General features: G+C 45.3%; 6 protein-coding genes across 14 annotated transcripts in view; 2 read left to right on the forward strand and 4 right to left on the reverse strand.

The window, feature by feature from the left end:
• Positions 1–5295: 5295 nt before the first annotated feature.
• Positions 5296–6381, reverse strand: tcima (transcriptional and immune response regulator a). Its single transcript, XM_064347326.1, has one exon. It carries the CDS (start codon positions 6330–6332, stop codon positions 5925–5927), a length of 408 nt encoding a protein of 135 aa, XP_064203396.1. The 5' UTR covers positions 6333–6381; the 3' UTR covers positions 5296–5924.
• Positions 6382–24016: 17635 nt separating this feature from the next.
• On the forward strand, positions 24017–41157 carry LOC135261240 (zinc metalloproteinase-disintegrin-like brevilysin H2a). Its single transcript, XM_064347327.1, has 21 exons — positions 24017–24450; positions 28113–28201; positions 28489–28565; positions 28977–29055; positions 29148–29224; positions 29589–29772; positions 30334–30396; positions 30814–30885; positions 31103–31269; positions 33088–33169; positions 33633–33763; positions 34164–34341; positions 35796–35885; positions 36517–36712; positions 37231–37336; positions 37454–37610; positions 37895–37975; positions 38504–38597; positions 39412–39608; positions 39877–39963; positions 40227–41157. Exons 1-21 carry the CDS (start codon positions 24384–24386, stop codon positions 40257–40259), a joined length of 2307 nt encoding a protein of 768 aa, XP_064203397.1. The 5' UTR covers positions 24017–24383; the 3' UTR covers positions 40260–41157.
• A 1548-nt stretch (positions 41158–42705) lies between these two features.
• LOC135261242 (serine/threonine-protein phosphatase 2B catalytic subunit gamma isoform-like) lies at positions 42706–90415 on the reverse strand. 3 transcript variants are annotated; one of them, XM_064347335.1, is made up of 14 exons: positions 89738–90415; positions 73085–73282; positions 70318–70442; positions 62246–62357; positions 58838–58983; positions 57736–57875; positions 56746–56823; positions 56054–56148; positions 55110–55235; positions 54751–54828; positions 53158–53242; positions 52539–52636; positions 49899–49925; positions 42706–45955 (listed from the first exon to the last, which is right to left on the reverse strand). In XM_064347335.1, exons 1-14 carry the CDS (start codon positions 89787–89789, stop codon positions 45783–45785), a joined length of 1533 nt encoding a protein of 510 aa, XP_064203405.1. In that variant the 5' UTR covers positions 89790–90415; the 3' UTR covers positions 42706–45782. The 3 variants fall into 3 exon arrangements, with proteins under 3 accessions (XP_064203405.1, XP_064203404.1, XP_064203406.1); XM_064347334.1 differs by having other exon boundaries at positions 42706–45964; XM_064347336.1 differs by lacking the exon at positions 49899–49925 and having other exon boundaries at positions 42706–45964; positions 89738–90414.
• A 1444-nt stretch (positions 90416–91859) lies between these two features.
• slc39a14 (solute carrier family 39 member 14) lies at positions 91860–116822 on the reverse strand. 5 transcript variants are annotated; one of them, XM_064347331.1, is made up of 10 exons: positions 114953–116822; positions 106677–106786; positions 106114–106495; positions 104979–105165; positions 100975–101144; positions 99033–99155; positions 97686–97877; positions 96922–97132; positions 96603–96787; positions 91860–96244 (listed from the first exon to the last, which is right to left on the reverse strand). In XM_064347331.1, the coding sequence occupies exons 1-10, from the start codon at positions 114953–114955 to the stop codon at positions 96092–96094; spliced, it is 1716 nt and encodes a 571-aa protein (XP_064203401.1). In that variant the 5' UTR covers positions 114956–116822; the 3' UTR covers positions 91860–96091. The 5 variants fall into 5 exon arrangements, with proteins under 5 accessions (XP_064203401.1, XP_064203399.1, XP_064203400.1 ...); XM_064347329.1 differs by having other exon boundaries at positions 106114–106498; XM_064347330.1 differs by lacking the exon at positions 100975–101144 and adding an exon at positions 102641–102810 and having other exon boundaries at positions 106114–106498.
• Positions 116823–116939: 117 nt separating this feature from the next.
• Positions 116940–118689, reverse strand: LOC135261243 (beta-microseminoprotein E1-like). The gene is made up of 4 exons (XM_064347337.1): positions 118531–118689; positions 118091–118178; positions 117778–117880; positions 116940–117121 (listed from the first exon to the last, which is right to left on the reverse strand). The coding sequence occupies exons 1-4, from the start codon at positions 118531–118533 to the stop codon at positions 116992–116994; spliced, it is 324 nt and encodes a 107-aa protein (XP_064203407.1). The 5' UTR covers positions 118534–118689; the 3' UTR covers positions 116940–116991.
• A 12241-nt stretch (positions 118690–130930) lies between these two features.
• kansl3 (KAT8 regulatory NSL complex subunit 3) overlaps positions 130931–144179 on the forward strand; it is an 18411-nt gene continuing 5162 nt past the window's right edge. Inside the window, exons 1-19 of one of the 3 annotated variants that reach the window (XM_064347339.1) lie at positions 130931–131163; positions 131963–132243; positions 132721–132891; positions 133144–133234; positions 133513–133698; positions 135686–135817; positions 136358–136474; positions 136768–136869; positions 137393–137464; positions 137782–137856; positions 138182–138339; positions 138497–138560; positions 138789–138977; positions 139168–139324; positions 140246–140323; positions 142064–142243; positions 142649–142736; positions 143612–143727; positions 143817–143920. In XM_064347339.1, the coding sequence (XP_064203409.1) occupies positions 132032–132243; positions 132721–132891; positions 133144–133234; positions 133513–133698; positions 135686–135817; positions 136358–136474; positions 136768–136869; positions 137393–137464; positions 137782–137856; positions 138182–138339; positions 138497–138560; positions 138789–138977; positions 139168–139324; positions 140246–140323; positions 142064–142243; positions 142649–142736; positions 143612–143727; positions 143817–143920 (2292 nt within the window). In that variant the 5' untranslated portion in view covers positions 130931–131163; positions 131963–132031. Of the gene's footprint in view, positions 131164–131627; positions 131776–131962; positions 132244–132720; positions 132892–133143; positions 133235–133512; positions 133699–135685; positions 135818–136357; positions 136475–136767; positions 136870–137392; positions 137465–137781; positions 137857–138181; positions 138340–138496; positions 138561–138788; positions 138978–139167; positions 139325–140245; positions 140324–142063; positions 142244–142648; positions 142737–143611; positions 143728–143816; positions 143921–144179 lie in introns of those variants that run through there. The other 2 variants (XM_064347340.1, XM_064347341.1) reach the window with 2 other exon arrangements.

Below are 144179 nucleotides of genomic sequence, written 5' to 3' on the forward strand. Positions count from 1 at the left end.
GCCCATCACTGTCCAGTATACAAAACACCATTACCGCCAATAACATCTGCAGGGAGCAAATCATGACAGAAACCAGAGCTGTGGAAGCAGATTCTGTTGTCGAGCGGTATCCCTGACGTTTGTGGAAAAGACTGTCTGGGCCTCACATAGTTGTGAGATGCGACCACTTCCTTTTTCATGGGCCGCGGGTGACGCAGAAGAGAGGGAAACAGCTGTATAGTGGCGGCAGGCGCCGCATATCTGTGTTATTGCAGCAGCAGCGTTTGCTGCACGGCCCCCTGGGATTGCAGTGGCACACATCATCCACCGCTAGCACTGGATGCCACATTCCTCTCAGAATTCCAGCTGAGAACAATAACACAGATCTGCACTGATGTGTAGCCCGGTGTGTGGGGCACTTGATTATCCCCCTGATTATCCATTCAATTTCAATTCTATTTTATTTGCATAGCGCTTTTTATGGAGAACTGTCACAAAAACACTTTGTAGACACAGAGTAGCAAGGCAAGAGACAGAGCAAAACCCCCAAATTCGTTTTAACACCCCATACAATCGATTCCTTAAAAGCAATCGCCCAGCTTGAGGTCTATTTGTTACACAACAAAATAAACCAATAAGACCAGAAGGGGACTCTACTGACAATGGCTATTTATAGGCGCACCGCCTGCCATTGTCCCTGGTCGGCTGCACCTGTGGTCTGAGGAGGGAGGAAGAGAGCAGGACGATGGAGCACCGGAGAGAACAATGGCAGGGCCCGCGCCGCGGGGCCAGAGCGAGACAGTCAGTCTGCGCGGCGCAAACGGACGCCCAGCCCGGGGGAACCCCAGCGCCACACAGGAAGAGGATTCTCTGGGCCGCGCCGCACAGGACAGACGGCCAGAACAATGGAGGGCCCCTCCGCTCTGGCAGTCCTGAACTTGACACCGCCGCTGGGGACCAAACACACGCAGCCGAGAAAGAACAACCGAAAGAACAGCCAGTCCAGGGGGCCGTTGGGGGGGGGTGGGGTGATGGGGGGATGGGGGGCTGGGGCGGCAGTGGGGGGTCAGGCCGCGAGGACAGGTCACCGTGGCATCGCTCCAGAAGCGCTGACAGGCTATCGCCATTCAGTCCGGAGAAACAGGAAGTGGACGATACTTTAGCTGTCAGAGTCCGGGCGGCAATGCGGGCCGCTGCGTCTGCGTCTGTCCGCAGACACAGCCGACTGTCGCCGCTAGCTCTTCAACGCCCTGTCTGCTAGCTCGCATTTCGAGGGAAAGCCTGTTCCTTTGCGTCATCCCCGCACGCTTTTTTCCCACATCGCTGTCATTAAGGCCATTCCGATCGGATTTTATTACAGCTGTAACATCCCGGGATGTTTGCCTTTTGGAAGGGAGGCGAGCGCTGACGTGTCACTGCCCTTTCCCTGTCCGGGTCGCCCGAGGTGCGGGCGTCAGATCAAAACAAGAGGGCCCTGACGCAACGCGCGAACGCGTTAGCGAAAGGCTAGCGCGAATGATTTACGCCAACAGCGCCATCCGCACAATACGCACATTCATCCAAGAACAACAGACAGAGGCCCTCTGAAGAGGCCTGAATATATTTCCGCTGGAAGTGGCATATGCCAGTGATTAACAGCAAAACAATGTACTTTATGTCAGGAATTTATCTCTGGGGGGGTTCAATAACCTCCATTTTTGCTTTCCTTTTTTTAATTTTTGTTTTGCTTCAAATGAAAGAAGTATGGCTCGCAATGGCGGTGTCCCTGACTTACTGTCCCTGTGTCCCTGACTGCCCGACCAGCCAGCTGAGAGAAAGCTGGCTGCAGTGACATTACTTCACAACAGGAGGACATATTGGAGGGACAGGAAGCAGAGCGGTCGCCGCCACGTTGAACAGAATGTTCAGTTCTCGATTTTATTTCCCTTATAAGAATCTCTGTTGAGAGTTTAGAGGGGTTGCCAGACTTTCTGGAATGCCGTGTGTTCGGCCCGCAAGAAAAGCGTGACTGAAGTCGCCTTCTCATCTTGTCCTAGTCCTTCCTGTTGGAGGCCCTCGTTCCTGCTTGCCCTGACCTCTCTGTGAGGAGGCCAGGCGCTGGCGGCCGGCTGCTCTTGACACCGCCATAAAGGAGCGCTGCCGCGGAAACGGGGGAGTCAGCAATCGAGCGCCGCCTCAAAACCGAGCCCTTCAAACGCAGCGCGCTCGCGGAAGGCCGAAAGCCTGAATCAGCACAGCAGGAGAGAGCCGTCGAGCTTTCGTGCGCTAACATGTTGGACAAGACACGAAGGCAGCATATGCGACAACACACTGGGGAGTCATTTGCATGCTGGGTCTGATCATTGCATTGATTAACCAAGTTAAATAATTTCTTATTTATTTGTGCTAATAATTCTTCTGTATTTTGCACATAAGACATTAATAAATCAATAATTTATTTGATGCACACATTATTTTTTGCATATTAACAATGTGTTTTTTATACATATTCTATTGCATAACCGAGTGGTAAATCTGTTTCCAACTTGTAAGTAATGTCCTAGAGTTCTATCAGAGAAGATTATGTGACTTTTTTAATTTTTTCTTGAATAGATGACAAATACATCAGTCAACATGAAAGATTATAAAGGACAGTGAGTTTCACTCCGTTCCCAAAAGAACAATCATTTACTTCTGTGAAGTAAATATGACATCCAACAAGCAGACAGATAATGGTTTCTGGGAACTGTTCGTGCAGCAGTGTGGACACATTTTTAGAATATTGTTATTCCACAGTGCATCTGTTGGGTTTACAGTAAGCTACTTTGAGAAGAATAAAACAGCTCCATGATTTGTAACTATTATGGTTCATGCATTTTCAGGAAAGAAACACTCTACTCCCTGGAGTGTTTGCTTAAATTAGAGAAGGCCTTTATTCAGTTGACTGTAAATCCATTGCTGGTGTTTTGGAAAAAATAAGATATTTGCCAGTGGGGGGGGGGAGGTGGGACCCATCATGAGGCCCCACCAGTGGTTTAGCAGGTTAGATAATCAAAAAAGCTGACATTGTATTCAACATTCATTTTCAATTCCTCTTTTGGCCTCTTCTGAAAACCAGTTCGTACTGGAACAAGTATCTCTTCCTGTCGCTATGGCGATATCCCTAACACAGAGAATGGCGACTCTGCTGCCACACTGTCTGCTGACTTCAAAGCAGCCAACACTATCCACTGTGAAGGACAGGAAGAGGGTGGGAGAGGACAGGCCCGGGCTGAGCATATCAGACAACGGAGAAGACAGCCAACACAATTGAATCCAAAAATATTTTTGCTCGCTGTTCCTAAACAATGAGATGGTTATATAGGCACAGAAGTTAATAAATGTTCTGCCCAGTGAATAGAACAGAAAGGAATAAAGCACAAAGGACCAATAAAGTTATTTTCTATGTCCTATGAAGTGAAATTTTCCTCTTTAATATTGTTTAAAAGCAGATTTTATATAACGCTTTTTGAGACTGTAATTTCATTCCAAATCACCAATCTCTTTTTTGTGGTTATAAAACTACAGTGGGAAGAGAGGGTGTTTGAGCTCACAAGCCTGATTAGCAGTCTGTGTGGCTGTTTGTGATGTGGCCTGTGGGGTTGCGTGTATGTGTGTGTGTGTGTGTGTGTGTGTGTAGTGTGTGCGTTTATGTTTTCATTTGGGTATTATGTGAGGTGTAATGGTTTTCTTGAGCGCAATGGCCTTTGTTCTCACCAGGGAGATACACACCTGAGAATTCCCCTGCTGCAGGATTGGGGCGGGGTTTCCTTTGTCTGGAGCACACACTGGGGGCAGGTACACAGTAGGAATCAGGTGGCATGTCTCAGGCTAACATCACCTAGAACTGGTTTGAGCTGGTAGCAGCCTATCAAAGCAACGTGATAAGACACTGACTGGTCTTTCACCTTGTGCGCTAATCGTACACATGGCAGCAGGCGGATGGAATGCCGATGGAACTCTTTCAACGTCCTAACAGCTGAGTCCAATAAAATGTTATTGTGAGTGGTTATAAATGGAGTGAAGTCTTGTTTTTATATAGAGTACTAAGTCATTACAGGCAATGGAGACAAAGGGCATCCTTAACAGTATTCTGGACGAATGCAGATAGTACATTGCTTCTTTAGACCTTCATTATTTTTAAACAAAGCTAGGATTTATCCCTTTAAAAAGCTTTAAAATATATATATTTTAACATTACTCAATTGTATACACTCTAAGTCTCCTTGGTAGAATTATCTGCGTGTGGGGGTGGGGTGTCGTACACCTTCCTCAAACAAAGCTGAGCTGCCAGTTTCATCCTCCAAACCGGTTTGCACCGGCTGGATAAGCGGCAGAGCAGGGAAACACGATGAAGGTGAATGACCGCGAGCTGTCTGAAAGACAATATCCCCCTCGCATGCCCTTATTTCTAATTGGAATAAAGAAAAAAAAGCTCCCTTGACCATAAATCTATTATTCCATGTGTGATGGACCTAATCCTAAAACATATTAAATAATCCTATTAGATGTGCTCCCTCATCATTAATTTATGTGAATGTCATTGGGAATTTTACACAGCTGAGACTGTGAAGGTGTCTGGTCTAATATTTTGTTGTGAACTATTATCTACTGAAGCAATATGCAAACGCTGGCAAATGAAGAGGTTGTGGTGGGCACATGCATTTCTATTAGTGAGTCTCATATATTTCACCTGAACACATAAATGCATGTTTTTTTAAGCATAATACTAATTCTATTAATTTACTACACATGTTGTAGGCCTATTTTTTTTAAACTGGCTTTCCTTTGTCTTTTGTACGTGGCTTGTGTATGGCACCAATTAAGTAATGAATGGCCTAAATTATCTTTTTTGCATTATGAAACTGATTTAAACACATATAGTGTTATGAGCAAGGAAACACTTTTTACACCTGCAATAAAAAAACATCTTATTTTGGGAGACATTTAAGTGAATGGAATTTCTGGTAATTGTAGAGGAATCATAGGCCTATAGATTATATATTCACATGAAAGGTGAATCACCTTTTAATTTCAGATTTTCATTCTCGTTAATGGATGTACGTTGTTACACAGCGTAGCCTATATCAAATGGAAACAGAAACAGCTCTTGCTGTATGTGTTTTAGGAAAGTAACGGATTTATTTTTAAAACTGTCGTCTTCTGATGTGAAAAAACAATACTCTAATTTGCATATAGTTTACTTGACTTTTGTATCCTTGGAGCTTGTCCATGTTGATTTTATCACACCCATTTCAATTTCAGAGCAGAAACACCAAAATTAAAAGACAAAAAGCATTTTTCAGTAAAATAATTTATTAATGAAATTGCAAACACATTAAATGCATGATATTTTTCTACCATAACATTTGCTGAAAAATAAATTAGTGGCCACTAATTAGTGTTAAAGCAGGTATCACAATTTTAAACTGGTACAGAGACAAGGCATCAAACGTTTTCAAAGTATGACATTAGGCATTTTTCAGGCAATTTCTTCGGCACCAGTCTCAGTATATTTTGTGCACCGGCAAAGCTTGATGCACCTATGAGGTGCAAATTGAAGTCAACGCATTCAAACAAATGCATACAGTCAATGAGAAGCCGCGAGGCTGGCTAGTTCGTGCATGTCTCCTGGGGCAGTGTTTTCGGGAACATAACCCGTATTGAAAGCTCAGCGTTCATTCCATCTGTTCTCTCCCTCCGAGCAGGCTATCCGGGATCCGCACCGGACCGGCTTGTCCTCTTGCCCAGTAGCACCGTAAGCAAACAGCTCTGTAACAGTTCGTAGCGATCATTCGCCACTGTTCAAACAATCTCCAGGCATTGTCTTGATCCTTCGTGGAAGCCGCATCCTCAGCGGCCGATGTCGACTCACTCGCTTTTGGTCGCAAAACGTAACCTCAGCTCAGGCAGAGCCATGTAGGTTATCAGAGTCGATGCAGTTTCAGAAGCTGTCTCACCATGCCCGCAATCTGCAAGAACTTGTCCTTCTTCCTCTGCTTTAGAGCCATCAGAGCCTTGGACGTTTCCTCGGGATCATGAGCAAAAGAGTAGATGCTCCTCACTCTCTCCTCCGCCTTCATGTCACCGGTTTTCTGAAAAAGCTTCATCAGTGCGTCCTGGTTGATGTTCTCGAAGATGTTAGCCACGGCTTTTTTGCGGTGTGCCGTGTCAAACTTGTTCCCGTGGACGGAGGGGCTGACGCGGTGGGAGTCTGAAGATACGTAAGAAGACATCTTATTCGCTTTTCCTTTCTTTTCTTTGCCGACAAAGGCTAAAGGCAGTGAAACCCACTGACTGCTTAGGCAAGGCTGAGTCAGGTCTCTGTTTGTCATAGACAGAAAGTGAAGTGTAGTGGCTCTGCCTGCGCTATATAAAGGGTTGCCAGCAACGCTCTGACTGTCGAGACCGGTTTACAGAAATGACATCACTAGCAACACTCCCACAGGGAACGCCTATCTCTGAGCATAGCAAACTGTCGATGGGAAGTTTTAAACGCCGATAATAATGCACGAGAATCCCGGCGTTTGATGAAAGCAAATTTACTTGAGGTATTTACTAGGCATTTTAAACGGCTTTGAACGTATTGGCAAAAAGAATTGCCCTGTCAAGAGTGTGCGTGTGTGTGTTGAAGGGAGGGGGTTCTTCTAACGATACTTCGGTTTGCCATATAACATCAAAATAATAACCGTAAACCGTAAAATAAAACTTTATAATAATACCAATAAACAAAAGACATGTGTGTTTTTTTATAGGCCAGCCAATATCTGTAAAATTATTAAACTGCCCAAAGTGCAAAAGAGAAATAATAGCCTATTATGTTAGTCCTCTCAAAACCTCCCACATAACATATTCAAAATATAATGGGGGAAACAAAGTCAATTGCACCTAAGGCTATTCATGCCCATATGTTTAAGTTTTAGCCTAATCATGCACATGCTGCGAAAAACATAATCAGGCCAAACAGACCAGTACAATGACTGGTCAGGGAGAATTAATTGCATTACACAATAAAGATCTCTAACATACTGTTATGGAAACATACTTTAGCCTGTAAATAGTCTCAATTTTAACTTTAATGGGTGATGTTTCCTCTGCTTTGTAATTAAGGTATACATGATAGTGGAGTTACATTCTGTTGGTATTATGTCTAATTGGTACTTTACATTTCAGAATTTTTAAAAGAATGTTCATTAAATAAAGACCTATAAATTAAACTTAGAAGCACTTTACTGGATAACATTGGCACAACTCCTGAGTAATATTTATGATAATGCCACAATTTGCTTTTGTTGGTGATTCTAGTGGTATCTTACACTACCATATCAATGTAACACAATCAGGCTTTTAATTTATTGTATAACAAAATAGTTCCAACTGTCAAACACACAAAAAAGTTCAGTTCAAAAAGAAGTTTTTTGTTTGTTTTTTATTCATCTTTGGTCATAGTGACCGTTTGCGCATTTGAGACAGAGCAGACTGTCGGTTCGCTATGACGGTTGATTTGTGTTTTAGGGAGGCTGCAGAGAGTGGCCTTGGAGCTCCTCCTGTGTAGACCTGGAGGAGAGTTTGTCTCCTGGCTTACAGGGGGAGAGCTATGACCTGTATCCCCTCTCTGATGCTGTGCGTTGATAAGGGAGAAAGGCGTTCCCGCTGGCTCCAGTTTTGAAATGCAATACAAGAAAACACCCAGCGACCGCAGCACGCATATCCTGTGAACGCACGCCAGACGCAGCTGTTTTCTCGATCTTGACACATTTATATTCTTCACAACCTAGATTTATGTGTTAGACTTTAGACAAAGATTGATATGTTATATCGTGGCTCTGTATACATATGACAATATGTACCCATGTTAAAGTCACCTCATCTGTAAGTCACCTCAGCTAAATTCCTAGTTAGTAAATGTGTTCCATTATCCCATTGTGTCACTGATTTGCACAACTAGTAGAATGGAAGTATATTTCCGAACAATGTGAATGCAGTTAGTACTCATTGGAATGAGCTTATTTGAACAAATTAGTCAGAAATGTATCAATGTTCAAGGTGGTATGTGCCATCAAAGTAGCATTGACTCCAGTGTTGTGGAGGGGCTGAAGAATGTCTTCTAAGCTTTTACGTAAAAAAATGCAATGGCAAGCACCAGTTCCCAGTGCAAGAAATATGGTTTAATTGAAAAAGATGAAGTGATTCAAGAATGAATTTGCTGTTCTGCTGTTGTATGCATAACTTAGCAATTACATAATTCTTTCATTCTTGAAGAATAATCAATGGCCACGTTTGCCCCTGTAACAATGGCACAGAATGCCAGGCATTCTAACATCCTCTATTGGGCAGAATAGAACAATGCAGCTGGAGCAAACAAGTCAGCCCTATCCTTGACAGTCTATGCCCGGTCGCTTGTACAGGATACCTGGCTCTCTCTGCGTGGCATGACAATGGCATGACACGTTAGCGCGGCTCTGGTGAGTGGCATATTTATGACACGGGAGGACTTCAGAGGGTGGGCACGCGGGCGGTTCGCACACGAGATGCTATCTCTCTCTCTCTGTGGGGAAAGGGAAGCATGGGCTCCAGCTGAGGGCCCTGCCCTGCAGTGCGAGCCCGCGCACATTAATAACCATAACAAAAGGACAGCCGCATTTAGAGGAGGTTCAAAGGTCCTGTCATCGTTTCCTCCGCAGTCGACCCACAGGAGACAGAAGACTCTCTCCCCCTCAGACTCGTGGAGCCATATTCCTCCCCTTAACAGCATACATTCTCAGCATTTCAGCACAGAAATATGTCAGATGCTAATCTTTCACTCAAATCCCACCAGGTCATAAACTATGCCTGAGTGTACCTTCGTACCAATAAAGATTAAGAATTGAATGTACTGGCTTCGCTAGTTAATCAGGAAACAGGTTGGAAACGAATGACGGGATATGAGCTGACTGTAACTCCTTTGTGGAATGTAGTCTGTTTTCTGTGTGCTGACTTACTCTACATTCCACATTATAATTGTTATGTGCCCTATGGGGATGAAATGTACCGGTAATGACATGTGATATGGCCACAGTTCTTACAGTAATTCTTCTCAAACCAGCTTTCCAGCCCAGTGATAATGATTTTGTGGAGTTTCAAATTGCGCCACCAAAAATAAAAGGTCACAAAGCATAAAGTTGCCAAGAAGGAAATGCTGCTTTTGTCTTTTAAAATTACCTTGCACTGGGTTACCATTTTCTAACCCATACACCACACAGAACCACAGCTTATAATGGGTTACATTGACTAAACCACCTGTGCCCTGGACCCCATTCCCTCACCTCTTCACGGCACCATCTTTCCCATTCATCTCTTCCATGATCAGGGCCTCATGGTCCAGTGGCAGTATGCCCACGTCCTTCAAGGGGGTCCCGTTTACACTCGTGGTTGAAGAAACAAATTCTGGACTCCTCGTCTGTACACAACTGTAGGCCAGTCTCCTCCCTTGTCAGTCAGGTCTGCCTCTATTGCTCAAATCAATCAGATGAATGCACTGTTGTTGCTCCAGTAGTGTAAGTCACTTTGGATAATTGTCTGCTAAATAAGTGCAATGTAATATGCAATGAATAGTTTCATATTACCTAAGTGAACGCTACATATTCTTTTCTTGCTGTATGGATCAGTATTTATAGAACATAACATGTTTTTGGCCCAAAAGTTGAATTAATTTGCAGTCAAAGGGGAAATCAGCTTATGTTCAGAAAGTGCCCTCGATGGTGTTCTGGGTTCTCTCTGCAAAATATTCGAATGGTATATGACCTGCCTATTTCTCCTCTCAATTCATGATGAAGTTGTTTTGGATGGTGGGTAGAGCATTACGTAAAAGCTAGGCTGCATTTTAGATGTTTACAGCCAATCCTAGTAGATAGTGAGAGGAACACTGATTAAGTCCTTCTAATCAGTTCATCTGAGCCCTATTTAGTAGATAGCAAAGGCAATGAAGTTAATGTGCTGAGCTTCACTGATGACTCTGCCAACTAGAATGCGTTCTTCTTGGAAAGTGGCTCTTTTAAAAATTTTTTAAAAACCTTCCTGAAATTTCCTAAAAATGAAGAAGCCTATGGTTTGAATCTACTACATAGTTATGGTTTCCCGTTGTAGTTACAGCTTCTATTGTCCAGCTTCTTGTAAAACTGACTGATAATAAAACTGATTTCCTTCCCAATATCATACAGTATGACAAAATGTTGCCAAAGGATGCAGCCTGTATTAGTCTAAAGGTATAAATGTATTGCCTACTTAGCGATACAGTATTGCATTGCTAATGTATCAATGTGCTTCTTTCCCTATAAACTCCAAAAGAAAGCAGCAATAACTTTGATAAACAGTGCCAGTATTTAGTGCTAAATACAAATACCGCTTCATGCCTGGCACTATTAAGTTGGGAAAATGTGTTTTTCCAATCTTTCCAGTTCCACTTCAAAGTCAATGTTACAGCTAAAGCGTAATTCCCAAAGACATACTTTATTAGTTCTTAAAAGAGCCCATTATACATCTTGTAAATAACTTTGCAACTGAGTGCAGTTGTCTAACTCTAAAACATGTCTTGCACACTGGTAATGGCAGAGACATATCCAGGAACCAACAACAGTGTTTTTGCTTTACTTCAGTTTAGTAAGTATGTAGGACAGCAGAGTGGCAATGTTGTAATACTCTCAAAATCACATCTGCAGAACAGGTTTTTGTTATACAAAGCAGAGGGGTTATCAGTATATGTCATATGGTTATCTATTCCCTATGATTATGACAGCAATATTGCATAATGTGTTAACGAGTGATAGTGTGAGATTAAACTACTATAGTACCTTTGCCTTTAGAGTTTTATTGGGCCTGGATTCAAGGAGTCACCACAGTGCCCAACTGTAGCCTTTCATAATATTGTATTAGGAGTTTTCTGGTTGGCATTTGTTTGTTAACACAGCTATAGTGTATCTGTTTTTTATACAAAACTGTTGTAAAGCTTGAAAAAATGTTTTTTCTAGTAGGGATGAAAAATTACCACTAAAAGAAACTCCATACGTGGAAGGGAAGCAACCGACACTGATGTCACAAATACACCGAGAAACAACTGTTTAAAACAGTTTGTCATGTGTAGCAACGCATTTAGCTTTGTGGTAAACAGAGCAAATGGCACTTCCCCGAAGCTTCTTGTGGAGCCGAAGCCCTGCGACTGCTTCCTATTAGGGGCTGTTTACTGTAAGCATTGCGCTAAAAGCCAGACTTTGTTTACTTGCATAATCCGAATGACGAAAAAGGCTAGAGGAACAGTCACGGCAGACAACAATGATGCCGGCGGCGATGAGTTTTTCGGTGATGCGGGGCTTGGTAACAGAATTTATTACGAATCCAGTCAAAAGAATCTTACCGGAATCTGTAAGGAGGGCAGGAGACTTCGTGAGAACAGAGGTGTGGAAGCGAAGAAAGGACTCTGGGGTTTTTGTCCACGCCCATGGGCATATTCCCAGCAGCGCGTTGGGTGTGGGGAGGCACTACCTGAGGAAAGCACCTTTTGTAATCTGCTGCATGGTGAGCCTGATCTCACAGGAGACTCTACAGGCTAAAAACAGCAACCACTCGGGGTCTGCGTTGGAAAAGCAGAAGTACTGTTTAAATACATGAAAAAAAATTATGGCCCCTTTTGGCCCCTTGACATCTTCAGAGAAGATGTATCCACAAGACTTCCTCCATCCGTTTCTGGGAAATGACTGAACCCTTTGAAAAAAACCATGGTTCTTTCAGGAAGACTGTGGAGACCAGTACAGTCACAGTTACATTACATTACATTTATTCGGCTGACGCTTTTATCCAAAGCGGCGTGCAATAAGTGCACACCGAAGGTCAGTTCTTTAATTCGAGAGATTTTTTTTTTTTACTATTATATTGTGTAGTCTATACTTGCAAGCTTATCTGTTGATTTAACAGTATTCCTTCCAATTTTTTGTAAAATGTGGAATTTAGGAAGAGAGATTCTTTGGCAGGTTGTGTCTTCAGGACAGGTCAGTGTGTTTTAGAAAACAACAGCTCGGAGGGCTCGCAGAACAACAGCAAAACAAAATGGCGGTGTGAACAGCAGCCTGTGTCCGGAGGCGGCAGTGGCACACACAGACCTTCTGCTTTTCCTCATTTGCACTGTGGGTGGGTGGGTTGGGTGGGTGGGGGTGGGGGGGGAGGGGAGTCCCGGCTGCGGGGATTAAGTGACTCATCACTGCACCCATACAGGCGCTGAGGCAGGCAGCATTACACAGAACCGGCCTAAACTGGATGCCGCGCGCTGATCAGACCACGGCGGCGCTAAGACGGCTGAAGGCTGCGTCGCATCTGTCTCTCTTAACCCTCGTCTCAGCCCTAAGCCCTGGCAGGGGATCAAGGCATACACTGTCAGGTGGAACACGTTAGCCACTCAGTTGGGAGATAGGGGGGTGGGGAAAAGGTTGGGGGGGGGGGGCTCAGTGTGTATTTTTCTACAGTTACCAAAGCCAATTAGCCTCCCAGTGAGCCTTCCTCATCTTCCCAGCTTCACACTGGCTCTAGTGCTTTCTTTCTCCCACTCTGGCACCCATAGCTGTTTAATATTAAAGACATGAAATCCAGTAAAAGGCTGGAACAGATCTTACCAACTGCTGCATTCTCTGTGTTGGTTGTTATTAGAGGTTTTCGTCCCATATCAAACTGCATAGAGAGCATTTACATAACATCTACATTGAACTTACACTGGGAATGTCTGAACTACGTTATTTCTGTGCTGTCATAAGACAAATATAGTTTACAATTAGACTATATAGTGTAGCTTTTGTGAAAGCATTAAACTGTAAAATCTCACTGCCACTCCTGTATATTTCTATCCCGTTGATTTTGTTCTTTCTTGAAATGCGTTTGTTGTGAACGCTGGTCTCCTCTGTATTCGCTTGTCAGCGTAGTGCCTGAGTGTCAGGTCTCCAGCGCTGCGTTTTTCGCACCGCTTGCAAAACAGCGAGAGATGAAGGGGGGGGGCGGCTTAAATCTCGGCGGTGACGGCGTAGCGCCCTGGGCCGGGGTGTGTTCAGCACGGCGGCAGTGTTCCGCAGAGCGCCGCGTCACCGCGCATACGCAATCAGAGCAGGAATGAATCAGCGGCGTGAGCAAACGGGGATTCACTGGCGGCCCGCGTTGGACGGGGGCCCGCGGGCCCGTCTGAAATTCTGTCACTGAGGTGCGAGCGATGGCGTGGTGGACCACGTCAGAGGGGAGCGGCTTTGCCCCTTGTGGATAAGAGTGCTGATTATGTCATTAGGCACGAGCTCAAGCTACCGGCTTTAGCCTTCGTGAAATCTTTTCAAAACTGCAGCGGTGGTGCCCCCGAGGCTGTTCAGTGAAAAACAGTCACAAAAACAACAGCCTGACTCGCTTTACATGTCCACTACTATAAGCCAAATAAATGTTATCAAAAAAAAACCCAGTGTAAATGCTTTCTATGTACTGTACCATTATATAAAAAAAGGGCAGGATCCAATTAAAATACAATCATAAGAGGCTGAGAGAGGGTCGCTCACAGGACAGTCTAATCACGCTCCTGTCCCTGGCCGGGACCCCAGATTGCGTCTGGACGGCCGCCAGTTCTAGAAAGTTCCAGATGCAGGACTCCCATTGTTCGTCCTGCCTGGCAGGAGAACAAGGTCAGAGCAGGAAGGAGCTCCTCGCCCCGGGCCTCGCGACAGGCACACCCAGCTCGGTTCCCTGAGGCAGCCACCCCCCCCCCCCCCCCATCACCGCCCCCCAGCCAGCACCCACGGTCCCAGAGGGGCACATGTAACCGTGATTAACTCGTAGCTTGTATTGAGAGCTGGTGTGTAATACAACGCAGGCGTGATGAATGCTAACAGGAGAGGATTTCGCCTGGTCATACCCCGCAGTTTGCTGTGTAGTGAGGTCGCGGGGTCGCGTTTGAGGCAAGGCTTCTGAGAATTCCACCTTAAGAGACCACACTGAAGGAAAATGACTGTGTGGATTTGGCCAGGTTGTGTGTCTGCACAATTTCTACATACAGATGGTATTTATCAGAAAATACAGCAGATCCATCAAAAATATTTATAAATTGTAATAATTTAAGACGTTGGGCAATAGTAGAGACTGAGCCGAAACAGAGCCCACATTTATTTAAATGTTTTACTGAAAGAGAATTCAAACAGTGATTTTGGATGGTAACTGGACTCTAAAAGATGTCTGGTTGGAATAAATCCATTTGGATGTTAACACAGTAAATTACGAACTGAGAAGTGAACTAAATATTAAAAAAACCACTTGCTGTGAATCAGTGTATTATCTGGCCTGTGTTCCTTCCCACACAGGAAGTTAGTCATGTGGATTTCCAAACAAATGGAGGCTGTGGATGTACGCCATAGCAACATATCGCAAACTCAAAACTCAGAGAGAAAAACATTGAAATACTGTTCCTGGGAAATCAAACAACGGGGAAACAAGGTAAGAAAAGCCGACCATGCCAGTTCTACTTTTTTAGGTACCGGCTCAAAAAAAACTCCTCTGGCTCTGTGTGTCTTCAACACGGTAAGTGTAATTGCATTTAATGCACCTGCTTAGCGCGCACTGTGCACTCACTGGAAACCTAGGCCTGCACGTCTCAGCTGGTTCTAACCGGTTCTCGGGAAGAAAGAAAGTCAATCCTGCGGATGATTTAACACTCTGCGATTACAGGGGGCCCAGGATTTCACCGAGCAGACCACACAATGGGAAAAGCAGGCCATGCAAATTTAATACCAGCAACATGGCGGGCAGGATAGCAATCATTGTCAGCAAAGTGCTATTTATCTGTGCGGATAATGATCGCTTCAACAGACGAGCTTAATTAAAGCGTCATTATTAAAATTCCAAATTCCTTATCCCGATCTGAACCTAAATTTTTACTTGAGATGGGCCCACAGCCAAAAGAACATACTAAAAGCAGAGGATGCAGGTTGCTCCAGTATTTACAATTCCCTTTCCCAGACTTGAAAAGAGGGGAGTACATTGGGAGCAACTACAGGAGCCAGCTCTCGGCTTTCATTTCATTTTTAATACAGGAGAAAGGGATTTGTCTGATACGAAGTTTGTATGAGGAACTCTCAGGTTCATAAGGCAATATCTATTTAAATGGATCACTGGCCATTATACTGTAAATACAGTGAGCTCCATAATATTTGGAACAAAGACTTTTTTTTTTTCTTGAATTGGCTCTCTACTCCAGAATTTTGGATTTGTACCCAAACAATTCACACGTGGAAAAAAAACCTGATTCTCAGCTTAAAGGGTATTTTTGGTTGTGACTGAGTGAGTGATGAACTTACCCCATTGGTCGGCCGGATCACGCGTGTTAGGTCCAGCCATATACTAGGTTTTGACCTGGTCTTCTTTTAATACATTTTGGATTCACCATGTAGAAATTACAGCACTTTTTTATCCATAAGGGCACTATTTTAGGGCACCATAATGTTTGGGACAAATGGCTTCACAGGTGTTTATGATTAGTAACGTGTTCAATTGCTTCCTTGGTGCAAGTATAACATAGCTTTCAGTATCGAGCTTGATTCTAGGCTTTTGATTGTCATTGGAGTCCGTTATTGGCATTTGTCAACATGAGGACCGGAGTTGTGCTGATGTAACTGCTGATAGCAGCAGCACAATGAATTTTAAGAGTACAGAAGCATCTTATCTGCTAAAGTTAAACCAAATGTCTCCAAACTCAGTGGATGGCGTTTCATCCTACCGCAAGACAACAAAGGAGTCTGTCAAAGCTAAAAACTTGAAAAGTGGCCAGGCCATAAACCCGATCTGACTCCATTTGAACATGTGTTTCATATGCGTTAAGGCAACTTGCCCACGAAAAAAGCACCAGCTGAAGATGACTGCAGTACAGGCCTGGCAGAGCATCACTAGAGAAGGTACTCAGCACCTGGTGATGTCTATGGTTCACAGACTTCAAGCAGTCATTGCATGCAAAGGACATGTGAAAAGTACTAAACATGACTACTTTCATATGTTTAAAAAGTGGTGTCATTTCTACATGGTGACACCAAAGCTCTTAAATAAAAGCTGAGAATGTGCAATTTAACCACATGTGAATTGTTTGATTACACATCTAAAATTGTGAAGTACAGAGCCAAATCAAGAAAAATGTGTCCCAAACATTATGGAGCTTGCTGTATATATAGTACTTACAGTCCTTATTGACCGACAAAGGAGTTTGGAAATAAATATATCTTAGGATGTTAGAAGTTTGATTCAATTTTGTGTACATTAAAATCACTTGGTTATAATTTCTCACACCCTTGTACATGTGGCAAACTTAGAGCCCACAGTCAACTAGCCTTGGTTGTTTATTCTATCCGTCCATATATTTCATGCTCTGATTGCTCAGTTGTCAGATGTCCCAATAATTAAGGTCACATGACAAACTTGTGAAACTGGAATGCCCCAGTTAAAGAAGCTGGGTAAAAAATTTTTTTAATTATTTTTTGTTTGTTTGTTTGTTTTTGTTGTAAAGCACTGAGTAACTCCTTAGGTAAAGTATATCTACAGGTTCACTGAATGCCTTCAGATTCATTAATATTTATTTCATGACAACAATTTTTTACTTTTTAGGACATGTACCTTGTTAAAGAGGAGCAAAAAGATTACAAACCTATTAAATCAAACAATCAGCTCACATACACCGATCAGCCACAGCATTAAAACCACCTAATATTGTGTAGGTGCCCCTTGTGCCGCCAAAACAGCTCTGTCCCGTCGAGAGTTTTTTAAATCATGTGGAAATAATGCACCCTCTAACAATATCTTAGCTTTTTATAGCCCTGTAGCAATCCAAATATACCAGAGGTGAAGTCTATGCCTGGACGGGTCAGAGCTGTTTTGGAGGCATGAGGGGAACCTACACAATATTAGGAAGGTGGTTTTAATGTTGTGGCTGATTGGTGTATAGGACAGGAAAAGGGTAGTTATTAGCTTTTCAATAGTAGCTAAACCCCAGCTTCATCTTAAAACAAAATCTATTATTCCATCCCCTAAAAATAATAGCTTTACATTTGCATAAAGTACCCACCTACAAATTTAGTGACCTTAAAATCTATAGCATGCTCAGCATGCTTGAAAAAGCAATCTTATGAAAATTTGAAAAACCTTATGAAAAAATATGTTTTTTTATCACCACTGTTAGTGACAAAAACATGCAGTGGAAGTGAAGGGCAAACCAAACCAGCTCAGACTGGTTCCTGCTCTCTCAGATGAAGGATAATCAGGTCAGAGAAACAGATTTTCATTTGCATTGAGTTCTATCCGAAACAACAGACGGCCAATGCTGCAATACAGTTGAAATCAGTTCAGTCATATTGTCATACAGAGCTGGGCACGCAATCCTTTCAAAACAGCCCCTGGCAGGTGGATGGGTCACACGTGAGCTGGGACTGCAACAGTGACTCAGAGAAAACAATGGCACATGTGAAAAGACTACCCCCCTGTGGTGAGAGTGAAGCATTACAATTTATATAGCAGACAGAATGTAGGTAAATGAAGGTATATGATAATAGGTTTGCTTGCTATAGCAAAGCAAACTATTGTTATTATCCATTTTTCTTCTTCTTCTTCATCTTCGGCTTTTTTCTCTTTTTCTTCTTCTTCTTCTTCTTCTTATTATTATTCTGGGCAGTTTTCGTAGACCAATCTGCTCTTATCCTACAGTTCTTCTTAGGTCTTTTGTGACTTTCTGGATGACTTGTTGCGGCACCCTTGGAGAAGTTATGGCAGGCTGGCCACTCCTAGGAAAATTCACCACTGTCCCAACTGTTCTCCATTTAGAGATAATGGACTCTGTGGTTTGGTGGAGTCTCAGAGCCTTAGAAATGGCCAGACAGATATATTTCAACAGACATATTTCTCATCTCTCCAGGATTTTCCTTTGATTGTGGCTTAGTGTGCTTGTAGAAACTTGGTGACTACTTCACACTGATGGTCAGGTTAAATATTAGATTCAACAGGGCTGGCTGTGTTCAGTCAGGTGCATCTAATTATCAATTACCGATTAAGCCCTGGCAATCAACTAGTGACACCCTAGCAACCATCTAGTGGGACCCTAACCTATTCTAGTTATAGTTGTTAGGTATCATACATTTAAAACATGTGTGAAAACAAATATAATACTCATTTTAAAATGTCATCAGTTTATGGTCCATTGAAATTACTGTTTGTTGTTGGGCATTCAGATAAATTCTGATATACAAACACATTCAAAATTGGTTTAATTAGATGAGCAATGTATGTTTATTCACAATGACACTAGAGAATGACAAAGTCAATCAATGAATTATCGGATGGATAATAATGTGGTGTCCAAATGAATACGTTATACTGTATTATTTGGTATACTGGGATTAACTTAATCTAAATTGTTTAAAATAAACGAGAAATGTATTTATTTTGGATTTCATCTTGTTTTTCTAAATGTACTGGCATTGTTATAAATGTTGCTTTCACAATTATACATGAAACACATTATTTTCTTGCAGCACAGTTTCTAATCCTAAAATTGGCTGTTTAGAATTAATTTAACAAACAAACAAAAACTATAGAAACATTGTATGGAGATGATCTTCAATCATTTTTTATACATTTGAAGTTCATCCTGTTTTGCATGGTTTCAGCATTTCAGAGATATGCTATATCACCATCACTCCACTGGAGGGCATTACACTCCCAAATCACATTTTAAGAGTGTTATCATGCAATAAAAGAATCACATACAGGAAAAAGTAAAGGCAAAAAATAACATTACTGATAGAAACTCTTCAATATGAAGACTTCCTCTGATTTGGGTAATGATGTGGCTCGGCAACCACACAAATATTTTTATAAGAGTATTTAAAGTGCAACATACTACCTACTATTGTAGACATTCAGCCTTTTGGTACATGAAAATGTAAGTTACACTTTATGGATAAAAGTAAGGAGAATTTATGCATGTGGACAAATACACAAACAATGCTTGCAGCTTGTTCAGTACTGATCACACCCCTGAATCTTCACTCTAGCTAGACATCTGTCCAGCCGAAAAAGTTAATTAATGAGATCACAAGGTGACTAATTTTATATTCCAATACTTTGGCAACAGCATTGGTAATTCTCAGCATGTGAAAAGGAAATAATAACCAAGAGATAACAGATAAAGGACGGATAAAGACAGAACTTCAACACAATGCATTATACACATTTATCCAAGAGAGGAACTTTCAGCACTAGTGACGTTTACTCAAAATAAAGCTGATTTTTGTTAGTATCATCTCATTACTTAGTAACCAAATAAGGAAATACTAAACCTTCAAACTTGTAATGAGGTGTTAACATCAGGAATCTTCAGCAGGTATAGCTGAAAAGGGCACATATAGCAACACAGCCATTGGCAGAACGTGCCTGCCTTCATATGATCAGTTACAGGAAGTACAATGGTCAACTGGGCATAACAATAGACTACACCTCCCTCCCCTGGAGCTTATCTCTGCAGGCAATGCCCTGGTTTATTTATCCCCCACAATCTCCAGCATGTTCTTATCACTGAAATGCTTTTGCAATTCAAACTAGCTGTATAGAATTTGAGGTAATCTGTACAGTAATAATACAGACATTTGTGTAATAATAAAGAAATTTGTTTTGCATGCAAATGAGTGGGTGCATAGCAGGAAAGGTGTAATTAAAAATATAAGAAATATTTTATAAATCATGTAACCATAAAATCTGGCAACTTGGGACTTACACATATCAATTCCATAAAAAGTAAGTTGCAAACAAGGGGGTGGTGTTTTAATTTTACTTAAGCGGAAGTTTTTTGAGGGCAGAACTTTTGTAGTGTTACTAAGGTGTAGCTCACTGCACCTCAGACTGTGTTATTTCAACTATTGTATTGTACTGTTGGTTTAGCTTAACTTAGTTGGTTTAACAAGACAGCCTAATACTTTGGTGAAAGATTAAATCCTTCTTTGAAGAACCAAAGAACCATTGAGACTGAGAAAAGAAGTAGTTTTTGTTCAATAATTCAATAAACACATAAAGGTGTGATACGATTTAAAAGTCTGCAATATCACATTCCTTTATATTTGTGCTGTCATGTTTACAACCGGACGTCTAGCGTCTTGCCTAATGAACACAATATTTCCCCAGTAACGACCAAGATGCTTATAGAATGCTTATAGCATGTAATCAATGTAGTCATTCCAATAAAATTAGAATATATAACAGAGAAGATAACACCAAAGAAAATGATGAAACTTCAGTAATTGAGCACGCGCAAATAATTCCTGAAAGGACGATTTGAGCGTGTGACTACGCCCAGGAAGCACAGAAACCGAGATCTTGGCAGTGACGTCCGAAAGAAATGGGTGCCTTTTTGGCAGACGGACGAGGAAAGAAAGTTGTCGTCTAGTTGTCGCGTTGTGCCACATCAAGCCCCGGTTAAAATGGATTTTAAGACAGAAGTTTGTCTTTTGGAACAAAAATGATGATGACCGCTGATGATCATGATTAATACTTCACTGACATTTTGACATTTATGAACGTTGTCTGATGGATGAATTGCAAACAGTCTGAAAGTCTTTCTTGTCCATAATTTACATAAGAAAACATAAGCTCTGACTAACATTTTCCTGTGTGTGCAATGGCTGCATGCAATAGGTTCATTTTATTTTTATACAGCACTTCTATTGCTTCCTTGTTATCAATAACACAAGCGTCCTGCCTCAGGAGTTTCTGGAACAGTTGTAGTTTCTGTTCCTTTACAGTTTTGTGTATTACTGATCAAATTTCCAGAGAATATGTCTAGCCCTGTTCTGCATTGAGCTGAACCTGTTTGGTCAACTCTATTTGTGATCGCGTGTTGAAAGGAAGTGACATAGAGCTTTTCACTGAACAAACAAAATAACCACTAAACAGACATTTTGTCCAATCCAAACAAATACAATTCATGTACTGTTATTGCCATCACATTTATTATTTTATTTTACTATTGAGGCCAGGGTAAGGCCATGGCAATTGCTTCTTGCAAAATCCAAAATGCATATGGACATGCTTTGGAAATTGTGGGAAGTTACAAGATTTTCTACACAGGATGATGTGATGTTTATGTGCGTCACCGTTAATAGATCCCTATAGTACATTTCATAATTCTACTCCAGATGGCTTTGGAGAGAAGGCCATTTGCTCATGTCATTTACATGTTCTTGTACCTGAGGGCATTCAGGAGCGAACATTGTCAGTTTCTGTGGCCCCTGTGTCAGTATATCACCCTCCTGGAGGTGAAATGTAAACTACATTTTGGAAATGGACTCACCACTGCTCATTCCATATGGATTTTTCCCTAAATTTACAAGTGCATTTAAATGAATACAATAAAAACAGGAAGCCACTTTTTTCCAACTAAAATTCCATTACAAGTTACCTTATTGCACACAACCATTATTGTAAATTTATGATAGTGTAAACTCTTACTAAAATTCCAGTGTTTTCTGGTTCCAAAACTCACCATGGCACCTCTGCAGGCAAATAATGCAAAAACTCTGTTTCATCAGTGCAATTGAGATTGTGCTATGATTCTCATATTAAATACATTAAGAATAATTTAAACCCCCTGATTCGTTACTGCTACATTATGCATGATCTAATTATCACACAGTACTGATCACAGAAACAGGCATGTTGTAACTTGTAAAGAGAAGCATTCCTACTTTGACCACAGACACGCCAGAGCAATGCAAAAGTAATTTGTTTCAGGAGGGATGGGTGGTTAGTGAAAAATCTCCCCTCTAATTGTAATTAAAATAAAATAATACTTTCTGTATTCTGTAACTGAGTTAGAACAGATGAGCTAAACGGCAATAGATGTATGCAGTTCACAGAATGATCAGTTACTCACAGTTTCAGTCAATCAGAGCAATACTGCATTGTCTCAGAAGCACCACGGTGATGACCTGGAGTTGAGCTGCATTGCGTAGATGCAGAGCAGTATAGGTATGGATTTGGGATTCCAGCACCATGCAGAAAATGGTGGCCAGTGAACCAAGATGTGAAAAGGGAACGTACTGCTGTCAAGACGTGAGGGATTCATTTCCTTCACTGTTCTTTTTCAAACCAAAATGTTGTGACAGACCTGTGTTGGGCAATGTCATTCTTGAAGTCAACTGCAGTTTAAAAGGGCAGCGTGAAGCACATACGTCATGCATCATATGCTCACTGCGGGGATTTTTAACGTGCGAGAATGATTATTCATCCTGGCACCTGCTGCTAACTTCCTGTGCCACAGAGACATATGTCATACACTGCATTATTGGTTTAAATGACTGATTTAAATGACTAATAATAGAGGCTGACGACATTTTTCAAGTATAATCATCTACAATATGCTGTCACAGGATGTAACCACAAATAAGGAGAAACTACCAGTGAAACAACTTCCAATGTACTCTGATTTTCTAATGTTAAGACAGGAGAATGAACACAGTGTACATTTCTGGCTGTATTCTAGTGTTTGAGACACATTAGCTACATTTTGTTTTTGTTGGGTAAAATGATGCACAAGATAGACAGCAGACTCATGATCATCAGTGTGCAAGTACAGGCTAACAGTCATCTCCCCCCCCCCCCAAACAGTCAGATAAAGTCTCCAGTCTGCGTATTTAATTTAGCCCTTTGAAGAGTAGGTTCTTGGGAAGGTTTTTCTTTTCTTCAGTCAGTGTTCTAGAATTCCATTGCTTTTAATTACTAGCAGTGATTGTTACATCTGCATTAGAATGTTCAGTTAAGTACATTCTAATCGCACAGTTGTGAACTCCCAATTTAAAGGGTTAAGGAGACACACCTAAATGGTCATGTCTCACAATAGGTGCAAGGAGGGAGCACAGGCTTACATGACTCAGTGCTCTTAGCGCTTGGAGTTTAATGAGCTGCAGTACAAACCAGTCAGAAATGAAAAAAAAAAACATTCCCCACTTTTTATGGCCTCCTGGACACTCATCTCTTTATACTGTAACTGGGCTCACCCAAACCTCTACTGAAACTAGTTTCTTTCACTTGAACCTGTTGTTTGTGTGTGGTGCATAAGAATGCACATTTAAACTGAGCATATGTAAAGAAAAAAAAAAACCTTCCTGATTCAGCATGCATTATTGTGGGAACCTGACCAGCACATCATGATTAACACTTTTTGGCCATTGAATCCTTAAAAACCACAGTGAGTTAAGACCCCAGTTTAACATCTAATCTAAAGAATAGCACCTTGGACATCAGTGCACTGGGGAATTTTTCATTTATTTGGTTCAAAGGGAAGAGTCCTCCCTACCAGCCTGCCTAAACCACATCGAGTAGCATTGTGTTCTGTGACCTTCAATTCAAGTCCTTGCCAAGCCCAAATCTACTAAACTTCATGGGCCAGTTTCACAGACACAGATTAAGCCTAGTCCTAACCTAAATCCAAATTTGAAAGGAAATTCTTTGTACAAAACTTAATTTAGTCCAACATATTCCAACTAAGTTATGGACATTTTAATTGTGCTGGAGAATCCTAGATGAAAACGATATTGTAGTTCATCTTGTATTTCACCTCAAAAAAATAAAATAAAAAAACAAAAATCTGTGTCATGAGGTCATGCCCAGAAATGTATCATTTAGTACAGTGAAGAACAAAATGGCCCCATACACTCCTCAGAGAAAACGGAAAGCCATAACCTGGATTTGAGTTACAGTATCTTCCTCAGGCTAATCCTTATCCACTTGGCTGGACAAAACAAGATTCTAAAAAAACTACCAAACTCAAGTCACTTTTAACTTCCTTTATTTAATACTCAGTTCTCAGGGGGGGGGAAAAAAGGATGTCTTTGGCTTGCATGAAATTGCCTAACCAAAGTGTGAACTAAAACCTTTTTCTTTTTTATAAAATGTTTAAAAAGGCAGAACTGAATCTTTTAAGGGGAAATTGAATTAATACGCATTCTTTTCAGACGCATCCACCGTCTCGTTCCAGTAAAATGTAGATATTGTTTGATCCTCTTTGAAAAGAGCCCAAATGCGCATATAACTGTGGAACAGTATATCTATTGTATGGCTTACTGTATGAGCGGCTGCCCACCGCACGCCCTGCTTTCTCTCTTTCTCGCATTCTTCATAAGCAGCCGGCGGGGCAGTGCGATCGCACAAGTTGAGTTGTGAGCGCCACAATAAGGAAGTTCAGGTAGGAGTGCAGGTTCAAACAACAAGGTGAAGCCAAACAAAGGTGCGGCTTGGGGGCAGAACCGGCAGGGAATGCGACCGATCATCTATAAAGAGGCCTCCCGATCTCTCTGGTTTCAGTAGCTGTCTGCACCATGACAATGACAACTAAACTTCTCCCATTGTGGATCTTTACACTGTCCGCCTCACTCGATCCCTCAGGTAAGTCACTGGATACACTTTGCTCCGATGTGAGAGTAACTCAACCCCAGTCTGCTATGACTTGGAAGAGCTGTGTTTTCACAATTTGTACAAGCGGAGTGTGCCTGCCCATTCCCGAAGCGGTAAGACTGCTAGACTGAAATCACATTTGATATTCCTGTACTTTTCACATTAATACACTGTGAGTACAACAAGGACAATGCTACTGTGTGTAATAATATAATAGCCACAATGCTCCTGACTGGTGTCTCAGATTAGCCGTGATACATTCATTCTGATAAAAACAAAGATAATTTGTAAGGGAGGAAAAGAATCCTTAGAATGTAACGGAGCAAATGTCTAAGTTAATATACACTGAGAAACTTCTCTGTTCTACACACATCTGAATAGATTTAGCTGGTTTTTGTTTATATAGCAAATAGGTTATTGCATTTTTGGTGAAATTACATTTGATATTATTCTGTAATGGAGAAAATCTTAAAGAACAGAGAAAGGGAAAAGGCATGTAATTTGAGAGAAAACACACACTTCCTCTTATTTTTTATTTAAAGATTACTGATTTTTACATCTGCTCTGTCCTAAGCAGATTCACATTCATGTCTGTAGTTGTTCTTGCTCAGTCATAATGCCATGTGAGACTGCCTTACTGATATTTTTGTCACTAACTGAACAGTATTAATGTATATATATATATATATATATATATATATATGTGTGTGTGTGTGTGTGTCTGTGTGCAATATTTTAAGCATAGATGAAAATTAGTATTGAAAGCCTTCTTCATGCTTGTGACTGAAGCAAATATTTAAAGCAGATTTTGTGCCCATCAAACAGACCATGCCATGTGTGTACTGGAGAATAATCCCTCTAAATCCCTCTAAAATTCCTCTATATTACACACAGTTTATCTGATATTCGGTAAATGGCGGCATCCAATATTCCTACAGAATTGTTTTTTCTTTTAAAGCAATAGTCAATTTCTTTATGGCACACTTTCATGTGACATCATCGGAACTGTAAAAAGTTTCACATTGCACCATGCCAGGAAAACATAAACTGATTAATCACAATGTCATACATGTCTTAAAATGAGTCAACTAACAATAAGGGTCTATTGATGTTTTTTTTTTTATGTTCAATGGAGCCTATTGATTACTGCAGGTATACTCTAACAAAATTCCAACATTGCTGCCTAGCGTTAGCCCAGTAGATCTCCTCTTGAAACCACTGTAGATTAAAGATATGAAAGTAGATTGACAAAGCAATTTCAGAACATTCTGTGTCCACAAAAATTTTGAAAGTACATATGAGGGCTTTAAATAATTAGATTACCCTGTCAAACAGTGATATAAAAGCCCCTTCCACCGAAGCCACGCCACACCCCTCTTAAAATTTAATGAGCTCTTTTAAATTTGATCGCTGGTCACTATACATTATTTTCTGGTCCATCCTTAACACCTATCCAGGTTTTAGGATTACTGGTGCTCAATCTTATTACAGGGGGTGAGACAGCTATGGCACAGTTTACTTTAGATAATTTATAGCAGTGCTCAGGAATTTGTAGCCCGAAGGACCAATAGTGGTCCAGTTCACAAACAAGCACAGATTTCTTTTTGAATCAATTAAAATGGCCCAATGACACATTATTTTTCAATTTTAGTTAAATTCTATGGTTGCAATATGACTTCTAGTGGGCCACAAGCCTGGACAAAGATCATAAGTGGGTTTCCTAACCCTAATTGAGAGAACTCCAAATTCCACTGGGCTTATAGCACTAGCCATTTTCACAACTGCTATTGGGAAATGCCTGCTTCAACAGGTAAAGTTCAGAAATAACTGAGCATTTTGTTACAGAACATAGCATTTGCATTGTGGATACAATGATATTTCCTTGTGTACTAGCCAACAGAAAACAGCAAACATTAGCGTGGCCATTGTGTCCAATCAGGCTGGGGATGAGTAACAAGATTTTCAGTTTGTGCCAACATGGTCACTGCTTTTTACCCATCACCCCCCTTCATTCTCAATGGTACGTTCTGGCTGAGGACTTGGAGAGGAAACCTAGTGTGCCACAGACGAGGGGTTTATGAAAATAGGTGCTTGATTACTTTTAAACTTGTTTCAGTTTTTCTCTGCCCACATGTACAGAACTAGCAGGAGCTAATCCACAGACAATAGACGACACACCGATGACATCATTCTGTACATTCTGTACCCAGGTCATCTGCCGAAAGTGCAGAGAACTGAGGACAGCAGATTAGCTTTTAGTAAAATGTGTCCAACTAAAAACTAACTGCACAGCCTGGGTTAACAGGTCCCAAGGGGTAATGAATCCTCTTAGCTGGCTGCAACTGTAGTCCTACGCACACGCAAACACGCACACACACGTACAAACACACACACACACACACACAAAGACACAACTATACAGAATGATGAAACATCAGCGTAAAACCAATATTCCATCTTACGTGACCTCTCTGAAAGCTGGTACATAAAATTGCCAACCTTTTTTATGTAAGAACATAAATGTATACGACTTGTCTCGAAGGAGGGCAGTGTGCACAAATGGCAATGAGATAACTGAAACAGCTACATTAAATGGAGCCCCAATGCATTGTTTAAGATGCACTTTAAAATTAACCCATGCAGTGCCTTTGCCAGTAATATTGTACAAACTGAGGGCAGTCATATCAGAGGATGTGGCGATTGATGACAGATACCCTACATAAAAAAACAAGCTGCATTAATCAAGGTACTTCACTTCTCCAATGCAGTACATTTTAATCTCTTTTCTGTATATCATTATGAAAATAAAGAGCACACTGCATTTCCAAATATGCTATTCGCCTAGTCCAGTATAATGCTTCTTGTGCCTTTTTAGACTTTCTCATTCATGGTGGTAAATTTATACGACATACAGCCTGACTCATTTTTTTAACTGAACGATGAACATAATATTTCCAGGTAAGTGTGCTTGAAAGACACAATCTGTGAGCCTAAAATAATTTAAGACATACACACAAACAGAATATGCTTCCTGAGGACCAAAGGGGGCTGTTCTGAGGATGCTAATAAAGAACAGGATCATGAGAATTCTGCAGCAACAAGCAACAGCCTGCATGCACAATTCCAGAAGAATGCGAGCAGCTACCAGACATGTTCGGCAGGGGATGAACAGGAAGAGAGAGAGCGCTCTCAAAACTCATTTTTGCGTCAAATTGACCGTAGCAGGGTGTGCGACCCTTTTGAAAATTGAGACGCTGTCATTTTCTGTGCCTACGCACATATCCAGGAGCAGCACTGCCTCTGTATTTAAATTAGCTTGAATAGTCCCAGAGCAGGGGAAGAACCATGAGTAATACTGTTCTACCAGGAATGGTCAACATTAAAAAAAATGTCTTTACTATGAGGAACTGTACTGTGCACAGGAGAGAAATTGTGGTTAATGTGTACAGTGCAATGATTAGGGCTCTTTAAACTCCGAGGTGTACTGCAATGCCCTTGAGCAAAGTTTAGCCTCACCTGAACCGCTTCTATGAATATTCATTTAAACGTACAGCACGTATAGATGTAGTGCGAGTCGCTCGGGCAAACCGGATCTGCTAAGCAAATGACCAGCTGGATTGAACTCATTTCTTGCAAATTGCCTCTCTTTGCAGTGGGCCTTCATCCAGAGCTGGAAGGGGTGCAGGAGTATGAGGTGGTGAGGCCTGTCAGACTGCATTCACTGCATAAGAGAGAGACAGAGGTGAGCTCCCCTACCCACATCAACCGCTTTCCCTGTGTGGCCTATGCAGGCATTACCAATCAAACTGCTGATAACTGATCCACACTACTGTTAATAATGAACCAATTATATATGTCTGAGCCAGTGTGTCCCTGCTGTGGCTGATATAGAGATATGACAGAGGATAGCATTAACTGTCTATCTGAAACTATTGAGAAAGATGCTACTAAAACCTAAATTGATACACGTTCTGTACGTAGCCTGGTAATGATAGTGAAATTACTTGGTTGTATTTATTCCAATTCTAGTCCCACCGCCCTGATGTGCTGAAGTACAGTATGAGAGTGGAAGGAAAGGACATCGAGATTCAGCTGGAAAAGAACAAGTAAGTCTAGAGGTTTTCCCATTCTTGTCAATGTAAACTGTGATGTAAACCATTGGCAGCACACAGTAAAATGTAGTGTGCTAAATCTACTGTTACAGAGTACACGTGCTCCCTATTGAACTCGTATGTTCTCTGTCAGTGTTGAATTAACGCTGGACATTTTACTGTGCATACTGCAGATACATCTAAAAAAATCAGACACGTGGTTCTCCCCACAAACCATGGGAACTGCAACCCGCTGTCTGATGTTGAAATTTCCAGACGGTTTCCTTAAACCTTCTCATTGCCCGACATGACGCAAATTGTGGTCGCTATACCGTGGTGTCAGTTGCGGCTTCCTCTGAATAGGTCATGCCTTGTTTTTGATGATTTTGGCCATTTTTTTTTGATGACGGACAATTTTTCTTACAGGGAATTACTGACCAAAGATTACAGCGAGACCCACTACACTGAGGACGGGACCCAGGTGACCACCGTTCCCCAGGACCTGGTGAGTAAATGCATGCGGGCCCTGTGACTTCTACTGCTCACCTTCCGAGGGTCTCCGATTCACACGTTCTGTCCCGTCCCCGATTCCCGCAGGACCACTGCTACTACCACGGCACCATCGTCGACGACGGGGAGTCTGCGGTCAGCATGAGCACCTGCGATGGACTGAGGTACGAGCGGCACGTTCGCGCACTTCCTGGACCACACGATGCGTCGTGTTTACGAGAACCACGGATCTGAGGAATGATTAACAGAAAATCACGGCTCGCTGAAAACGAAAACAAGCCATGTAATATAATGCAAATGTAGCATTTTATATGAGAACCTGGATGTTAGAAGTCCAATGGGCACAAACCCAACTGCACAGGAACACGGCTCTTAAAAACCCGAATGCTTGTTGTTAGTTTCTTCATGATGTCAATTTGCTCTATATGAAACGAGCTTCGTTTCTTCAGGAGGGTTTTGTGAAGTTTCTGGCCGTAAAAGAGGTGCCCCTCTGATCCAGTAATACTTCCCTCTGCTTTTTGGGTGTAGAGGCTACTTTAAAACGGCTGAGCAGAGGTATCTGATCGAGCCGCTGTCGGGGGACGACACGGGAGACCATGCCGTGCTCAGGTACGAGAGCCTGAGCACTACGCCGTCGGTGTGCGGGGTCACCAACACCAGCTGGGAGCCCGACTACCCGCCTTTCACCAGCAGAACGCGATCTCGGTCCGGGGTAAGAAAAATCTACCCTCTCCTTCAACCATACACCAGGGAGGTCAAGTGAACCACATAGATAAAGAACAACCCTATTGCACATACAGGAGAGCAGGTGCAAACTGGGTCACTCTGCTCCCTGTAGGCTTTGATTTTTAAACAGGCACCTTCAAAAAAAAATTTTCTTTTTTTTGTAGTACTGCAGTTGCCCTTTCCTCCATTTTGTTTATTCCTTGGCCTTTGAGCAACTTTTTCCAATCACAGTTATTTCCCATTTTATAAGCAATCCAGGGAATGTGTCGAATCCCTTTGAGGGTCATATAGTTGTAAGCTCGATGGCATACAAGTAAAGTGATGTTATAAGACAAGTATAACTTATAAGACTACAGAATGATGAAAGATCCACAGACTTTTTTCTGACAGGCCTGTTTGCAATTGAGAAACAACGTGGCACATACAAGTTATACTTGACATGCCAGAACTTGACATGAATTGTGACTTGGCTCATAGTATGCTGCTGATTATCTGTGTTAGAATCTGTTTTTCTTTTCGCTCCCTTACACACTCTTTCCCCCCTCAGGGCCCATCTCTTTTTCAGCAACAGAAGTATGTGGAGATGTACGTGGTAGCGGACAACAGAATGGTAAGAACTTAGGCACTTAATATTTAACACAAGCCACGAGAAACAAATATGGGACATCTGTGGTAGAGTACAGCTAAGGTCTAAGTGAATGCCCTTTTAACTTCAGCTTAATTATTTACGATAAACCCGCCATGTTGTTCTCAACCACAATTACAGTGGTTGAGGGGGACCCCAACCACTGCACCCCGGGAAAAGGAATTCAGGGTCTCAGTATTTTTTTCATGCGTAGGACAAATTCCTTGACAATATGGACTGAGAGGAAGACATCCAAAAGGAGGAGTTTTTACAGCACCTGAGGAATGTCATTTGATCCAATAATTGAGCTTGGAATTTAAATGGAGGCGGTCTAAACAAGCATAAACATGCAGACTCGTCCTTCTGTTCTTTGACAACTCTGGCCTCTCTCTTCCATTTTAGTACAAGAAAATGAAGGACAATTTAGGGGATGTCAGGAAGAGGATATTTGAAGTCATCAACTTTGCAAACATGGTGAGTTTCAGATGTATTGCTTCATAAAATCAACAGGATTTCATGCAAGGGGCCGGTAGCTACAGTATCTGGTGACTTGCAGCTTCAGAGAAAGTGGCTGCAGGCCATTTGCATGACCCCCTCAGAACAGTCTCCCACACAACTTTCCAAGCCATGGAGAAGAGGGGGTTTGTGCAGGTCCATTACCAATCCTCCCCACCCCCCTTTATACCTGCAGGTCTATAGGCCTCTCAACACATTCGTGGCCCTTATTGGCCTGGAGGTTTGGACAGATGCAGACAAGATCTCAATTACAGCCCCTGCTGGGGCCACCCTGGACGCCTTCACCAAATGGAGGAACCAGATGGTGAAAACAAAGCCGAACGACAATGCTCAACTGATCACGTACGTGTCACCCCCCTCAACCACACAGAGCATTCACACAACTACATCCTGTTCACATCTGTGACCATTACTGCACTGCACACTCAACTTATGAATTAACCCTTCTATTGTGTTAGGGTCAAATTTGACTCGTTTTCAAGTTAAGATATGTAATAAATACCATCTAGTTTTAAAAAAAGAAAATTGGAACAAGGCTTCATGATATCCTCAAAAACAACTATATTAACACCTACAAAATGGTCACCATTTCATTCAATTCTGAAGGTCTCTAAAAAAAATGGTTACATCTGTGGTGTTATGGGTCAAATATGACCCGGCAGAGAAAATTGGCTGTTGATAGCATGGCATGCTGCATTGAAAAGTTGTGGGTAGTTGTGGGGAAACCCGTGTTTGCGTGGATTTCCTCCGGGTACTCTGGTTTCCTCCCACAGTCCAAAGACATGCAGGTAGGCTAATTGGAGACTCTAAATTGCCCACAGGTATGGGTGTGTGTATGCGTGTGTGAGTGAATGGTATGTGTACCCAGCGATAGATTGGTGGCCTGTCCAAGGTGTATTCCTGCCTCTCGCCCAATGCACACCGGGATAGGCTCCAGCACCCCCCGCGACCCTGCCTAGGATAAGTGGGTATAGATAATGGATGGATAGATGGATGTCTGGTCATAAATAAAATTGTTGAGGGTTTCTCACAGGACTTTTCCCAGTCACTGTGCTATGACAGGAGACCCGGGCTGGGGGGTTGGTGAGTGAGTTAATCATTTTGAGCCATCAATCAAACCTTGTGCAACCTTTGTCAAAGAGGTGGTATAGTCAAATATTTGTTTAAGCCTTCAATCGAGCTTGGAGTATTATTCAGACAAATAACAGGACATTTGACATGTTACAAATGGATACACTCCATTTGAAACCTTTGTTTAGGCAAGGTGGACTGCCTTGACTACATATAATTAGAGAAACCCTCTTGTTTATGTTTAATTTGTATTTCGTATTTTGAACAAAGTTTGGTTTTAGAAAAAAAATATATATATTTTTTACCTTTTTTCTAACATAGATCTATACGAGTCAATTTTGACCCATAACACCACAGATGTCACTATGGTCAATAATGTAAAGTCATTAATAAATAAAACCATTAGCAATTTATTCTATAAAAATGTGTTCTAATATTAGTCTATTATAGTCAGACAACATAATTACCCCTTGTCTTCACTATAGGCAATATAATGAGTGAATTTAGACTTTTTTTTAAAACTGAGAACAAGTGGTATATTGTAAGGTAAATGGTCTTGGGACCATAAAATAAATGTTTAAAAAAGTGATTGTACGGTTACGAACGGATAATAAGTTAGTTATGAGGTAAAAAAAAAAAAAAAAAAAAAAAAAGTTAAAACATGGGTCAAATCTGACCCACCAACATAAAAGGTGTGTGCAACTTTCTAACACATTAGAAAGGTTAAACCTGCCTGATAAAATAATTTTCATGTCCACATAATATTTAATATTATTTAATAACAACTTCTCCCTGTCGATGTCCACGACACCATCGCTGCACTGCCTTCTGTATGTATTTCACACCCGTCTGATCTTGCATGTCTTAACTCCACTACCATAAGGTTAATGTATTCACACAACTCCACCCTGTTAATATTGATTTCGCTAATGCTCTTCCACATACTGAAAACACCCATGTACTGTACATGACACTCCCCTCTGACTTAAAAATTTTTTTTTTGCAAGTTACTTTCTTACAGTAAGAGCTATTGGCTTCTTTGGCTGGTGAGAGACCACTGAGCAATTACCCTGTGCTTTCTGTTTATAGAGACATAGACTTTGAAGGGGCGACAGTGGGACTGGCCTACATCGGAACCCTGTGCTCCGGACACTCCACGGCAGTCATCCAGGTGCAGTATGGGAGTTGCGGTAAAAACAGCACAAGGCTAAACGGCAGACCTCAGGCATCGCCATGACCCTCTGCTCCATCTGTCCCATCAGCTATACAGAAATAACTTGTATATTTATACAGTTAATTTACGCAAGAGGGTAAATTTCTATAGAACCTACTGCGGATTTCCTGGATTGATTTGTCAGTCTCAGTTCCTCAACCTGTGATGCAATGGAGCAGTTAGACATGAAGATGAAAGAGGGGCCAGAACTGCAACAAAAGTGGACAGTATTTGACCTCACAAGCGATTCGCTGAGTTCAAAGAATGAAGAACTCTCCAACAGCAGAGAGCAAAGCCTCTACATTTACACACAGCACACATTCTTAACATACAGTTAGTCTACATTGGCAGTGTGCCATCTGCTAATGATGGGAGAGGTTGAGAGTAATTGCCTCCTTTGATATGTCATGACACCTTCCAGGATCACAACCCCAAGGCCATTGCAGTGGGGGCCACCTTAGCCCACGAGATGGGCCACAACTTGGGCATGAACCACGACACCAGCTCCTGCGTCTGCACCGACGCTAGCTGCATCATGGCTCCAGCCTTGAGGTAAGGTCTGCCAGTGCAAGGGTCCTCTTATCTGCAGCTCATTGGCTGAACCAGGGCTCAACCACACAAGTGTAACAAGTTAGCTGAAAGTGACATCGGCAACAACATCAGGTTTCATTTACCCTAGATGCTCGTGACAGTGACCGCACTGAGCACTCTAGCAGAAAGATTTTTTCATTTTTCATTTAAGATGTAAATGTAATGAGAAATTGAAAAATATCATGTAAAAATGCGAGAATCCAAAGGAAATATATAATGGGAAATATCAATGTCATGAAAATTCACAAAACAGATTGGCGAGAGTTTGGTATGTGCATCCTGAAACTCCTAAAACTGAGCGGCGTGCACAGAGGTTTAAGGTGTAAGGTTTGTACACCATGTAACCAGAGTGTTCTTTCAGCTACAACATTCCGAAGCACTTCAGTAGCTGCAGCGATGGGAACTACGACCAGTTCCTGAACGCCCGCAACCCAGAATGCCTTCTCAACAAGCCCAGCTACGAGGCAGTCCTGTCCACGCCTGTTTGTGGGAATGGCTTTTTGGAGAAGGGCGAGCAGTGTGACTGTGGCCCGCTGGCGGTATGTCCTGGGTTCTGTACACAGTGCACACACCCTCTCGTAGCCTGAGGCTTGGGAAACCTTATTTACCCCCGAAGCAGATCACGTATCAAATGTCACGTATCATCACTTTCCTGTTTCTCGTATATTTTAAAATACGATTTAGCACTAAGCTAACATAGATAAGACTTTGTTTTAATGTTTTTTTTGTTTTAAACCTCTGAAGTAATGAAAAATATGGAAATTTTTGCTTACTCAAAGGGTTGATAAAGTGATAAATTGTAGCAGTCGAAATGGTTCACCTATCAGTTGCCCTTTTGGTGAGACAAACATCATTGGAGGTAGGCTGTAAAATGTATCATCTGGGTTGTTCATCCAAATCGACGGAGATAGATAGCAGATAGCACTTTTGCCAGGAGATTCTGTAGTGTACATAATTCTGACTGCAGTGTGCTGTACAAGAACACAAAATCATAAATCATGACTGTAAAGCTATTGCCTTTGATACCACTGCCCACTGAGCCAGCACTTGGAATGTCAGAGAGATCACACAAGCTGTACAGAGGGACAAACCCACTTATTTAGTAATACAATTTTTGTGGTGAGCATTCAACTAATTTCTTACAAGCATTTCACAAAAGCAAAAAAGTTGCATCGTGATTTTATGCTGAAGGCCTGCATTTTTGCAGTGGTAATCCTGTTCAAACATGTTAATGTATGAAAGCATCCCTTCACAACATACCTTTGGAATTTTTAAAAACATTGCACAGGGCATGCTCAGCCAAAAAATATTCACTGTGCATTAGACCCCTGTGGTTCTCTTCCATTGTCTACGCCCCAGCAGAGCACTGTATTGTGGTTAGGGTTGCCAGATGCCCAGTTTTGGACTGGAATGTCCAGTTGTGTAATCACTTGTTCAGGCCCTGTTTATGGACCCGACCAGACAATATAAATGTTCGGTCTGAATAACTGACTGAAATTTTATGCTAGTTTGTAATGAAGTGTACCTTCCATCTCCACTGTACCCATCCTGGGATCACCGCCAACCGCACCACCCCTCCCTACACCCTGGTCCACTATCGGTTCAGACAACACCCCCCTCCCCCTCCCCCTTCCCCCTCCCCTTCACTTTGCCACCAGGCTTCTAGCCATCCTATGTCGCCTATGTATGCATGAGTATGGGGTACTGTTTTAACAAATTCTAAATCTGGCAACCCTAATTGTGCCAGCTGTATCAGTAACATAGTTAAGCAAGGGTAAATGCACCTAGACTGACTGACTAAAGGAAGACTTCAGCTCCTTATTGCATTGCAGTAACTCTTGCATTGTCGCCGACTATAGATAGTCAACTATCCTTATCTGTAGTTTCTCTTGTGCTCGTAAACTTCTGGAATACACTCACATACTTCATTTGCAAGTTGCTATGGAAACGAGTGCTGAAAGAACACAGTGTAAATTTCTGGTTCTCTCTGCAGGAGTGTTCAAACCCTTGTTGCAATGCCACCTCCTGTAGGCTCTCCCAAGGCTCAGAGTGTGCTGCTGGAGAGTGCTGTGGCAACTGTAAGGTAAGACCCTGTAACATTCGCTTCTCATTTCAATACCTTGAATGCAACCCAGCCAAGGTGAGCTGAACATACTGTTAAATTTCAAGATTGGTCGCATATCGACATGATATGACACAAATCAGAACGTCAAAGGTAAAAACCAAAGAGGTAAACCAAAATCAGTGTCAATGGTGAGGTTCAAGTTAAAATGAAGAAGTTTAAAGACCTCCTGATACTACCATCTGGTGGCCATATATGAAACCTGCAATTTCAGACTGCAATGTGTATCATATTTTTCAAATACTTAATCTGAAAAAATGTACACATATGTACATAAACATATTTGTTAGTGATCATACACAGCCGATTATGGTTTCCGAAGTCAAACAGACCTTGTGTGCACATCATTATTTTGACCAGCAGGTGGCGAGCAGGTAAAATATTAAGTGATTTTATTTCCTTTGTACTAAATAGAAAATTGAATTATATCTTTGAAAAGCAACCGTCCCACAACTACTTACATCCCCAAAACCACACAGTCAAAACAGGCCAAACTTTTGGCTTTCAGGGACAAAATTTCACAAACGCTTTACTTCTTGGCTTAAATCTGAAGCCAGGCGGCACCCCGATCTCATGACCATTCTGTGCACAGATCCTGCCAACCCCACGAATGTGCAGACGGCCACGGGACGAATGCGACTTGGCCGAGTACTGCACGGGGAAGTCCGCCGACTGCCCGGAGGACGTCTACGTCGTCAACGGGTCACCCTGCCAAAACGACGAGGGGTACTGCTACAATGGAGAATGCCCACGGAGAGATGATCAGTGTATCAAGATGTGGGGAGGCAGTAAGCACAATTTAAACTGGTTCTGTTATATTTCAGACTGGCTTTTCAATAACTGGTAGAGACATGACCAATTGGGTGGGTCCAGAACACTACAATTGCATCATACCTAGAATGAGGTGTGATATTACAAATATGTGATTAGAATGTTCTAAACCAAACATTCTAATGCTGATGTAACAATCGCTACTGGTGACTGAAAGCAATGGAGTTCTAGAACACTGACTTCTGGAAGAAAAAAAAATCCAAAGAACTTACTCTTCAAATGGTTAAATACAGTCACATGTTTTACAAAAATGCTTGAATGCAGCATGCTTGAGTCTCCAGCAGATTTGAATGAAAACAAAAGTACCGTAAATAATTAATTACATGCTGTACTAATGAATTTCAATGACCAAAATACCTGCAGTCACACAGCCTAAATATGGAATTACAGGAAGGCCACTTTTGCATATGGAAAATCTTGGCAAAAATGTAAATAAGAGATTTATTGTCTGAGGATCCCCTGTCTTTCTCTGCAGCGGCCGAGGTGGCGGGGCAGAACTGCTATAACCAAAACACGCGGGGACTGTACTACGGCTACTGCAAGCGACCAGATCAGAATACATACATCGGATGCCAGAGACAGTAAGGCCCCCAGTGACTCTTAGCACTCCTGTGCAGAAGGACACTCTCCTTCACAGATGCCACTTCCCTGATGAGTACGGTGCAAGCCTGAGAACAGTGTGTCCCTCCTTCCTGCAGGGACATTATGTGTGGGAAGCTCTTCTGCCTTGAAGGCAATGGCAGCCCAAACTACGGTCGCCTGGTGACAGTGGGTAACTGCAAAGCTACGTTCTACGGCGACCCAGACGTGGACTACGGCCAGGTGGACACAGGGACAAAGTGTGGGGACGGACTGGTAAGAATGCTGCACCCGCCTAGAAAACCAATCATTCACAAACAGGAGCCATAGAGGGACTGTCAGTCAGTCAGCTCTTAGTGGATGCTGATAGTGGAACACAGGAACACATCTTACTAAACTCCACTCCTATTGAGTGAGCGCCAGGTCGGATTCAGTAAAACATGTTGAAGTGCTTTGTGGTGCTTGTGCTTTGCAGTGGTTCATAATGATGAAGTGATCTGTTGTGGTTCACTGGCAGCTTTGAAAGGTGCTGACCCCTGCCACCCTTCTGCCATTCCCAGGTGTGCAGCGATTACGAGTGTGTGACCCTGGAGACAGCCTACAAAGCCACCAACTGCTCAGCGCGGTGCAGAGGCCACGCGGTAAGCCCGGTGCACTCTGGGTAACGGAACCCCCCATTCCCTCCTCCGCTTTAGCACGCTGTCCTCTGCGAGATACTACCGGCTTCGTTGCCGGGGGCCACGATCCGGCCTCCCTGGGGAGCCGTCCAATTAAACGGGGAGCGCCGTTCCACGTCAGAGACGCGCTTTAGCGGAGGGCGAGGAGAGAGCCCCGCTCTCGCAAGCGCTAATGAGCGCTACAAACCCTCCGCCGCAGCCTGAGGCTAGGCCCTCAGTGGAGCACGCACGCTAACGCGCTTCGCCCACTCTCCGCGCGCTCCGAGCACTTCCTCTTTCAACACGCGTTAGCATCCAGCTTCCTCGCGAAACCCGGGAGACTGCCTCCGCACCGCAGCTCCGCCAGAGCGGACATTATAAAACGAGCCCGTCTAAAGAAGTGCATGATGTGCGATGTGTGATGAGGCAACTCTGTCTCCTCTTTGGAGGGGGTTCGATGACGTCCATTAGAGCTGCTACTCATTTGCATGTGTCAATGTTCCACCCCTCCAGGTGTGCAATCACAAAACGGAGTGCCAGTGTTTGCCGGGATGGTTACCCCCGGACTGCGAAAAAGCAGATGAGAGCAATAAAGGGCTCCCCATAGGTAGGTGCAGTGCCCTGGCACTCTGTCCCCAAAGGTGAAACTCAAACATAAAATATAAACAGTTCATTTGCCTGTGTGGAGATTCAGATGCAGCAGTTCATGTTGCTGTTAAAGGGAAAATAACAAGCTTTCCAATAATAAATTATTGTGAGCTTGCACTTATCGTAAAATGTATACCTGCCTGGAGTTTGCCATTAATTTGAAGTTCAGTGGGCAATTACATATTTACAGTAAGTGTCTAGCTGAATGCAAAACATTCACTTTGTCTGAAAGAACAGTCTTCAGTTTATTTTAAAATCTTTAAAATCATCCAACACGACTGTTTACCTGCATGTGGTTTGATTTCCTTTAAGTAAGGAAAGGCTTACCTCAAGCGCAACAGTGCAGGGACATGTGTGATCCGGGTGCATGCCTTGCACTAGAGCATGATGGGGATGGGTTGGGCATGCTTGACAGTTCCTGAAACACAAGACATCTCTGTTATAAATGCATTCACATAGAACACAGCTGCCAAACTCCAGTCCTGCAGGGTCGCAGAGCCTGCTGGTTTTCTGGGGTGTTTTCAGCACCCATTTATCGACGAAATATTCCACACTTTGTATTCAAGGCCTTAACTGGCTTCTGACTGAAGGGAAACCACAAAAAACCCACAGATATTGCAGTCCCCCTGGGAATTCAGTTTGACACCCCTGACAGAGCATTCCTTCCTCAATTTAACCATTATGTTCCCCCTTGCCCAGTTTGTGATGCACAGTGGCCTGTACTCGATTGGCTAGACCGTGAATATTCACCATCAGACATGTTTTCATTCCAGGCGGGATCATCGGCATCATTTTGGCTGCCATATTGGTTCTGATCGCTGTGGCTGCGGCAGCCGTTTTAACTGTCAAGCGCAGACAGAAAGGTCCCGGCTCTCACAGGTCTGTCCCAGCTCAGAAGAAGAACCCTGGTATGTGCAACCTAGCCTTCTCTCAGGAGAGACAACCAGCATCTCATCCGGAAAACGCACAGGTACTGCACGACACTGCTATCTATCTATATGCCTGCACTTCAGCAGTTCTAACACTTATTTTGAGAATTCCTCTGGGATGGGTCCAGCTCTCAAGTAAAGCCTATGCTAATTCTACTGATCATCTGTTTAAGATTGTTGTAATTTCAGCCAACATCACGTAGTTGCACTCCATGTGAATAAACATGAAAGAACAGCACTTCTTGTAGTGGCTTGATTTGACGATGCTTTGCCCCATCGTGACAGCAGAACTGCGAATGTCTATTTCAGCACAAGCGTCCGCGTTCTCCTCCGCCTCCGCCCCCCGTCTCCGTCCAGTTCTCCCAACCCGCCCTCAACCTCGTCGCTGCACGTCAGGTAACAAATGCGGCCGTGCCATCAGAGATCAGACCAAAATGCCTTCGCGCCCACCACAACCACAGCCACAAATTAGGTCTACTACCACAGATCAGTATGAAGCTATGGCTAATTAAGGATAAGGCTGAATATCAATTGAGTGGAAATATAACTATTAAATACATTGTTATGGTGAGAACAGTGGGTACATCAGAGGTTTTATTGAGGGGGGGGGGGGAGCTGGGAAGAATACAAGGCTCATGAACAGTTCTTCTTCCACACAGGCTCTGAGGCCACCGCCACATCCCCGGGTCTGACCTCCCCCACCCCCCCCTCCCCCCCGACCGCATGGTGGGACGGCCATGGTACGCTGTTGAAAATTATCACCCCTTCAAAGCCACCTGAGAGGATCAAAAAGGCCTACAGACAGATTGCACTGTCTGTCAAACTGCTTTCAGGTCCAAAGGTACCTTACCTGTGGCATGGCAAATTATTACACCATAAAGTGATGACGGCTGCTCTGCCAGCCAATGACATGTCAAGTGTCGCGCCTGTGCCAATGGAACTTCCAGGTGGATTTGGAACAGGAACTATCATACACTGCCTTGGCCCACGCTGGCTCGTGCGGACAAACTCACACTTTTCTCTTTCGAAGTGCACTTTATGTAAAATTCACAGGAAACTACAATGTTAATGATGATTTGGTGCGAATGGGTTTTCTGTGAGACACTGATGTAGTGTGAGGAGATTTGCACAGCTGTTACACTTTTCTAAAAAAAAACATTTTCTCACTGGTGATAAGCCATTGATTAGAAACAGCTGGAAATGAAATGTTTCTGTAAGGTTGGATACTGTCTGTTAATCTGCCCATTGTCAAACAATTTGGAAAATAACTTGAGATCTAGGTGAAAAATGCATGGCTTCCATCTGACTGAAAAATATTAAGCCATATTACAACATATTGTATCAATATTAAACAGTACTACATCAATGTAATAGTGATATTTTGCTCAATTTTGTCAGCCCTAAAAAAATAACCAATACAGGACAGAACAGTGTGCCAACACAGTTTAAGTATTTAAATTGAGTAAACTGCATTTCTGAAATGTCAACTTTTATATGTATATGTATTTCTGTAGTTGCTTACAATATTTCTCCATTTCAAAATGAGTATTTGTGACTATTTGAATTGAAAACCCATGAATTTGCATGTTTTATTTTGCTGTCATTTGCCGTTTTTGCAAAATGTGAATCATTCCTCGTTAAAATTGCACAGTATTATGAAATACTCATCTGTGTGCTGTCGCTAAGTCAATCTGTGCACTCCGAACACCTACATACATGTGCACACTATGCAGATTTGTATCATCACCTGTCCTAAAAAACTTCCAACAATTCTGAGAAGTACCATAGTTAACAATGTCCATTGCAACACAGAAATACAGAACATAATTAGCATGGTTCCATGTATAGTATAAAATGAGGGTACCACCTTACAGTATCTCAACAATATGCCCTCAGTGCACTGTACGCCCTTAACCTTTAAAACTCCCTACCTGATGATATCATGATATCTTTCTAGAGAAAACTGGCACAGCCAGCTACATACCCAGAGATATTAAATCCCAGCGGGCAGAATGGGAGGGGTCTTTTACGCCATCTTAGAGATGTCTGGAATCTACCGGCTTATTTTCCCAGCCAGCACACCTGAATGGAAACACGCCAGAAACGGTAACCTTGGAAACAGTTGGCAGCCCCCCCCCACTAACATTGTGCAGGGTCTCTCCAAAAATGGACGACGATGAAGCGGTAGTAGTTCAGTAGCACAAGAATACAAACAAAAGGTTCTTGCTTTTATTTTTCTGTAATGCGACTGCAAGGTTATATTTTCATCTTGCCGACAAATACAGCACTCTGCCAGATCTACAGTAGAATGCAGCAATTCAGCAAAACGTTAACAGTGTACTGCAATTCAAAGACGAGCCGGGTTAAAAAATGAATAAATAAAAAAAACCACAATGTTCATGTCATTATCACCTCTGGATCGAAGGAGGCCAATTAAAGAGGCTGAGGGAGAATGGCTTTCAGATGGCTCCTGGGAAATGAGTTTTTGCTCAAACACAGTGCAGAGCACTGACCTTTTTCTGAATAGTTTCATCTGAATGAATTCAGTGTAATTGAACTTGGGAGCAATTTAAAGAACGAAAGCAAAGGAGACACTGTGAAGTGCCGTTTGAAGGATGAACGCGGGAGAGCTCAAATTCTTCCCAGTGTAGATCTCGCTAATCTTTTAATGCAGATTCTTACCCCACATTGTCCTTCAAGAGCTTCCTGGTGCTAGCGTTTCTCTCGATCTGTGAGAAAAAAAAGTGCTTCCAGTAAAGATGCACACGCGATTCTTTACATTTTATTTTATTTTTGGAGTGATACATCTACATAAATCAGAATTTATAGAGGCTTTGCAATACAATTACTTAACAAAAAGTGTTTTGCCCCTCCCTCCCTCCCACCCCGTCCCCACAAATGTCTTCCATGTTTTTACAGCTATTCAGGAATTCTTAATAAACTATATTTCTGTACATTCTGCAGGATATGTTTATAAACTTTGACAGAAGTCAGAAACGAGCCCTCAGCAGGGCTTGGATCATTTAAATTAAAAGTGAAAGACAAAAAAAAAATAAAAAAATTTTAATTTTGCAGAGCCTCTTCAGAAGGTACAAGAGAAAACACGCTGCAAAGCCAAACCCAGATTTAAAAAAAAAAAAAAAAGTGTCTGAACTGCAACGTGATCCTCCAATCAGATCGCTCCAAAACAGGGCCCTAGTTTAACTTCTTAAAGCACACCCCAGGAGGCAGTGCACCCGAGATGGGATCATATAAAAGAACGCATGCAACCCCTATAACGTTCTCTCCATCTTTTCAATTAGTCCAATCTGGAGTGCACATACAAGCCTTTCCTGCTGTTGGGAAGTTCTGCAAGTGGCATAATGGCACATTGTCTGAATGGAAACAGATATGATAATCAAATAGGAGACCCCAAGGACAGGAAAGCCTTCACAGAGCCCATCCTCTGAAAGAAGTCTAACTAGAAGTCCAGCTGGTCAGGAACACCTGGATGCAATGACTGGACTTTGCACACAAATTGCCACTCACCCCAGTACTTCTAGAACTTCACTACCATGAAGAATTTTTTTTTCCAACAATTGCAGAAGATTTGGTTTTCAAATTTGTTGGCAAAAGCAGTATTAGTACCAATTTTGGACAAGTTAAATGACCTGTTTCTGGGTAGGGGAAACGTTCAAGATTACCTGGGGAAAATCTCATACACCTGGGGGGTTACAAAGTTACAACTTTGACCCGTTTCAAACTGTACCGTGATTGCAGGATCACCTGACAGAACAATCAAAGAAAGTAAAATATGTTCAACAGAATACATTTTTACAAAAGAAGGAACGGAAAATGTCTTAAATCTGACTCGTGGGGTCGGTTCCCCAAACGCCTTCCCATCCCGCGGGGACAAAGCGAACGAGGGGATTCTCCGAGCCGGAAAAACGAGAAGGAGCGAAGCAGCGCTGAACCGCAGAAGAAACGTGCCAAAGCTTTGTTCAGAGCAGGATTGCCGAGAGCAGCTGAAAAGACGAGGGGGAAAAAATATATATCATACAACCCCCGCAGGGTCAGTTCCGTTGGGGCCGAAAGCAGGTTTCGCCTTGAGTCCATTCGCCCCCCGACAGCAAGCTGAAACTGTGGAAATTCGGGGTGGGGGGCGGGGGGGACCAGTTTACCGTCAGGAAGGGTGCCCCGTTTTTCCATCGGCACTCCTGAGGTGTGTCCGTCGTCCCGTCCCGACTAACCGCGATGGCGGACGGCCTTTTTTCACGCGGCCGGCCTCCGTTAAAGCTCACAGTTCACTGGCGTGCGCGTCCCCTTCGAGGAGGACGGCTTTCGCCGAGCGTTCTCTCTCTCGAGAGAGGAAACGCAGCGCGGACTGAAGAGAAACCGATGGGAGGTGAGACTTTGGTTTCTCGCTACCTGAATCAGCAGCCGTAGCACTGTCTTTCTGTAGTGTGTTACAGAATGAAAGAAAAACAACATCGTAAAACAAATGAACAGAAATAAATATACAGGGTGCACTTTTTTTTTAAACCAACCTTTTATTCTAGACACACGTTGTATCTCTTTTCCTTTTCCTGCCGCTGCCCCACCCTGAAGAATTGAAAACATTTTGTCCTCTTCGTTTTGGCATGGGGGATGTCTCTAAGAGGAGACTAGATACTTTGTCATGGTATGCCATTTGGTATGGATTTTTTTTCTCTCAGAATGTGCTTTTAATTAACACAATTTTAACATTCTCTTCATATACCATATTCATCAGATCAGCTTCCACTCTCTTGAAAGTTTTTCGAAGAGGCCGACGTTAAATGTCAACACTAAGTTCCGGAAGCTGACTCCGCATGAAGCAGCTTGTTTTTACCCATCCTTCAACATCTCACTTTGGTTTATCAACACCACAGGCTCCGCCTCCTGCCCGTCATTGGAGCAAACAAATCCGGTGGCAAACACACCTGACACACTCCAGAACGCGATGCCATTGGTGGCCTATCACTTGGACACACCCACCAATGCATGCAAGAGACACCACTCCTCCATTCTGTTTGCCACTGATTCCAATTTCATCACTCACTTTCCACCCACAGAAAATTCCGGGCAGCTGTTCCTAAGGTCGATTGACTTTTATAGGATGCAAAAATAAAAAATATATTTATATATAAATTCTCACATTTAAATAAGGGAACACTCAGAAATATACATATATAAATGTGTCTATACTGAACACAAGGTAGCTGCAAGAAACTCTTCATTCACTTGCCACCGTTACTGAACCAATACCCATTACTTCATCGAAGGCTGAACAGATTGGCCTGGAGGTAAAAGGATTTTCCAATACGACATTCACAATCAATTTCCCTTCAGCATTTCCCCTCCAATTATCCCTTGGATTTTGAGTAGACACACAGGAGTATATGTATTCACATACATATGTGTATATAAGAATGTATGAATGTGTCAAACGTATACACGTAAATGTGTGTACTCTCCCACACATACATACATATATTCAGTCAAATGTTCCCTCGCCGAGCACATGAAAGACAACACTAGAATTTAGATGAACTAGAACTCCTGAATAATAAAAAAGTTGTCCTTAATTTTACCTCATACGTCAACTCAAAATTTACAAAATGTTCTTCTTTTAAATATATTTTTTTTAAATCAACGTTTACTGTGGCCATGGCTAAGCTTGCCCACAATTATGTATATCTTAAACAGTTTTCATTAAATTTCTTTTTTAGCTATCACATATATCTAACACACTTCATTTAATAAATAAAATCGTGACTCGTTTTGTGTACAGTCGCAGAATCTCGTATTGCCGTCGATGTGGTTTGTTTTCTCCGCCTGTCCTGTGCTCCTTCACTGCAGCAAGAGGCCGGAGGAGACGCCTTTCAGAGAAGGCATAAGAGAGGGAGAGGGAAAGAGAGAGAGAGAAAGAAAGAGAGGTAAGGAGGGAGAGAGACATACAGAGAGAGAGAAAGAGAGATAGAGAGAGAAGGAGGGAGAGAGACATACAGAGAGAGAGAGAGATAGAGAGAGGAGGGAGAGAGACATACAGAGAGAGAGAGATAGAGAGAAAGAGAGAGAGAGAGAGAGAGAGGGAGAGAGAGAGATAGAGAGAAAGAGAGAGAGAGAGAGAGTGAGGGAGAGAGATGTACAGAGAGACAGAGAGAGATAGAGGCGTGTTTGGGTGTTGGGGGGGGGGACGCGCTGGCGAGGCAGCGTTACTGCGCGGGGGCGTCCGTGCCGTTCTTGTCGGGGGAGTTGGCGGCGTTGATGGCGTTGAGCGTGGCTCCGTCCGGCTGCTGGCCGTCCTTGCGGGGGGGCATGCGCTCGTTGATGCGGTCCAGCCCGCGCGCCTCCTCGAAGCTGCGGATCTTGTGCTGGGGAGAGAAGCCTTGGATGGCTGCCAGGGAGTCCCCGGAAAGAGAGAAAGACAGAGAGAGAATGAGAGCGAAAGAGAACGATAAGTAAGGCGAGGTACCACGTGTGGGCGTGCTCACAATGTACGATTCTCAGTGATGGCTTCCCCATGAAGAGCTTCAGGTAGAAACTGCACTGCAAACTGCACTAAGCTACAGAGCTACTTTTCACTTGGTAACGTGTCTGCCTTAGGATCTTTCAAAACCCAACAAACAGTTGTTCATGGTTCAATGGCAACTTTGTTCTCAAAATGTATTTCTGATAAACTCCCTTCCCAGTAACACAGACGCTTAACCTCCACGCAGAAACGGTACAGACACACTGCCCTGGGTCAGGGGCTACGCTGTCCTGATATTCAGTTGTAACATTTGTAACACAGAGCATCACATTTTTACGGTCAAGCATTTGAAACAGGCGGAACACGACTCACAGGATAAGGAAGTTGGGCCAGAGTGTTGTGTGGCATCATGTATTGAACACAAGTGAGAGCAAAAATACTAGTCAGTATATACTTCAAGACAAAACAAATATTCAATCAACACTAATTTGTTTAACGCACAGACGAGCACTGTGAGCAGCTGCAAACGGAACAGTTGAGAAATGGGGTACGACAATCAGAGAATGGCGAGACCAACAGGAAGGCGTGTAACATGGCACAGAGCATTGAGCTGTCCCTGCCGAAGTACTGCAGAGGCTGACATCACGTGATTCGGAGGAGAACACGCGTGTCAGAGCTCACCAAAACCAATAGCAGAAGTAGTGCCAATGAGTGCTGGCACACGATTGGCCAATCCAAAATCGGAAAGAAAAGGTGCATAAAAAACGCACAATATTTTTACAATTTCACAACCCCCACAAATCCAGCCATTTTTATCAAAACAGAAGGGACTGGGCAGGGCGAGTACTTAGAACTTAGTTGGTTGGAACAGCAACACCAACATCACACAGCAACAACACGTGACAACAGCAACACAAGTCAGTCGACATGAGGTGAAGCAACCCAGGCTCTCCGGCTTTAATGTGGGTCCCCAACACGCATCTTCTCATAACCCCAAAAGCCTTTCATAGCATAGTGTGAGCCCTTCCTTTCTTATCAAACAACATCATTCAAATACCTAAACTTACCGAATGGCATTGACTTCTTCATAGCACCTACTGAGGCTGTGACTAGGAGCACTGTTTTGTACTCCAATGATAAAATACCCACTGCATGTCAATATGGGACACTAGGTTACACTAGTGCTTTATCTCAAAGATGTGATTCGAATGTTCTTATCTGAACATTCTAATGCTGATGTAACAATCACTACTGGTGACTGAAAGATGTGGAGCTCTAGAACATTACTCTTCAGAGGGTTACTGACACTGGTCTGTTCAGGAGAAGGAGTTTAGTAATGCCCCGAATGTCAAATGCTCCAGGAGAGCTGTCGAGCGTGAAGGTGAGTCATGAGGGCGGCTGAGGTCGGGTGGAGATGGCGCGTCGGGGGAACATTAAACTCGGTGTGAGCCGTTCGCTTCATTGCCTCACTCAATACCGCTAGCAACACGGTATCTGCCGGCAACACGCGCGGCTAAACGGCAACTTCGGATGCACAGAGAACACAACACGTACACAAGACTTCATGAAGCACCTGGCGCAAAAGCAGGTTACATTAAGCCAAAGTCAGCCAACCTGAGGTGACCGGTCGTGATAACGTTCTCGAAATGAAATTGACTTTCACTGTGCTAGCGCACAGCGCTTTCTTTACAGGGGCAGTCAGGATGATCCTGGTCCCCGTATCGAAGCATGCTGATGGGGTAATCCTGAAACACCCCTGGCTGATCATAGTACGTCCTGTCCAGTAAGGAACAGCCTTGGACTGTACTGTTTTCTAAAGAAAATAAACTAGGACTGAATACAGTATTCCTGCATTGATTAAAAAACCTCATCAAACAGGTCTCAACCACTTTACTCATGATGGCCTCATAACTCAAGTTCAATTACAAGCTTCAATTAGGATTCTTCCTTCATTTATCCATTAATTTCATTTAAGCTCCATCTGTTCTGCAGTAATATTGATCTGCACAAATTGACAGAAAACACTGATTAGTACTAAGAGCCTTGTCTCCAGCATTTTTGCATGTAATATCTCATTTTATTCCAATCTACGTCAGCCAAGCCTGATCACCGAACATCTACAGGGTTACAGTCTGCAGTTCTGCTGCTTGCGTGAGCCCTTGTTATTTGCACTCGAAGCTGTTTGCCAAATGCTGCTTTGGACAAATGAATAAATGTAATGTAAATGTTAAGTATTCTCTAATGATGCAAGCAGCTGCGCGGCAGTCTGAAGAGGGTACAGGATGTACTGAGTGCAGAAACAGGCGGGCCGGGGGGTTTTCCCTGGCTGCGGATCATTTCATCAACACAATTCAAATTCAAATGCAACACACACACAGACACTGCTGAGTTTCAGCGACCGCATCAGTCCGACCAGCCTGCGTAACCAAGCGAACGCGCATGCTTTAAGCAGACAGGTGCTTTTAAAAACGACCAGCAGAACACGACACACACAACACTGAAACACAGTCGCGACCACAACAATAACGACCAATGGAAAACAAGCAAAAAAAAAAAAAGAAAAAAGAAAAAAACGTAACGCATCCCACTCTGTACTACTGCTAGCACTGGACCGTAAAAGACAAGCACAGGCAGGCAAACACAGAAAAACGGTTTATTCTTGCACAACCAGGAGTCCTGCAGCGGCCCTCGGAGTCCCCTCGAACCCGCAGCCGGGGGGGAGGGGGCGGGGGGAAGCGGTAGATCTGGCGCCATGCTCCGCGTTCGCCGCATGCACTCGAAGGGCTCCTGCCAGTTTGTTTGTGTTAAGGCAACAGCTTGATGTCTCATGCAGCAGAGCAGAGCGGTCGCAGGCAGAGCGCTACCCCGTGCGATAAACAAACACGCCGCGCTAAGTGCCCCGCAACGTGACCAGATTTGGGTCTGGCGCGGGTGCCAGAGAGACCTTTTTGGGGGGTTCTTGGCCACCGGCAGGCCGGAGATTAATGGAGGTCTCAGAGTAACTTGTAAGGCTGAGGTGCCAACTTACCAATCATGGTCAACCGACTATGGCAGGTTATAAACGCGTCAGTTCTGAAGAGGGGGCGACTGCTGTTATTTCATCCATTTCTACAAAAGGAATTCCAGACGCGCGGTTTGTGCCAAGCTCTCAGGGTAGCAGTGCCACCCACACGCCTGCTGTGGGGGCCTTCACAAAAGAGTCCTTATAGATAACGACACAGTGAAATTAAAAATAAAAGAACTACAAAACCCATGAGGGACAAATATTTCCAACCAAGCGAAAAACTGCATCAGTTGCTAACTGGGATGATGGAACAGCGCAATACCCTTTTCTTATTAAACCAGCCGTTTCTCATGGTGTGAGACACAGGGAGGGTGAAGCTAGTTCATACTCGACTGGAAAAGGTCTCCATAAAAAAAACGGGTAAAGTTCCAGGGCATTCATAATTCACACAAGACAAAAGAACCAAATAACTTTGTAGGTGACACCAGATTCTTCAGTCTGTAGGGGTGGTACTACTGCAGATCGTGTTTTAGTGCTCGTGAGGAATAAAACGCATGGAACGGCAGGGAATGGTGGTTCAGTCCATTTCTCCCCCGCAGGAAGGCAAACAGAGGTCCTTGTCGTTTTTGCAGTCACTGGTGGTGCAAGAGTAGCCCTTTTCCATACAGCGGCGTCACCACGACCACGTCGAAATCAACACGGGTACACACAGAATATAAAAACAGAGACGAAACGAAGGAAAAGAGCCAAAAAACGAGAATAAAAACAAAGGTTTGTACAGAGACAGGAGGGCCCGCAGCAGGGGTCACATGACACACAACACGGAGAGGGCTTTGTGGCAGAGCCCCGGCATACCTCGTGCTTCCGCTGCTTCTATGGTGGCTGTGTTAGCGTAAGTAGCAGTGCCATGCCCAAAATGAATGGAGAAAGAGTGAGTTCAATTATCAATTAGCAACCACACATCCATACCAATCAACGACACCCCCCCCACCTCTACCCCACTTTCCCCCACATCACATCCCAGAGAAAGACACCCCCGGGAAACAGCAAAGCCAGGGTTCGGCTCTGTTTGCTTAAAGCATACAGATATCTGCATTCAAAACTGAGAGAGATAAACTGTAGTATATGTTAAGGCAAAGAGAGGCATAGCACAAAAGCTGATTGTCTGGAAGCCTGGAAGTCTGGAACAGTGAGTAATTATTGAGCCTTGGATTCTGCAGTGGAGTGGGGGGGGGGGGGGGCATTTAATTAGGGGGGTCTTAAAGGGGGCATCTTCTTCAACGGGACGTGCCTTCGGCCATTTTAGACTGAGAGCGTGAAGCTGTACCCAGCCGTAAAGTCACATGACCACGAGCTTTAAAACGGTTCCACGTCAAGAGGATCCAGTGATCCAGGGTACAATAGGTCAGGTTTGATAGTTTCATTATCAATAGCATTAACGTTGGCATTTTGGGCAGGGAAATCTGACAGAACTGAGCCGACTCACACTACCCCCTGCTGATTTGGAGTGAAGACACTGTTGTTTTCAGGTTACATTTGCAGAATGTTACACAGCACTAATTGAGCGACCTGTATTATTAGGTAAGTTCCACAGGGGGCGCCCTTTGTCCAGGGATGGATGATTGATGAGGAAACTCATGCTCATCCGCAGGGGAGAGCATCAGCAACCAAACCAGAGCTGGAAGACCGAAGCGTGTTTGGAAGTTACAGAAAGTCAGGATAATCGGCCGAGCAGACGCGTGTCAAAGTAGGCCACTGAAAGGAGGCCAGCAGTGCTGCGTTTCCCACAGAGACTCTCATTCTGATTCACGGGGTGAACGTCTGGCAAACACTGCGACAGTATATGAACTTGGCAAGCCGGAGCATCTGAGTGGATGATTAGGGGTCTCATAAAGAATGGCTCATTTCCCATTCTGGGAATGTGGTGGCGTGGAAATTTTCTCAGAATTAGCCCACATACCCAGAAATGTTAGCATTATACAGAATGCGTTTTATTCAAGACTATATTCTAATGACTGAAAACTCAATGTGGTACCATCTGAGGCAGACCAGACCATGGAAAAACAGCACTGAGGTCTGAGAATAAAATGGTGGGCATCTATCTCATAGGAGGTTTGGATAGCATCTCCAGCCCGCTCCTGGGGGTTATGGATTAAAGTTGAGCGTTGACCCAGCCTTGCTGAAGGATAGGACGCCGTAGATGAAGCGCCTCCTTAAAGGTCACGGCGAGCGGGTATTCCAAATACCCCGTTGCCTCCTTTCGCCACAGCCATCAGAAAATTCCGCCCCCTGTGCAGCAGAACTTTCCAGAAAAAGGCAAATGTGTGACCATTATGCACTACGGTCTGAACGGGCCAAACGGTTTGAAGGGGAACGTCTGCGTCACTCGCGCCAGGGGGGTCGCGCCCAGCGATGGCGTGCATGGCGAAAGACCGCCGCGGACTCCCCGCCTCCAGCGTGCCGCGCCTTTAAAGCCCAGCCCGGCTGCGGCGGATTAATCGGCTCAGTGGATGGGGGATTAAAATGGCGCTCTCTGTGGGGGAAACGCTGACCGCGTTAGCATAAGGACGGTGTTAGTGAGCAGAGGGCGGGAAGCGAGCGGCTGGCGAGCGTGAGCCAGAGAGGGCGAGCCTGCCTAGACTGCATAGATCTGTGCTGAAAACCCAAAGCCAGTGCCAGGCACACCGCAAGGGCGCCATTTTGGCTCTGAAGCCAAATGAGTTTCACGTATCATGCACAGCATTAATGAATTTCAAAATGTCAAACATGCTATCAGTCTAGACTGTTTTTATTAGTTCCCTAACAATGCAAGAGGAGGAACTTAAAACTTTTCCCAGGAAGTTCACATGAATTGGTAAACTATCAACAACCACACGGCGGGCGCCTTCTCTTTATGGTCCTCTCCTCGAGGAGCTAAGGGCCCTGGCTGGCAGCCCGCTAGTAATGCTAACCCGCTAACATTTCATTCCTCCTCTGGCAGGCAGGAGGTGCCTGCGCCTGCCTTCTTAAGGCGGGGCTGATGGAATTACGCGGGCCGACAGAGGCTTACCCGTTGCATCAGCCGGGGAGGTCAAGAGGGACTTTTGGGGTGAAAAACACGGGCCAGGACCGCGGGTGAATAAATAACCCGCTGGGCCCCGGAGCGTTAAACTCCAGAAACACAGCGAGCGTTGGCAAGGGCTGGCAGTCCTCAGCCGTGACAGCTGGCACACACGCATAAGCACACACTAGTGCGGAGCCCGTGACTTCTCAAGGTGAGAACCACCCACTGAAGAGAACTGGCATCGAATGCCCATAATTAAGGAAGTATTTATTTGCTGCGCACTTCCCAGTTCACAGAATGAGGTAATGCTGGGCTTTATGTTCGGCGTATGCTGAGCGTATGTAGCGTCGGTGGGCGGGGCTGACGGAGCCCTCACGCCGGGGCAGCGTAGCGCCAGCGGACAGAGCGCGAGCAGTGGAGTGGGGGGCGGGGCCACGGGCGGGGTCACTCACCACTCTGCAGCGTCTGCCGCCCGCCGGACAGCACTCCCAGGGGCAGGGTGCCTGTGGGGGTGAGCCCCTTCAGCTGCAGCACGCTCTCGCTCTCCTCTCTGCAGGGACACACACAGGCACGCGCATACGTACACGCAAACACACACACACACACACACACATACACACAAACATGTACAAGCACACGCACACACACATATATATACACATACACACACACACACACATGCACATGAGTACTATCCAGACCTATGCCACAACCTCAGTTCATCTGAGCTAATGCAACAGCATCCTAATCCTGGGTATAGCAGACAACTAGGGAGACACGCACAAACCACATCTCCCAGCACACCTCCTTCAACGGGGCAGTCGCAGTGTCATTAATCTGGAATAATGCTGAACACAATTACCCCACCAGCCGTGTCACCAGTCATTGATACCGGCTTGTTTTTGTCTAATGGACTCTTGCCTCTCGCGAGGGGAGGGTAATTGTGCGGCGCGCAGCTTTTATTGATTTAAAATGCAAAAAAAATACATCCTTCAACTCTCTATCCCATTGGACAACTACAAGTGTCCCCTTTAACACTGTGAGAGTTGAAGCGGCTGCTTCGAGGCTCACCTGAGCACGGAGAAGACTCGGGCCATCTTCCCGATGGCGCGGATCTTGTTCCGGATCACCTCCTTCCGCACTGCCGGGGCTCCACCTGTCGGGAAAAGACAGCGCTCCAGCTTGATCCGGTTTCATCACCCCGGTGACCTGCTAAACGCATTTCTGGAGGAATTCCATTTGAGTGCAATCTTATGTATGCTTTCTTGGAACACATCTTTGACCTGATTATTTTTAAACCAAAAAAAATAAATAGAATTCTGCTCCCTTCCACATTCCACGGGCCACCCTGAAGCTGGCTGAACTGCTGCCACACGACGGGCGGCTTCCGCCCGAAATAGACGGCGGGCTACGGGAGCTTTCAGAAGCCGCCGTCTCCAGGGAGAGCCTGGAGATCTCCTAGGTGAAACTCTGAGGCCTACAAACACGCATGAGGAACTGTGTCAGGTTGACCAGAAACCATGCTCCGCTTTTAATGAGGCTAAATCAAAACTCCCAGAATGCTTTGCTTCCACAGTAAGCCAGGGGGGGAAGCAAGCTGCGGTTTAGGAAAGGAAGACTGACTCCATGGCCCATCTGTCACCTTCTGGTCCCCCAGAGAGGATGCCCATACCACCTCCACCACACAACATGTGACGTAATCCACATATTCCAACTCAAGGAGACTTGGGACCATTTTTAAACGCTTCTTTTGAAAAGGTACACTCCTTGTAAAATGAGGAGCACTGTAAGCCCAGGGGAATGTGCATCACCTTTAAAAAAAAAAACGAAATTTGAAAAACGAAAATCTACTGTTAATTAAAACTGCACGTTTCTGCTATTATGAGACACTGTGCAAGAGTCACAACTTCAGAATTATCAGAGCATGAAATCCGACAGATGTTGGATAGACCCGTTTGAATCTGAAAAACACGGGGGCTGTTCAGCCAGTGTCTGTTTGCTTCCTTAAAGCCTTATCAAGAGAAAAAGGAAGACGAGCCTAAACTGCCAGTTTCTCTGCGGCATATCTTCAAACTGTGCTATTGTTAGAGGTCAGAGGTCACAGTGCTCGCTCACAAAAAGACTACAATGGGAGCACTCACAGTGTGTGTGAGTATGCACACGTGCATTTCCTCACTCCTAGAAGAGACTGCCCTCTTTTCAGCCACTGTTGGCTTGTTGAACTCAGATTGACAGCCCAACACAAATAGGCTACACAGACAGTGCACTTACATTCAATATCAGTACCATTAAATAAATACACAGAGCAGTGCTGAGGTTTAGCCAAAGTGGGACCTGACAGAAGCCAGTGAAGAGTTTCTCCCGCTGATTGGCAGGAGTGCTGCTCTGAGCAGTGTGGAGGGGAGATGGGGAGGTTCTGATTGCCCCCCACTTTCACCAATCTGCACTTGATCTCTGTCTGCGTGTCTGATTCTCATGCGCTTCCCCAAAGGCAAATACGACAATCAGAAACAGGAGACGGCCCATGACTAAGAGCCGGTGAGGGGGGAGACAGTGGGGCAGGGGTCTACTGTGCACTGTTTTACAAAGAGGGGCTGTCGCTCCTGGAATCTGTTAGCCTCCAGGCTAGCTAACGGGGAGAGGGGTGCGGGGCCGTCCTCTTACCTTCACACGTGTCGTCTCCCTCGGACATGAGCTCATCATCGGAGCAGATGTTCAGCACGTTGACCAGCATCTCCGTCACTGCGAGCAAACACAGCCAGAGCCCAAGTTGGCACAACTTTGCCCTGTCCTTCAGCATTACAGGCCAGGCTCCCCATGCATAGTGAAATTCATGTGTATATATGCTCTGCTAGAACGGTCAAGCTAAATGAACACTACGTGCATTGCTTGTCTGAGACAAGGTATTCTTTTTCATTCATTTTACCACATAAGAATAAGGCCATTCTGGCTGGCCTATCCTAAATTATCGCAAAAACGAAAGAGAGTCTGAGCGGAAAGGCCCCAGAATGCATCGCTCTTACCTTTCTCCCCCACGAAAGGCAGGGACCACGTGAAGACGTCCATGAAGTTGGGCAGCCAGTACGGGTGGGGGGAGCAGTTGAACTGCCGGATGTTCATAACGTTGTTCTCGTACTTCAGCACGGCGGCTGCAGAGAGAGAGAGAGAGAGAGAGGGAGAGGGAGAGAAAGAGCGCTGAGCCTTCGCAGAGCGTGGGAGTCCTCAAGAGCTCCGTGCCCACGTCCAGCCTTTCGAGACTCAATTATCCCAGCCTCCTTCCTCCCAGATATTCACGGCCACAGGACAATGCCAGGTTGTTAGGAAACTGTTCTAATGAATGCTTCATTTACATAAGATTACCAACGACACGAGCACCAAAGAAATTTCGACCCTTCAGGTCTCCAGGCAACAGCTGATGAGAAGTCCTCAGAGAGACACACAGGAAGAAGTGGTCCAGCACACAGGTGCGTTAATGCCTCGAAGCAGAGGGCAGGGGGGCATTGGCAGGTTTAAGGGTGGGTAAAGCAGGAATGGTTAAGTTAGGGTAACGCAGAGGTAGGGTGGGGAAGCAGTAGGGAGGCAGCACTGAACAGGTAGGGTTAAGGGAGGGTTGAGCAGGTGGGATTAAGGTTGGGTAATGCATTGGTAGGGTGGGGGAGCAGTAGTTAGGCTGCTCTGAGCAGGTGGGGTTAAGGCTGGGCGGAGGTGACAGGCTGGTTAGCTCAGGCGTGTTATGAAAGCTGACCTGTGTTTGCGGGCGGGCAGGCAGTTCCCACACCCAGAGCCCAGAGCTACTATACAGCCAAGAAAGCATCACTCACAGGGAGAGTCTACACTGCCAAACAATATACCATTTTCCCCATCACACTAATAAAGACAGACAAATCCAGAAAAAAACCCAGGGTTCTCATTCTCCTCCTCTCCCTTTCTCACACACACACACACACACACACACACACACACCAACCTTTGTTGTTGTAGACATCTAGGTAGTTTGGTGCTGAGAAGATTGTGATTAATGAGGGGAAACCTGTGGTCTGGCTTTTCCTGTACATTCGGTACCTGCGTGGGGAAGGCAAGATGAGAAAAGGTCAGCTGGACCCCAGCAGCATTCTGGTAATTCCCTCAGCAAGTGGAACTCAAACTCCCAGAGTGCACTGGGCTCTGCTTCTCCAAGCCACTGTGAACCCAAGGTAAGTGTGACTAAAACTGAGACACCCCAAACACTGTCAAACCATTTTTTATAAGTACATGTACACACGTACATCATTTACAAATAATATCATGGGCCAATACGGGATGATTTGGTATTGGTCATTTAAACTCCACATTTACTGTATACTTAAGATAGCATTTACATTTTAACCAATCAGCAGTGAAGCGGTGCACGCCAATCAGGAGTGGGTTTGAAGTGAATATCCATACAGAACAGACACACCGTTTCAGACCTCCAACGCTTGCCTTTAGAAACGATACACTTTAAATCAAAAGGAAATGTTCCCGTTTTCAAAGTAAGCACACATCTTTATCTAGTGGCTTAATGAGCACTTAACAGCCAAGAAAAATCGTGACTGAAGTGGGATTCGAAGGAAGCGGAGGTAGTGAAAAGCAAAAAAAAAAGGTGTTATGAAAAGGATAAACAGAAGAGCTGTCACTCACCCGGCGTCCTGAGCTTCGTGAGCTCTTATTACAGACAGCAGATTATTGTTGAGCAAGAAGTCGCAGATCGCTGGGTAACTGCAGGGAAAGAGGAAGAGCTGGATTAGAGGGGCAGACTGGGCAGGAGGGAGGCCTGGGCTTTCTCTTCACCAGTCCGCCATTTTACTCACTCCCGCCTGCTACGAAGAACATAACAAGGATCCTTTAGGACACAAGCGCCAGTTAATAGGGGTTTATCCCCCCTTGCTGATCTCTGCTTTTTGAAATGTTTTTATTTTCCTTTTCTGCCTCTCGGCCCTTGAGGCAGGGCTTAATGGTGGAGTGATCGAGGAGGCAGTGCTGGGCTAATGCCCGGGTTCGAGGGGGGGAGCTTCGGCAGAGAGCCCCTGATGAGGCTGCTAGCAATTTGGGCCTTATGCACCCCACTAGCCCCCCGCCCCCCCGCCCCCACACGCACATACAACTCTCGAGACCAGGCCCCGGCAATTTGCAGTCCACCTGAGATTGGTTAAGGTGGCGCAAATTAGCGGCAGCTGGACGAGTGCTCTGCGGGTGCGGCGACCCGGCTCGTCAGCGGGATTTCCCAGACTCTTAACGAGCCGCCTTAAGTGGAGAGGGTTTCCAGGGCCGAGGGCCTCCCAGCTGCGCGCAACGAGGGCAGAGTGCTCCACGCTTAATCGCGCTACGCGCTACAGCGCTAACACAGCGAGCGCTGCAGCTCAGCCTTCTGCCGTTCAGCCTGCCAATCCACTTCATTTCAGCGGCTGAAGGATGCCGATAATGTTCAACGAGCAATTTTCAATACATTGATTAGCCAATTCATGCAGTTAATTGACTTGAACAAACTGAGATGGGATTGGCACAAACACAACTGCGCTGCCAATGAATATCTGCAGGGAAAGGTACAGTCGCTTGAGAGCAGTCAGGGTGTAATGCTATTTCAAACAGCGCCCCCTAGCGTAGGTGTCCACCCCAGCGGCAGCCCCGCACCTGTAGAAATAGGAGCAGCCTCTGACGGAGTTGTGGTTGAAGTGCTCTGCCGTCTTCTCGCTCCCGTAGTCCTCCCCGGGGTCGGACCACAGCAGGTCGCACATGGGCCCGAACGCGGGCGGCTCCTTGAACCTGTCTAACTGCGGAGCGCAGGGGCACAGCACAGCACAGCCCAGCTCAGCAGTCAACCTCAGCACAGGCCCCTCCACACAACACGTCAGCATGCAAACAGCAGCAGCCTAAAAACACTGCATCACAGATACACAACTACTAGCCTACACTGAACATGCCAGTTAATCTGTCACACATACCTAAAACCCAGCAATTCATTTTGTCCCCTATAAGGGGACATGAGCCTCTGGTCCTAATCTCAAGAACCATATTCTACCATGCTGAAACTAACACTGCATGAGCCATTTAATTAAAATTAAATAAAACATATTTAAAAAAATATTTTCACTGCAACATGTTTTTTGTCATCCAAGACACTTGCCCACACAGCCTATTGCACGTCTTTAAAGATTGCAGAGGGAGAAAAAAAACGACTACCCTTTCAAGTCTGTCAGCTACTTCTCGAGTACGTGTCAATTCAGGACAGAAGGAAGAAGCCTATTACAGACCCGCACACCATTTGAGCCAATACAGTAATAACTAAGCCATCTCAGGGCCAGTTCACAGGATTTAACCATTAACACTTAACTCTAATCTGCTCGGCGCAGAGAAAATCTCCTCTAATGGAGCAGCTGCAGGGACAGCGCAATAGTAAACACTCACTGCCTTTTCACGCCTTTTCAATGAGAAAAGGTTTATAAATCAGACCTGGACTATTTCATTAAAAGCGAAGACCCGATAAATATTAGACGCAAACATGATGCACACACCTTTACACAAAGTATTTTCAGGATAATTATCATGTACATATTTTACATGCAATACATAATGTATATGTATGCAGCAATTGACATGCCATGACTGGTAAGGACACTGCGCAGCTCTTCCAGGGTAAAAGGCGGTCGGTCCGTGTGTCGGACAGAGCGCGCGCTACGCTCACGCAGAAGGGAAATGACATCGGCGCGGAGGGGGAGGGGGAGGGGACACTCACCTTGCGGATGTCGTCGAGGCAGTTGATCTCCGGCGACAGGCCGCCGTGCACGCACAGGAACTGCTGGTTGAGGAGGGCGGCGAGGGGCAGGCAGTCGAAGGCCTCCATGCAGGCGTCGTACACCCGCTCCGAGTACTTGATCTTACCTGCGGGGCGAAACGCCTTTGACTACACAGAGGTAGAAAAGGGGCCACAGTCTGTCAGGGGCCACCGCCCAGCATTTTAAATAAAGGGATTAAATAACGAGACATCTGATTTTTATTAATGCAATGAAGGGATACGTTTATTTAATAAGACCAGAAGGAAGTAAAGCAGCCCATTTATTAATCACTGTATTTCCTGTAGTATCCGTAACCCGGGCCCATAAAAGGCTGATGATGGAGAAGTGGCTTTCCCCGGCAATACGGAGACTAATTGGGACGGTGGGAGGAATTTGGCTTAGTGGGAGGCAGGCCAAATTGGACCGACTGAATATAAATGACCTTTTGAAGTAATGAGGGGTCGACTCCCCGATTCATTCATCACGCTCTCTCGTATGAGGAAACGGCAATCTAAATTAAATTTAAGGCAGGAAACATAATGTACCGAATGAAACTTCGACCGGTGCTGCGTTATTCTGGTCTGGCGCTTTGAGAATTCAGGGCAAAGAATGATGACGAGCCCAAGAGATGGCAACTGTATGAGATCCAGTCACGGTGTATTTGCAGTGATATGCTGTAAAGGGTAGAGGCGTCTGCTTTGCTTGTTTTCCAGGATTAGATTTGAATTAATATGAGCATTCCCCACTTGGGAACTGAATTTGCGGAGAGCATCGAGTTTCTGAAGCGGGGCCCTTCGGTTTGACGTGGCCAAACAGCCACGCGGCTTCATGTTACAAACACAGCCGGCAAACTATTTTCATTTTGGGTGTCGAATGACCTACAAGCAGGGGGTGAAAATGCCAACCCCCCCCCCCCCCAGACCAACAAGTAAAAAGATGAAGAAAAATCAGGGATCCCTTCCATCAGATTTAATTTATTACATCCCTTTGGTACTTTTCATTCTGTCCACAATACATTCCATCCATCGCTAACATTCATTCGCTGAGCGGGCTCTCCGATGATTTCCTCATAGGAGATTAGACTCTAATAGGGCACGTACTGCTTTAGAACTCCCTCTGGAGCCAGACAGCGAATGCATTCAGCGGGCTGAATTACGAACATTCACTGGAACACAAAACACATTAAAGCGCTTCTCTGGCGTATCGATAATACCGCGGCACAAAGGCTTGCCAATGCCTCAGCCTTGCCTTCATTTGTTTCCGGCTGTAACCTTGACAGCCTTCCCGCTCGCTGCCCATTGGTGCAGCAGGAGAGAGAGGCTCCCTCTGATTTGTCGAGCTGCCCAATCTGTTGTTGTGCAAACCGAGTTAATTTTCCCCCGGGGCTCTGTGTTACGGTCAAGCTAGGCGAGACGGCTCAGGACAAGGGGCGGAGTCTGATCATACACTTGTGTGTGCAGAAGGGGAGGGGGGGTTTCCCCCAAATCAGAAAAGATATAATCACTGAGGCTGTTTGTGCAAATGTGTGCTGGGTAAATAACAACAACAACAACAAACAAAAAAAACTCTTGAGCTGAGCCGAAGGGTTCAAAATACCCGATGGTCATGTGACCCGCGGCGGGCTGTGTGTGAGCGTTAATATCCTCCTGGCAGATGGGTCAGATGGATCAGCTTCACAAGCACAACTACAGGTCAAAAGGGCAAAGTGCAAAAAGCAGAGCCCGCAGGCTCTGCCAGCTCAACCGCACTTAATGGCTGATTATGGGCTTTAACTGCGAGAACAGAAACGGCAACAAAAACACTGCTCAAAAACAGAAAGCTCTCCGCGCTTTTCACCTCAGTGAACTCGCCTTCGTCTCCTATTAACCGCACAGTAAATTAATCTCTTCAACTCGGCTAAACTGAGGAAGAGCAGGACGCAGGAGTTCTTGCACTTTTCGTTCACTGTACGTTTTTAACGGAACCTTGATGTTTCACAGCTCGAACCTCCAACCAAGCCCAGTTTCACTTATTCTGCAACCTGTTTACCTGAGTCAACTCACACAGAGAAACACAATTCAGATGGTTTTGCTTAAATGGTCTTTGTGCATGTTAATGACTGTTTTCTTTAGACACGCATTTACATAAAACTACGCTCCATAATATTTTTTATGAAGAAAGGGTATATTTAGCTCACATACAATACTGTCCCACCTGTCAAAAATGCACTTCCCCGCTTTTCATTATGTGTTTTACACCTGCCCATCTCAGGGCAGATTACTCTACACCCAATAATCCATGCAATGGCCTGACCCAGACATCTGACTCTATTAATGAACCGTCACCACTAAAAAAAAAATTCTTTAAAAAATGTTCTGTAATTATTTGCTTTTCTTTTTCTGTCCTGCATAATAAATAAGCTGGTAAAAGGCCTTTTAGTTTGGCCAAAAAGATACACAAATTTCAGTAACTTTGTTGCTGCCAAATCACAAAATGGAAGTTGGTTTATTTTTCAAACTTTCAGCACTTTCATAGCAGTGACCATTCTGGCCACAAGTTTAGAACAAGTTGGCAAGGCAGCATTCTAATTTTCATTCTTAAAAACAAGCGATATTGAAATGAGATTTGTTAATTTTAGGTTTCAGTTGCGTAGACTGAACTGACATATGGCCACTACATTTGGATGCAAAACCCCACTGTGGTTTGTCCATTACAAATCCCCATTCTTAACATCTGATGTGAGAAAAACTGCTTCACCATGCACAAGTATTTCACTGTATTTCAGTCAAAGCAGTTTCAAAAACAAGCAGTTATGCATATGTTAAAAAAACGTATTTTTTATTTATTTATTTTCACAAATAAAATTAGCTTGTTCAATTCATTTGAATGGTTGCCGCCATCTATAATATTCTGCGCATAAGAATAAAGTGGTCTGAACAGGCGCTGTTTTAGCAAACACACTGCAGTGCTCCTATTTTTGAGCAGCAGTTGAGAGCATTTCTGCAGCTGTCTGTGAAACGCAAGCCGGGATGCTTGGGATGGGGATTGGGGAGAGTGCCCCCTCTCCCTCCCCCTCCCCCTCCCCCTCTCTGGACAGGCTGCGGTCTGGTGAGAACGGCGGTGGCATCGCGTCGCCAGGGTAACGGTACGCGTTCTGAGCCCCGGCTCCGCGGCGGCTGGGCTAGCGTGAAATGTTAAACGGCGGGAGGCGGGGGGCGGGGTCTCAGCTGCCAACCCCCTCCCCCCCCCCAAGCCCCAGCGCTGAAACGTGTGTGTGTGTGTAGAAGTCACAGTAACGCACGTTCACTGTGCAGCTGAACGTCTCTCTCTCTCTCTGCTTCCCTTCCCCCTCCACAGCCTTGTCGATCGCCCCGGGGCCCCGCACTTACACTCCTGCTTGAAGGTGAAGTACTCTGTGAGGTGCCGGCACTCGTGGTTGCCCCTGAGGAGGAAGAGGGTGGTGGGGTGGTTGATCTTCAGGGCCCACAGGTACAGCACGCACTGCAGGAGAGGGGACAGAGAGCAGAGCGTTAGGAGCACAGCGCCAACGGTCTCCACGGGCCCCATACACACTTCACTTTCTCCTCCATGAATGCATGCACCGCCACAGCCTCCACCTGCCTGTTACTCTCTCGCCCTCTTACAAGGGCCTCGCAGGATCCTTCAGGTCTGTCTCTCTGTGTCAGAGCATAACAGCAGCCACGATCAGACACAAGAGGCTGAGCAATACGAGAGAGGGCCTGTGATCTAATTACACTAATTACAGAACACTAAGGCTGTGAGAACAAATTTACTAGAAGGATTACTAATGCAACAATGGATATTGAAGGGTCTTTGAAGGGAACCCAAAAATTGCTTTCAATAATGATCTGCAAGGCACCTTATCATAAAGTACTGTATTTGAAGAATGAAATAAACTAATCTTTCCAGAACTCAATGCAGCATGCTCATGCCAATTTAACAAATCTCAGCCCGATTACATATTTGGCATCTAACAAAGAGACCTTTTACTTTGAATTTATTTTTTCATCTATCCAATATGTTTATTTTCCCACTAGACACCAGTATTATATATATAATACCACTGTATAATATATATATATATATATATATATATATATATATATATATATATATATGTATATATATATATATATATATATGTATAATACTATACCACTGTACACAGCAATGCTTTCTGAAGAAGCAATCAGATTTACAAAGGCACCAGCTTTCACTGCTACCTCCTGTGGAGCCTGATGCATCTGCCAGTGTTGGTTGGCAACATGAAGCCGCGTGAGAGAACCTGAAAGCACGTTTATTCACAATTATCACTCCGAGTCGCTCCGGGGCACTCTGAGCCTGACGCTGACTTTCCCAGCATCCCGAGCGCTCGCCTCAGCGCTGTCGCCACGCGCGGCCCTGCCGCTTTGACGGACAGCCCGGAGCTGCCGCTCTCCGGAGCCTTCCGCCGCTCATGCTCACACGCGCCCAGGCAGCCGGGCCTGAACCCGGCGCGAGAAAGCAAAATGCGGGAAGAGGAAGAGCGGCTTTTTTGAGCCCGCCATACAGCCCTGGCCCCGCCCCCCCGAGCTGCAGCGCTAACCCCCCTCGCATTTTAACGGCGTCTCTAAACGCGCAGGAGCCGGTTCAGCGGCGGCGGCCAATCGATGAGGACGGAGACACTCCCCTCTCTCTCTCTCTCTGACCTCCGGTTAATGAAGCCGCCCAGCCAGGGCTTATAGACTGGGACCGGGGGGGGGGGGGTCAATAGACTTCACCCGCTGACGCATAATCAGGGCATCGGCCAGAGCCCAGGACTGCATTAAAGCCACACAGACGGGCCTCGTCCGTATTGATAAGCACAAAGAATTCTTGTTAAAATTACATTCGCTATAAAAAAAAAAACACAAAAAAAACTGAGACACAGGTCTTTGAGGTGAACCGCTGAAAGGCCACCTGCCAATTTTCTTGTCGGAGGCCTTCGCTGAAAAGCCCCAATTTGTGCGGCAATTCAGAAGTGATTTATTCCCCGAGAAGCGCGTGGATTCTGGACACAAAGTCGACACGGCGTGGGCACAGTGTGAGGAGCGCTCCCCGGGAGCGGGGCGAGGGAGGCCACGCTGCCTGACAGGCCAAACAAAGGCCCGACCGGACCGGACCGCACCGGACCGGACCGCACCACGCCACCGCCTGCCCCCTTCTCACCCACCTTTCCATTCACTGCCAAAAAAAAATAAAAAACCGCGACGCCATCAAATGCCACTGCTAAGCCCCATCAACAAAATGCCAAGGTAACCGGGGACAGCAGGCACGGATTCAAATGCCAGTTGAAATAACAGATAGAGAGGAGGATAAAAAGAAGAATTGGCAGGGGACCCCACAGCCCACGCGAGGAGGAGCAGAAAATTGCGGGTAATGACTCCAGGCTAAGGTTTGTTAGCGCCGAATCAATCTCAGAGCTCTCTCGGTTCTGAACTCTCAGAAACGTGGCACGCGGCCTTTATTCCCATCAGATAACGGCTCGCAGATTGATAAAGAGCACCATTTTTTTTTCTTATTCGGCGCAGAGGCCGTCTCACCAGCAGAGGTAATGTGCAAGCCCACGACATGGAGAAAATGTCACCATCAAACATGGACTGGCAAGCAGCTATGAACAGTGTGACCAATCAGGGGAGAGAGATGGGGCCATGTGACCCACAAATGTGACAAAAACTGTGGCACCTGGCACCTGTGGCCTCACATGGAAGTAAAGTGTGACAGGTGCCAGTTACGGGCCAGCCATTTTCAATATTTTCCTGAATGTAGTTTGGTAGGTTTGCGCAGAAACGTTTATTTCCCACTCTCTTGCAAATGCATCACTTAACCTGCATTAAATTACTGAATTAAATGAACTAACATATTAATGACGAAAGACACTACTTGTTGGTCATTCAAAATAGTTGTAAAATAACAGACAGCTAGCAAATGCACACTACCGCCAGCAGTATTTTTGGAATTTATGCTAAAAAAAACTAGTTGCTTATTATTGCTCTTCTTGTGTAAAGCTGGTGTCTATGTTACAATGAAAACCACAGCAACGTGGACATTATCTGTATTTGTGGGGTGTGTATATAGCTGAATATGTGAGATGAAGTCACAATCAATTATAACCGCAGTCTCAAAGGCTATGGATCTGATTCCCAGTGCCCCACACTGCCATTGTATCCTTGACTGGGGCACACCATCTGAATGGCTTCCCTAAATGTCCAGCTCCAATGGACTGAAAGAAACGCATCTGCCCCATGTAAACTCAGAATGCAGCAAAGATGACCCCAAATCAGCAAAATATTACGACAAAGAAATTCATTTGCAGGTTGTTCTCCCCCAAACCATCCATTGTGAATTACCATTGAGCAAACAAAGGGAGTGGCTAAAATTGGTAACAAAGAAGGTGGATGGGTATTGCTAGCGTGAATGCTAATTTTGCCTCGTTACAAGCTTTAAAAAAAACCCAGAGCACAGACAATGGCGCAGCTGACCGGTGTTTTGTAGGACCGAGCAGACGGATGCATCTCGGCCTTCTTAATTAGCATTTGTTAGAAAAAAAAACCCTTCATTAATCAGACTCCCACCTTTCACTGCTATCCACCACCAAAGAGGCCCCAGCGCCCAGACGTCCCGGAAACCCAGGGGGAGAGGCTCGCACCTGGCCCTGGAGGGCCCGCGGGCCTCTTAGCGGCCGCCGCACGTGCGTCAGCGCGCCCGGTGCTGACGTTCGCGGGAAGCGGGGAAGGACTGTTTGAGTAGGCCGGGCGAGCGCTCCCATCTCTCTCCTCCCATTGTCCCGCGGGCAGGCGGCACGGGGGCCTGGAGCAGGTGATTGAAACTGAATGGCAGAGAAGACCGCTTCGTACAAACACAGCTGGGCCTCGGTAAACACTTGTGCCTGAGCGCGGTTCAAAGGACGGCCTGTTCAGGGTGGGGGGGGCGGGGGCAGGGGGGAGGGGGGAGGGGAATCCAGACGCTCCTGTTCCCTCCAGCCCAACCTCCTGCCGATCGCCCGGACGACGGGCCCGCTGCCCACGTAAACGCAGCCTCGCCCGTCCGACGACTCAAAATTGGGCGGACAACGCAATCTGCAAAACGCCATCCAGACAAGAAAGGAGCGTGATTGATGAAAGATGGGGAAAAAAAGTCCAAAAGAAAATAAGAAGGAAATGGCATCCAAGAACAATTTATTTTTATTTTTTTTGGTGCCGGGGGGGGGGGGGGGGCAACACAATGTGAAATGACCAAACGGGGGGGCTGATCAAAATAGTTCGGGACCAGAGCAACGTGTCCAGACTTTTAGGACCGCAGTACCCGACATTGTGCTGCCCGGTCCAAATCCTGCAGGACCGCACCGCAGCTGGAGAACGAGCCGCACAGGGGGGCGGAGCTTCATTAAGACGGACACCACGCTCGTAGCGCGTTCTCCAGTTACCTCTGCTCCCTTCCTCCGCCTCCTGCGCGCTCTCTCCAGGCCCCGCCCACATCCGGCTTTAGCGCTTACATCGCATGATCGGCTTAGCCTGGATCTCTATTTCGGTAGCACGGCACGCCGAGCGGGGAGCACCGGGCCCCGGGGGCCAGGCCGGGCGGGGGCCTTCGCCGTCGCGCCGCGGGCGCGATTAGCCTCTTCTCGCGGTCATGTCGCCGCTCAGTAGACCGTGTGACATCAGCGGCGGGTCGGTCCCCTCAGAGTCCGCATCTCACTCCCCCGCGAGCCAAGCCAAGCCATATCGGCTGCCTTACCGTCCCTCTTTCAACCGGCATTCCCTCCAAACGCGCCCGCTCTCCATTTGCATTCGTAAACGGAGCTCACTGCTGCAGCCTTCTCCATCAGTTCAGAAGAGCGCAGATACACACGGGCTCTCCTCTGAAAAACGAGGCCACTGGTGATGAGGCTCGCAGTCCACCGGCTCGCATACAGACTCAGTCACTTAAGGCACTGCTTATACAGGCCAGGCTGGGTTTAGATTAATCAGAGGGAATCCACAGGTGCAATAAGACACAGACATCCCGCCGGCTGAAATCACTCCCTCCCCTCTGGAGACGCAGTCATCGAATAAGCACCGGCCATCTGGGGTTACGCTGGGGAGCTCCAGGTCCAATACCAGGCCATGGGGCCCACTCAGTCACTAGAGCAATGCCTTAACGATATGAACCACCCAGCAGCCGTAGCTTAGCTTCCCACAAGCTCAAGGCCACACAGACTGAGCTGTGCTTACTCTGGCTGTGTGATCGATGGCAGTGCACATCATTCCACCTCAGCTAGAGCGGGCCGCACGCTGAACCAGAGACGACCACGTTTGACCTTGTCTGAATCTGACACCGTGGGTCACGGCATGGCCACGGTCACGGTGAGGTTTGAGCATAGCAGCTGGACGAAAACGTCCAGAGTATGTAATACTCCCAAACACTTGACCTAGCAGAGGACCTCAGGGAGGGTGGGGGCCGGGCTCCACAGAGGGAGGGGGGACGGGGCTCCACAGAAGGGGGGCAGGGCCTACCCGCAGTCCGGGCCTCGGGGTCATGTGCTCGCACATGCTGAGGGTTTTGAAGCGGCGGGCCACCCGGGGGAGAGGGAGAGGTGGAGGGTTTGATCGCCCGAGCCGCCCCCTCGTTCGCCCCCTCGTTCGCCTCCTCCGGCCGCGCCTCTCGCTCTTTCGCGCCGGCCCTTTCATCTGTGACATTTGGCCGGACCCCCGCGCACCCCCATCAAAAGGGCGCCCGCCCCCTCCCGCACGCCGTGGGGACGCACGCTCTTAGAGGAGGGGGGGGCCTGCCGGCAGACGGCCCTTTCATTCAGGCCACACATCCGGGCACTCGGGCCGCCCCGCGGCGATAAACCCCGTCTTCTGAGGGAGCGGGAGCCGCCGTTTGGTCTATAAATAATAAGGCCGGAGTCTCAGAGTAAGGGCAGCCACGTGCGCGGCGGTCCAACGGAGGAGGGGAGACACCCCGGCTCTGTTCTGATGTTATCTCCACTCATTAATCCCAGGGTGCGCACACACCTGGGCGGGGGGGGGGGGGGGGTTATCGGGGTTATGGGGGGGAGGGGGCTTTGGACCTTTTGGATTTTCATACCACTTCAAAAATGATTCCCTGCATTCTGGGGCATTAAAACTGCCCACAAAAAGCCAAAAAATACAATAAGGGCTAAGAGCCAGAAATCATTTAGGCCAATGATAAAATTGATAAAAGTCTAGGTTTAATAGGTAGCCAGTAGGGGTTTAACGATAGACCAAAAATGTTATCAGGGGGAATTTGGAGTTTTGAATTTAAGTTCTGTGCAAAAGAAAATGTCCTGCATGTGTGTAAAGCATTTTGTTTGCGTAGCGTGCCGAACTGTAAGTCCCGTACCAAAGGAAACTGAATTTTTCCCAGCCTTTGCAAACCAAGCGGTGATACTTTTCCGACTAGACGCCCGTTGCTGCTTCGGGGGTTTCGCGGAAGCCGCGTCTCTCCCCTGGCTGTGCGCTTAGGCAGAGGGGCCACATCACAGCCCAACAGGCGACACGGGCGTCTATTTCCGTTTCGCAGTGGTGCAGGCGAGGGAACCGAGTGGAACACTGCCTCTGCTGCATTCTTTGGGGAGAACCCTGAATCCTCAGACTAACGCGGGTACCCGCAGACCTGACGTCAAGCAAGCAATCCCGCGGCTCCTGGACCAACACATCTCAGAGAGTAACCCAGTCAGTAAAAGAGGCCACATGCACAGCAGGCTGGCTGGTGAAGGCACACAAACAGCACACAGGCTGGTTATATTCAGGGCAGGCGATGACAGGGATCGCTTGCACTGATGGAGTGTGAAAATGAGCCGGGTGCTGCAGGGTGTGTCCTGCACATCAAAGTCTAGTCTTGCACGTACGCATACACGCATACACACACACACACACACACACACACACACACACACACACACACACACACACACACACACACACAGACACTAACACACACAGACACACGCACACCAGAGGTATATGCAGTCTCAGCCAGCTGATCGCTGTCCAACTAAACAACTCCTACTGCTCGACTACTGCAGCCTCTGCAAGGATGCCAGCAATTCCTCCAGGTTGCCTAGCGACGCAGAATACATAAGAAATTGCGCTAGAGGGCTGGGATGGATGGGGTCGGGAAAGGGCAGCACTCTGCTCCAAAATCTAGTTTGTGAAACAAGACAAGGCAATTTCCTCAGAAGCCGAACCCCAATTTATTACAGATCTCATTCTGGCACCGATGGAGGGCGACGCCCCAACAGGGGACCATTACACTTTCTGTCATTTGGTGTCTTCCGAGAACAATCTGCCGGCGGAAATGAATGGCTGCGACACCTCCCTCCCCAGGAAACGCTGCTGTCGTTCCTACGGTGTGTTTAAGTCACGGAGCCATTTCAGGGAGACCTGGAGCAACCCGAGGTCTACCTCTCGTGCTCCAAGCTGACCAGTTACTCGGCCGACCACAGATTAGTGGAAATGAGTAGTTTGGTGCAGAAGAGGTGTCCAAGCGTAAGACTGCCCGGTGCAGTCGAGGGGGGACTAATCGACAATATCCACAGGAAATCACAGACAATACGCCCACCGGTCACTCAACTGAAGAGAGAGTCAGCCACAATAACCGCCCACGGAAACTGCACTGCACTTAATTCAGATGTTTTCGCTGGCCCAAACGCACAAATTGGACTGGACAGAAGCTGGTCCCCCTCCGCATTTTCACCAAAGATACCGAACAGGCACAGGTATCAGTTAAAGCACCCACTCTGTGTGTGTGCTGCACTGCAGTCGGCATAACAACACACGAAACACTCGCATGTCGACACACAGCCGATTACTCATCATTAAACCCTTGATCTCCTCAATGACTTCTACACGAATTACACTCGCAAAAATGACACTGAAGCAGGAACGAAGGAAAGACAAGACCCAGCTAAAGCGCCTGAAAACGCTGCAGACGTGCAGTAGCGAAATCCTCCAAACTCCTTCAGTTCCTATTGCCTGTTTCACGTCAAACAACACGGAGCGCGCAGGCTCTCCGCCAGCATTACAGAGCTGGCTCCGTCCTCCCGCCAGCGTTCGCAGAGAAGGCCGATGCCTCTGAAATGCCAGAGAAGACCCATTTGCTCCTGAAAACTGATGCGGGCTAACTGGAAAAATGTTTTAAGAGCACATCTATTAATTCTGCTTTATTAGTATGCTCCTATATGTCCTCTTTGAAAAAAAAGTTAGCATAGAGCCCTGTAACCCAGACAAAAATACATGCTTCCATTTTAGCACCAGCCAGGCAAAGCACAAAGGTGTAGAGAGAAATGAGTGATTAATCACAGTAAACTGGTCCAGATGGGAAGCTACACTAGAGAAATCTTGCTCGCTGTATTCCAGAGTAAAGCCGTGCTGACGCGTAGCGTTAGCGGCGGGGCGGGCGCAGGCGCACTCACCTCGATGCTGAAGTAGCCTCGGTCCACGTAGTCCCCCAGGAAGAGGTAGCGCGTGTTGCTCGGCGAGCCGCCCACCTCGAACAGCTTCATCAGGTCGAAGAACTGGCCGTGGACGTCGCCGCACACTGGGGGAGAGGCGGGGAGAGAGAGAGGCCTGAGCGGAGAGCGCAGAGCCCGGGGCCCGCGTTAGCCGTTAGCCGCCCCAAAACCTGCCCAGGGATGACTGGCTGAGCGAACCGGCGATTTATCACACTGTGCATTCGTACTGTTCAGCCGGTTCAGCAAGGAAACGGATTCCTTCTGCACCTGGCAGCCTCGTAGGTGAGAACGGGACACGGCCTGATAGGGAAGCCTCATGTCACAAAGGGCACAGAAGCGTATGCTAATGCTAGCATATCTACAGAACCTCCAGCCTCCAGCCGCGGGCTGTTCAGGCAGGAGAGCGGGCAGGCTGGAACTCTAGGACCCCGAGTCACTTTGCAGGGGGTGGTTAGCTGTGAACCAGTTTCAGCGGAGTTTGAGTCGGTGCCACCGCGCTCCCGTGACTCTGCCAGCGGAGTGAACGCACGCAGGAATAGCTGCTGTCAGGAGACGTAAACAAGCGTGCCCAGGGACAGGCGCTAAGCCGCGGGGCCGGGGGCAAACGGGGCCTCAGAGCAGCCAATCAGGGAGAGGAACACCGCACAGCCCCGCCCCCGTCACACCTGTGACCCATCCGACTGCAGATATGCGCACAGCGATACTGCAGGATGAGAATGACAAGAGTGGCTTAAACTATTACACTGCAAGTCAGGCCAAAGATAGCAGGTGTTTTTATTTGTGTTTGCTTTTGCAATTGAGTTTCAGTGAAAGCAATCTTCCTTTACTCAGTACTCAAGACTGCCTACTCTTCATTGCTTAATGACCTTAAAATATATGACAGTAGTAGTGGTATTAGTAGAAGCAGTAGTACATTTGTAATTGCTGGTAGCAATTAAAATGAGATTATACAGTCAAAACACTTCCTGAAGATACTACCTCAAGCCATTCGATTAATATTTGGATATTTAGTGAACTATTTCTGAGAAGTCACAGGAATGTGTTCAAATCTGTCTTTGGTCAGACTTGTGAAACTTGTGAAACATGCATTTCAGAGCGGTTTTTGTGCCATTATAAATGGAGGAATGCTAGCAACTATTTAAAGGCATGACATTTGTCTCTCATATACCAGAGAGAACTGAGCATTTTTATTGCTTCTCCTCAGAGTTTCCTGCGGCAGGGAACCAACTTTTGAGATAGCAATGTCTCTCTCTCTCTCTTTCTCTCGCTCTCTCTCTCCATCCCTCTGTCTCTACACCCTTCTCTTTCTCTCTCAGCATGCCCAATCGCACTTGTGAAAGCGCCGCTGCCCTTCAGCCTGATTCACCGCGGCTGACTCACCGGCCCTTTCATTGCGAACAGATGTCTTAATTACGGCTCCCACGCCGTGTCGCTCAGGTGCTCCATTACGGCTCCCCGGTTTCCGAGCGGACGGGAGAGAGGGGCACTTCTCATCAGAAACTCTGAATCACCGCGGTCAGAGGCGGCGGGAGCCATTAGCCTCGCGCTCCGGCGCGGAGGACCGGGAGGCCGGCCGGCGAAAAGGCGCAGGCGGTTCACCCCGCAGACGTCCCCTCGTCGCCCGTCTCGTCTCTCCAGAACGTTAAAAAAAGCGGGCTGCCCTGGCCTTAATGGCGTCTGCGGCTGGCGTGGCACGTCTGCGGTCTGCGCGTGAGGCGGCACGGGAGGAGGCGGCTGGAGAAGCTCGAGCGTTCATTGGCCGGTCGATTAGCGGACTGCGGGGGAAGGAGCGGGTCGTGGTCAACCTCGCAGACGAGCGACCGTCTTTGCCGCCTGACGTCACCCCCGAGGGGAAACCGCACAGAGGCTTTCCAAATTCAACCGCAGAACAAGGCCAGACTCTCTGCTGTGAGTCTGGAACCAGGATGACGGCATACCAAGTCTGCCGTTTCCTAATAAATATGGCGGCTGCGTGCTCAACCGATCAGACGCTTCTGAACAGCATCTGAATAAACCTTCAAACCTGATGACCCTGCTCCCTGTCAATGGCAGCCCAAAGCACCCATAGAGCAACCCTAAAAGACACAGGCCAGATATCAGGAGGAAATTCAGTGAAAAGAAAGCCGGCCTCTTTATGGTACTATTTCTATGTGTCACCTGCTTTCTGTTCATTGGTCGTCGAGACAGTCACTCAATTTACAAACACCGAAACGGTCACCGTGCATCATGCACCAATGCGCCATGCAGTCGACTTTTCTGCATTATTCTTTGTGTTTAAGTGATCTTGGCTGGTTTTCCCTTCGACAGGTTTTGAAGGAAAAAATTCAAATGTTGGAGCTGAGATACTTTAAAATTGATCAGATTAAAAGTTATTAAATGCAAGATAGTTTTAATGGCAGAACACTCTATACACTAAAATTACGGAGGCTGTGACTGACTCATACAGAGCACACGATTGATGGAACATGCCGTACCTGTGAAAAGCACACAAAATATTGATGACTGGCATGTACATAGCCCATAATTATACAGTTATGGCAGCTGCATGTAGCACCTCTAACTGATAAATATAGTGCCTGTGACTTGGGTATTCAGAGCCCGTGACTTCTGTATGTGGTGCTTGTTATTCAGAGATTGAGCTACTGTGACTGATGCATGCAGTGCCTATGATTTTTCTGAAGGGTGCGTCCGATTGGCGGGTTCAGCACATGTGACCGGCGCGCGCTACCTGTGATTGGTGCCTCCACCTCCAGCATGCACTTCTCCTGGCGCAGGATGTTGGCTCCGTCGTTGATGATGCGCAGCGCCACCTCCTCCTCCAGCCGGCCCTCCTTCACCAGGTGGCTCTTGAGCACCTCCGGCTTGGGCTTGCCGTCCTCGAACAGCTCCTTCATGGAGAGGCGCTGGTGGGGCGGGAACGGCACCGCTGCGGGAGAGAGGGGGGGGAGGGGGTGTTAGAGGGGACCCTGCACGCGCTGCGCGCTCCGGGGGAGGGGGGGTGCTTAGAGGGGACCCTGCACACGCACGCGGGGGTCAAACAAGCACAGCTCGCACACCTCTCTCTTATCACCGCATTGCACCTTGCCTCTAATTCTCACCAAGTCTACAAGCAGCGTCTCAACATGAATCATAGGGAGGCTGTACAAGTTGCATTTTATCTGTGCTGTGCTAGACTACAATGTGTGTGTGTGGGTGTGTGTTTCTGTGTCTGTGTGTGTGCGGGCGTGTAAAAGGTGTCCTGTACTTGAGAGCTCTGCTGAGTACAGCTATGGCAGCTTAAGCACTTTGTTCACTCAGAGGGGGCATGTGAGGTGCTTGAGGAGGCAGGCTGATGCAGGCCAAGGCAGGCCAGGGCAGGCCAGGGCAGGACAGGGCAGGAGTGGGCAGCGTTGTAAAGTGAATTTCTGAATGAGGACTCGGCTGTGCAGCCGGTGTGGGCGGAATATTCTGTGCCAGAGGACGGCCATTTGCATGCGCTCGCCGTCTCATACTCCCACGGCTGCCCTGACATCGCAGCGACACCGGACCCCCGCAGCCTCACAATCAGGCGCCGGCTGTCCTCCCCTGACCCGGCCCCGCCAGTACCGCACACACGCAGGCTGCGCTACTCCTGACCGCACACACACAGACCGCAGCATTACAGACCACACTATTACTGACCGCACACACACAGACCGCACAAACACAGACCACACTACTACTGACCGCACAAACACAGACCACACTAATACTAACCGCACAAACATAGACCGCACTATTACAGACCACACTATTACTGACTGCGCAAGCACAGACCACACTATTACTGACCACACTATTACTGACCGTACAAACACAGACCACACTATTACTGACTGCGCAAACACAGACCGCGCCATTACGGACTGCACTATTACTGACCGCACAAACACAGACCGCACCATTACAGACCACACTAATACTGACTACGCAAACACAGACCACACTATTACTGACTGCGCAAACACAGACCGCGCCATTACGGACTGCGCTATTACTGACCGCACAAACACAGACCGCGCCATTACAGACCACACTATTATGGACTGCACAAACGCAGACCGCACCCTGTCAAAACAGCATACTAACAACGTTAGGTGCATTTCAGCATCTAGCAAATCTCCCAGGGTCTACACACAGGCACAGGTAGGCATACGCATACGCATACGCATACACACGCACACACACACACACACACACGCACACACACACACACACACACACACACACACACACACACACACCTCCCCGCTCCGCACACCCGTTCCCTCCAGCCTGCTCAGAACGCCAGACCGAGGAGGCGATGCCCCCTCCATGCACAAGCAGGCGCCGCTGCACCACCGCCGCCTCGGCAGCCTGGTACTCACACACGCACTGCGGAGAAGGGGAGGGGCACGCAGGAGAGACGGAGGGGCACGCACTGCGGAGAGGGGGAGGGGTGAGCAGCAAGCCGGCCCGACTCCCAAACCGGCCTGCGACACTGCTGGCCCACTCACCGGCTACACTGGCCCGGCTGCGCAGCATTCCAAGCAGCGGCCATATAAGGACATGATCAATGCTCTGGTCTGATTCTGAGGGGCGGCGCACAGCGAGAGCGAGTGCGGTTGCGCTCGAAGGAAAGCCCGCCGCAGCCTCAGGGCCCTGAAGTTAGCGGTAAGGTGAGAACTCACGCCCGGCTGCGGAACGCGGTCAGCGCGATCAGTGACACAGCGCACACGCTATTCAGCGAGAGCTTTAAACAAGGCACCGCAGCTGGGACAGCCTGCTGATCCGGCTACAAATCTCCATTTCAGCGTCATTACTACGACCCGCTCTTTTATATGCAGCTAATTCAATGAAGCTAAATCCCGCTAACCAGCCAGAGGTCAGAGAAAGAGAAAGTAGGGGAGAGAGACTGAGAGGGGGAAAGAGAGAGAGAGTGTGTGAGTGAGAGAGAGAGAGAGTGTGTGAGTGAGAGAGAGAGAGAGAGAGAGAGAGAGAAGGGGGGGGCGGGGGTTTGCATGCTTTCAGATTCCCAGTAAAATCCAAGGATTCCCCAGACACGGCAACAAACGGTTCCAATTACCCTCACGCACAGAGAAACATTCGCTGCGTATTCCAGCGGGGGGACGGCTGCCAGAACAGCCCCAGGGGCCGAGCAGCACTGGGCCTGAGCGCACACACAGACACAGACACAGACACAGACAAAGACACAGGCACAGACACAGACACACAGACAGACAGACACAGACATGCACACACACACACACACAAACACACACACACAGACACAGACACAGACACAGACACAGACACAGACACAGACACAGACACAGACACAGACACACAGACACACAGACACACAGACACACACACAGACACAGACACACAGACACACACACACAGACACACACACACACACACACACACACCCCCCCTCAGTCATTACACCCACCAACACATTACAGCACACCAACAAACGGCAGTCGTCCCTCAGGGTCTCGCCCAGTGAAAAAATCAGCCAATGAAATGACCTCACTTCACACGAGTGCACTTTAACTACAGATATCCTATTTTCAAGCAGATTCCGGAGAGGAGTGCAACGTGTGCGTGTGCGTGTGTGTGTGCGTGTGTGGGTGTGTGTGTGCGCGTGTCTCAACTACTCAAGTGCAATCTCAGGAGGAACACCACACAAATCAAGCAGTTCTTCTTCAGTTCAGAGCAGAACTCCACACAAGCACTTGTGCAGAGTGAGTGCTTCAGCGGTTAGCCCTGACAGTTTTTAACATTCATAACGAGCCGCCATTTACTAAGACAGAACAGCGGTTATCTCTATTGAAGGCAGATGCCTGGCTGAGGATGCGGTCGTCCTGCGGTCCTCTGGTCTCGGCGCACGCGAGCCCGTCTGAGAGCACGCCCGCCGCCTGCGTGCCAGCGGAGCTCACGGAGACCGCCGCAGCGCCGCAGCGCCAGGACGCATAATCGGAGCGGCGGATCAGGGCCGGCCGTCACGCTAACCGCAGAGCGCCGCCCGCCACGGGGGCCGCCCCTTTGATGGGGGGAGGGGGTCCCCTCCTCGGCTGCGATCCCCGGCGCGGGCCCCAGATCTAAGAGCACGGCGGGGGCCCCGGACCCCCGGGCGTCCCCTCTTTGACGCCTGGCCAGCGGCTGAGATCCAGGGAGGGGATGGCGCGCTCGCCCGCCGAGACCCCGTCTCCTCCGAGGGCAAAGCGGAGGAGCAGACAGGGGCAGCGCTCGGATCTGGGCTGTCTGCTGCTGTGATTGGAGGGGGGGTCAGTGAGGGGGCGGGGCTTTGACTCCTCTTTGTCCCACACTCAGTCATCTCTGAGCTAAAAGACTGCAGTTGTGAGTCCTGTCCCCGATACAGAGGTTGCAGTTCCCAGCCACATCTCTCTACCCTCTCTGCTGCCTCAATTCATATGAGCCATTTCCTTTTTATTTCAGCCATACTCTAAAGATGGGGAAATGCATTTGTGCAGCATCTTTACATAAAGCACTGAGTGGATGTATTCAACGGATTAGTGCCATGTGGTAAAACAGCCCAAGGGTTAACTGGACCCTCGCAGTGGGGAGGCTATGACGATGCTGAAAAGGCTATGACTGCGCCATCTAGTGGCAAAACAAAGGCACTGCCGTTTCCTTGGGGGAGCTGCGTGCTCGGAAACTCAACGAGCGAGAGGCACGGCCGTTTGGAAGGCGGCTGTAATCTATTTCAGACTGAGTGAGAGCCCATTCAGCTAAATCCCACTGCGCTGCCATAAGGCAGCGTTTGTTAGTTCAGCCTCTGACTTCCTGTGGGTGTCCTGCCAGCTGGCAGTGGGAGGAGTCTGGGCCCCGTGGGGGGGAGGGGATATGGGTTACTGGCACACACCTGGCCCGCCCCCGGCTGGCTCGGGCAGCTCTCCCGCTGGGCCGGCCGCTGATCGGGACAAGCTGCTGCGCTCTGACGAGCGCGGTATAAATAAACGGTAAGCGTTCTCCGGGCCCACGAGCCAGGCCGCGAAAAGGTCTGTAAGCTGTGTATGAGCGCTAAGAAGGGGAGATTAGGCAAAGCCCCTATTAGCCCGGGATTCCAGGCTCAGGGGCTGTTTATTTAAGGCCCGGGCCCCGCCCGGTGCCCAGGAGCTCTCCCGGGTCCCGCGGCACGGACGGAGATCGGGTGCGGGCGGCCCAACGGCTCTGCCCCGGCAGCCTCAGGGGGAACCGTCGCCGGGGGCGATTTCACCCCGAGTCCTCCCCCGGCGGCAAAGGTCACGTGTGGGCGGGGCTTCGGCCAGGCTCGGCCCTGCAGCTGTTCCAGAGGAGTCCAGATGTGAGCGCCCGCGCGTCGGCTCTCTTCCCGGGCCCCGCGGAGAATGACTCGCTCTTCCCGTAACTGATCGGGGATCAGCCTTCCGGGAACAGCGCGCGCTTGTGCAACACTAAGCCCGCGGAGCGAAGACGGCGACTGCAGGTCATGAACTCGGGGAGTCCAGTTCTGGGAACCTGGCCCAAACAGATCTGATCTGTATAACCATTATCAACCGCAGAAACCCTTTGACCCACATCTCTCCAGAGGAGGGGCTCAAACTCCAGTCCTGGAGGGCCGCAGCGTCTGCTGGTGTTCTGTGCGTTTCGGCACGGGTGATTCATTTAAGTCACTGATCGGCCAGAGCGTCCAGACGCTGTGTTCTCAAGGCCTTAATTGGCTGCTGATTGGAAGGAAAACAGGAATCCCAGCAGACCCCGCGGGCTAAAGTTTGACGCCTCTGCTTTAGAGTAAAACACCGTGCTGACGCACGTGTCACGTCCCCAGTCTCAACATGCTGTCATTCATTAAACTGGGATTGTTTTTGCATTCTGTGTCTTTTATTCGGATGTTACATAATACAATCTGGCTGGACCTAAAGCCCAAAGAACAAGGGACACAGCTTACATCACAGCCTCAAACACAACACGTGGAAGTCGGTGGGTCATACGGGTTGTAGCTGTGCTCTTAGCTGACGGACACGCCACTTTCGTTTCATCACTGGTTCCTTGGTGCGAACGGAACGTGTCATTTCCTCCGGAAGGAATATAGTGAATAAAAAGAGATGGGACTGGCCTCTTCATAAGAGGACTGTCTAGTGTTTTTGCCAAATAACCTGCAGTCCTGACATCGGTATAAAAGGTTTAGCCAGTTAAGTTAGTTTTACCCTTTCCTTTTTCCACGCACGCATTCGGGGAGTTCCAGCATCTTGACAGGATAAAGCTAAAACTATGCGCATCTAAGGTCCCTCTCTAAAAAGGTCTTTTTTTATTAGCACTTTATTGTAAATTATCCATCAGAATCAAAATTCCTTTTAGTCACATTTCTCCAAATTGTATGACTTAATTTTATTCAAACAAAATTATTATAAACATGGTTTGACATGTGCTATGCAAATATGCACGCATGGCATGACAAAGCTATTGTATCTATTTTTAGGTACACTACACATCTATTTTTAGATACGCTTGTTGTTATGACATAAGATTGCATACCACATACGTCAACCCCCAGATGATAAAAGTGTATGTTCAAAAATATGCCTCTCCTTGTATTGGTTTCCCATCTTGTAGGCATAATGTGCAACTAACACAGCACAAAAGTTGTGACCAATAGGCTGACGGGGGCTGCTTGAGAAAAGGACACCTTTCACTCCGGTGAGCACCCTGCAGCCCGGGTGGATGGATGGATGGATGATGCTTAAACAATGTGAGCTATGTTAGCTGCACCAGATAAAAGCCTCTGCTAAGCAAACAGGCAGCAGCGGAAATGACATATTTCACTAATGAAACAGCCCAAGGACACGTGCAATGTGTCTGACTAACAAAGAAAGAAAACGGGTAGCAGCTTCTCCAAGAGCAGCCTGCCTTCTGTACACTGGACTGGGTGGAAGACTGCAGCCATACACAGAGACACGCAGGCCTGCCATCAGATCACCTGACGCCAAACGCAGACCCAGCTCTGATAAAAGCTGAAGTGACTGCACTGTGAATGCTGTGCCTTGGCCTCTCTCTCTTCCCGCTTCAGACCGCGGGCATCAATCTTATTCACGATTGAATTGCTCATACGCTGCATGTTCGTGTGCGTGCTGACGAGCTCATTAATATTAAGGAATTCTGGAGCGTGCAAGCCCCGCCCCCAGGCCTGTCTGAGGCCTAAACAGAGGGTGGACACAGCGGAACAGCCCCCAGTGAGGATTCCACCGATCAGAGGTTCCCTAGCTAACACAAGCACGCACAGACACGCGCCGATGCATGAATTCATACGTGCGAGTGTGCACGCCCAGACGCATCAACCAGAGCTTGCCGGGCTTGAACAGAGATGACGGGCTCAGTGCGCGGGGCTCAGTGCGCGGGGCTCAGTGCGTGGGGCTCAGTGCGTGGGGCTCAGTGTGTGGGGCTCAGTGCACGGGGCTCAGTGCGTGGGGCTCAGTGCGTGGGGCTCAGTGCGTGGGGCTCAGTGCGTGGGGCTCAGTGCACGGGACGCAGCGTGAGGTAGAGCGGCGGTGTCAGTCACACCCGCCTTCAGCTCTCGCAAAAGTGAGAAAAGCAGCGGAAGAGCCGACGGGGGCGGGGCTCAGGCACAGATGAGCCGGTCGCCGGGCCTGGGGGCAGGATCAGCATCGCGTTTGACACATCGGGACGCAATGGGCCAGAGGGCGTGTCCTGTGACTGATGCGTCAGCCCCTGCCAGATGACACGCCGTGCGACTGCATCACCGTCGCACGGCCTGGCGTCAGCGAGCGACACTCTGCGGGAAGCTGGCCTATAACGCGCCCGGGAACCTTCCCAGCTCTCCCTGCAGCAGCGCAGGGCCGCGTGTTTACAGACAGCACAGCGCGTAGGGCAGGGGAAGGAGCTGAGAGCTACAGAGCCGAGCTTTAACACAGGAAGCCATTAGACACATGCAACAAATGCCCCAAGCAGCCATGCACAAACACACGCCCACGCACACACAGACATACACACGCACGTACACACAGACACGCACACACATATACACACACACACACGCACACAGACATACACATGCACGTACACACAGACATACACATGCACGTACACTTACATACGCACACACGCACAGACATACACACGCACGCACGCACAGACATACGCATGTACACAAACACACGCACACCACACCCACACACACACATACACGCACACACACACAGATATAGCCTACACACAGTAAAACAGTTCAGAAGGAAGCACTACGCAATCTGATGTGACAGGTTTGCCTGTGGTCAGTGAGCGAAACGGACTAATGTGGAATAAACTGAACAGACGCAGTTAAAACACAAACAGCTACATGAGCTCATCTCTCACGCTGAGCGGTGACATGGAGCTAAGGCAATCTGTATGAACCCGACTGCCCCTTGTTTCACAGAAGGCCCGCTGGTCACTCCTATAAACAGAACAGGGGACCCTGGACACTCAGGCCCAGGAGCGTGGGGGTCAGCTGGACCGGGCTGCGGCCCCCGGGGGGGGGGGGGCACACGGGGGAGCCCCGGGTTCGCGTCCCCCGCAGTGAGGAGCGAGCGAGCAGCAGGCGCACAGAGAGAGGGGAGGGCTGTGCAGCGTGTCATTACACGCTCGCTCCCAAAGCGCTCTAATCACACACGAGATCACTCACTCCAATTAGATAATTAGCCGGAATGGGAGCTCTTTGTGGGCCTCCGTCGCGTCACATGGTGCAGCGGGAGCCACGTGCGGCTGGCTCGCCCAGTCACTCTCACTCTCTCACATACACACACAGACACACGCAGGGACTTACTCACGCTCATGCACGCACGCAGACACACACACGCACGCACGCAGACACACACACGCAAGCACGCAGACACACACACGAACAGTCCTGTTTTGGTCTGGATGAGAAAGCAGAAACAGTTTTTCCAGCCCAGCTCTTTGCGGACAGTTAATTGCTTGCAGTTATTTTTCAGACTGAAAGACCCCGATTATTACAAACACTGGCCATGTGCTCACAAGTGCACATGTACATTGCACAAGGACACTGAGCCCGTGCCAAATACAGGGCCATTTCTCTTATACAGCAACTCTACCGCACAACATGCAGGGGGGGGATTTTTAAACAGTGTCAAATAAGGGACTGTAGAGAAGGAGCACGTCACCCGTATGTGTGACTATCAGGCATAGGTCACTTGGCAGGTTTACTGTATTATGATAAACACTGATCTTGATTTTCCTGTGCTGTTTCCAAGGGCTACGTCATCGGATGAACTCTGGACCAGATTACACCAATCAATGGCGGTTCAGAGCACTGGACAATCAAGTATTCCTCTCTCTGTCTCTGTCTCTCTCTCTGTCTCACTCTCTTTCACACACACACACATATGCTCTCTCACACACACACACTCTCTCTCACACGCACACGCACACACACACACACACATATTCTCACTCTCTTTCACACACACACACACACACACACGCGCTCTCTCACACACACACACTCTCTCTCACACAAACACACGCACACATACTCTCTCACACGCACACACTCTCTCACACAAACACACGCACACATACTCTCACACACACACACGCACACACACACACACATACTCTCACTCACGCGCACACACACACACACACACACACTCTCACTCACACACACAGAAGTGTAAATGTACTGCTTCTCACCCTCGCTCCCAAAGCCTAGTTTTGACGCCACAGCAGCTTTTGAAACAGACCGACAGACACATAAAACATTTCAAACAGCCCAACACGCCTCTGAACACTTTCTATCACTATTTACCCTATATTTTTGCCTAGTTCTCTATAGTAACACAATTTTTTCCAGAGGGTACATTTATTTATATGGAGACACATGGTTTCCTCAATGCTAGAAAATGCAAGTAGCAAGTATTTTACAGGGATTACACATGACAAAGGAAATTCCTTATTAGTATCCATAAGAGTATCACAAAGTCATATTAAAAATCAATCACACTCCTTAATTATTTATAAGTGTAATTGTGCTACTGTGTAGAACAATGCTGTCCTTTGAACACAACACAATCACAACAGAACATAAAATACCTAGAGTTCATAAATTAGACAAAGGTTTATCTTTATGTGGTAAACTAATTAGTACTCAACATTTAGCGAGAACTAAAACAGGCAAATCAAAAATGCATTAAACATGATGTTAGGAGTCATTCTCAAATAAATAAAAAAAATTAGAACAGCCATCTAATTAGACAAAATCAGGTCAGATCCTTCCTGGCACTGGTGTCCCCTTCAGAAAGGACTCTGAACCGGTTCAATTCTCAACATCCTGCATTTCCTATAGATCCAGATTAATCATCTACAGATGTCCAACACCTAGGCTGCCTAGTATTTGTATTCCTATTAATAGACTGACAGCACACACTATCTGTAACACATATACTTGGACCTTACAAAAGACACTTCTGGTGGGTTCTGCAAATGAAACAGAAGCAGACTATGCCGGTTATGATGAGGCTAAATATTTGTCCCTGACTAATATCCGGCGCTCGGCGGACGTCGTCTCCGCGCTGCGCTTGCGGTCATGAGCATGAGGCGATGACTGCAGAGCTCGCTGCCGCCCGTACTGCCCCAGAGTCCGGGAACGTCCTGGGCCTCCCATGCCGAAAGAAGGCCGGCAGGCCCACAGCTTCTTTACCTCTCACTAGACCTCCAGGCCCTCATGGGCATGACCATCTGAAAATGCTCCTAAACCCCTCCTGAAATGACTGTGGACACTTTCAGAGGCCTACGCATGTCCCGTATGATCAGCATTCTCAAGTCAAGGCCAAAAGCAAGGAGGCAAAGTGGGCCTGTATGTGGGGAAACTGGGGAAACTCACTGTTACTGGGGAGCCCATCAAAATAAAAAAAAAACACTTTCACAAAGGCCTAAAAAAAAAAGAATCTTTCTTCCGCTGCTTCTTAAAACAAACAAATTCTTCAGAAATAAGCCTGGATGAGGCCGACACCTGATGTTATCTACAGAGAGACTGTGCCATGTCTAGTGAAGGGAGCTGTACCATGTCCGTAGGTGATGCTGAAGACAAACATTAGTACAAGCGGGTAGGCTACACACAGAGCGCTAACAGACAGCCTCGTGATGCCTTCTAATGGCCTCAAATTCAGCCTCCAAACCGTGCCGCTCCAGAACAAAGGCGTTCTGTTTATGTGTCGGACAACAGACAGAAACTTTTTTTCCCTCCTTTTAGAGGCTGTCATTTCCTGTTCGCGTTCTGCCTCCCAAGAGTGACCGTGAATGTAAATGAACTTATTAAGGCCACAGGCGAGGCGGCGTCAGGGAAACGGGGCGGCCGCTCGACAACCACAACAAGTAATCTCCCCTCGACAGCGCCGCGTTAGCCTGCTGATTTAGCCAGGCAATGTCTCCTCACTCTTCTGACAAAGACAGAGCGCTTTCCTCTGGACACTATCTCCATAAACAGGGCCGTCTAAGAGTTTCTCTCTCGGGTCCCTGGTGCTCATCTAGACGCGGTCGCTTGGTCGAGATACAGCAGTTGGGAGTGTCCTTTGCCCGTTTTCACATAGTCTCTTACTTATTTCTCTTAACTCATCCTAAGAAGTCCCAGCTTTCGGCACCAAGATTACTCTGTCTTTCATTCCCGGAGCCAAATCCTACCCCCTGTGAGGTGCAGGGTGGTGCTGGAATTGGGGTGACATTTTGGGGAGCGGCAGGGCTTCTCCTCTGACCCATCACGCAAGACAATCTGTCATTCACCGTGCCAATTTCACTGCTCTCACACAAGCCTCACGCTATGCCTACTAATCCCCATTTCATGCTAAAATATGTTTAGTTAAAGGAGACACTGACACGCAACCACAATAAAGAGGGGTCCTCGTGCAAACGCGGCCTTTTCTTCTTTCTGCCCAACAGACAGACAGAAGTGAACAACAAAGGGCACTATGGGACTGAAATAACACAAGCCAGAAACACATGTTCTTACACAATAAGGCCTAATCCATAGCTGGTGTCAAACCATCTTCTGCAGACCACAAACCAATATGATCGATTTAAATAATGGAAGATGACACAAGGAGCTCTTCAAGGCTTACATCACCACTTGCCTCCAGCCTGCCAATCTTTCAGAAAACAATATTCAGCTCCATTATGTTTATTTCATTTGAAAATGTCTACCAGACCTAGAGAGCATATGGCTAATAACATCAAGGTCAGAAAGAGAGAGCCAAAAACCAAACCCACCTGAGACATTTAAAACTCCACATGTAAAGGCAACTTTGCCAAAGGAAACTACGTACAGCAGTTGTACCTCTCAGCCAATATCAGATCTCATACGGACATAACCACCACTTGAGGGGTAAATGCCATTTGAGCTACGTCTCGGTGGGTATGCATGCATGCATGTGTTTATTGTATCAAATGTACCAACTGTCAGCTCGGTTTTGCCGACTCCCCTCAAACCTCCAGTGATGCCTTCAGCCCACAGGGCAGCAGAACCTCTTGTATCATCATCAGATCAAATCACAGTAGCAGGCAGTTGCTGAAAATAATCTCATTTTAATGAGGATTAACTACGGACTCTTAGCTTGTACCTCACTCCTCCTCTGCTGTGCATTCAACTGCAAGGTTTCAAAGCAAGACTGATGTTATTTCATTGATTCAACATCCTTGTGATGATGTACACATAAAGGCCTTGATCAATCTATGGTGACTCAGTCATGCCAGAGTGTGGATGAGACACAAAACTGCATTTGCAGATGAAATGGAAGGGTTAAAAATGCCAAGGATTATTTCATTTTAATCTGAAAAGCAAACATACCATATGGACATTAGAGGAAACATACACTGGATCAGATTTCAGGATTAACGGATTAACGGAAGCTAAAACTTTCACAAGTCGCAACTGTCACTGCAGCTCGAATATCCAGTCATTTCTTCTCCAGTCAGGTTGCCAAAATTTCACAAAAACCAAAGTGCATAGTTTACACTAAACAGATGCAGCTGGCCCGCTTTAAGATCTACAGATACTTTCCCCAAAGAAAATGACCGTCAAACCAAATCTGAAGTGACGCCTGTCTGTTCACACCTGCTGTCCGGTGACGGAGGTCATTAACAGTGGTTCTTCTCCAGCGTCACGGTTGTGAACTTGTGTGTTCTCGACCAAGACTGTAATCATTGCTCAAAATGACATTAAGTGAAAGTGAGAGCAAAATCATAAAATGTGGAATTGTACAAAATTTTTAGTTTTCCTTTTTTTATATAAACAAACTTATTCATCGCAAGAAACTGCCGTCCAAAAACAGCTTTTCAGAAGCAGAGACACATTGAAAGAATCTGTAGGCTACTCTCAATTCGTGCTTTTTGGCTGCCAACACTAAAAGCTGTAGGAGTGTGACAGACAGCACGGTTTGCACATCGCTGATGGGGCTTGCTTCTCCGTGCTGAACGTTTCTCAGAAACACACAAACATCACCGAGGCCCCCGACAAAGTCACAGTATCCTGGCACTGACTGAACGCCCCGTGGCCTTACCACACTAACCTCGCACAGGGGTCCATCATGGCACGCAGGAGACAATTATCAAAGCCACTCCACAAGGCTGACTTGGCCCTGTGTTATCAGGGGCAGGGGGCTTTAAGAGCGCTCCTTTGGGCTGCTACAAAGTGGAAACACAACGCCATCTTCTGTGTGTTTGCACTTGTTGACCGGAACTGACAAAAAGCCACAATGTTGCATTGAAGCACAGTTAGAAAGCAGTCCTCTCGACCCAAAAAGCTAAGTGGGGCCATTGCTGATTCGGGCCATTGGACTCGAGTGTCTTCTTAAAATCTGTTCAGACATTACATCAGCTTCCTTTACAGACGTGTGAAGGTGGACCACAGTTTTCATTGCACGTGTAACGTTTCTTGTAACTAAACGTCACAGGTCACCCAAGGCAGATATATCAGGCGCCAGTTCTCCATGAAACGGACACGCTGTCCTCTAACTTCTGTTTGGCCAGCGTCGCATTTAGTTGGAGGCAATGCAGCTTTTTACAATTCACCAATGCACTGACAGCACAGCTTCCAAGGCCCAGCGGTGTCTTAAAGGGAAAACAGCAACCAATGAGTCCAGCATATATGCTACTTGAGGAAAGGCTGATTCAGAAAAGGCACCTCCAGCCATGGCAAGATGGAATGGCGCCTCTCTCTGGTACAAATTTCAATTCGGACCAGGTCAGGGCCATCGCAAGTGCCCATGTCCTCTTGCGGAGGAGCTCACTGACCCCTGTCTTTATCTTCCTCCTATCTCCTTCCCAACCAGTTTGTTTTGTTGCCTACATCAACAGTACTTCAAGCTCTCCTCAAGCCCAAAATACAAATATCTGCCCTGCACTTGTTGACAGCAGCGCAGCCACCAGTATGCAAGCGATCCCTGCTTCAGGGCAATCCACATGACGAGGCAGGTCAGGGTGCCAGAACAGCTAGCTAATGGTCACAAGAACCCAACAGTGTCGTTCTATCCGCCTTTTACACGAGCCCTCCAAACAAGTGTTGCTATAGAGACCACAACGTAAAAATGAAGCAAATTTGTGCGCATCACCGGACCCTGTTCGTGTTGTGCACTGCCCGGCCAACAAAGAACTGCATCGCTCCACAGTCACGAGTCAACCGGGGGGGATGAGTCAGCTCAGACATAGCACAGGAGAGACCACCGTCTCAGCCTGCCCCCCTGGATTCAGCCCCAGCTCGCAGGTGAAGGCCGCCCGGGATGATGAAAAAGTACAGCGAGGTGTAACACTTTCCTGGACCATCATGGTACTGCTACACCTGCACTTTACATTGCCTGCCTCCACTCAGGTTAATGAGATGTTCCTTCATATGCCAACATGACAGTAACAACCAGGCCACTGTTTATCTGACAGATCGGACATCTTGTTCTATGAGCTCATAACTAAAGAGGAACGGTCTGTAATAGTAGGCAAACACCCAGCAGAGTCAGGTCTGCGTGGGGAGAGAGGGCGGCAGAAAAAACTGAGCAGGGAACCGCCAACAGCACAACAGCACGGCATGATCTGGGAACAGCCAACATGCAGAGGGTGTGTTTCTGCAAAGTGCTGCAGCTGTCTGCTCCTCCTCCTCCTCCTCCTCCCCCCTCCCCAGATCCTGCCGTGCTCCACTCCTGGAGCCCTGATGCGACTCCCGCTGCTCAGCACCACCTTTAAATACCTCTCTCCTCAGAAGCAGCATGGCAGCTTGCTCTAAGCAGGACTGATCCGGGACGCACGCCGGGGAAAGACTCTCCATTCAATTACTCAGCCGTGCTTATTTGCACAATTAATTATTCATTAGAGCGCAAGTGACTCCTCGAGCAGCAGGAGATCTTCGGAGGAGGCCGGAGTCTGGCTGGAGGCGACTCCCTGGGGGCGTGGCCAACAGCGCGATGAAAAGCCCTCGGCCGGCGGCACGGTCTCCCCCCCTAAGGGCTCTGCGAGGGCGCAAGACCCGAGCGCAGCCAGATGCGCTCGTACAAGCTGACCCCGCGAACGCACGCCCCCGACGCTGCCGCTCCTCCCTGCTCGCTGCTGTAACTAATGATCCAATTACAGCCTCGCGTGAATCCGGCTCTACTCTGACTCAGGGATCGTGTCAAACCAGCGTCTCCCAGGGACGCCTGAACACCCCAGGACCAGGGACTTTCCCCAGAAGTCAATCTGAGGCCCTGGGACATAAGCATGGGAACTTTAATGCAAACCAAATGTGAGCACATGCTTTCAGAGGGGCACTGAAGAGAGAGGGGGTCTTGCTGCCAGGCCAAAAACGGTTGTGTCTTTCAGACCGACAGGGGCAATGCACTCTGGCAGTGATACAAACTGAGAGGGAAATAGTAACAGTTGCGTGAGGATCACATATGTTTCACTGCAGAAGGTTCTCCGCTCCACACCATGCATGTGAACAGCCACAGAGCTCAGCAGGCTCCCGCTCTCCCCGCAGCCACAGGGAGAGTTTGCAAACACCAGAGGAAACAGAAATTCTCCTGGCTCGCCTCTGCTGGTCAAGAGCCAAGGGTGTCAACCTGCACATGCCAACAAAATTCCCTCCAGTCACAGTCGAGCTCAGAGCAGAGACACGGGTCTGTGAGAAGGATCCTGCAATTCTCATACACCACTGAGGAATGGGGATCAAATACAGGTGCCATAATGAAACATAAGGTCAAGGAAACTACATGCAATTCTTAACATTTTTTTTTTTTTTTTTTGCCCACAGGTTTAGCTACAGTTCATACTCCATGTTATAGCTCAGTCAGTCACACAGGCTCCTGTATTTCATAAAGTATCCCATTCTCTGGGATTGAGTGAATGCAATCTAAGCCTTTCACCATGCATACACTATGCAAATGTTTAATCCCACAAACTAATTTTGCTGCCTTGCAGTAAAAAAACTAGCTACTGGAACTGTGGTGGCTGTGAATCACAACACGAGTGAAAGTAAGCTAGCTAGACAACTGATCCATCTGAAAACAGACAGACGATTCCAAGAATATTTAGGTAATGTAGCTGTCAGTTATCGCTAGCTACTTGAGCCGCTATCAACAGCGTTAAGTTACCAGTGACAAGACAAATGTCGAATTGACTTTTTGAACGGCATTTCATCAAGGTGTAAATGGCATGGGTATGAGATGGCATGGGCAATCGAGATTTGTACAAGCCAAGCACACATTACAAATAGGTTGTCAGACTCAATTAGCTACGGAGGCTAAAAAGCATTACTAAGGGTGGTAACAATTAAACTAACACAAGAAAAATAAGCAGCTGACCAACATTTAACGCGGCTTACTTAAACTACCAAAATGCAAGGCAGAAAAAACGGCATATTAACTTAGCTAGCTATCTACAGCAAGGTAGCGTTAACGTTATATGCATCATCAAGAGCTACCTGGTTAGCGGATACACCAAATAATGCTGCATCTAAATAGGTAGTCTAATGTACAACTTGTGTAGCCGATGCATATGCATATAGAAAACTATCGACAAAATGAATGACGAAATGAACGATGTTATCTAACGTTAGCTGGTTATTCAAGATTATGTTACCTGTCAAATGATTGCATTAGAAAATTAAGGAGAGGTTAGCCAACAATGGTACGGGAGTGACAATCTCTAACTCGTTCAGACCAACGTTATCGCTAAAAGTAGGCAAGTTTTTTGATTGATCAGTTCCATTCATTTAACTTGTTAGCTTGCAAAACAATTGCAATTGCTGCGGTTAAGCAAAGTCGAAGCGTAGCTAACTAACGTTAACTACCCAAGATTAGTTCGCTGTACCTAACGTTATGGGCGGTCTTGCATTAGACTGACATACAAAAATAATCTTAGTTCTTACCTTTAATAAGCCGCTCGGTGGTGGACTGTTTATTCTGGTCTTTCCCTGACATCTTCGTTTCACCTCGTCTCACCTCAGGATTTAAAATGTGATTAATTCCTCTGTGCCGTTTGCTAGCGAAGAGACGACTTTCTTAATCTTGCTAACTAGCTACCTAGCTAGCTAGCGACCCCCGAATTCAAAACCAGCAAGGCAGGACAGCCCAAAATGGGAGTTCCTGCTAGCTAGCTAGGTTAGAAGGCAAAACCCAGGAGGGGAAGGGGAAAGGGGGAGCCCGCTTTATCACCGAAATTATTTTATATGCAACGTAGTTAGATAGGTTGCTAACTAATTAGTTCCAGTCTCTGACTCCGTTGGGTGTCCAGCTGTTCTCAGGATCTGTCACAAATTAGCTATCTTGCTAACCAAGTCAACAAACTAAAATAAACAGAGCCCGGGAATTTAAAAAAAGATTTTGCAAACTAGATTTTGCACTTTTTCCAAGACAGAATCTTATGTAAATGGCACAGTATTTCGTTTCCGCTTTATACTTCAAGAATTGCAGCTTTCGGGTCCGTGTTTTATATTTTCCCCCCTTCTACCTCGCTAGCTAGCTAGTCAGCTATGTCTTCTGGTCTCCCTCAGTGTTCTCGCGGATTAAACTCGCTAATCCACCAGACCACAAACGGATTTCCTACAATATGGCAGTGTTGAGTCGCCGGACGCACAGACTTATGGGTAAAGGAGTACGTACACAATTAACTGGAACGTCAATAAACACAGTGCCTGCACATTCCTAAAAGAAGCCCAACGTTTCCCGAAACGCCTCGTTTATGTTTAGATATAGCTAGTTTAAAACCACGCTGTCTGCAAGAGTATGCACAATTTTTCATGTGTAAATACATTTTATTGCATTGAGTAAAGTTTACAGCATGCTCTGTTCACTGTATTTTCGGTGTTCGAATTTTTTTGCAGAAATGAGGATAGGTAGATTCCAATATCCGAATACCTGCAGGACAGGTGATGTGATGTACAACGCTTTCTTATTTGTTTTCAATATGACAATGTTTTACATTCTTTGGTGAACCACGGACAATATAGTATTAAACAAAATTATTTTTGCCTGTGTTAATACGAATAATTCAGCTATTAGCAACAGAACTCAGTGCGTTTGGACACCTCGCTACCCTGTTGCTTGGCAGCGTATGAATATTGTGAACATTTTTTGACTCGTAACATTTTAGATATTAAACGCATGAAAACCACTTGTCACCTGTTGAAATGGCCGACTAATGAGATCTGTTCGTTGCCTGTTGTGAGGTGACAGTCAGTGGACATTTGTACTAATTTGCACCATCTGTTTTCTTTTTCTTTTTGGAATTAAATTTTGTTCAATACAACATTTGAATCAAATTGTAACATATATTAAGGCTTTTTCATTCTCCATTATTTATATGAAAATATAGCTGTATTTAGTGACACACACCCATACATAAGCTTTTTGCTCATTTACAAATATGTAGATTGCAATCTCTGCAACTCCATAAAATCAACGATGGAGGTCTTCCATCTCTGTAGTCACTTGTATTATTCGACAAGTATGTCCAAACCAGTGGACCAACACATGGACATAAATAAGAATGTATACCAGTCAGTAACAGACTTAACATTAATGTAATTCCTGCGTACACCAAAACTCTAAGGCTCACTAGGCACAAGGAAAGCAAAATCCTCCTTGCTTGATTTGTGCCATTTCACCTGCAAGCGTACACAAACACACATATGTACACCACTAGCATTATGGGAATGGCTGCTGTGATTGGTATTGATGTCATTATGAAAACATTCCAGACCTCACACTGCCCACAAAAGTAAACAGGTTGGATTCAGTGTGTGCCAACATGTATTAGCACACATGCTTTGCATTCCAGACCCACTAAATGTGGGGGAAAAAACGCTACTTTGAACACTATCATAGCATGTATGAGACCAAAGTTATTTTGGTGCCAGAGGTCAATTATACAAACAGTGTAATTAATTTCATACTCACATTTCAAAATGCACTTTCAACATCATGGAGAGCAGCAAATGAAAATATGAACTACTTATTCACAACAAGGGATGAAATGGAGAAAGGCAAATATGTTTTGAAAAAAAGTTTATAAAAAGACGTTTCCACTCAACACAATGAACAGGCATGGTGGAGCTTCCAATTACAACAGAAAGAGATTAAAAAATAAAAAAAAAGTTTCTGGACATTGCGTCATTAATGAGTACCAGTTTGTAATCCTAAGCATAATCAATACTCCTCCAAAAATGATAAAACCTCACATGAAGTACAGGACATTTGCAACCCTGACACCACTTAAAAATCCACTCCCATGACAAGGGGGAAAACATGTAACAGCATTTACTGTAGGTGCATATACAAGTCTCAGTTGATCTTAGGCTTCAGAATCTCCATTAGGGAACGTGATAACGTAATTTTTTTTTTACATTTTAGGAAACCGTATGATGGTAGACACTTCACAGAATTCATAGAGTAAATTAGTAAATTAATAATCAGTGTTTGTTTTCATTTTAAGCTAATCAATGAAATCCCAAAAATAAGAAACAACTAAAAAATTACTTAGTTAATTTTTAAAAAGAAGATGATCCCTTAATCAACAAAAAAATAAAACACCAGAGAAAGTGTATATGCTCACCATATGTACACAGTTTTATTGACCATTGGGAAAACCAGTCCCAAACTTCTCGGGGTATATTGCCATTTGTGTAGGCCTTCAAATAAATGCTCCTCTAAAATAAATAGCATCAATATGAAATTACTGATGTTTTGTTCACTCAAACTAACACAGACCAGTCACATTTGGTTCAATGGTGCTTTAAATTCTACAACTAATCTGCTACAGTCAGCATATCCTACTGAAACCCAGCAGAAAAAGTCCAAGTTTTTTTTTTCTCCAAAAACCTTATTTTTATTGAATGTCCCTTGTAGTGTACTTTTCAGCATAGTAGAATATATGGTTCTTGATATTAAGACCAAAGACCCTACAAGGTGACAAAAATAAATTGCTGGGTTTTAGGAGGATGACTTGCCACTTTCAAATAAAGAACAAAATTCTAATGGCATTATTAATGAAAAGTTCTTCTCACTTTCAATTCAAATAATGGCTTCAACAAAATGACAAGTGACAACTGTCACAAGGTTCCCTCCCTCCAAGGATAACAAAGCTAGTAGTGTATATTAATTCAGAACTATAACCTAAAAATAATCAACACAACCATGCAGCTGGGGAACTGTCTATTTTAGGAAGAAATGCCATACATCCCCTTTCAGTCTTTATTCAGTTGTTTAAGCACAGATGATTACATCAGGTAAAAAGACAGTAACATCCATTAAAAGCATCACCACCCATTACCAAGATAACCAGGAGGCTGGCAAACAGATGTACAGTGATGGTTTTCAAGTATACAAATGGCTTTTTGTGCTATTCTTTACTGCCTTCATTAAAACTTTATAAAGACTGAAAACAAACACACTGACTGCGACTGAAAATCACTGACAGGAGATAACTTCAATCGGCAGACGCCATAGTCACATTTTGAATACATTTACCCAAAGGAAATAACCACCATCCTTCCAACCAGATCTAAATGTTTTCAGTTTTAAGATTTAGACATTTTTATTTCAGTTCTGCACCATATATTGCATATAACAAAAGTGGATGTAATCTAAAATGGCTGCACTTGTCAATGCTGGTGAAGTATACAACAAAGGCACACAAATTTTGTATTCATGTACACCACAGAAGCCACTAAGACAAAGGCTACAGCGGCAGGTTCCATCAACCAGTTAATCTACTGTCTTGACGAAGGGATTTATGCACCTGTAATAGAAAAATGCCTACTTCACCACCACTGGGAGATCAGAGTGAGGACCACATATACTGTCTGCCCCAAAATGATAGTACTGGACCCATCTGTTGAAGGTAAATATGGTCAGTTTGACATCAACATTTGAATGCGTTAGTGTATCTTCAAATAAACAAATCTAGCATCTTTGAACAGGGGTCTTGTATAACTTGGGGAAAGCTCACACTGTCAGCTATTAGTGAGCGTCAAAGTAATCCTGAGTTTAAGAAAGCCTTTGTCTCCCCCTTCTGGCCAGATGTCTCATACTACACCTGTTTGAAATCCACCACTGTGACAACAGAAATCAAAGTGTCAGAACAAATATGATCTATCCAGCAGGTATCCCAAAATTCACTCTTTGTGGAGAAAAAAATATTGAACGAGACGTAAAAACTGTGCCCCGCACCATGATAGGATGCTTAAAATGTCATGCCAGTAACTGAAAACAAATAGAACATACAGTGGGTGTCCAGTTTAGCTGCTCTTAATTTTTTCCAACTTGAAGCAACTATCTAGCTTAGCACTGCATGATGTGTATTGGACAGTATTTTTATACGTAATGTTGGTTTCTAGATCTCACAATTAACGCAGCCAGGGCTGCAAAAATCGAGTATAATTTTTTTTGCATATAACACAAATTATTGCATGTAAACAACACAGAACTACAGCTGATGTTTCAAAATTTGAACTATTTCAACTAATGGTGTCAGCTCACTGTCTGAGTTAACAGCATCATTACATATTATCGACTTGACCCTACTAGCAATTTGCGTGATTTGCGACCAAAGACAATCTACGGAGACAAGAAAGCGAATGAGCCCAACGGAACAGCCACAGTCAATCAGCCCTGGCAGTTTTCTAGCACAAAAATACTTGGTTTCTAAAGAACGATACCTAATGAACCACATTCCAGTTGAGACTCTAGCAGTCCTCTCCAACTCACACCAACACTGGCTTTGCCACCATTCATTTAACCAGCCAGCCCTGCCTTACTGTAAGGCTTTACAGAGAGCAGATCTCAAAGCAGTTCCACAAAGTCCTCAGGGAGACTGCGAGTTCGTGCAAGAAATGAAACACTTAAAGCCTACTTCAACTCATAAGTAGTGTCATAAATATCTATGGTCTCATCACATCTGGTATAGAACAAAGCAAACCTAATTATGTGGGTCCATAACAGGTCTGCATTATTTGATCCTTGGTTTTTCATTACATGATCATAATAAACATTTAATTAAATATAGTTCATAAAGAACTAAAGATACCAAAGGTACTAAAAATAATTCCTTCGGTAAACGAACAGTATCCAGGCAAATATACTGCATTCGTGCAGTATCCTACAGAGTACAGTTCGCCACACGTGGATGGTCCACAAAGAACCTGAATCGAACTGAACCGGTCTCTGTTTTGCACCAGTGGGAAAACGGCCAACCGCCACTGCTGATGACCATCCTGCACAACAATAAACTGACAGCAGTACAAAAATGAAATAAAATTAAAAAAAAAAAAAAAAGAGACTACAAGGAAAGTTACAAAAACTACATTTTCTAGAAGTCCAATTCAAGAGAGGCGAGGGAAGGTTTTCTTAAAAGGCCCTTCACACAGAAGAATGGCTCGTATTTGGTCTTCCATCTAGGTTTCAGTCCCCTCGAGCCAGGCAAATTCTTTCACGTTATGAAAACAGAATGAAAAATAAATAAGAATGAACATTTACATAGACAGACTCTTGGGGGGCAATCTGTTTTACCAAAAAAATAAATAAAAATGGACATTTACACAGATAATCTCTCAGGCGCAAGATGTTTCACCACTCTCTGGGTTGTTTGGTATGGAATGACCTTTTCTAAGGTATGTCATGACTTTTCAAGGGAAGAGGTCTTTGTGGGGTCCACCAATATCGAAGAACGACAGTGCAAAGTGCTCCAAGATGGCGTATCACACCAGGACCCCCGGCCCGTGACTGTAGGTCCATCGGTGGAGTTGGGTTCTGATTGCCATACCTCCACCGCAAGCTTATTCACAGTCCCCAAGTACAAAGGACAGGTAATCCAGACAGTGCCAAAAATGAATGGAAATGAAACCAACCGTCATAGATTTGGTCTGAGGGAATTCGCAGTTATTACTGCACTTCATGAATCTCCAGAGCTGATATATCCCCGATATCTGTGCTTTTTAAAAATCCATTTCAATTTGTAATTCGGCTGATGGAGACGATGTTCACGTGCTTGCTCCGGACGTCCATAAGACACGTTACAGGATCTCCATTTCTTTAGGGCAAGGGACAGAGGTCAAAGGTCATAGGAGCGGGAAGGGAGATCTAAAGGCATTAGGATGCAGTACTGCATATGGGAACGTGTGTACTTCGGCTGCGATACAGGAAGATGGCACTGCTGGAGTACGAAACCAAGGGAACCGGGTGGGGGTGGGTGGGGCCAGGCAGAGTGGGGCGGGGCAGGGCGGGGCCTAGCCCAGCTGGATCTGCCCCGAATACATGGTGAGCAGAAGCATGATGGCGAAGCCCGTCAGCAGCCCCGCGTTCTGGATGGCGAAGGTGAGGAGGGAGCCGCTGCCGCCAGCCTCCTCTTCCTCCCGGCTCACCTCATTCATCTCCGGGAACTGCAAAAAGAAACAGAGGCAGCAACTGGGTTAGAGCACAACCCGTTTAAAATATCTAAAACATAACCGGTATCACAGTCAAGGCAATTCTTATTCTTGGATGCATTCTTATAGCCTCACAAATGCAGTACTCATGACATTAATGTTGCTTAAAGAGGACACCCATTATAAAGACACCATTTACAACCCTACGTAGGCTGAATGGCCTGTCCTTATGTTGTTAGAAAAATAATACAATGGCACCCTCCCCCAATGAAATAATGTGATATTACACTGCCAGCCCTTCCCATTTTTCTCAATCCCACTGTGTGTCAGGGATTAGCCAATAAGGTAGCAGCCTCTGTGTCGAAACCCTCACCATATCAGCCAGGGCGATGTAAAGGAACATGCCCCCAGCCAGGGCGAAGATCCAGTTAGCAGAGAAGTGGCTGCCGGCCAGGATGCCGAAGCCCATGCCCAGGTAACAGCAGCAGGCCGACAGGAAGTTGAAGAAGAGAGCCTGCTGTATGCTCATGCCCGCATTGAGCAGAATCACAAAGTCGCCTATGGGGGGAGGAAAAGGGGAGAAGAGCAACAGTGGAGATTCAAACTTGTCATTGGCTAAATGCTGAAATGAGTGGTGCCTCCCTGGCCTGTGATTGGAGGGTTCTGCTTGGGGGGGGGGGGGGGGGTCTTACCCAGTTCATGGGGGAACACCTCGCACAGGATGGCCACTGAAGTGCTGATGCCCTGGAAGACGGACACGGTGAAGGAGGCACCGATGGCCAGGCCGTCGATGAAGTTGTGCAGCCCGTCGCTCAGGGTGATCATCCACGCCAGCGTGCCGATGTCCGTGTACGCCGTGCCTTTCAGCCAATAGCAGCCGCCCCCGCCCGAATTCGGCGGTTCCTGTGGTCAATGGAGGTACAAGTCTTGGGGCAACTGTAAAATTATTCACACCTTGCATATCGGTTTTGCCATTTCACTCCTGAATCCAATCCATGTGATACGGATCAGCACTCTTCACACATCAAAGCAGTTTCACTTATTTCAATCATCAATCTTTTCACCCATTTCATGAATACATTTTAACAAATTGAATTAACTGTGGAAACTAATGACCTATTGTTCATATTTTACAAGTGACAGTACTGAATGAGCCCATCTGTTCCTGACGGTACCAGATCCTGTGGTACTTATCACATGGCTGTCAGATTTCAATAAGGTGGCCTATATTGAGACAAAGGCCATCAACAACAGTTTTCCATACGTGTGTGTGTAATGACAGTGCACAAACATCGGAGAGAAGACTGTGCTGTTCTCCAGGAGATTCTGACCCCACTGGACAGGGAGGGTGTGGGGTTTAGCACCTTAATCCCCCCTGAGGGTCTGGAGGCCAGGGGGGAGAGCAGCTGCGGAGCTTAGCCTTTAGCCTTTAGCCCTCTTATCCCCCTGCACTGACCTGCACAGTCTGCCCCGCGCTCAGCACCCTGTCGTCCTCGCCCGGGCCCCGGGCCCCCAGGTCCCCGTCGGCCAGGGCCAGCCCCGCCTCCCCGTTCTGCAGCTTCTCCGTCACCCCGTCTTCCAAGTCCGCCTTGGAGGCATAGTGCTCGGCCGGGAAGTGGCTGTGGCCGTGGCCGTGGCCCTGGGGCTTCTGGGAACACAGCCGAGCGGAGGCGAGACAAAACGGCCGGTTACTGTGGGAAATGCTGTTCTTCCACCTGGCACCGCTGTATGGTGTGCAGTGGGTAACGGTGCCAGAGAGACCAGTGGAGCTGTACATAAAATGAATCCTAATTCTCACAGGCACTGGCCATGTGGATGCACGTCACTGAGAATTAAGCTAAATCTTAAGCCTGACTTGTGAGTGCAGTGAATCTCTACATCCACAAGGGGGTGCCCTCGAACTAGGTGTTAAGTTTGGTTACATAGCCCATTTTCAGTGACATCACAGGATCAAATACAGCACACACAAAACATGAAGCAAAGACAACTGTGATTGAATTTTTCACAAGCTGACCAGGCACAGCCACAAGCATCTATGTCCAGCGAAAAAAAAAAGACTTTTTTTTTTTTAGGTGAGGGAAAAAACGTTCACTTCCACAGTGTTTGAGCTTGTTTCAGTAATACTTAGAGTAATTCTGATTCCTGGAAAACAAACTCACAAGGGTTACCTTGCAGAAGAGGTTGGTATTATGCCTGTAGTCAGAAAGGTTCAAGAATAGTAACCACTTTATTTTGGCATGTCATTTCTGGGTTTGTGTTAAAAAAACGAGTGCTTCAGAGGGGGTTAAAATGAACCTGTGCTGGGTTCTTAATGTGAAAGGTCATTGTTCAAGTTGAAAATAGATAATGTGAGGAGACGCAATCATGCGACAGTTCATGATTCATTGTTTGTACACAGCTGCTGCATTAGTGTAACACTTGGCCTGATAACATATGAACTTTGCAGGATTCTACTAGAGTTCATTCGGTCTGAATTTAGTTTTGGTAACGGGAAATGGAATATTCAAGACTTGCCGCATTACTGAACACATACCGTGGCAAACCACGATCACAAATGGAATCTGCACTTGTCAGAGAGATGATTTTCAGTACAGTAGCCAAAGTCCTGCTGAACAGGGTGAACCAGTCTCTCACCCTTTCAAATCAGCCTTCACATTCCAATAAATTTTGTTCTGCCACTTCAAGTAACAGATGATGACAACGCCCTTAAGCCAAGCACAGACGTGTCACGAAGGTCATTTCTGGCACACGGAGGATTCGCACGGAAACCCCCCCCCCCTGCCCCCCACCAGCACCTTCTTACCCCATTCTTAGGCTTCAGCACCATCTTCAGGACCTTCTCGGTGAAGAAGAACAGGTAGAAGCCCCCGAACACCACGGCCGATTTGGAGACGTAGTACGCCTCCATGGGATCAAAGCCAAAAGCCTACGCATAAGAGATGGGCGGCATTACAGAAAGACAGAAACCTGCTCACCACAAAGTGACAAGGCTGTTCCCCCTGGGTACACGATACGCAGCTCAGTCAGAAAAACAACCGGCCCGAGACTCATTTACAATGATTTTTTTATGCGACACTAAAATAATAATGAATTTGGGATGAGCTGAACATGACAGCAAAAAATGACAGTGAATGACAGTTTGAGATTTCCTAAGAGAAGACATTTTGCTCTGAGGTCTTTCTGGTTAACATTCACTGAATTACGCAATATTTCTACTGTACAGCTTCTGAAAGTCAATATAACAAACGATCTGATCTATTTCCTCACATGCAAGCATCTCAAATATGAATTACAGAGAGAGTGAGCATTGTGTAACTGGAGCCTTTCTAGTATTTTCAGTATGCATTTCTAGTTCCTAGAGATCAAAGCAAATTATTTTTATTTAATGTCATATTTTTATCTCCTGTTCTTTAGTAAGCTCCATCATTTTCTGTTGTTTTTAATCATCAAACAATTCTGCATGCAAAAACAAAAAGACTTTGATGAACACCTACAGGTTTTTCCATACTGTCGTAGATATTCATTTCAAATCAATGACAGCTTTGCTCAACAAAGTTAATAGAGGTGATCAAAAATGAATAACAAAAAAGATAGGGAATAATGACAGTCCTATTTTAAAAGGTCCAGGAAACTGAAATCTCTGAATGCTTTGCCGACGTGTGATTTTAGTAATTTTTTGCATTAAGAAACGGACAAGGAATATTTTTAAATGATTCTTGCAAAAAAGAATCGCCTGGAACTTGTCGTAGAACGTGTTGGATCAGTAAGTAGGCCTACCCTTAACTAGTAACAATGAAATGGCTTTCAAGATAAGACATGTGGAATCAAAGACTGACTTTATATGGGTGTAGTGTATAGATCTTTCATTTTGTCTAGCTAGCGATGACGAATGCTTCACAAATGGCGTCTTACGGATATGAACGTTAATGAACGCAGGAGACACGCCCACCTGTCCTTGTCTGCTGAACAGGTCACAATAACCGAATAGTGTTTATTGCAATTTAATGGTCACAACTGGGTTAAAAACTACATAGAAATAAGAAGAAAATAAATTGTCACTACTGGGAAACATAACCACAATTTGAATCCAGTTTCCTGGACCTTCAAAATAAACTTGAAATGCCATGTTTTGAGTAGTAGCAGCTCTCGTCCCTTGATGTGAGTTAGTTCAAAGGTCCTTACATAATTTCAAATCATGAGATATTATCAAGTTTATCAACCATTTTCCAAGAAAAAACACTGGGACTCCTTGCATTAAGTTAAATCAAAAGGAAGTTACCTTTACCAAAGGTGCAAAACCTAATTACACGGTATATCTACATTTTATTGCACTTTGAATTTCAAGCCCTTAGAATGCAACAGGCAGGTCTGTGAAGATAATACAGAATCTTCAACTAGGATTAATTTTACTGAAGTCTCTATATTACTGTATTTCCTTATTTATTATCTACAGCTACAAGGGCTTTGATCTAGGCCACAGAAAGCACCGCTTGAACATATAACCGTTTGAGGACAAAGAAACACAGCACCTCAAATCACCGCTTCCCAGTCCAAATCCTCCAGGAGCCCCCTGACCAGCCTCGAGCGTTTAAGCTCTGGGTGCGGACACCCAATCACAATCCAGCACCGCAAAGATTGGCAGGGCCCAGAGGAGAGCTCATTGGGCCCCCCGTTCGGGGACGGGGCAGGAGAATCGGGGAGGAGTTTGGCCGGGACAGCGGCGGCACCCTGGGCACCCACGCTACCTCTGGGATGAGCTGAAACAGGGCGTTGGAGTACAGCGTGCCAATGGCCAGGGCAATGAAGTAGAGGAGCAGCCGCTTGTAAAAGGTTTTCCTCATGAAAGGCACCACGCTGGCGCCCACCAGGGAGCACAGGGAGATGACCGTGACGCACAGGAACCCATAACCCCAGACTGACCGCGACCACAGAGAGGGAGGGAGGGAGGGAGAGAGAGGGGTGGGGTCAAATAGCAGACAGGAAAGGTAAGGGGGAGAGAGAGAGAGAGAAAAAAAAAAACAAGTGAATTGTTTTTTAATTGTTTAGTGGAAATCAGTGTGGCATGCGCATATTCTCAAGGAGGACATCCTTTGAGAATATGCGCATGACCTTACCAGTGGATTTCACCCCCCACTGAAACAGCAGAGTCCGTCACCAGAGAAGTGCCGTCTGTGTCCCGCTCATTAAGATGGCCGCCCTCCTCTCCCGCACACCAGGATGTGCCTGGAGGGGTCTCGCACATCCTGCTCAGACAGACACTCTCTCGCAGAAGGAGACACTGCTCAATTTTCCCTCTCCTTTCCCATCCGTTCTGTGATTAATGAGGACTTCAAACGAGATTCAGCTTTGATTCAGAGAAGAAACCGGGTGGGAGGACAGGAATGGGTGTACATTTCCATGGCAGAAGCAAGCACGGTGATTCCAGGATTTTTCAGGCGTGCTCAGAGAATTTGAGCGGGGTGCTGGAGAGGACGTGCAGCGGACGGGTGAGCGCCCAAGCGCGCGCCTGCGGAACCCACATCATTTACGCCCCTCGGGGGAAAGGAAGAATACCTCAGTGTTCTGTTAGAAAGGACCCACTTAGTTCCACAGCAGAGATCACAGACGCTCACAGCTGAGAGCCAGCAGCCCCTCTCAGTAACAGTACTGTGACTGTATGAGCCCTGAGGGGAGGGGCGTGAGACGAGAGACAATGCCCCGCCCCCCCCGTTCTGCGATAGGCCAGTGCTCGCACACAGCCTTCTGTGACTGATGTGCCCTCGAGCTCTTTCTCGTGATTAAAGGACAGGTGCATTGCAATCACCTTTCCATGCCCATGGGCCAACAGATAAAAGAATGTGGCCCCAGCAAAACCCAGCTGCTCTCGAATGTGAGCAAGAGGGCATTAAAAGCCGCCATTGTCATCGCAGTGCGTTGCACCGAACAGCTTTGCATTTTAACTCACGGCATCTTTTTAACTTTCAAATAATAGCGTAACAGCCAGTTAAGTTCCAAAATAGCAAAGAGGTGCTGAAAATCAAGAGCAAATGTTGTCTAGATTCCAGCTAGGTTTCCATAGCGCAGAAGTCACATCAGTCAACCAATTAAAAAGCTGTGTGCTGGCACCAGCCTTTGCAGAATGCTTGAAGAGACATGACAAATTATGAACGAATCACAGGGTCCTCAGGAGAATCACCAACCAATCACCTTAGGAGAATCATAATTTTCATTAGAATCAAGCACCTTTTTTGGTCAAGTGCCAGGCTCTCCCCCTTTCAGGGACCCCCAGAAGGAAAAGATAAACAGAGTGAATAACGGGGAGAAAGGTGAGAAATGTTTTTGGTGTGTTTTCAGTGAAGCCCTGTCCAGACAGAGCAGAGAGGGCGAAGGTACGGGGGTGCAGGGGTACGGGGGGTGGGGGGGTTACTGCACCTCGGGCAAGAGCTGGAAGACAGCGGTGGAGAAGAGAGTTCCGACGGACAGGCCGATGAAATAGATCAGCACCAAGCGCACGAAGCGCGTCTTCATGCAGGGGACCACAAACACGCCGGTGAGGGCGAACGCGCTCACCAGAGTCACACTCAGAACAGAGAAACCCCACACTGCGGGGACACAGAGAGAGCACAGGGGGGGGCCGCAGTTAGCACCGCTCTCCACCGGAGGGAGCCGCCGTACGCTGGGGGCACGGGGGCCGCTTCCTGCCAGCCGCGGTCTGTGACTCACGGCGGTGTATTTACGAAGGATCCCACACAAGCTGAGCGTGTCAAAAAAATTGGATAGGCAATGTAGAAAGTTTCCTATATTGCCCATCCACTTCTTCATCAGACAAAAAAAAACAGATAAACATTACATGCATTCAGAGTCTATCTGGTGGATAGAAAGCGAGGTGACAGATAAGAGGGGTACATTTTGAAGAGACAAAGCATCCGTTATCAGGAGACAGGGCTGTGGGACAGGAAGCGCTGGAGGCGCTTGGCTTCAGTTCGGCCGTGTTTAATCAGAATGGCATCGAATCCCCTTCACCTGAAAGAGGAGACTCATTGTGTTAGGTGTTGCGTTCGTTCAGTGGCGTGCGGACCTCCACATCAGCTGCTCACCTTTCAAACAGAGGGAAATCTGTAGCGTTAGCACCCGGAGAAGAGAGGAACCACTGTAAACCAAAAACACAGTCTGGCAGTTCAGTGGGCTAAGCTGCGAACAACAGTGAAATCCAGGCTTGTGAAAGGTATAACACCTTAATTACAAGCGCCTTTCTGTCTCAACCACACAGGCATCTCAGGGAGTGCCAGCAACGCTTCCCTTCAGCAGGGAGGGGAGAGCGAGACTCCGCAGACCTCAAAGTGAGCGGCCATTACGTGTCATCAGTGAGTCAGTGACCCGAGTGAATCAGGTGCTGAGCTCTGAAGAGCGGGCAGTTTAATTGGTTTCGCGTGAGTCGGTCACTGATGACGTGCGTGGAGCCCCGCCCACTCCGGGGCCGGTGAAGTGTAGCCCTACAGGAACCGCCTCAGCGGTTTGTAGAGCCCGAAAAACGGGGGGCGGGGGGGCGGGGTTGTCCCATGATGCAGAACCTCCAACCCTGAGCTGGTCTAACCTTAGAGGGGGGAAGAGGGAGATGCTAATAGACCCCGTCAGCAGAATAAATGGAGAGAGAGAGAGAGAGAGAGAGAGAGAGAGAGAGAGAGAGAGTGTCTGTGACTACGGCAGGGGAGTTCTCCATTCGCGTGAATCCTGTCTGCCAGCCCACAGTGTCTCGACTCGGTCCTGTTCTCAGCTCAGGAAAGGAACTGGTTATATATTAAACAAAAGAGCAAATCATAAATCATACAGAATGACAGCCAAACCAGGGAGGAACTCCAACAACTGTCTTCCTGCCAAAAGAAATGCACAAGTAAATAGACTGGAAAATGAGAGGTTAACCAATTACAACAAAAAAAGCTTAGAAAGCAGCACTGAAGGTCATGAACAAAATACCCATACGCAGCATTTAAAGTGTTACTGAGCAACTGAAAAAACAGCATGTTGAGGTCATCATCTCTGTTCATTTCCTTTAAAAACAAGGGACAAATTACAGGGTTCAGTTCCAGATTTTTAAACTTTTTGAAAAAGGAGGTAACATTCTTCATAAACAATGAGGTAGGCAGTTAACAAACATTGCAGATGCGTCCGAGAACTAATGTTTTTTCCAATGATGATAACGTTATTCCGCCCCGCCCCCAAATGGATAAACTGAACCCGAGTCAACTCAATTAACTATAACCCTGCATTAAAAGCTTTTTTTATAACTACCACCTACACCTCCAAGAATGAATACCGTCTTTTTGTTGGTTTGGGCGAGAGCCCAAAGCAAACAACCCTGAGCGCAATCTATTCCCCCTGGAGGCGCAGCGCACAAACACAGGAAACACCGGCATCACCTATCTGCCAAGACTCAGCGCATTTTAATCACCTCGTACATCTGAGCAATTTCGGCATCTGATGGACGGCTCGATTAAAAAAAAAAAGAAGGGGTCTTCCCGCACACGCATTTTAACTCCATTTCCTGGTCTGTAAACGTTTCTGTCTGTGACCTTTATCAAGACATCAGATTGTCTTGCTAAAGGTCACGCTGCTAAGCACTGACAAACGCGTGCGGAGAAGAGCACAGGCCGGATGCTTGTTTTCTGTTGTTTTTTTTATTTAATCTAAAGTTCAGGACTAAGGGGATCTTCTACTCCAAGGACCTCAGACTGGGCGGCGTGCGCGTGGTTGGGACGTCCCGGACGCTCACCTTCGCCGGGCGAAGGCCCCGCCTCCGGGGGGGCGTCGTCGGCGGGCTCCTTCTTCTTCTCCGCCCCGCAGTCGCCGACGTCCAGCTGCTGCAGGATGGTGGGGCAGACCTCCTGCAGGCCGCGCCCGTCCAGACGCGACTGCTCGTCCAAGCCGTGGGCGCCCAGCAGGGCGTCCGTCGACAAGCACTGCGAACGGAGGCCACGAGCACCACATTACATTACATTACATTACATTACATTAAGCATTCAGCATTCAGCAGACGCTCTTACCTAGAGCCACTTACACAACTGTTTATTTTATTTACATGGCATCCACATTGCATCCATTTATACAGCTGGATATATACTGAAGCAATGCAGGTTAAGTACCTTGCTCAAGGGTACAACGGTAGTATCCTACCTGGGAATCGGGCCAGTGGAAAGGCCAGCTCCTTACCCATTACACTGCACTGCCGCCCTAAGCAAGCACTCACCAGCCTTCGCCACAGACTTCACATTAATACACGCAAGGTCCTGTACTGTTAAACAAACTGATAGTAGCGGTTTGTTTAACAGCCATGAGAATGAATAAACACAGACAACCTTGAAGATTTAAGGTCCCGAGTCCTTCAGCACAGGGATATAAATGTGCACTGCCAAGCATATCTCTGTCTCTCTCCCTCTCCCTCGCTCTCTCTAAACATCGTAATGATTGTATAGTGCACAATACAGATAACCCATAATTTGTTTTTCCCCCACTGCCAATGCTGGACTTGCTGTTGAAGTTCTTGTAACGAAGTGCAGGATTACTCATTGGCTAATCCCTTCTCAGGGGCTCGATCTGATGGGCTGTGTAAATCTACAACGGTGCAAAGCGTGGAAAAAATGTAAAATATGCCCAATGCGAACATAACCTCAATAGTTTCATTAATGAGTGAAAATGAAGGCCAAATCTGTAGGGTACAAAAGACCAGAAAGTCAATCAAAATGCTGAGGGTTATTCGATACTCATTTGCACTGCACTGTAAATGTAGTAAAACTACAGCAACATCATCATCAATGTGACCAATACCGCTCGCTATCAAAAAGGCTAGCAGGAGCAATAAGAACCAGTCTGTGCCAGCGATGGACCGGTCACCGCGGCGACGGACTCACCGTAGAAACGTTGCCCGCGGGCGTCTGCCTCTCTGGCCCGCCCTCCCCCTGACCCTGCCCCTGGCCCTGGCCCTGCCCCACGTTCAGGCGGGCCAGGAGCACGCGGAGCTGGGGCACGGAGATGGTGGCGTTGTCCCCGTAGCGGGACAGCAGGTCCTGGAGGAAGAGGGCCGGGGAGGGCTCGGCGGCGGCCCCCGCCCGGCCCAGCAGGCAGAGCAGCAGGGCCAGGCTCACTGTCAGCTGGGCGCCGCCATGGGCGGGCCTCTCCGTCATGACTCCTCCGGAGGGCGCCGGGGAGCGGGCGCGGCCCCTGACCGACGCTGGCCCGCTGCGGGGGAGAGCTGGGGACCCCTCAGCGAGAACGGAGCTCTGCCGACGGAACCTGCTGAGGAGAGAACGGTCTGTCAGGACGGAGATCACGGTCCGGGACAAAGACCTCACAGGAGAGTTTCACGTCTCCACCCACGCCCCGAGAAAGCTCTCCTCGGGTAAGGAGCCGGGCGGGTGGCGTGACGAGCGCGAGCTCAGCTGTTCCTGATCGCCGTAGCGTTCCCGCCGCTCACCTCTTCCGACCTCGTCCCTGCGCGTCTCCGTGGAGCTCGGGGCAGAGTCGAGAGAGAGCCGACCTTTCAGAGCCTCTCCGGTGGAGAGGGAGCGGAGGAGCCCCGGAACCCTGAGGAGGAAGAGAGAGGGGAGGGGAGGTGAAACTCCTTCTAAAAAATCCGCTTGGTGTTTGTTTTGGGCGGGGTGCCTTTGAGAAACCCGGATCCTGAGGCCAAACGGCCTGGAAGCCTCGCGGCGCGGCGCAAGCGCGGTCCCCCGGCGGGCGCATTGCGACACGTCAGGCGGCCCAACGTCTTCGCCGCCGGAAGCAGAAGCTCGCGTTTCCCAACACAGAGGCGAGGGGGGTAGCGAGGGGGGTAGCGCAGGGGCAGCGCTGAGGGCCTGCCGCCGTTCGCTGCGCTGTACTGGTGTAAACCGAGCTCCTCTCACCCATCAATTTTTCACGCGCGGTGGGGGGGGGGGCTGCCGTGGCCGTCGGCTCGAGCGCAACCGCTACCGCACACAACCGGTCTCCCTGTCTGCGACACCGTCAAAAACGCCCACGTCTGGTGACACTCCTGTAGCCGCCGGCTATTTGTGGAGCAGTGATAAGACGCCTTGTTGAGTCTGATTTAGAAAATGCTGGGCTCTGTCTCTGTCGTGTCGGGAGGGCTGTCGGGTTCCGTACATAGATATCGCTCTACTTTGACAGAAGCTGCACTCACCTCACTGTCAAACTCTAGACCTCACTGTTAAAGGGAACATAATCTTTGGGCCTCACACCAGTAAGAGACTAAAACCAGTAACCGCTCCAGCGCACTGCACTCAAGACTTAACACAGGGGTGCACAGCTCCAGTTCGGGAGGACCGGTCTGTGCGCAGATTTCTGATCCAACCAATTACCTTCATTTTAGTTTTCCGAGCTGTGCAAACTACACTCATTCACTCCTATGCTTCAGCGCAGTAAAATCTTTAGGATATACTAGCAGGCTGTAGTGAGCGTTAATAAAAATGTCAGATCAAGATATGATTGAGCTAATTAAATAATTAAGAGCAGAAGTTGGCATAAAATCCTGAAATGGATCAGCAGACCGGGCGGCTCTTAAGAGCTCCTGGCAGGCTAGCTGAATCAGACCAGGGCAGAGAGCTGGGAAAGGGCCCTCCACGTGCCTGCCTGTCGATCCCACGAGCCTGCCACGAACCCTGCTCCCGCCTCCTCCTCCTCCTCCCCCTCCTCCCCTCCGTCGAGCACACGAGAGCAAACAGCTCACCGCCGCGTCTTCTGCATGCGCAGCCCGCTCTGAACAGGCCTGTCGCTCTCACACAAAGAGAACGAGGCTTTGAGCGCGTGCCGAGCTCACGCCCCTCCCTTACAGACCGAGACGCCGCCGGCTTCTGAGAGCGGCCCAACGGTTAAGCACCGGGCCGAACCGAGAGGCCTTTGCCAGGGAAGCTTTCCCCCCGTCGTCATCGTCATCATCATGATCGTCCTGGTGCGCCGAGCAGACCGGGCTCAGCGGGGGAGCGGGCTGTGACTGCGAACTAGGACAAAACCTACCAAAAAAAGGCTCAGTTCATTTCTGCTAGAGACAATTCATGGGCGGCTCAAGTTGTCCTATGAATGCAAGACGGCGAGTAAAACGCAAGTGTGACATAACAGCAAGCCTAATGAAGGTGTTCTATCAAAACAAGACTGGACAAAGGACATGGAAAATGCGGTCGCTAACATGCTGACTGACCATAAAACCAGTCTGACCGAGACAACAGGAAAGCACGGCCTTGGCACATTAACAGCTCAGGGTTGATTTTTAATGGAATTCTACTGATGACGACTCAGCATTTTAGAAAAGCCTGTTTTAGAGCACTGGCGTATTTGAAATAACTAGGCTTGCACTGCAATGCTTTCTGATGGACAGCACCTACTGGTGGCACAATCTCAATAAAATCCTTCTTAATCACAGCAATTGGGAAGGATTTAAACTGAATAATTTGGTACAAGGAAGGCCACAGCACCAACACCAGCAGTATAGTTACAGTCTGACTAAACTACAACCAATACTGTGGCTTATAGGCTACATGCACAGGCTGTACATGAGAAACGGCTCTGCCAAAGTATGGCTCAATGTAGCCTACTTCCTCCCTGAGAAAACAACTTTAAAACAGAACCAGATACAACGCTGTCAACTGTAAATTTTCTAAATGCATTCCACCATTGCAGAACAATAACTTTGATCATATTTCAATATATGACTGATTGATCAAAAACTGTACCTGTCAATTAACTACAGAACAAAATATCACCATGTTTGAAGACGAATTCCCCCTCTGCCATAAAAAAGACAAAACGTGTTAAGAATGACAGCGGAGGCTTCTCATTAAGAGTCTCTCAGGTGCAAGTGATAAATATTTAAAGAGATGGAAAGACTTTTTAGGTGCTCACTAGCAGAAGTCTATTCTGGGTATGACAGTGTCTCCTGATAGCTCCTTTTATGACGCCGGAGAAAGCCAGTGGGAAGCTTCCTAACCACTAGAGCTCCAATTAAATGACACCAACTGCTCATTTCAGGCAGGTAATGCTCACAATGTCTCTTATCGCCCAATTGTGTGCCTGAGATGATGTTTTCGCCACGCCGTGTCATTACCCTAAGTGCCAGGCTACATCATCACCCACCACCACGTCACTGCAAAACCGAGGGGAAACCATCGGCTGAGATGAAGAATCATGCCAGAATTGCAAAAATCTCACACTCACTTTATAAGCACTTGGCAAGGGTATTCCACAATATATCATCTTATACATTGGTGGAGGCTGAGGTTGAGTCACTGGCAGGTAGTAAAAACACTATATAAACTCAAGGAATTATTATTATTATTATTATGTACTCAGCTGCAAATCAATCAAATCAAATTTTATTTATAGGGCACATTTCATACAAGTGATGCAGCTCAATGTGCTGTACATAAAAATAAGAAAGAAGTAGGCTAATTAAAAAGTATGAATCAGGCTAATTCTTTGGGGTTCATAGTGAACCTTGAACACATTTCATAGGGCCACAATTTATAAATTATTCACAGTTCAACCCCATACACAGGGCTGTACAATAACTTTTCTTTTCAATCTGAACTGAAGGCTTCACAGACTTATGTTGCAAAAAGAGTGAAGTCATGCCAAGTGTATAAGGTATTACGTTTCCATTTAGTGGACCATTTTCTCCCCCAAGAAGAAAATATCCTTAGAAAATAAGTTGGCCACTGTCATGGCATTTGGAAAAAGTCACACATCAGTACCGTTCCAGGGAAGCAGACCTGGAGGAGCTCATGACCCCATCCCCCACCCCCAGCCAGACACTAATCCTCTATGTTGTGCACAGTACTACAGTCAGTCAGCACATGGTTTATAGGCATGACATCTCATTTGGAGGGGAAAACTATCACTGTTTCTCCCCCACTTTTTTGGTCCCATTTCCCCTCTTTTCCAAGCGTCTATCTTCAACTCTTATGTAACTCACACTTTCATGGAGTTTGCTTTGTTAGAATGCATTTATGCGTTTCTTTAAGAGTGTTACCACACAAAAAAACAAATTAAATTATCAATATATTAAAATTATTTTAAAAAATACGTCGGCAGTACGGTATGCGACACAAGGCCAGAGTTGCTAGTCAGTTATCTGACTAGTTAGCTAGCCAACTACGGTAATGGTAGGGAACTCAGCCTGTGCAAGCCATCACCTGCCATGTACCCAATCAACCCAACGTTTGCTTAAAATAGAGCTTACATCCAAGATAGCTAGTAAAATACCTAAGCTATCAAGCAGTACGGCTGCTTCACAGCTAGCTAAATTATACGGAGCTAATTAAAACTATAGTCTACTTCCGATTAACCACCTATGCTGTACTGGCTAGTTAGATACGTGATTACGGTTACGCTATTCTGCTAATTTTCGACAGTTTATATCAATGACAAAGCAAGTCATTCACTACGCAAAAACACAAATTAGGTCTGAGAATAATCAGGCTCCGTTTAAAATGGGTGCCAGCTAGCTGGCTAACAAATAAGACTCCCTCCATTCGTCCCGTGTGGCAGTGCCAGCATCATGATTATCTCTCCGGTAGCTATATAGCTAGGGAGCTACTAGCTAATTCGCTTGTGAGCAAAGACCAAAATATAGATAGCAAACTAAACCCGCCAATGTAGACGAGCTGTGCAGAATGTTCAGTCAAACCGGCTAGCTACATCAATGAATGTTAGCGTTAAACCAAACATTTGGTAGACAAACAGAAACAGCCAACGCCATATTGTCAATTTTGATTTTAACATCATATAGAAGTGTTTTTTTTAAAGAATTAACTTGATAATTAAACGAGCCGGCATCATAGACGTACATCATAGACGCCAGCTAAATACTAGCTAGCTAGCAGTACTCAGTAGCAGTAGCTAGCAAGCAAGACTATTGAATGAAGCTAACTTAGATATCGAACTTAACCAGAACTGGCCGATGAAGCAATTATATTCCAAATATATTTAATTAGATAGGTAAATTAGCTACAAAGTCAGAAACATATACCTTAAGTCACCCTAGTTTACCTGCCAGGATATGTTACCTATTCAGCACCGTTCCCTTTAAGGCCAACATTTACAGAACGTACAAATCAAGGCAAACTACCTGCTGATGTTTTTTAGTTGGATTAAAATTCTTCCAATGAGTAGTCCTCGTTCGCCTTCTGTCAGATGTTTCTATACTCTTCAATTGATGCTTTCGGTTCGCAAAGTCGTCTGTGAGACACCAGCGTCTAGATATCTCCAGTTATTCTGCAACAAACCAGCTTAATATTTGTAGTCTTTCGCTACCAACGTGTAACCGCAAGAGGCGGACATTGCTCTACTGACGTCATCAAAAACACCGCCCCTGGTACAGGCAATCAATAGCGTCAGTTGGTTGGTTAGCTGAAATGCATCACAACTCAACTGAAACATCGATGAATTCTAAAAATGTTTGTTTCTTTCGACACGTGTATAGCAATTGCTCAAGATAAAAAAGGAATACATTCTAAGCATGCCGTTTTAGATGACTTTGAGAAATTGCTAGCTAGCTGCCTTTTCTCGTGTACAGAAGTCATCAGACTACCAAACGTATTTCTTACGGGGCGTTTTTACTCTCAAAAGAATGAATAAATGTTGAATACATGCTACAACCAATACATAAACTATGAAATACATTAGTATATGCGTAGAAAATATGCGAATACATATAGTCAATATATGTTAAGTGCATTTAATTATTAATTCATGATTTTATATTTTAATTATTTACTTTTTGTAACATTTTGCTGACATGCAAATGAATGGACGTATATTAGCGCTCCAGTGGGCATGTGCCATTTACTGTTGGTCACCCAGTCCAGTAAAGAAATGCTGCTAGGCTTGTCGTGTCCTATCAGATATTAAGCATCTGGAAGTAAGCCAACTATGCTACCTGCTAATATATATTTTTAAAACTATATGCACACGTCAGCATACCATACAGCACAGGGTTTTCCAGAGAAATCACCAGACACCCTCTGTTTGCAAACATTAACTTCTGTACACAGCCACAAAATAAAGAACTAAAACCAACTTATTTTCTTCTTATCTTCATCTCATCCTTCATATTTTTCTTGAATCATCAGGAATACTTTTTAGCTCTGAAACTATTAATAATACCAATTGGGCACTACTTAAACAAAACACATCTACTGTTCAGATCTATTTCAACCAACAACTAACAATATCTGTACATAGTAGCCAATTTCAGGACACATAAGTATAAAAACGTACTGCCAAACATATATATATATATAGATACGCAAACACACATACAAAGGGGTGGATGACTCCCTAACAATGGAGGCTTGCTAGTTAGTGACATCTACTGCTAGATGCTGTGAACTATAGTAGTAGGAAAGATAGCTCCCTGTTCTTACTGGTAGTATTCATTTTACAATTCAAAATAACAGCTTACTTTTGAATTTCTTATTTTAATTGACAGCCTACAGAATATAACACAAGCCAAGTCTGCCCCATTTCATGTACAACTCGCTAGCTGACTGCCAATCCTGCTTAACATGCACCGTTTACAGTGATTAGACTCTAGGAGAGGACGTGAGAGACAATCAGGCTTGCTGGTCAGAATCTGGTCCCTGAAACCAGGAGCAACAACCAAACACCACAAAATTCTGTTGTAATTTACCATAATCTCTCACTAGTTATTTTCACAGGTGGGGTCTTGTGGGATGGGCCAAAAAAATTCAGAAGAACCCATTGTGCTCACACCTTTCGTAACTTTGTGGGTCGTTATGGAAACCTGCATAAGCAGTTGGGGGGTATGCTGCAAAATCTCAGACTAGAAAAACATGGCTGACAATAAGGCATGTTTATCTGGTGCAGTTGCATATTTGGATATTTATCTGAAGGAATCTACACAAAACAAGAAATGTTTGTTGTGCAGTTAGGATCAAATACAAACAGCAAATTTTAAAATATCTTGAGACATCTTTCTGACTACACAAGGGAAGGCTTTACTGTATCAATTTTGCCACTTCACCACTTCACTTCCCAACTGCGACTATAAGTTTGCATGGCTGTGTGGGGTCACACTTCTTGAACACCTTGTATTTACACTGTTTACTGTTGAACTCCATCTTGCAGTCATCAGCAATAGAAATGGGTCCGGCATATCTGCTATCACACAGCTTTCAGAGGAAGGAATTTCATTGGGTGGTTTATAGTCTAAGCACTAAACATGTGACCGTGGTTCAGTCCCTTTACGTTTCACTTCTTTCTTCCACTCCCCTCTACCCCTCGTTTCTTACCCTGAAGTATGTGGAGGAAAGGGGGGTGGGAGACGAGGAGACCTTCTGTGCCCCTTTCTTGCAGTCCGCAGACCAAGGGGTCAGCTTTCGGGTCTCAACTTCAGCACTGGATGTAATGACGCCCCCTGCTGATATCTATGATTTTCGCTCATAAAGCCAGTTTCCCCATTGGGCTCAATTCATTTTGGACACCAAATGAAAAATAATAATGTTCCTGTCTGTGTTCAACATAAGATCTCTGTCCAGAAGGTTTCATAAACATAAAAATATTTCATGCTGTGGAAATCTATATCTTTCGAGCAACTCATTATCTTCATATTTATCTAAAAGGTGGCGTGTTCAAGGAACAGTTTTTGAAGCATGCCTCCATCTCTGTAAAATCTAAATTATTATTATTATTATTATTATTATTATTAGTATTATTAGTATTATTATTATTATTATATTTTTGAGAACTCTCAGATTGCAATATGTTGTCAGATTGCATTTCACAAAAAAGTATTTCTTGGACGTTCAGCTCTTTCCTCACAAATATGCCATTTCTTTAGGTCTTACGGAGATGGAGGGACGCCCCAAAAACTATTCCATGAACACGCCACCCTTTAAATAACTACGAAGCTAATGAGTTTCTCGAAAGATATAGATTTCCACAGCATGAAATATTACGTTTATGCAACCATCTGGACATTATTATTATTATTATTATTATTATTATTATTATTATTATTATTATTATTATTATTATCATCATCATCATCACAAATCGTCGCAAATCAAATTTGAGAATCAAGCATCAGCAGATTTGAGTGTCCCTGCTGTATAGTCTTTATTCTGCTGAATCACCAGCAGATGGCACTATGACACATTGCCGCCAAACATACTGATTCACTGCTTAAATAAGAGATAGCGTCAAATAAGTTCCTAAACTCACAAAGACCATGAATTTGAAAGCCAGAAATGTATAATTTGATATTCTCAGTGGTAATCATATTTAAGTTCTTTTCCCTAATTGATGAAAACACTTAAATGAATATATGAATATGAATATGAATATATATGATGAACTAGTTTTATTATGCCATAATATAGTTCTTTCAACTAATTTCCCAACAATAAATGAAATTGCTCCATTTTAATGAGAATTTTATAAAAGTGAAAATATTCAAGATCTCATCATTATCATTATATAACATAAATCATTTTTCAAACAATATTAAAATTAAAATACTTAATAATCTTATGCATGCTACATATTTGTCTTCCTTTTTTAAAATTAAATTATTTGACTATTCCTGTATTTGAGGCAACAAGAGAAACAACATATTCATTAAAGAATGTATTAACAATGCAGTTAAAATCTCATGAAAGTAAATGTTGAATGAATTTCCATTAATTGATGAAAAAATTTTAAGTTTTAGTTCGTTGCTAGAGGTATGAAGATATTTACCATGATTGCAGGTCAATGGTTGGTTTCTGTGTGACTCTTCTTCAGGCAGACGGAGAAGGTAGACAGAACATTAACAGGACATTCGTCCTTGAAAATAAACTAAGTTGGAATTGCTGGGAATTTGTAACCAGGGGATCAGAGAGAAGAAATCTATCGCTCCTCCTCTTGATCAAAGGCAACCTTTATCCCCTGAATGGTTGATCTAACATTGTTCAAGGGAACCCCTTTGAAACACATAGTGTGCTCCAACTTCTGCCCACTACTTGTGAGATCACAATTCAGTTGCTCATTAAAATCCTTAACATGACCCGAGGTCCCACTATAATGAAATTTCCCTGAGGCCAGATGATATGTCTCAATTATTAACATGTTTTGACACAGGATTTTTAAGAGAAGCTGTGAAAGAGGTTAAAACATGGTTTGAGTTTCTGAGGGCATTTACTTTTAGCAGGTGAGAATGTGGCCGTGAGGTGTAACTGAATCCGGTGTGAAATGGACCGCTCCACCCTAAAGAGGAAGGCACAGAAGCTGGAGGATGATTAGCTGGTACGGTGGGAATACAAACATTTGGAGCTGACCTCTGAAGCAGGCAGCATATGCAGCGTTTGCCCAGACACCATTCAAGGTGCCTCTACTTGTAACAAACCTCACAGTCCCCCAGTATACTGAACAAGGTTGTGAAACATGCACTTATGTCACTGTAACACACAAAATAATTTCATGGTATAATAATTTTAAATAAGTGATGTTTGAGTAGTAGGTATAAACTCTCCCTGCCTCCATATTTGCTCCATTATAAAGCCATCTGTTGCTAATGATGGAAGGTTACTATTTAGTCGCATATGCTGCTACCTGCAGTGAACTGTGGCAGTAGGGGAGATAGCTCCATGTTCTTACTGGTAGTATTAATTTTAAAAATCGAAAGAACAGCTTACTTTTGAATTTCTTATTTTAACTGACAGCATACAGAATATAATGCAAGCAAAGTCTGCCCCATTTCACATACAACAAGCCAGCTAAGTGCCAATCCTGCTTAACATACACAGTTTACAATGATTAGACTCCAGCACAGGACCTGGGAGCAGAGGTGGAAAGTCCAAGGGACAAAAAACATGCGTTTCTACCACCCATGAACTCAAGTTGATTTCACTAATGTGTTCTGCATCCTTGCTGACAGATTGAATTACTTAGAAAATCCAGGTGATTGGAACAAAATACTAGGGAGGATTTTTACTTTTCTGAACTTGGATTTTCCACCTCTGCCCAGGAGGCATGCAGGCCTGTTGGTCAGAACCTGGTCCCTGAAAAATGGAGCAACCACCAAATAAGTTTTGCAAAAGGAACTGCTTCTTTTGACAAAAAAAAAATACTGTCTGTTGTAAATTAGCTTAATGTAATCTCTCAATAGCCATGGCCCCATTTTCAGAGGTTGGCTCTTTGAGGACAGGCTGATAAAATCATAAAATCATACCCAAAATATTCATAACTTTCTGGGTCATTATATCAGACCATTCTGAAAATCTGAATTAGCAGCTGGGCATATACCATATATAGGCTGAGAATAAGATACGTATATGTGGTGCAGCTACATATTTGAATATTATCTGAAGAAATCTTTCCAGAAAATGATTAAATGTTTGTGCTATTTACAACCCATAGTTGTGCAGTTAGGATCAAATACAAATGGCAGATTTAAAACGTCTTTAAGGCCAGTTCAAATCAATGATTCGCAATGAGACAAAACGGTTTTAGAATGTTGCAGACAAAATTGCAGCGGTGTGAACTGGTTAGTTGCAGAGCGTCTGAAGCTGTTGTCTGGGGTCTCAAAAGACTCACCTTGTCAAATCGCCAAGTGCAGTTTTAGAGCATTTACAATCAGACGTCTTGGAATTTTGCAAGTTGCATTCAGTCTCGTTGCAAATCATTGATCTGAACTGGCCTTTAGACATCAAGGCATGCATATAAAATACATGAGATGCACAAATCATTCTTATTACTCAAGTTAGCCTTTATTGTGGCAATTTAACGTCTTCATCACTTCACTTTCCAACTTCGGCAAAGACTGGACATGGCACTGTGGGGTCATTCTTCTTGAATACCTTGTATTTACAATTTTTATTGTCAAATTCCATTGTGCAGTCCTTAGGAAAGGAAACGGGTCTGGCATACCTGCAATCACATAGCTTTCAGAGGCAGGCATTTCATTGGGTTGCTTATAGTGTAAGCACTAAAAGGTACGACTGGTAGTAAGTGAACAACGTCCAATCTAGTACTCCAGAGTATTCTTATTCAACAATCACTTTTGGAAGTAGATGATTGTACGACGATTTGACACACTACCTCTGATGTGAAGAGTTCCAATTTTTATCTTATTTAAATCGAAATTGGAGTTAAGAGGGGAACTGAAAGGTACTATGATGCTAGGCATGTGGGTGTGACTATGCTGGGTCATGAGGGAGAACTAAACTTTTCGAGCACTGCTATTGGGCAAGACTGGCAATATTATCCAGCTATATAAAAGTACAGAATGCAAAATGGTTTCCCTTAAATTAACCACAGGCACCCAGGGAAGCAATGAAATCTTAGGTATGGCAGATTTTGTCCATCATTTATTGTGCCCACTCCAGATGAAGTGCGTGCATTTTCCACACGCAATCTGGCTTTGGTACACAATTTGGAGGCTTGGACTTACAAAGGTAGGTACCCAACTTGCTAGCTATGTGTTCCAAGTAACAAAACCAAAGTTGTACACAGCTGCATTCTGCTATAGCTACCACTATACATGCAGTAGTATTAAGAGGTTGTCAGACATGTCTGATACGTACGTTTCACAACACCCATTGCAGGTACATTCCAGACAATCAGAGGTTCTCCAGGTTGAGTCAAAGGGATGCACTGTACCGTCCTTGTCTACACAGCCAGATAGATCTAAACAGACACAGCATTGCCACACATGGCATGGGTCAGAATCCAGTGTCAAATGCTGTTTTACTATCTACTTTTAAGCAGGTGTGTTCCAGGTGTTGTCATCAATATTACATTCAAGTCCAGTGCACTATTTACAGTTTCCAAATCCTAATCCCATCAGAACACAAATATGATTTGTGATACGTGTTTATTTACAGTAGTGCGGATTACCTTCACTCAACGCTAGCGAGGGGACGAAACAGGCACCATGGAGAAGATGAAGCTGAGTGCACAGGAGCAAAGCCAGGGCTAGGTACTTCTGCACAGACAGAATGGGAAGGAGAGAAGAAATCAGAAATATAAAACAAAATAAGGATCAGGCTGTGAATCATTGTCTTCTGTCTTCTTGTGTGAATAAATCTTCCTTTTTTATTTTCCCTTCGACTTTCAGGAGCTACAGTTAGTGTATAGCAGGGACACTGAAATCTGTCCCTTAAGGCCAGCAGTACTGCTTGTTTTCATTCTTCCCGTGTAATCAGGAGTGATTCAAACCTGGGACACCACTGCATTAATAGTACAGTTAAAAAGTAGATCTTAAATTAAACTAAAATCATTAGCTGATGAAAACATTTAAAGTTTTTGTTCATTGCTAGAGATCTGAAGATACTTACCATGATTGCAGATCAATGGTCGGTTTTTGTGTGACTCTTCTTCAGGACAGTGTAGAATATAAACAGGACATTAACAGGACATTCACCCCTGAAAACAAACAAAGTGGTGGGAGGGAACCAGGGAACGAGAGAGAAGAAATTTGTCTCCCCCCTCATGATCAATAGCAACCTTTATCCTCTGAATTGTTGATCTCTAGGCAACCCCCATGAAAAGATCTATTTGTTACTACTACATAATCTCAACACAAAACCTTTTTGTTTACTACTTAATCAAGACTATTGTATGCAGTCACTAATTATGTAGTAATTTAAGCAGTAATAAGTGGAGTTTTGGGACTTGCCACTACAGGTATTTCCTATTGAAATAACTGCTTCAATCGTTTTGTGCTCATTATTGTACCCCTAGTGGTTCTAAAGTTTCACTACTGAATATTTACATGTTTGCTTAAATTTACTAAATAAAACCTGCTGTATTAGTCTTTAAAACCTCCCCATCTAGTATTGAATGAATGCACATTCCCTTTTGAAGTTCGCCTGCCATTTTTGCATAATCTGAATCATATCACTAAATCATCGCATCAGGGGAAAATCCACTCATTGGTCAAATAAAAAAGGATTTTCAACTTAATTTTTTAGGTAAATGATTTAGCAGGGTCCCTTTTAATGAATACAGTGGCATTACGTGCTAATTGCTTTGTGTCCTGTTAGGCCACTGCCAGTTTTTAATACAGTTTTTGAGAAGATTCTTTCTTTTGTGATTTAGTTTTTAATGTGATTTCCTAAATTGTGGGTTCCATTGATTATTTGTGCAAAATAAAAAGTACATTGAATTTGAAAGAACCGAACACAAGTTACCTCACTCCAAAAAAGAAAAGTTGCAAACCTATGATCTAATCCATATTTGTTTTTATTAGCAATTCCAATAAATTCCAAGAACCTACAAATTTTTGGCGCAAGGAGTGTTGTTTAGAATTTATTTTTGGGGGGAAAAAAATAAAAAATAAGTTGGGAAGAGGAGCAACAGGTAGCCTGAGCAAGAGTGTGGACGTGAGGCTGAGGATCTGTGGTGTTGCAGAGGATGGGAGGAACCACTTGTTGTTCTGTGAGTAAAATCTGATTTTGCTTTTATGAGGTCCTGCTTTCGAAGAACTGTGCATATATAGTGCTTGTGGACCTGTCTATCTCCAAAGTCTATCTGATTAGAGATAGGCGCAGTGCATCACAGTTACTGCGGGAGTTTTATGGCTGTAAGAAAAAAGAAGGGAAGAGTATTTGTGATTCCTCCCATGCTTTGTCACTTTCACACCAAGCCGTAATGAAATAGTCTCCCAGTGCAGTTGTGGACACAGATCTTTCTCTTAGAGATCAATTAATTGAAGGGGTCCCAGATGTGTCTCTAAAGCGAGCTCTGTGAGAACAGACACCGTTGGAACTTATCCAGGTGCAAGCCATATCTTGGCTATCAGAGGAAGAGAATCTGAAAAGTAGGCTACTAGGGTGGTCAAGCATTGACGGTTCTCCCATTACTAAAACCGATACACTTTGTCCTGTTGTTGCTGTAAAGCTGTCAGGCAATACAACACTTAATTAATTATGCTTCAGGTGTAAAGGGGTCCCAGTGATGGAATGAACTCCCTGTTCCTCTACGAAGCATTCAGTCACTGCCCATCTTCCGCCATATTCTGAAGACGCATCTCTTCAGACTGTACCTGGACTAACTATCATTACTCTGCAGGGCACTCCCAATCTAGGATCACCTACAGTATCACTTGTAACCTTCTACTTTATTCCTATAGCATTCTCGTGCTACACGCATACCTCCATCCAACACTTATATTGCATTTGTATTGTTATCCTGATGTTATAGCTCACTGTCATGCCTCCTAGTTTGACTTAACGTTACCTTCCGACCTAGCCTATGCTTACTGTGCTCAAGACTCTGAATAACTGTAACATACTGAGCATTGTACCTTATCAGACCTGTGTTGTGTAGTTGTTCCAATGACCTTTAGTATGCACTTATTGCACGTCCCTTTGGATAAAAGCGTCTGCCGAATAAATGCAATGTAATGTAATGGGTCGGTCACGGAACTGCACCGAGCAGCAGCCTTGTAAGGAACCAGAAGTTGAAGATGATCAGGGAAACAAACTCCCTCAGTTTGCTCAGAGTCAAGCAATGTGAGGGGAGACTCTAGGCTGAAACAAGATTCTCAGTACAGACCGTGGCAGACTCTTTGACAGAGCAGTAGGCAATTGGCCTATTGCAGAAATTAAAATAGCAGGGGTAGTTCTTTCTCGTTTGTTTAAAATGGGCGGCCTAGTTAGCACAAAGAATGAAAGTCTTTTTTTTTGTGAACACTTGCATGCAAAGACATGCTATCAACATCCAGTTTGCTTAGAATCACAGCGGTAAATGGCCTAGAAATACCTTATTTAGACATGGATGTTGAACCCAGGGGTATGGTTTGGCTGGAATATGGGTTCATAGTGGAAGGAAAGTGAAAATTAAAAATCCAGCATCTCAGATATGATCTACATGAATATCATCAGCAAAAGTCACCAGTTAGTATATGTTCATTTTGAATCCCATGTAGATGTAAAACTGACCTCTAACTGGAGGAATATGCATATACAGCATATGCAGGTCTGTAATCGGTTAGATAAGAAATGTTTGGCTCAAGTGGTTGATAAAGACCCAGTACATGTGCCTGCAGCCTCTGTTGGGACCCTGTTAGCTGGAGGACAAAGGTGAGATGAATGCTGGCTTTAGAATGCTGTTGGAGCCAACAGATACACCTTAGCCTAATGGGCTTGTTGCCGTGCCAATAGATTCTGATAAGCATTTTATTCTCAGTTCAAGCTGTAAACCTTTCGGAGAACGACGTGTGGCTTCACCCTAGGACACAGTTGGTAGTTTTGTCACCTGTGACGCAAGAGTGTGAGCGAAAGAATGACAACATATGGCAGCCTGTGTGAATCCAGTGACAGTAAAAAATTCAGACAGGCAACTAGCAGACTAAATGGACAGCATTTATCCAAAGCGCTTTACAATTGATGTCTCTCATTCACCCATTCACACACACACTCACACACCAACGGTGAAAGGCTGTCATGCAAGGTACCAATCAACTCGTTGGGAGCATTTAGGGTTTAGATGTCTTGCTCAGGGACACTTTAACACACCCAGGGCGGGGGATCGAACCAGCAACCCTCCGACTGCCAGACAACCGCTCTTACTTCCTGAGCAATGTTGCCCCCAAACCAAAGGGTTTGCTGGGTTTTGGAAAAGGTTGACATGGGTGGCAGCCCTGAGGAACGGGGTGAGCTGGCTAACTCGCTACTTAACCATTCTGAAGTGTTTGCTTTTGATGACGAAGGCTACACGGACTAGGTCCGGCATAAGATTCCTCTGATGGACACCATTCCTGTAACTCAACCTTGTCATAGGGTTCCTTTGAATCATTACCAAAGGGTGGCAGTGTCGTACAATGGGTAAGGAGTTGGTCTTGTAACCTAAAGGTTGCAGGTTTGATTCCCGGGTAGGATACTGCCATTGTACCCTTGAGCAAGGTACTTAATCTGCATTGCTATCCAGCTGTATAAATGGATGCAATGTAAATGCTGTGTAAAAAGTTGTGTAAGTAAGGACAGAAGCGTCTGCTAAATGCCTGTAATGTAACGTAATACAAGGAGCTTAGAGAACACCATTTTTAACACCTTTGTAAAGGTGTCATTAAGGCTAATTTAATACTAAGACCGTGCAAAATATTTTTCAGTTTCCTCACATAGATGAATCCTTTGATACTTTGCAGGGGGCCAAAATCTTCTCCACTACAGACTTACCCAGTGATTTCCATGAAGTCACTATGCATGAAGATGGTCAACAAAAGTGCTTTTACTGCTCTGGATTATATGAATTTTAACAAATGCCTTTTTTGGTTAGTACCAAAAAAGTTAGTTTGGTTATGCCATACAATTTACAACCTCATTTTCCAAATGGTTTAACATAATATAATGATGATAATAGGCCATTCGGTGCAATAAATTTTACCAACCAATAAAGTGCATCTAGTGCTTAGTTTACGTACAAACTAGATAGTATTTCGTATCTGAAAATCCCCAGAGTTTCAGCCTCTACTACATGACCTGGCAAGTTATTTCACACAGTGACTATTTTCTGCTTAAAAAAAATACGTCATTTCGTCTGATCGAAATTTACCACTTGCTCATTTCCATTTACATCCCACGTTCTAATGACAGAACTCAATCTGAAGAATCTCTTGTAGTTCACTTTGTTAATCTCTTTCATGACTTTTAAAGCCACAATCAAATCACCCCTGAGTCTCCTTTTACTAAGCTTGAAAAGATTAAGCATCTTAAGTCTTTCCTCATAACTTTCCTCATCTTTCATACCAGGAACCAACTTAGTTGCCCTTCTTTGAACCTTTTTCAGAGCCTCCATATCTTTTTTTATTACAGTCTCAAGAACTGCACATAATACTCCAAGTGTGGTCTGGCAAAGATATTGTGTAAGATAAGTATAACTTCTTTGGATTTGTACTCAATGGTTTTGGCTGTATATTCCAGCAACCTGTTGGGGAGGGGCACAAGCTGGGCACAGAATTGCACAGAGGGACCACATCTATGAATAAATCAACCCCTGCTCAAAATCTGGCAACCCTGTAAATTTTCATATTAAAAAGATTCTCATCACAGTTAAAATTAACTTATAGACTACTAATAAAACCAATGGAAAGTGGAATACCACACATAGGTCTCTATAGAGAAAAAATCTCTGTTGAGTCTGGACAGATTAGGCAAGGCAGGATGCCTACCCCCCAAAGCAATACAGGACAAATATATTTACGTTATGTTGGTTTGTCTGTAAAACAGCCAGATATTTCACTGAATAGGCCTAATACTGTAGTATTAGCAGTTATGTAAATCCTGCCAGTGCATCAGTTGAAGAGTGATAGTTTTACCTATGTCATTGGCCCCTACATGAGTCCTGACCTCTGGATCCCTCCCTTGCTCTAGGAGACTTCCTACCCAGGGACCAGGCAGGCAACACCCTGCACGAGACTCCTTGTAGTGCAAACAGACTATGCTTTCTACCCTTCTATTAACTGAGTCCCCCACTATCACAAACTCCCTTTTCCTGGAGGATGTGGCCATCTGGGTGCCCTGAGGCTCATCAGTCCTGCCACTCTCATGGTTAAGGGCCAGGTCCAATTCCTTCCAGGGCTATAATCAGTTGGAGACTTCGACCTCTGGAGATGTCACCCTTGAGTGGTATCCACGCCCTTTCCTGTGCTAGTGCACTACTGTCACCCAACTCTCTTCAGATGGTAAGATGAAAAAACACAGGGCAAAGTTACATGAAATAATTTAGGAAACACTGGGTAGCATTGCTTTGGAATAAAGCTTGTTTAATCTGTGTAAGCTATAATAACCAATATTGCATTTTGTAACTTGCCCTCATTTTGATATCAATACTTTTAATGGCAGACCTAGATTTAGCACGTCATAATTGATCAGTTATAGACAGTGCTTTGTATGTGCGAGTAACTTTTTTTTTGCAAGTTGAAAACATTTGTTGTGGTTTGAATATTCTCTGAAGAAATCTTTCTCACAGAAAATGAGAAATGTTTGTGTGATTTAAAACCCCTTAGTTAGTTAGGATCAAAAACAAATGGCAGATTTGAAACATCTTTAGACATCAAGGCATGTATATCAAATACATCAGACACACAAATCATTCTTATTACTCAAGGAAGCCTTTATTTAGGCAAGTTAACGACTTCATCACTTCACTACCCAATCATCTGTCCAACTTCGCATGGCACTGTGTGGTCATTCTTCTTGAACACGTTGTATTTACATTCCTTTTTGTCAAATTCCATTTTGCAGTCATCAGGAATGGAAACGGGTGTGCTATACCTGCAATCATATGCATAGCATTCAGAGGAGGGCATGCTATTGGGTTTTTGATAGTCCAAGCATTAAAAATGTGACTGGTAGCAAGTGAGCAACATCAAATCCAGTACTCCTGAGTATTCTTATTCAACCATAACCTTTGTAAGTAGATGACTGTACGAAGATAGGACACACCTCAAGAATTCTGATTTGCATTTTAAATGAAAATTTAATTTTAGAGGGGAACTGAAAGACAGCAAGATAGAAATATGCTGGGAATGTGGGTGTGACTGTGTTGAAGGGTCGGTCGTGAGGTAGGATTGAACTTTTTGGGCACTGCTATTGGGCAAGACTGGCAATATATCCAGCCATATAAAAGTACAGAATGCAAAATAGTTTCCCTTAAATGAACCACAGGCACCCAAGGAAGCATTTGAATCCTAGGTAGGCCTATTGCTGCTTTTGTCCACCAAGGCAGGGTTTCACATTTATTGTAACCACTGCTGATCCATATTAATAGAACCTCACACAAATTCTACATTCTAAAATAACTGCATTCTCTACACATTATCTGATTTTGTTACACAAATTGGAGGCTTGCACTTACAAAGGTACATTGGATAGCTATGCTAGCTATGCATCCAAGTAACAGCAGTATTAAGAGGTTGTCAGACATGTCTGATACGTACGCATCACAACACCCATCGCAGGTACAGTCCTGACACTCAGAGTTTCTCCAGGTTGAGTCAAGGGGACGCACTGTACCGTCCTTGTCTACACAGCCAGATAGATCTAAACAGACACAGCATTGCCACACATGGCATGGATCAGAATCCAGTGTCAATTGCAATGTTTTACTATCTACTTTTAAGCAGGTGTATTCCAGGTGTTGTCATCAATATTACAAGTCTAGTGCACTATTTACAGTTTCCAAATCCTAATCCCATCAGAACACAAATATGATTTGTGATACGTGTTTATTTATAGTAGTGCGGATTACCGTCACTCAACGTTGGCAAGTTGTGGAAACAGGCACCATGGAGAAGATGAAGCTGAGTGCACAGGAGCAAAGCCAGGGCTAGGTACTTCTGCACAGACAGAATGGGAAGGAGAGGTGAAATCAGAAATACAAAACAAAATAAAGGTCAGGCTGTGAATTGTCTTCTGTCAACCCTTTTTTAATTTTCCTTTCATGACTTTCATGAGCTGCAGGGACACTGGAATCTCGCTCTTAAGGCCAGTAGTACTGCTTGTTTTCAGTCTTCCCCTCTAATCAGGACTGACTTAAACCAGGGACACCAGCTGAGTTCAATCTCTGACCAATTCGTTTATTTTTCATTTTATTCATTTGTTTTATTTAACCTTTATTTTACCAGGCAGGTATTAGTGGCATTAATTAATTGTTTACTATCAGGTAGAAAAGATAATAATATCTAAAATATAAAGTAATATCTTCAAATAAGTTCCCAAACAAGCCAGGAGCATAAATTGGAAAGCCAAAAAAGACTAATTTTATCTCCTGAATGGTTATCATATTTCAGTTCTATTCCCTAATTGAAGAATACAATTAAATGAATATAACTTAAAGATTAACTTGTTTTATTATGCCATAATGTAATTCTTTCATCAAGACATTTCCCCACAATATATTTATTTCCTCTATTTTAATGAGAATTTTACCGAAGCCAAGACAATCATAATCTCATAATTTTTTAATTAAATCATTGTTCAAATGGTATGTTAAAATTAAAACAAAGAACTATTTACAGTATACTTCATTCTGAATTTTGCTCGCCTTTTCTAAATGACCCAATATGATTTCCTGTGTTTGAAGCAACAAGAGAAACAAAATATTAATTCGACAATGCATTAAAAATGCGGTTGAAAGCTCGTGAATGTTGTAATCTTCAATACATTTTCATTAATTGATGAAAACATTAGTGATGCACAAGTCAGTGCATTCGTAGTGCCGGTCCCAAGCCCAGATAAATTGGAGGGTTGCGTCAGGAAGGGCATCCAGTGTAAAAACATATGCCAAATCAAATATGCGGATCAGGATAATTCCCTGTGGCGACGACAAAAGAAGAAAAAGAAATTTAGTTTCAGTTCATTGCTAGAGATCTGAAGATGATCTTACCATGATTGCAGCAGGTCAAAGCCTGATTTTTGTTTGACTGTTCTTCAGGACTGTGAAAAAGATTGACAAGACATTAATAGGAAATTTACCCTTGACAATAAAGTTTGAATGGAAGGGAATTGATTTGGGACTTGTAACCAGGGTATCAGAAAGAAATCTATCCCTCCCCCTCATAATCAATGGCAACCTTTGTCACCTGAATGGTTGATCTCTAGGGAACCCCTGTGAAAAGATCTAGTTAACTGCAGTTTGATACGACGGCACAATCTCAACACAAAACCTTTTTCTTTACTGCTTAATTACAACTGTTGCGTGTAGTCATGCATGCACCATGGAACCATGAGAACCAAATAAGCTATGCCCTGGAGCCATACCAAACACAGAGGCTAGTATACTGTACTAAAGGTCTAATTAGGTCTCCCACTGTCTGATGTTGTAAGTGTTTTTTCCCTGATTACTTGCAGTGTTCATCTAGGTGTGATGAGGCAAATGGCCACCATATGATTTGACTCATCATACCACCTGAAATAGTGGTATGTTGAAAATAATCATAATAAAATTGTAGATGCCTATTTGAGTGCATTCAAATCACTTTATGGAACCACACACCTCCCCAGGTCAGTCATTATTTTGTCTTTTTGTCATAACTCAACTCAAAATAATTTTAAAATCATAATTTTAAATCTATGTATTACTGGTTGGGATATACCCCTTCGTGCAATTTTGTGATTGCCAAAATAACTCAGTATCCACAGTACTGACATCATGTAGATGAGGGAAAACATACATTAAATCTAGCTTTATAAATGTACATCTAACAAACATTCTTTCAAGCACCTTGTACCCCCAATGGGCATGTTAAATGAATGTTGGCATCTAACAAATATTAAACATAAATTCTTGCTTTTTTCTGTTATTGAACGCTATAATCCATATACCATTGTAAAGCTTATAGGCTGTTCGTACTTTGACGCAAGAAAAGCCATTTCAATCTGTAAAACGTCTATAGAGATAATAACAAGTCAGTACTCACCAAAAGTGCATCAACATTGACAGCTCAGGTTGATGATTCTGATATTTTATAATGGTAGACGCTTGGGAACGTCAGGACAACATGTGCATGCATCAAAGACAGCCAATCACAAAAATCAAGGGCGTGGCAGAAATTGACAGGAGTTGTCAAACCAGTCCACAAAATAATGAAATATGAGTACAAGTTATGCCATTTTAGAGTATTATATGTGGCTATAATTAGTCCTGCGAGTAAACAGCAGGACATCAATATACCAGCCGTAAAACTTTTCTGCATACCACCTATTTACATTCTTATACTAATATCAATATCAATATCAGTGCACACACATTAATGTATAAAATATGAATGTGCTAAATTATTCAAAAACTGTAATGTTATGATGGTACGAACAGGGCAGCAAGGATTTACATTGTACTATTTATTAAGCATGCCTATGCTAACAGTATATAAAAAGAGAGACAGACAGACAGACAGACAGACAGAGAGAGAGAGAGAGAGAGAGAGAGAGAGAGAGCAGCTGCATCTGGCACTGACACAAATGCCTTTAAACCCTAGCAATACATGCCAGTTTACAGGTTTCTGTATGAAAAACTTAAAATACATTAAAAAAACTTTCTATATATAAAACTTAAAAACAAAAACAGGTAGCCTCTCATGTGACAACACAGAAAAAACCAGCCAGATGGCTGCCGTATGCAGTGAGTTAACGGTGCCTTGCTTGTCAGCCCATGCTGGGGCCAATATGTGGCCACCATTTTGTAGCAGATATGGGCCCTTTGTGAGCAGCCCACAAGCGGCCCAATTTTCAGCCCACAGTGGCCTTGCATGGGCCCAGAAAGGGCTTGTTTGCTGGGTACAGGGCTTAGCCAAAAAGAGGGAATGGTAAATAAAAAACATGTGGTTTGTGGGGTTCCAGAGGGCTCTACCCTTTATAGAATTAGCTTCTGGTCATGGAATCTGGCTGGAAAAAAAATATGCAGCAGGGCTGGGTGGTATTAGATTGTTTTCAATAGTATTGGTTGAGGTTAAATGGGTAATTTAATGGCAGAACATTTTCATATCAAGAGATTTAATACTGCTTCCAAACATTATTGATCACTTAACCTGAGACAGAAGATTATGCAATCATGTGGGTAATCACAGCAGTGTGCTTCACATTGCTGCTTCCTGCATGGCTAAAACTCGACTCACAGAAAAGAGTGATGCAACTTGCCAAAGAAGGACAGAACAGCAGTCTGTGCCTCTGAAGAACAAGGTGAAGATTTGATTCATTGATGTATTTCAAATTCATGAACTGATACCAAACAAGAGAGGGTGCTTTGCAAACTGCCAGTTGCAGCAAAAGACAGTTTTATGACAAACCTGTTTCACCATCTTCGTACAATCCCAGGCAATACACAAATTATGAAAAGCTTTGAGACATCTACTCTGGCAAAAATGTTGCCGACACAAAAAACTACCCATAAATTACATAATAGAATAAGTTAAACACATTTATTTGAATATTTTTGTGTAACTGCTATCTTAATTATATTTCATTTTAATATTTTGCAGGATTGCCAACTCTCATACTTTTCTCACACTCTCAGGCTACCCAAACACATCTCACACCAAATAAGAAGACCTCAACTAAAAACAGTTACTCCCTAATTAAACAAATGATCTATCAGCAGGGCCAATTTAATTTGCTGCCTTAATGTGCTCCGCATTAGCTTCCACTTCTGAGTTCAGAAGTCAACAACAAATGTCAGGCATTCAAGTGCTCTTCATTGGAAATTAACGGGTTGGAATGTCCTTGCAGATGGTGGACCTCAACCAGTTTCAGGGTCACGCAAGGACAGAGGAAACAACGACGGATAAAATAAACAATTGGCATGAGCCCCTGGGAATTGGTTGAGGTCCGCCATCTTAAAGGACATTCCAATTCATTAAATGCTCCTTGGAGAAGTGAAGAGCAAGGAGGCTCCAGGAAGATGGATACACCAGGATACACTTTTCATGGCTCTCCTCACTGGAGGCTGCTGACCTACCTGCTGTGATGCAAATAACTGGACACAGGTATAATATAATTGCAAAATGTAACACAAGAAGCTTTTTCAGCCTGTATGAAATTATTTAACTAGCTACTTTTTTGAAAAAATTTTTACCATTTAATGTTGCAGAAAAAATCACGAAATGCTGTTGACATCCACAAAACTTTGTTTTCTATGTGGTGGACATGACTTTCTGTGGATGTATTGGTACAAATATCAAAGGTAGTTCAACTGACAAAATGAACAGCAATGAAAGTACTTGTCTGAACTAACCTGCTTTGATCAGTGGAGGGAGTTTCTGGCCCTAACACATGTCTTGGACCGAGTCCTCCTCGCACACACACACACACACACACCCAGGCCATTCTACAAGCTGCAGCAATGGACTTCTCAATTCTTTCTCTATCAAAAGGTGGCTGCAAACATTGTTTTTATTTTAAATAAATAATGGAAGGGAGTCCAATACCCCAATATGTGCGTGTGGATATAATTAGCTACTTTCAACTGGTTCCCCCTCCATCCCGTTCAACTGACAGTAGAGCACAAGAAATATGTCAGAGGGCAAAGCAAGGTAAAACCAAGTGGCCTGATGTTAGTTTAGTGTGTGTGATAATTCATCATTATGAATAGGTTTTGTGCACAGATGTTCTCCAAAGGGACACATTTTACTGAAGTAGGGGGCTTAAGCAAAAAACAAAGACAGATTTTGTGCTTTGTGGGGTTCCAGAGGGTACCACCCTTGGTAGAATTAGATTCTGAAAGTGTTTGCAGAGGTTTGGTGCCATTTGGATAGGTTTTGGGGACATTTTGGCTCATTTTTGGGAAAAGACATGTCAAATTTGACCACTTTGTTCAATCCAGCCCAAAAATTTTTTTCTAGTATTACAAGACATACTGGGGGTACTACCGGAAAAATAAATCTGGCTACAACCAGTGACAGAAGTACATGTAATCACTACAGAATAAATAAAATACAAAACATTCTTTGGATTTTCTTCAGAATATGCATGTCATGTATCTTTATTGAGTGAATAGGATCTGGGGATGTAGTTGGTACGAGTGAGCTCTTTATTTCAAGCTTTGTACGTCTGTACTGCATATACTTCTGGAGATAATGGGGTTTCTTTTAGGCAATGCATAACAGGTGGATATTCTTACAAAAGCCATGGGTTTCCCCAATCCCATCACCAAATAAAAAGTCTAGTCCGTGTTTTCCATATGTATGTAGCGCAATGATCATTTCTTTTTGATTTAAGAAAAAAAAAAAAAAATCCAGGCCGTGTTTTCCGGGTGTGCGGTTGTGGCGCGGATGTAAAACAAAAGGAAATAGGCCATGATGGCATAAAGAACAGGTGGAGTCAAAACGTAATGTTAAATATTTGTTCCTAACTTTAAAGGAGACACTTAAACACAATATTTTCGTTTTAAAAAGTGTTTTCGGGGGAGAGTAATTAGCCACGATCGCGATTTAGAATGCAGTGACTTCAGGCCTATGGCAGAGGTACAGGAAAGTAAGTATAACGACGTTAGCCAACTATCGCTAGCTAGCATGTTAGCCAGATAGTCAGCATAGCTTACTTATTATATAGACGGTTTAATGTCACTTGAGTTGCTAGGTAATGATGTCTGGGCAGGTGGCAATACAGTTACACATTTACTTTAATTGTAGGGGGTTATATAATGATATTTAGTAATCTGGCTACCTAACCAAGTCATATCTAGTAACGTACAGGGGACTAGGCCAGAACCGCGCCCACGGACTTTCCTATGGGTGCCTGTGGCATGCTAGCTAACGGAATGCTAGCTGTTTTTGCAAGATGGCATGCTTGATGGCCAAGTGTAAGCTCATAATTTAATTCTGGTTCTATGCCACTAATTAGCTAACTATCTCTATCTGTCTGTAATGTTACCTTGCTATAGCTAAGTTACCCGCTTGCATCGCCGTGGTGATATAATGAGCAGTTCACGTAAGCTGTAGCTAGGCATTTGTTTTAGCTGAACGTGATGGTGATGGTGATGGTAATGTTAACCAGACTTCTACTACAAAATCCGTGATATGCAACAACTCGGAGACTTTTTTCTAGTTTCGTTTTTTTAGTAGCAGTTACTCTCGCAAATGAAAGGTTCTTACACCTTAATTGCTGTGTATATTAACGCTATTATTGTGGGCTTTGGTGGAATTGTGCTACCAGTTCAAGTAGTGGGATTGGTTGTATTTTTTGGATCCGTTCCGCTGAGTTCCGATTGATCGGTCATCAGTGCACATTTGTTTGTGATGAGGCAATTGCGCTAATTTCTATATGTATCCAGCTCAGGCTTGTGTTGCGGCCGCCTCCTGCCCCCGAGAGCAGTAGGGCCCAGTCACGGCCCCAGGAAACGATGTACCGTGCTGGGGAGAGGGACTTCCAGACGTCAGCGAGGAGGATGGGCACCTCCCTGCTGTTCCAGTTGTCGGTTCACGAGCGAGAGCTGGACCTGGTTTTCCTGGACCACAGCTATGCAAAGCCATGGAATGCCCATCCAGACGCCAGCAGTGCCCGGCCCACACGGATGCTGTTTGTCACTCCCCGTCGGCAGCAGGACACCACCCTGTGAGTGATTGGGCCGTGTCCTGCCGCTGCCGTGTCCCAAGAACACAAATTATAGCACATAACATATGAGGCCTGCGCTGTTGCTGATCCAGACTATACATACCTATGTTTTCATAGAGCTTGTGAAGCCCTGTGTGTGCCACAGTGTGGGGTAGTTAAGGATCGGAACCTGTATCTTGCTGGTTACATTCATTACCAGGTTCACTGCCATTGTAAGCTTGAGAAATGTGCACGCTCATAAATGGAATAGGTAGTGGGTGCATTAATAAAGTCATAACTATAATAAGGCCTATCATTTTGGCAATCTCCTGTTTCCAACTGTGATGTTGTCGGTTGCACTTGTCTATTGGGAAAAAATACTAATATTATAGATTTTATGTGATACTTAGTAGTATTAAGAGTGATTGACCTGTCGGTGTGGCTTTGTAATCACGTATCGTTTGAAGCAGCAAGCTTTAAAGGCCCTTGTTTTCGCAGCGAGTCGGACATGTCCATCGACGTGGAGACGGTGACGGCCACACCCATGCCACTGTACGACAACCAGAAGGCGCGCAGCGTGATGAACGAGTGCGAGAGGCACGTCCTGTTCGCCCGAACCGCCGCCGACGCGCCCCCGCCCCCGGATGACTGGGAGGAGCACGTGAACAAGTGAGCGCACTATCCTCATCCTCCCGCCGAAGGGTCTCCACGAAGCAGCGCTCCCACAGGCTCCCACTCCTTATTCCTTTTCCCTCAAAGGATACGTGTTGCGCGACAGCAGGGTCAAAAGAATTTCAGTTGTTCTGTCCCCTTTCGTAAGCGTTGGGCTTTCCTAGAACTGTAGCCGTGTATGTGCTAGCGGTGGGCAGCCTTTGCGTTTACTCGGTTGTTAAAAAAGCACGCTTTTCTGCTCTGTTCCAGGGTGGGATGGTCCATGGCTCAGAACAAGCTGTTTAACAAGGTCTTGAAGGCCCTGCAGGCCGAGCGCCTGGCCCGGCTGGCCAATGAGAGCGTGAGTCCTTCGTCTCCCTGCAACGCGAGAGCTTCGGAGGCCCAGCTGCGTGCAGCTGGCTTTGCTTTCACATTCAACTGATGTGCAAACTGGGCAGGGTGCAACTAGCTGCAACCGCTAATGACAATTCACCAGCTAGCTTGTAGTGAATGAGTTTACTGGGGAGTGAAGATCCCAAGCTTTTGCTTTGACCGATCGCAGTCTTCCAGAATGCACTTCCGCCCCCCACACGCCCGTTTCTCACCCCCCCCTTCTGTTTCTGTCCCGCGCCCCCACAGGCCTGCAACGAGCCGGTGCTGCGGCGCATCGCCGTGGACAAGTGCGCGCGGAAAGTGCGCCACGCCCTGGCCAGCATCAACTGGGACACCAAGCTGACGCAGTGGCTGCACGGCACGCTGGTGGAGTCGCTGAGCCTGGCCATGCTGGCCGCCTACCTGGACGTGCTGCAGACGCTCAAGAGCAAGGTGAGGGCCCTGCTAGCTTCTGTGTTCGAGTCCACTGTCCAGTACAGCGTAGATGTCATACAAAAACCTTGTTTGTCTTCTCTCTCTGCCCCCCCCAAACAAGTATTCAAATTTCTCATTTGGCTTTGTGCACTGACAGTGTCTCATTGGTCAGGAAGTAAAACCCGTGTGGCTTAACTGTGATCTTGTATTGATGAAAGTAAACATGTTTTATTTTATTTTTTGTTCTGTTTCTGTGAATTCCATTTTTTTTTGGGAGGCGTTTTTTGGCAGTATATGATGCCATGCTGGTTTATAAGCAACACAGTCTAAACAGGATTAGCCAATTTATTTAATTTCCACTGAAGTATGGTGTAATTGGATAATATTTATACAGGGTTCTTGCCCAGGTCTGAAAAGTCTGGAAGAATATGTTATTTTCAATTACTGATTTCCAGACCTGGAAAAGAATGGACATTTTGGTGAAAGTATGAAAGTTTTTGCTCTTAGTAATACACAGACAAGTTCAGAAAGCAAAATAATATACTAAGGAATAAATGTAACTCTGTGTGTCTTGTTATGAAACTTGAAAACTGTTCGTTCGAGATGACTGTCTGCCTGGATGTCAGTTCTAACAATTATGACAACAAAGAGCTGAGTTTCTATTTCAAGAAAAAGGGTTGTGATACTAATGGCATTTAGTCCAGGGAGCAGTTATAGGCAGTTATTAAAAATAAGAAGTATGTAACTGTTTGTCGTTGTGCATTTGAAAATAAAAATTCACAATTTAATTTCACCTTAACTACCGGGGGAAAAACGCGTCACACGTTCCTGGATTGGCACTCGTAACCCAGTAGAATTGTGCAAAGTGTGAAAATAGGTCGTTGGTTGTTGTCAAACTTATAGCTGGAATCCCTGTAATATAAATCATAACAGTATCGAACTGTCAAACCCTAAAGCGCAGTGCAAAACGTGCCAAAGAAATTTACATCGTCAAAATGGGAGAGGCAGCGTTAGTCGGCCGCCTGTGGGCAAAAATATGCAAGTTTGGTTGCCGGGGGCGCCGAGGTCAATGCCGGAGTCTTCCTTTTTTCACGCAAGATTTGCTTGACAGTTAAGGCGATTGGCAGTTCATTTACTTATAAAATAAGTGTGAACTCAGCGGGCTATGTGTTTCCCTTATGATCACTTGAGAATGCATTGCTAGCCTTTGTCTGATATTACACTGACTTCGGGGTGTGCTAGCTGGTTAACTAGATAAGGCCAACTAGCTCATTGACGGTATTAGCTAGCTAGCTAATGTTAGCTTTACGTTAGGGAGCAAAGCATGGAGCAGAATCATCAATGCTGTTCTGAATACGGCAGATGGCCCTGTTCCCATTTGGGTGCTGTTAATCTGAATGAAGTGTTCAGCCTCAGCCAATTGATCAATTCAGCCACCATTATCTGATATGATTACATTGATGTCCAAAACAACTATGGGGAGATCCCGTAGAAAACTGACTGTCCGTCTTATCAAAGGGTAAACACTGCAATTAGTCAGCTCTGTTAATGTTCATTTATTGTATTCACTTAATAGGTTAGCTGTACTAGTGGTTGAAAATTGTCTAAAAAAAATTAATTAGTAGTAAACCGTAAATATGAAAGATCATGTTGGCCTATTTGTTTCAAATGAAATGATTTCTAACCAATAGAAATGATAATACAAACAATTTGTTATAACATTTCATTTGACGTTTCAATACACAATTCATTCGTGAACTCCTAACTAGGATCGGTTTATAAGGCTTGGGCCTGTTTCAGAAGGCAGGACTGCTAAGTAAAATAGCATGGTCTGAAGTAAAAAAAAAAAAAAAAAAAAGAAGGTATAGATAAATAAAAGAGCTGTTCCCGGTTGTTTTACTCAGCGCAGTTATCCAGCTAACCTTGTAATCCTGCTTCCTGAAACCCCTCCCCCTCATGTGTGACGTCACGCTCTAACTTCCTGCCTGCCTTGCTCCGCCCGCAGCTGCCGTCCCTGATCGACAGGATGCTGCTGTCCTCCTCCGTGAAGACGGGCGCGGCGGGGGCCGAGGCCCTCTCGCTGCTCCTGAAGAGGCCCTGGGACCCCGCCGTCGGCGTCCTTTCTCACAACAAGCCGGTGCGGCCGCCATTTCCCTCTCAGCCAACACACACAGCGGGCTGTCCTGTCGGTCTTATCTGAGAGCTGTGGGTTAGAACCTGCACAATAAAAATAAACATGTTTTAGTTGTTTATAGTATCAAAAGACAAGGCCAGTGACAAAGCCAGTGATGACTTTGATTAGTTTATTTAGGTGTTATATTCATTATTTGTCTTTTCCCGCTCGCTGTAGGATTTTGATGTTGGTCTTTTGGAGGCCATATTTTTGTGGAAGTAACATGGTGATTTTCATTTTGTACCTGTTATTTAGACTGCCAATCAGGAGTGAACATGTGTATCCATACAAGCGAATATCCATACTTTTTCTTGTTTAGAAGTGATACTTTTTCAGATGCATATTTGTATTATTTTCCTGTTTATACATTTAGTAAAAGTTTAGTATGCTTCTGGCAGTGCAAGTCAAAAGTGATCACACAAGGTCTTTAACATGGCATAATAATGTATCTGTAAAACCAGGGAGAAAGGACCAAGTCTAGCTGTGTGTCTGTTTATATTTCAGAGCAAACTGCCTGGCTCTCCCCTCATCCTGATGGCTCCTTCTGGGCCCACCAATCCCGCGTTCTCTACCTCCCGCCGAATGCGCTTCTGGCAGTCTCAGCTCTCCTGCTTGGGAAAGGTCAGTTCTGCTCACCTGCAGTGCGTACACACAGACACGCACACACACGCACACACACGCACACGGTCTGTCATCTTGGCCTCTAAGTTTTATCTGCCATATTTTCATGTAAAAAGGTTTTTAACAGAATAATACGCCTGGTTTCATTACATAGATGTAAGTCTGGAATCCCTACAATGCTGTGAAACCATCATGCTCCAGCAGGACGAGAAGTGTTTCTTTTGTAGAGAGAGAGAGATTACATATTTCAGTGGATGTGTGTTGATGTGCTGTTGTGCCTGTCCTGCTCTCAGGTCATTCCCGTTAACACCCACCTGGTGAATGGCGGAGCCAACGTGGGCATCACGCAGTGTTTGGAACACATGATCACCGCTGTCAGGGGCAAAGTCCTGGAGGTAACGCTGTCACTGAACCCGCCCGTGATCCATTAGCACGCCACGCAAATTGATTTCGTCAGATCATTTGGATGGGCAAATGTAAAAATTTGTACACCCAGTGCCCTTGGCTGCCATCCAGATATGAAAGGCATTATTTTTTTCTTCTTTTTCTTTTTTTTTAAATCTTTCTTCTCTCTTCTCGTAAGACCTCTTCAAATGGTGTGAAAGTTGGAGAAATTATTTCAGTGTTTCCTTGTCTAATGCCTTGCTTAGCAGCTGTTTTTAATGTGGTTTTGGACACAATGCATTCATGGAAGCTTCTAGTATTACTAGAGTCTCAGTGTTTTCCGTTACAGTAGAAAATGCTTTATAGAATATATTTACTTTTGAACTAACCAGCAGCTGCACCCGGCCCTCTGTTCTCAGAACTACAAAAGCTCCCAGAAGCCTCTGTGCAGGGAGTTGATTGACAGGATATATGACTGGCCCTTTAGAGTTCCTCAGCTGTAAGATAACTCCTTTCTGTCTGTTTTGGGTCCAGGTGCACAGCCACTTCCCGCACAAGCCTATCGTGTTAGTGGGCTGGAACGTAGGCGCCCTCATCGCCTGCCACGTGAGTTTCGCCCCTGTTGTGTCTTTTCTCTTTGGTTTTTTTAGATTTTTTGTTTTTACATTGCTGGTGTTGAGCTGTGCAAGTATAGTCCTCTGTCCGGTGATGGTGCCGGTTCCATGCCCCAGGTTGTGGCGTGAAAGAAAAGAAACGTGGATGAATTGAACGTGCATTGGTTTTTTTTGTGTAGATTTGATTTTGATTTTGAACGGAAACCATAAAAAGCGTGACTGATCAGATTTTGCATTTAACTGCCATATTGAATGATGTGTTCCTGTGTGCATGTCAGTCTGTTCACTCTTTCGTTCATTTGTTCCCAGGTCTCCATTATGGAGTATGTGACGGCAGTAGTGTGCCTCGGATTCCCTTTGCTCACCATCAACGGGCCCAGGGGGGTAAGGCCCATAACCTCTCCTTGTATGATGAAGCCTGTCATGTGCTGTCACAATTACAGTTAAATCAGTGTCCCAGAAGAACCTTCTCTCCTTCCATTTGGTTTTAATGTGTTTGTATGACATTGCAATTCTTGCATTAAATAATTATGTTTCTATTGATGTGTCCTTTGAACACAGAAGGGCTGTTGAGCTGTTAAAAAGTGCTTGAGATGATGTGTTGATTTCTACTGATTGTGTTTATTTCTTTTCTTGAAAATGTTTTACTCCCCACAATCATTCTGCATTAAAACATGAAGTCTCTAAAAGCCTCTTTTTCATTGGACAGGATGTGGATGACCCTCTGCTGGACATGAAGACGCCCGTGCTGTTCGTGATTGGTCAGAACGCTCTCCAGTGCGGGACCGAGGCCATGGAGGAGTTCCGAGAGAAAGTGCGGGCGGACAACAGCATGGTGGTGGTGGGCGGAGCCGACGACAACCTCAGGTAAGAGAACAACGAGAGAGCGGATTGGGAGAAACTCGGGCCGTCCAATGTATCAGTCCGTGTGATTGGTTACTGGTTTTCCTTACTTGGATTGATTTTTACTTGCTTTGTTTTGTTTGTTGACTGGCCGTTGAACAAAATTCATGTCCTCTCCCAGAATCAGCTCAACAAAAATGAAGTCGGAAGGACTGACGCAGACCATGGTGGATCGCTGTATCCAGGTGAGGATGTCTACCCTTCCATCAGCCCCAAAAATTTAATTAAGGTTGAAGATTTTATAAGTTTAAGTTTTATAAGTTCACTGGAAAATAAATTACTGCGGAGTATTTTCTGTAACCTGAAGAGGAGGCATGCGTTTTCAACTTGAAATTGAGTTGACGCTCCTTAGTGGAACTGGAGCCTTGCGTGGGCGTAAAAATGAAATGCGAATGAAAGGCTGTCTCTTCCAGGACGAGATCGCGGACTTCCTGACGGGGGTGCTGACGCGGGCCGACGGCCACGGGCACGGCAGCGGCGAGCCGCGCGACCTGGACACGGAGAAGAAGAAGAAGCTGCGGCGGGAGCTGCCCTTCGAGCTGGAGCGCACGCGGCCGTCCTCCCCCGCCGTCAGGGTCCCCATCTCCCCCTCGGGGTCAGAGGTCAGCCTCACAGCCCCACGGGTCTTAGAGGAGCTCGTTGTGGTCTGTTTGTCCGTAGGCCTTTTCTCCCTCTGAAAAGCCCCGCCGTTTGGACGTGAGCTTTGTGAATGGATGCGGAGGTGTGCATTGATGTTGAATGAGATGGGGTTTTTTTTTTTTTTAAATGTATGTGTTTTCCCCCTCCTCCCAGGATCTCTCCAGCGTGTGCAGCAGTCCCACCTCTAGCCCCAAGCCCAAAACCTCGGGCCTGTCCCCGGCGCAGAAGTCCAGCCTGATCACTGCCACCCAGCTCCTGAAGACCCACATGCAGCGCTCGGGCACCGTGCTCACGCAGAAACAGGCGCAAGGTACCGGCGCGACCGCTTTCATACAACACGCGCAGACGCACACACGCACGCACGCACGCACGCACGCACGCACGCACGCACGCACGCACACACACACGCACGCACACGCGCGCACACACACACACACACACGCACACACGCGCACGCACACACGCGCAGGCACAGACATGCCATCTGTACACCAGAGCTCTTGGTAGCACTTGCTAAGGTGGTCAGCAATACGTTGTGGTGGCAATTTTTGTGGTGGTCAGTAAGTTATGGTGGCACTTGGTGGTCAGTAGGCTATGGTGGCACTTGGCCAGGCAGTTAGTAATGTGTGGAAGGTCCATGTGGCCTGGCTGGTGGAATTGTAAATCTTAAGTGGGCTGGTTGTGTATGCTTTGATAATTTTCTTTTTGTTTTGTTCCGTTCCATGGTTGGGTCTCCACAGTACAATATTCACTTTGTTTTATTAGTTTAAAGATTTGATTTTTAACATGTTGAAGCCAGTTTAGCTTGAGGGCCTTGCAGGAATTCTGATTTGTTTTGAAAGTTGATTTCCTTTCCATTCTGTTCCTCTTTATAAGGCCCCTCTTCAGTCTAATCAGTGCACGCCTGTGAGCAATATGTTTAAGCGGGAGTTGTAAAAAACAAATAAAATAAAAAATGAAATGAAATAATGATGTTTCTTGCCAGCATAAACCATGGTTATGTTCAGCTTATGTTGAATTTGTTTGTGCATTTGGCGGAGGTTGAAGGTGACACGTTGCCACGGTTCCTGGCTGAGAATGACTGCAGCACGTTGTTCTGTCCACTGCCAAGTCGCATTAACCTCAAGGGCAAGAACAGAACATGCTCTTCTAGGTTTTTGTGTCTCTTCTCTGTAACTTTCCTCTTTCTCTCTCTCTCTCTCTTTTTTCATTGTTTTCCGATTCATTCCAGCTCAGTTTGCTGCTTTTATGAAACAAAACATGCTTGTGAGGAAAAGCCTTCCTCCTGGCACCCCTTCCTGTGTCTTTGGTGAGTATCTCTCTCTCTCTCTCTCTCTGTCTATCTCTCTCACTGTTTTTCTTTTCTTCATCACCCTCTTTCCTGCCTTCCTTTGCCTCATCGTCCCTCTCTGTCCTGTTTTTCTGTTCAGTCTCTCAGGAGACTTTATCGTGTTTATGGGAGTGTGTGACTGTGCAGGCGCACACAGCAGAATCTCCTGTTTCCTTGCAGTGCAGAACACCGTCTGTTCTTGTTTTTAAGAGAGCCTCTGGAATGCTGAAATGACGCAGGAGAAACCAGAATTCCCATTGGCCGATAATTATGATCAATTGAAATTCTTTCTGACCGTCTGGAATTCATTTAATAACTTTTCAATTTATTTTTTTTAAAAACTGGTTGCTTTTAAAAAAAAAAATGTTTTTTTCAAAAGTGAAGCAACAACCCTTAGGTCTCCCTGCCAGAAAACATGTCATAATGGGAATATCCTGAAGAGGGTGATATGGTATTTCTTACGTAATTTCTCTGCTTCAGACTGTGTTTACTTGATGCCTGTTTATGTAAAATGCAAGGGAAATGGTTAGCTTTCCATTTGGGTATTTCGACAGTCAATTAGTCTCAAAAAAAGTCTCAGCATTCTTGAAAGGATTGCTCCATAGCTGTCCATTTACACAGTAATTGCAGGAACAGACGATACGGATGCAAGCAAGAGACAGTTTGACTATTAACCTCTGTACATGCAAGAAATGGTGTTTTCTCCGGCAAAATTTAACTTGTTCTCGTGTCCGATCAAATATATTTTGCCTTTAAGAACATCGGTCAAAAAGCAACTGCATCACACATTAACTGTTACGAGTGCAAGCACTGTAAAAAATACTGTAAGCACTGTAAGAATAAAAAAAAAATTTTACACTTGGGTGAACCGTGATCATGTTTGCAATGGACTAGAACTTATTGCACTTGTTGGATTTCAAGCTTAATTTTTTTTTCCCATCTACAAAAATCTGAATATAGGAAAACGTGGAAAGATCCACGTCTGCAGGAATGCAGATCAGTTGTTTTTGGCACGGATCATGTACTGTATGTCTACATAATGCAAAGGTGCTTTTTTGAACCTTGGTCTTGAAAAGTTTCTGATTAATGATGAAGACGGCTAAACGTTACAGTACATTAATTTAGTGCTTAGAATTTTGCAAATAATTAACGATGGCTACGTGAGTCCGTGGTTGCTTTTTCCCGATTAAATAATTCCGACTTGCCGTTTTTTGATCAGGTAGTTTTTTGCTTTTTGTCATTGGGTTGTATTGGGTCCTTTTTTCCTCTGTGTAATTCAGTGTAATTAATTTCACCATGAAAGCCCGCTGATTATTAAAAGCCTTTTCATTTCGTAAATAGATTGGTGTCTGGGATCGTTTGAACCTCCTTCATGTTTGTAAAGTGTGTCCTGTGATGGATTGTGTGAAGGAGACCTAGTGAGAACATCATGGTCAGTCAGTATATGGTGACATATAGGTTACTGTAATTTTAACACTAAATGGAATGGAGCATATTCCTTAAGTGTAATATGTACAAGCTAAAAAATACGGCTAAAAATGTTAGCAGCAACGTAGATGAGCAGCACAGTAGGATTTGTGAAGTGTCAGGTGTACAGTAGGCTATGGGGATTGATGAAAGGTGAGCTGGGCATTGGAATATGGGGATTGATACAGGATCGGGTGCACAGTAGAACACGGTGCTGTGCGGTGACTGAGGGGTTTGGTGTCTGTGTGGCAGTGCCCGTTTCCGGGGAGCAGGCCGAGGGGCTGGAGAGGGAGGACCTGCGTGCCCACCTGAAGAGGAGGCAGACGCCCAGCCCCACCCCCGCCAAGGCGTCCAAGCGAGCCAAGATTAAAGTCACCATCCTGTCCCACGGAGAGACAGCAGGGGGCGCCAACACCACCACTGCTCACGAAGGTAAACCAGTTGCTTAAACTGTCATCTCTCTTTGAAGGATTTTTTTGACTTATGTTTGGCAGAGAAAATTCACATTGACTTTAATATGATGCTAAAATTCAGTGATAAAATTAGTTCACCACTGTAAACGTGATCCTTAAAGTTTCAGCTATAGTGTGCTGTCAGTGATTAGATTCATAACCATCTGTGACTCGCCTCGACTTGCATTACATTTTTCATTTATTATGCTTGCGTTCCATTGTCATTACAGTCCGTTGTATCACGTTATTCCAGTTGTCTTAAGTCACTATAAAGTCATGAAAAACAATATGCCCACACACGCATGCTTTTACACACGGTGTTATTTGGTAGTATTCAAAACCGAGGTGTGAGCAGTCCTCCCCCCTGCTGTTCTTCCCTCCGTAGTGGGGTCCTCAGGGAAGCCTCTCACCGTGACTGTGGGGCAGACCGTTTCGGGAGCCAAGGAGCTGTCAGGCCTGCTCACGGCACAGAGGTGTGTATGATTTAGGGCCGTCACGCCATTGGTTCGGTATTCAAATGCTATTTGAATTGTAAAAAAAAAAAAAAAAAAAAGGTCAAGGTTTGAGCGTGAAAATTAAAATTCGAACGTGAAGGAAAAAAACGCAGCCTGTCTTTATTTGCAGCTGTCTAAATGCTGATCTTTATTGCAAATTATCAGTCAGGATCAAAATAGCTTTTAGTCACATTTCTTTGAAATCTTATGCCTTAATTTTGTTTAAACAAAATAATTATGAACAGGGCTTGGCATAAGTGGTAAGCAAGTGCACGGCAAAAAAGATTGAAATGGTCAAATTCTGGCATGGAATAATATATGTATATTCAAACGTATGTGTTTGTTTTAGAAGGAGTATTTGAACGTGAGTTTTGGCCGGTGTTGACAGCCCTCGTACAACACGTTTTGTGCTGCGCTGCTCGGAGCCGCACCAGCTGTTGCTAAGCGCTGCGGCCAGATGCCGCAGAATCGAGTAAAACCGCCCTGCGACATTTGAGAAGAGTGGAAATGGCTCACTGCGGGGAAAACTGTGTTACGTTTAATTTTGCCGTTTAGGCAGCCTTACCCAGAGCGACTTGCGCAGATTGCCTTTTTATGAACAATCCATTTATACCGCGTGATATTTTTACTGAAGCAGTTCAGGTTAAGTACCGTGCTCAAGGGTAAAACCACAAGCCCCCCCCCCCAGTGGAGAATCAACAACTGTCGTGTTGCTAGCTCAGTGAACCAATTCTCCCTGTCGGGGTTCTAACCTCAGTCTCCTGCTTGACAGTGTACAGACTGTACTAACTGAGCTGACCTTGGCTTGGTTGCTAAGTAACGTGGCGGCGTGCTCGTGCTGTGCTTCGCCGCAGGTCCGGCGGTCTCTCGGAGATGTCCGGCGGCTCCAGCTCCTTACACGCCCTCCAGAGCCGCATGGGGTCGGGGGCCTCCTCGCCGGTCCACACGCAGGCCCCCGTGGCCGCCCAAGGTACTGCCTGAGCACACGTTTTTGGGGATTTTGGGCTGTGACCTCTGGGCGCGCCTCCAGTGTGAAACTGTCTCTCTCTCCCTGTGCAGCGGCTCCCTCTGCCAGCAGCCTGCTGCAGGGCCTGAGCTTCAGTCTCCAGGAGATCGTGACCAAGTCCCCCAGCCTGCCCTCCCCAGTGGGCAGCACCACACAGGTCACCACACACCCACGCTCACACCCGCGCACATCCACGCACACATCCGATCGCTCACGCACCGCCAAATCCCCATCATTCATTGCAGGGAAACGGCAGAACCACCAGGCAACTCCCTCCCTACCGCTGGAGAAAAAACATTAAAGGAGTGACTTTGTCTGCATCTGTAATGTGCATCTTAATCCGCTCTCTCTTTGTAATGGTGAACGCTTCTGCAGCAGGCACACGTCAATGCTCTTGACAGCAGCTGTGGGCACAT

The sequence above is a fragment of the Anguilla rostrata genome, chromosome 8 (assembly GCF_018555375.3).
Source record: "Anguilla rostrata isolate EN2019 chromosome 8, ASM1855537v3, whole genome shotgun sequence".
Lineage (NCBI taxonomy): Eukaryota > Metazoa > Chordata > Actinopteri > Anguilliformes > Anguillidae > Anguilla > Anguilla rostrata.

Bases quoted from the DNA above. Each gene is read 5' to 3' on its own strand.
- tcima (XM_064347326.1), bottom strand. From the start codon at position 6,332: ATGACAAACAGAGACCTGACTCAGCCTTGCCTAAGCAGTCAGTGGGTT.
- LOC135261240 (XM_064347327.1), top strand. From the start codon at position 24,384: ATGACAATGACAACTAAACTTCTCCCATTGTGGATCTTTACACTGTCC. The intron at 37,337-37,453 runs GTAAGGCCCCCA...TCCTTCCTGCAG, and splicing joins TACATCGGATGCCAGAGACA to GGACATTATGTGTGGGAAGC. The intron at 38,598-39,411 runs GTAGGTGCAGTG...TTTTCATTCCAG, and splicing joins CAATAAAGGGCTCCCCATAG to GCGGGATCATCGGCATCATT.
- LOC135261242 (XM_064347334.1), bottom strand. From the start codon at position 89,789: ATGTCAGGGAAAGACCAGAATAAACAGTCCACCACCGAGCGGCTTATT. The intron at 62,358-70,317 runs GTGAGTGCGCCT...CCTCTCCTGCAG, and splicing joins GAGGCTACTTCAGCATCGAG to TGCGTGCTGTACCTGTGGGC. The intron at 45,965-49,898 runs GTATGCCGGGGC...ACTCCCTGGCAG, and splicing joins AGAAGCAGCGGAAGCACGAG to CCATCCAAGGCTTCTCTCCC.
- slc39a14 (XM_064347329.1), bottom strand. The intron at 105,166-106,113 runs GTGAGTCCGTCG...CTCCGTTCGCAG, and splicing joins CCGCGGGCAACGTTTCTACG to TGCTTGTCGACGGACGCCCT. The intron at 96,245-96,602 runs GTGAGGGTTTCG...TTCTTTTTGCAG, and splicing joins ACATCGCCCTGGCTGATATG to TTCCCGGAGATGAATGAGGT.
- LOC135261243 (XM_064347337.1), bottom strand. The intron at 117,881-118,090 runs GTAATCCGCACT...GTGTCTGTTTAG, and splicing joins CTCGCTAGCGTTGAGTGAAG to ATCTATCTGGCTGTGTAGAC. The intron at 117,122-117,777 runs GTACGTATCAGA...ATGTGATTGCAG, and splicing joins TGCAATGGGTGTTGTGAAAC to GTATGCCAGACCCGTTTCCT.